The sequence below is a fragment of the Hibiscus syriacus genome, unplaced genomic scaffold (genome assembly GCF_006381635.1).
Source record: "Hibiscus syriacus cultivar Baekdansim isolate YM2019G1 unplaced genomic scaffold, ASM638163v2 tig00015426_pilon, whole genome shotgun sequence".
In the NCBI taxonomy this organism is placed as follows: Eukaryota; Viridiplantae; Streptophyta; class Magnoliopsida; order Malvales; family Malvaceae; genus Hibiscus; species Hibiscus syriacus.
The window spans coordinates 1,152,357-1,276,855 of NW_024062362.1; the positions used below are offsets into that span (position 1 = coordinate 1,152,357).

General features: G+C 34.6%; 4 protein-coding genes and 2 pseudogenes across 7 annotated transcripts; 1 reads left to right on the top strand and 5 right to left on the bottom strand.

Annotated features, from left to right (window-relative positions):
- Positions 1-5,284: 5,284 nt before the first annotated feature.
- On the bottom strand, positions 5,285-7,953 carry LOC120207825 (transcription factor BEE 3-like). The gene is made up of 6 exons (XM_039207247.1): positions 7,712-7,953; positions 7,453-7,578; positions 6,613-6,678; positions 6,356-6,424; positions 5,491-5,601; positions 5,285-5,341 (listed from the first exon to the last, which is right to left on the bottom strand). The coding sequence occupies exons 1-6, from the start codon at positions 7,937-7,939 to the stop codon at positions 5,285-5,287; spliced, it is 657 nt and encodes a 218-aa protein (XP_039063178.1). The 5' UTR covers positions 7,940-7,953.
- Positions 7,954-31,019: 23,066 nt separating this feature from the next.
- LOC120207826 lies at positions 31,020-34,409 on the top strand (annotated as a pseudogene).
- Positions 34,410-36,466: 2,057 nt separating this feature from the next.
- Positions 36,467-37,158, bottom strand: LOC120207827 (VQ motif-containing protein 20-like). The gene has a single exon (XM_039207248.1). It carries the CDS (start codon positions 37,156-37,158, stop codon positions 36,478-36,480), a length of 681 nt encoding a protein of 226 aa, XP_039063179.1. The 3' UTR covers positions 36,467-36,477.
- A 2,601-nt stretch (positions 37,159-39,759) lies between these two features.
- LOC120207871 (cleavage stimulating factor 64-like) lies at positions 39,760-43,146 on the bottom strand. Its single transcript, XM_039207284.1, has 7 exons — positions 42,996-43,146; positions 42,793-42,870; positions 42,316-42,354; positions 41,654-42,232; positions 41,465-41,563; positions 40,140-40,322; positions 39,760-40,040 (listed from the first exon to the last, which is right to left on the bottom strand). The coding sequence occupies exons 1-7, from the start codon at positions 43,086-43,088 to the stop codon at positions 39,915-39,917; spliced, it is 1,197 nt and encodes a 398-aa protein (XP_039063215.1). The 5' UTR covers positions 43,089-43,146; the 3' UTR covers positions 39,760-39,914.
- A 19,611-nt stretch (positions 43,147-62,757) lies between these two features.
- Positions 62,758-67,465, bottom strand: LOC120207828 (annotated as a pseudogene).
- On the bottom strand, positions 65,255-115,327 carry LOC120207872 (rhodanese-like domain-containing protein 8, chloroplastic). Of its 4 annotated transcripts, none has more exons than XM_039207285.1 (11): positions 114,876-115,319; positions 114,645-114,698; positions 113,868-114,014; positions 113,155-113,317; positions 95,638-95,729; positions 92,681-92,811; positions 91,961-92,236; positions 90,740-90,920; positions 85,160-85,170; positions 76,045-76,050; positions 65,255-65,265 (listed from the first exon to the last, which is right to left on the bottom strand). In XM_039207285.1, exons 1-8 carry the CDS (start codon positions 115,185-115,187, stop codon positions 90,770-90,772), a joined length of 1,326 nt encoding a protein of 441 aa, XP_039063216.1. In that variant the 5' UTR covers positions 115,188-115,319; the 3' UTR covers positions 65,255-65,265; positions 76,045-76,050; positions 85,160-85,170; positions 90,740-90,769. The 4 variants fall into 4 exon arrangements, with proteins under 4 accessions (XP_039063216.1, XP_039063217.1, XP_039063218.1 ...); XM_039207286.1 differs by having other exon boundaries at positions 92,681-92,784; positions 114,876-115,317; XM_039207287.1 differs by lacking the exon at positions 91,961-92,236 and having other exon boundaries at positions 114,876-115,327.
- Between the last annotated feature and the right edge of the window lie 9,172 nt (positions 115,328-124,499).

The following is a 124,499-nucleotide window of genomic DNA, read 5'->3' on the forward strand; positions in this document are numbered from 1 at the left end:
TTTTGAGAATGCTGTTGTAAATTTTGGGTCACCAATGTTAGCTTGTGCATTGCGAGAAATATGCCAAGAACATAATATGTGCTTAGCATTAGGGATAACAGATTTGATAGCCCTCTGCATTGTCCTATCCCCATCGGTGACAACTGAAATAGGCGATTTGTTCATCATGGCTTCTAAAAAATTTTGTAGCACCCACTCGAAAGATTGGGACGTCTCGTCAGCGATTATGGCAGTAGAAAACACAATTGTGTTATGGTGATGATTGGCACCGAAAATAGGCATAATTGGTCGACCATACAAATTATCTTTGTACTTTGTGTCGAACTCAATTACATCACCGAAGCATATGTAATCTGATCTCAATGTAGAATCCGACCAAATAAGATTATGCAACGCCCCTGATTCGTCTACTGGGTATGTCACAAAAAACCTGGGATCATCATGTTTCTTATAATCAAAGTAAGCAATAAGCGCATTCACATCCCCATCGACGATTTCCTTTGATTTGCCTCTTTGAAGTGCATTGTAGAGGTCTTTATGTGTAAATCCAACATATGATAGCCCCCTGCCTGCTGCGTTAAATAGTTCATTACTTGTGACGTGCCAACACCGACCTCTTTCAATGTTGTTGCCTCATCAATATCAGCCTTACTTACAGCTCTATTAGAACGCATAAATGGTGTCATAACAGGTGTGCACAATGCATGATTATGTTTCTGATAAGACTTACTTATAACCCACTGATCGTTTGTATTTGTTGTTGTAACTACGATTCTAGCCTTGCATCCTGTTCTTGTGATTGGCGTATGAGCACGTTGACGATCAACGGTATTGACTTTTGATACTCGAAACCCTTTTTTGGAACAACAAAATTCTTGTGTCTTCACATTCCCTTTCATGTCAAACCGTGTTGTTCCCCGACGTGCGCTAAACCCATGTTCCCGTACGAATTCCTTGTAAAAGTACCAAGCTTGATCACGTGAAGAGAAGAGCTTACCAACCAATATGTCAGATTCATCAACATTATGTACTTTATTGTATTTCTCGGTTGGCTTAACATTGTCTGCATCAGTATGATCCATGGCAAAAATTTTGTTGTGCAATTTCAGTGGTCCTAACAGGAGTTGATGGAGATGTATGTAAGTAAAGGTTCATTGAACAACATGTTTCAGTGGTGCTTTCAATAGGATGTGGTATTGGTAGTGGTGGTAGTTGAAGGGTGGGTACAACATTAAATTTGCATGACATATTCAGGTATGTACAATAACTACAGAATTCAATAACTTTAAAGTAATAGGTAAAATTACAATGTAGGTGGTAAAATTAGACTATTTTAATGACAATGATATAATGTAATAGGTAAATTTACAATGTAACCAGTACACATATACCGTTTAATTAAAAAACATGTTAACATAAAGTATCGACACTATTAGATTTTGTGTCGATAAATATAATGTAATAGGTAAATTTTCAATGTAACCGGTAGAAATATACCGGGTTCATGAGAGAATAGGTCAACATAAAGTATCGACACTTTGTTTAATTTGTGTCGATACATTTTTTCAAAATGAATGACAAACGAGATGTACGCATAAAGTGTCGATACATTTTTAAAAAGTATCGATCCTCGAAACATCGAAATCGATAATTATTATGTAACAGGTAAATTTACAATGTAACCGGTTAAAATATACCGGTTAATTAGTAAATAGGTCTACATTATGTATCGACACTCTTTAAATATGTGTCGATACTTTTTTCCAAAATAAAGCACAAACGAGTTGCACGCATAAAGTGTCGATACATTTAAAATTGTATCGATCATGAAAACATCGAAACCGATATTTATAATGTAATAGGTCAATTTATAATGTAACCGGTTTAAATTTACCGTTTTTATGAGAAAATAGGTCAATATAAGCGCTACCTATTACATTATATAAGCTCTACCTAATTTGTTATTGTACTTGATAATATTTCCGGTTAAATGCCTATGTTATTATATAAGCGCTACCTATTACATTATTTAAGCGCTACCTAATATGTTATTGTGCTTGATAATATTTCCGGTTAAATGATATAACATAACCGGTCTAAATTTTAACCGGTCACGCCGTTTTTTAGCCGTTTTTAGGCGCCGCACAACAGAAGTTCTCCCAAAAATGTTTTCCTCCTCTACTCCAATCATTCATTCAATGATTTGGCAACATCGATTACATTTTAGGGTAAACTACTCATTTAATACTTAAATTATCAGATTTGATCCGTTTTAGTATTGAAGCTTTTAATTTTTTCAAAACCATACCTAAACTTTAGTTTTTATTTCATTTTAGTACATGTTCAAAATTTAACGTTAAGTTTTGGAAAAAATTGAAAGTTTAGGGGCTAAAACGAACCAAAACTAATAGTTTAGGTACTAAAGGTGTTAAGTTTTTAACGGCGGGGTACTAAATAAAACAAAAACTAAACATTAGGTATTTTGAAAAATATTGAAAGTTTTGGTACTAAAACTGACCAAAACTGATAGTTTAGGTATTAAATGCATATTTTACCCTAGATTTTATGTATTCAACAAACTGGTTAGGGTTTTCATTGGCTTTGTAAGTACAAAAGTGATTTTTTATTAGTCAGAGATTAATATAAGTAGGGGTGAGCGTTCGATCGAGTCGAGTCGAATCACAAAATTTTGAGTTATTCGAGTTGATGAGTCCTATTTAACAACTCGGAAATGACTTGAAATTTTTTTAGTTGATGTGAGTCGAGTCTATTTTTTGAGTTTTTATTTAAAATTAATTGTAAAAAATTATAATATTATAATATTTTTTATTCCAATTTAAATGGCTTTCTATAACTATATATACAATACAAATATATTTCTTCATATATTTTTTCATATGTAATATACATTATATACCATCTATTCAAATTTGATTTGAGTTATTACAATTCAATTTGATTTGAGTCGAATCTAGTTGAAAAAATTGGTTTTCGAGTCGAGTCGAGTCGAGTTTTACTCACCTCTAAATACAATATACCATCTATTCAAAGAATCTCAATCATTTAACTATGAATACTCGTACATTCTCATATATATGGTGCTCGAATTCGTCACCTCAAGAGACAACAACAATCCTTAACCACCGAGGTATCTTGGTTTTAAGTACAAAAGTTTGTTGCCTAAAGTTTCTAAATTACGTATGGTCAAAAGTTTAAGGCAAGCAACATGTTGGGTTTCTTTTTCTTATGTAAATGTCTCCACGAAGCTTTTCAAATGACCTTGTGTGGGGCTATAAACTTAAAACTAGTCAAAACTTGCCTACACACATTTAAATGCAATAACAAGTTAAGTATATTGGTAAAACTACAGTGCCTAAAGTTTGATTAATTTGTCATGGGATGCATGAAAACTCATGTCTGGTCCATATGTCGGCCTTTGCTTATCATTTCTTAATCAATTAACATCTGAAGTTTGTCATTAAACTAGTGTCTTCAATGCAAGTGAAGTCTATTCAGAAAGGAACTGATATAACCAAAGTTCTTATTCATTTTAAGGTCAGTGCCTCAAAGTTTATCCGAAAAACATTCAAACTTAATTGTATCACGTGTCCCTAAACTATGGCTCTCATTTCAAATTAGTCCTTAAACTTGTAAATATTCTAATTTCATCCTTAAACTATGACTCTCATTCTAAATTGGTCTCTAAACATTTAGATCTTTCAATATTGTCCCAAACTCATCCAAATATGTAATCTATTTCAACCATAGTTTAACCTAATTTTTTTTTCAAACATATAATAATATAACTTGTCCAATGATTTTATTAACAAGACTTGTGATTAGTGTATACGAATAATTTAGGATAAAATTGAAATATTCAAAAAGTTTGGGGATCAATTTAGGATGAAGATCATGGCTTGGGGATGAAAATGAAATGTTCAAAAGTTTGAGGACTAATTTAGAATAATAGTCATAGTTTAAGGATGAAATTAAAATATTTAAAAGTTTAGGAACTAATCTGAGCTAAGGATCATAGATTGAGAACATATGATGCAATTAACTCAAACATTCACTTAATTAAGTTTTGCATGGTGTTGCTTGTTGATTGTGTACAAATGGACATTACGTCACATGGTCTCAAAATTTTGGGCTTCATACTTTGAAAAAAAACTATTAACCTAAAACAATTATTTTTCCTACTATACGCACGCATGAAGAAAACTAAATAAAGAAAACTTAATTTCATATGTTTGAATTTTTTTATTTTGTAAGAACCAATAGTAATATGATAATTTTTTATATTTTACAATTTTATCTTATTATAAAATATTTTAGGGGCCTCATTTTAAAAAATAGCACAGGGCCTCCACAATGACTATAGGTGGTTCACTCCTTCTGGTTTGGACAGAAAGTTACAACTAGTTGTGGAACGATTGTTGCTTGATGTCAAAGTCGCTTGCCTCATAAAGAGGTATAAGGGTGATAAATGAAGAGAAAAGCTTCATATACTTCTCTCGGTCTTGGTCGAGAGACTTTATAGTGACTCTTAATGTTGATGTCAGACATAGAGTCACTATAACTACTCGTAGGTTAACATACTAGATGGATATGATCGAATGACAGTAGGTTTATACCTGATATGTCTTACGGACCTATCAAACGTTGTAGCTTCCTAAAAGATGCCAGACATTTGAGGTTCTTTTTCTAGAGACGTGGAAATACTTTTTCCGTAGTTTTTTAAAATTTGTGAGGTATAAAGGAGATTTAAAAGATGTACAACATTGCTACACTAGAAAATTATCAGGATTTACTTAATTTGTGAGCTTAAATAGAAGTAAATTAAAGAATGTATACATGTATGCTAATTTCTTGTAAGACATAATGTTAAAAATAACCTCCGACGTTTATCAAAATGGTCATTTTGGTCTTTATTCTTTTTCGGAGCATTTTGGCCCCAAACGTTTTACTTTGAGGTAAAAAGCTCCCTCTATAATTGAAAATCATTAGTTAACATACGATTAACGCTTCAAAATACGAGCCCTTTTAACCTAAAATGAAACGTTGAGGGCTAAAATACTTCAGAAAAAAAATAAAAGACGAAATGATTATTCTGTCAAATGTTATGACCTTTTTTGTCTTAAAATGAAACGTTGGGGGACAAAGTATTCCAAAAATAGAATAGGGACAAAATGATCATTTTCATAAATATTGGGGGCTAAACTCGGCATCATGCCTTCTTGTAAATTACACAGCATAAGTTTTCACTTATACTAATCATAATGAACTAGTGGGGTACATTTTCTTGAAGAAGTGTCGACAAGTAGAGCATTTTCATCATGTCCTGTAAGGAAATTATGTTCATGGTCAGGGATGGACCTAAACGGGATGGTCGTTCTTGAAATTTAAAATTATTATATATCTCAGATTTTTTTATGCATTTCTTATTAAAAGTCTATTTTGTCCCTTAGAATTTTATAAGTTAAAATTTACCCTCTCTGTCCACCGCGACGTTGAGTGCAACCCAGCTCCACCGTATCTTTCCATGGCATCTGGGTTGAAGTCATATTCTGTGCTGGCTGCCGTTAGCTTCATTGAAAGAAACTGTGGCATACACCAAATCTAAACTAGTTCAGTAAATCTGTGTTACATCTTTTTCCAACATATAACCATGCATACTTACCAGGGTAATTACATGTTTAGTATTTTAACTATCACTTTTTTTTTGTTTTGGTCACCTAATTATTTGTTAAATAATATATAATGTTTAGTTTTAGTTTCATTTTAATCAGTCACAGTTAAAAAATTAACGGTGATCCTGATATGTCACATTATAATTGAAAAAAATAAAAAAAAAATATCATGTAAGCAATTTTATTAATTTTTTTAACATTGGATGACCAAAATAAAGCAAAAACATAATATTAGATTTTATTTAAAAAAGATAAACTACACGTTTAGTACCTAAACTATTAATTTTATTCCGATTTGGTACCCAAACTTTCTTTTCTTTAAAAAATTATACCTAACTTTTAGTTTGGGTTTCAATTTGATACCCTTCCATTAAAAAAAATTAACAAAACTGATGACATGACATTTTTTATTTCAACGATGACGTGACATCACCTTATGGTGACATGTCAATATCATTGTTAATTTTAACATATACCAAATGAAACTTAAACTAAAAGTTAGGTATTGTTTTGATTAAAAATAAAGTTTAGGTACCAAATGGAACAAAAATAATAGTTTAGATACTAAACATGTAGTTATCTTTAAAAAAATAATTGGTGACCAAAACGAGATAAAAGTGATAATTGGGTACTAAACATGTAATTTGCCCTACATACAAACGCACCTCAACCTGATTCTGCAAGGACTGCACATAATTGATGATCTCATCTAGCATTACTGCCATCCCCATTGTCTGCAGATTGAAAATTATCAAACAACTGTGAAGATAGTGGAGAAAAGTTTTGTGGGTTTTGCTTAGGTTTTGGCATAGATCGGGTCAAGTCGGATTTTCGATTAATCTAATCTGATTAAAAAATATATACCCTACACCCGAAATATTCACGCCTTTTGGCACTTAATTTCAGTACATTACGTGATTACCTTATAGCAGCCGGGAACAATATCTTGCAAACATCTTAGTCTGTCATTTATTTTCCTTCTTCTGACCTGAATTACGCATCATGGTATTGAATAAATTGGTAATGGCATAGCTAAATGAATGAAATATGAAGTTAAGTATATACTATACATATGATAAAAAAATATTCTTAACGTTCGATTAAATAATCACTTTGGTTTTTTATTTTTTCGAGCAGTTTGGTCCCAACGTAGGATAAAAAGACTTTTCTGTTGATGAAAACTATTAGTCAACAAATATTCAACGCTCGAAAATATGAATATTTTTGTCTAAAAATGAATCGTTGGATCTAAAATGCTGTAAAAAGGAATAAGAGCTAAAATAACCATGGGTAAATTATGTGTTTAGTACTTAAATTATTAGTTTTGGTTCGTTTTAATGCCTAAACTTTTAATTTTTTTTTCAAAACTATACCTAAAGTTTAGTTTTTATTTCATTTTAGTACCCCGTTCAAAATTTAACGTTAAGTTTTGAACTTTTTATTTTGAAAATTTAGGTACTAAAAAGGACCAAAACTTATAGTTTAGGTACTAAACACATTAAGGTTTTAATGGCGGGGGTACTAAAATGAAACAAAAATTAAACGTTAAGTATGATTTTAAAAAAATTTAAAGTTTAGATACTAAAAATAAATCAAAACTGATAGTTTAGATACTAAATATATAGTTTATCCAATAACTGTTTAGTCAAATATTATATTTTTTTTACCCTAAAATGAAACTTCGAGAACCAAAATACTCTAAATAAAAGAATAAACGTCGAAATGACAATTTAATCAAAACTTTAATAGTATTTGAATGTACCCTTTCTGCCAAACTGTGGCTATCGGTAGCTTCACCTCTTCTGGCCCTCACATGAACCACTTGCTTTGGCTTCTCCTCCTCCTTGGAAATGCCATTACTTTTTGCTCTTTTCCCTCTTACTGAACTCTGCATGACAATCATGTACAACCAAATTAAACAAGCTAAGAGATTGTAAATTTATGATATAAGTTTATAAATTTGCAATCCCGACATAAAATTCTACGTGTCTCTACCGATAATTCCGCTTTCAGAAACCAACCTGTGGAGATGATGACGAGTTCCCACAACTACTCTCCCCTGCATCCAATGCTTTTCTCTTCTTGCTGGTAGCTCCCTCTAAGCTCTGGCTGTTATGAAGTTCAGATGCTTGGAAAGGCAAGAAGCCATGGAAATTCAAGGCTGAGTTCTCCATGTTTAACTCACCAAATTGGATGGAAGGATCAACATCCAAGAAAGGAAACGAGTGCCTAAAACTCTGCAAGTCCATGGACAAAGATTGATTGTTTTGGAATTGGACAGTGTGGAAATGAGAAGAGACTAGTAGTGTTTACTATTTATAGTGGGATAACCTTTTTTTAAAATTCGACTTTAAGAATAAAATAAGGGCACAATGTTAAAATTAATCCCAACATTTATCAAAATGGTCATTTTGACTCTTTCTTTCTTTTTAAAATATTTTAACCGTAACGTTTCATTCTAGAGTAAAAAGACTGGGCAAGGGATAATAGAAGGTACCCTTCTGCTCCTGGTTATGTTAAGGTTAATGTCGATGACGCTTTTGATCTTCAACGTAGTTTAACTGCGATTGGTATCGTTGCTCGTGATTCAGCTGGCTCACCGCCTGGTGGAATGGCTTTACAGGTATTGAAATTTTTATTCTTACTCAGTGGCGGATCTAGAAATTTAAGAATGAGTGTCTAAAATTTTAATATTCGTTTCTTATAAAAAAAAATGGGTATGCAAAACTTTTATTATTTTTTATTTTTTTCCTTAACTAATTAAATTTTTACCATTTTTTTCTAAAATAACGAGGATGCACTTTCCTATAACAAACACATGATATTTTATTGTATATCTCATATCTTCTTCTTTATATCTTATTCAATACGAGTCAGAGAAACATTCGATCCTAATATGATCATGATCTTCATATAACACTCCATGTCTATAAACACTTTCCAAATAACGTAGACCTTGTTCTCTTGCCTTCCAATGATCATCATTTGGTGATGACATATAGCGACTCGATTAGGGATGGGCATGGGTTGGGTTTCGGCCAATCCGACCCAACCAAAAATTTTATATCATTCACTCGATCCGACTCGAAAAATATATACCCTCCACCCGACCTGAATTTGACCCGACTTTTTGAGATAAAATCCGAACCCGATCCGACCTGACCCAAAATAATAAAAAATATTGTTTTTATTCAATAAAAATAGTTATTTAATTGAAAAAAAATAATATATAGAGGGGTATTATTGTAATTATTCCTAAATATATAAGGTAAAATTATATTTTTTGGGAGTCGGGTAGGGTCAGATGTTTTCACCCTAAACCCAAATTTAACTCGACCCGAACATCACATTTAAAAAATCCGACTTATTCTCAATATTTAAAAAAAAACCGACTCGATCAAGTTGAATCGGATTCCGATCAGGTCGAGTCAGAACTCGTCGGGTTTGGGTCTCATGCCCATTCTTAAAAATCGTGGTTTCTCGCTAGTTTTGAGTGTGTCGGAGATCAAGGAAATGATATATCTGAGTTTGTGCTTGTCAAAACACCGAAGTTGTTTAGTTAATATGTGACGGTCTCTAAATAATCATCAGTTAACCTAGTGAATGAAGAGGCTCGAAATTTATATGGAAATAACTATATCAACGTTTAACCAAAATAATAAATCAAATTCTAACGAATATTCTTTTTATTAGTCTGGAGTGATTAGAATTGTATTAGTTAATTAACAACGTACGTAAATACACCTTATAAATTTAACTGTTTAAAAATAAATTTTTTAAAGAAAACGACATGCCCTTTAATCTCTAAAATCATTCAATAAATTCGATTTTAATGAAGAATTAATTTGACCAAAATATAAATCAAAATGGAATACATTGACCTATGTTTACATTCTTACTAGTAGGGGTACTTATTGAGTTGAGCAGCTCGTGAGTAATTCGAACTCGACTCGGTCAAAACTCGGTAAAAACTTGACTCGACTCGAATTCGAGCTCGATTCGAAACATTAATGAGCTGAGTCGAGCAAAATCTAACTCGACTCTATAAATTCGTAGCTATATTAAAAAATATTTCATTAAAAAAATTACTAATTTACTAATAGATAATATACAAGATGATTAATTACTAATCTATTAATTTTCTAATAAATAATTAAAAATATCAAATTATTAATTAATAATTATTATTTTACTACACCAAAAAATCAAACTCTAATTATTGTTTTAATATATTTATGAATTTTTATTTTGATGTTTAGACTTTCAATTTATTTCATACACTCTTTTGATAATTTTTTTATTAAATTTTTTAATTTATATTTGTATTAAGTTGTATATAGTATTAATAGATTTTACTTATAATTAAAAAATAAAATAAAAAATTCGGTGAACTTAACGAGCAACGAGACGAGCAAGAGTTTAATGAGCTTAATGAGCAACGAGACGAGCAAGAGTTTAATGAGCTTAACGAGTAACGAGTCGAGCAATAAAATTTCTTAATGAGCACGAGTCAAGCAAAACTTTAACGAGCTTAACAAGCAATGAGTGGAGCAATAAATTTTCTTAACGAAAACGACTCAAACAAAATTTTAACGAGCTTAACAAGCAACGAACCGAAATTAAGCAACAAAATATTTTAACAAGCACGAGTTGAGCACTACTCAACTCGCGATTGACTCGCTCGATAATCATCCCTACTTACGAGAGCAACTCATAGGTAACAACTAGGGGTGTGCAAAATTACCCGACCCGGTTGACCCGACCCGCCGACCCGGATCTAAAAAACCGGGTAATTCTCTAAAAAAGATTACCCGGCCGGGTCGGGTATTCGGCCCGACATTTCCCGGGTCGGGCCCGGGTCACAAAATCTAGTTTTTCCGGGTACCCGGTTACCCGAGTACCCGGTTAGTTTTTTTTATATATAATTATATAAAATATAATGAATTATTTATATTATGGATTATTATATTTTGTATTTTAAACTTTTAAATTTTATGTTCGGATATTAGAGTATGTAATTCCAAGTTTCGAACATTTATATTTGTGTATATATTTTTTAAATTAATAATTTGAAAATAAAAAATTAAAAATCGGGTATCGGGTACCCGATTACCGGGTACCCGCAAAATCCGGGTACCCGATTACCGGGTACCCTTAACATCCGGGTCGGGACACGGGCCGAGAAATCGTCGACCCGAAAGTTCCGGGTACCCGGAAATCGGGTACCCGAAAATCCGGGTACCCGGATTTGCACACCCCTAGTAACAACGCTTAACTTGGGTAAACAACGTGTTAGTACCTAAATTATAAGTTTTTGTTCGTTTTAATATTTAATTTTTTAATTTTTTAAAAATCATAAATAACATTTAGTTTTTGTTTCATTTTAGTACCCTGCCATTAAAAAATTAATGCGTTTAATACCTAAACTATTAGTTTTGGTCCGTTTTAATACCTAAACTTTCATTTAAAAAACTTAACGTTAAGGGTTTAATGGGTACTAAAATGAAACAAAAATTAAAAGTTTAAATACTAGGATAAATTATACGTTTAATACCTAAACTATCAGTTTTGGTCCATTTTAGTACTTCAACTTTCATTTTTTTCAAAATCATACTTAAAGTTTAATTTTTGTTTCATTTTAGTACCTACCATTGAAAACTTTAGTTTTTTGTTTTGTTTTAGTATCATGTATATCATGTTCAAAATTTAACGTTAAGTTCTGAAAAGATTAAAAGTTCAAGTATTAAAACGGACCAAAATTGATAGTTAGGTACTAAACACGTTTGGTTTTTAACGGTAATGTACTAAAATGAAATGAAAACTAAACGTTAGGTATGATTTTGAAAAAAAATTAAAAGTTTAAATACTAAAAAGGACCAACATTGACAGTTTAGATACTAAATGCATAGGTTATCCTAAATACTTTAGGTATGATTTTGAAAAAAAAATTAAAAGTTTAGGGTTTTAGGAGGACTTGAAAGTTCACATTTTTTTCTTCATCTCGTTTCTTTGGTTAGTTTAAGTAGTTGGGATTAGGTTGTTAATGGAGTTCAACACATTGGTTTTCAAAAAAATTATAATTTTTTTAATGAGTTTTGAATTGGATTTCTAATGAAATCTGGAGTTGTTAGCAAATGTTTACAATCATGTGAGTGGTTTTTTTGTTTTGTTTTGTTTTGGCTTGCCAGTTTAAGTTGGCGGAGAAATGTGTTACTAGGCTTGTTTGTAGGAATCATTTTGTTAATACCGATTGTCGTAACCGGTTTTTGTCCGGGCACGAAATATTATACTTAGCGGGAAAAGTGATGTGAGTAAATGGTTTTGAAAATAATTTGGGAGTCGCCATCGGCCTTTTGGGTCAGGTAGGTCGAATACCTAAAAATTATTTTTTTTTTAAAAGAGTTTTAAGAAAACATCAATTTAAAAAAAATGAACTGATCTACGTTTATAACCAAAAATTCGTTCTTTTTAAAAGGGATTCGTGGTCGGTTACGTTTAGGGAAGGATTAGCACCCCTACAACGCCCAAAATTGGTACTTTTTAATTATAAATTGTCTCTATTAAAAAATTTCAAAATATATTTAATTTATAATCTTATTATTTCAAAATTATATAAAAAAATATTTATTTAAAAATATCGGAAAAGGACTTCTAGGTGCCTTAAGACAGTTCTTTTCTTTGATATTAATAAATATTAAATAATATTTTTTATAATATTTAATTTTAAAATACCAGAATAGGACATCCAGTTGTATTAAGACTGCCCTTTTCTTCGATATTGAAAAATAAATATTAAAACAATTTATTAAAAATATATATAAATTATTATTATATATATTTATGACTATATAACAATAATAAAAGTATTTAAATATATAAACAGATAAAACAATAAAAATACAATTAGAACGATATATTTAAAAGCAGTAAAATAAATTTAAAATTAGTGACTAAATTATAGTAAAATTAAAATTAAAAACCTAATTCATAATTAATCAAAATTATAGGGATTAAACATACTATTTTCTTATTTTATTAATTTAATGACTAAAATAAAACTATATAAAATTCGGATATTAGAATAAAATAATTTAAAACATACTAATCAGATTAAAATATTAACTATTAAAATTATAGGACTAAATCTGTTATTTATCCTAAATATATTATTTTAATAAAAAGGACTAAAATAAATAAAACTAAAATTTAGAGATCAAATTAAAAGGTTTATAGAGTCGATTTAGTGACTAAATTATAAGAGTTACAAGTTGAAATGGCTTCGGACGGGGTTTACCCTTTATGAAATGACAGAAATACCCTCCCCAAAACGACGTCGTTTGGGAGAGGGTATTAATACCCGAAATCGGCTGGCCCTCTCATTTCTTCCTTTCTGTTCTCTCTCTAACAGAGAGAGACAAATTTCTCTCTGACTTCTCTCTAGCTGAGGGAAGCCGGTCGTCGGCCGGCAGTCGTCTACCGCCGCATTTTACACCACCGGCCACCGGATACGGTGGCCAGAAAATTTTTTTTTACACCTAAACGTAGATCGGACCATCCTATTGATGGTTCCGATGACCGTTTCCTTTAAAACAATATCTATCAGAGCAAATCTACAAAAATACCTTCGGTTTTCGAAGGTTTCCGATGATGTATGAGGGCTTCGGTAAGTATTTCTCCGTCTTTTCCTTGCTTTTTTTTGGGTTTTGTGTTTGCTGGTTGTTGGTTGCTATTTTTTGTATCTTTGCTCTCGGATTTTCTTTGTTTTTGCTGGTTATTGGTTGTTGTATCCCCGTTCTTCCTCTTTTTTTTTTCTTTGCAGGTTGGGTGATGGCTTTATAGCCATCACCGGTGTTCGTTTCGGACCGGTCCGAAGGGTAAAGTTCAGTGAGTCACCGGACCGTAGGTGGTGACTCACCCCATGGTTAGAACGTGGACGGCGTTCCTTGCTTCCTCTGGATGTTTCTGTTGAAGCGTGGCAGCAGTTGATGGACGGGTCAGAGAGGTGGCCGGCGTCGTGGCCCTAGGGTATCATAACCCTAGGGTTTCCTGCTGGAACCATCTGGACCGTTGGATCTTGCCAGATCCAACGGTAGCAGGCTGAGGCGGCTGGGGAAGAGGGAAACCCTAATATGGTTTAGGGTTTCTATTAGGCTTCTGGATTTGGGCCACCATTTGTAATTGGGCCTCCATTTTGGGCTTGTAATATTAAATAATATATATTAATAATAATAATAATAATTATTATTATAATTATAATAATAATAATTATAATAATAATAATAATATAAATAACATTAAAATGAAAAAAAATGAATATCTTCAACTGCCCCTCTTTGCTTATTCTTAATAAGAATAGAGCAAAGACGAAAAGATAATAAGTTTTTTTCATTTGACTTCACTTGATTAGTATGGAGATGTTGAATAAATTCTTCTCTTTCTTTCATATGAGTTCTCCTCATTATGAACTTTCCGCTGGGGATGATGTTGACCTATTTCTTTCTGTGATAGAGTCATTCAAAAGGTTGAATAAGCTCTTCTCATTATGAACTTCTTCTTCTCCTGATGAGTTTTTCTCATTATGAACTTTTCTGGAAAAACTGACCCATCAAGTGATGGATTTGAGCAAAAAGCTGAACAAATTCTTCTCATTATGAACTTCTTCTTTCTTCTTCAGATGAGTTCTTCTCATTATGAACTTCTTCTGGAAAAGCTAATCCATCAAGTGATGGATTTGAGCAAAAAGGTTGAACAAATTCTTCTCATTATGAACTTTTCTTCCTTCTTCAGATGAGTTCTTCTCGTTATGAACTCGAACTGGAAAAGATAATCCATCAAGTGATAGATTTGAGCAAAAGGTTGAAGAAATTCTTCTCATTATGAACTTCTTCATCCTTCTTCAGATGAGTTCTTCTCATTATGAACTCGAACTGGAAAAGATAATCCATCAAGTGATAGATTTGAGCAAAAGGTTGAACAAATTCTTCTCATTATGAACTTCTTCATCCTTCTTCAGATGAGTTCTTCTCATTATGAACTCGAACTGGAAAAGATAATCCATCAAGTGATAGATTTGAGCAAAAGGTTGAACAAATTCTTCTCATTATAAACTTCTTCATACTTCTTCAGATGAGTTCTTCTCATTATGAACTCGAACTGGAAAAGATGATCCATCAAGTGATAGATTTGAGGAAAAGGTTGAACAAATTCTTCTCATTATGAACTTCTTCATCCTTCTTCAGATGAGTTCTTCTCATTATGAACTCGAACTGGAAAAGATGATCCATCAAGTGATAGATTTGAGCAAAAGGTTGAACAAATTCTTCTCATTATGAACTTCTTCATCCTTCTTCAGATGAGTTCTTCTCATTATGAACTCGAACTGGAAAAGATAATCCATCAAGTGATAGATTTGAGCAAAAGGTTGAACAAATTCTTCTCATTATGAACTTCTTCATCCTTCTTCAGATGAGTTCTTCTCATTATGAACTCGAACTGGAAAAGATGATCCATCAAGTGATAGATTTGAGCAAAAGGTTGAACAAATTCTTCTCATTATGAACTTCTTCATCCTTCTTCAGATGAGTTCTTCTCATTATGAACTCGAACTGGAAAAGATGATCCATCAAGTGATGGATTTAAATCTTTGCTAAAATCTTTGAAATTCCTGTCAAAATTCAACATGGATGAGAATGAATGAAAATGCACCTATTTTTGCAAATGCCTAAATATGATGCATGATTGTTAAGTTATTTGATTTCAGATTGGTGAACTGAATATTTCTTCAGTTGTAGAAACCCAATAAATCTTTCTTTTTCAAATCAGAGAATCTATCATCTTTGACAAATGTAGATATAATGTCACAAAATCTCTTGAGAATAAAACTCAATAGTATAGGCTCTTGAAAAGCTTGCATTCATGCAACATGTTAATTCTGATAACAACTCATCTGATTATGAAGTGACCTTTTCAGATGATTTCACATTCTGATAACAACTCATCTGATTATGAAGTGATCTTTCAAGATGATTTCACAGATATCGATAGTTCTTTTAATACCGAGAAATCTTGAATTCTGATTCTGATGAGGAGAATAAACTGTTATACTTGACAAAAATGGAATTCTCAGAGGTTGAAGCTTCAATAGCCCTGGAGAAATGTGGTCCAGATTCATCAATTGCAGAATTGACAAATTTTATATGTACTGCTCAAATGGCTAAGGCTGCTGACGCATTTTTCCGGTAAAAGATGGGAAGCCATTATGCAATGATCCCAATTACAAGAAAAGGTGAAACTTGGGCTATGATTTTTGGGAAAGGAATAAGCAAAAGAAGCTTGAAAAGAAGCTTCTTAATGAAGACGATCATGCAATTCATCTTTTAATTCAAATGATTGTTTCTGGGTTTTATATCAAACCAAATCAGATAACTCAAAGAATACTTCCAGAAGATGCTATTGGGTCTCCTTATTTCTACTATGAGCAAATTCATCTTTCAAATTTAATGATTGGTTCTGTGGTTTCATATCAAACCAGATCAGATAACTCAAAGAACACTTCCAGAAGATGCTATTAGCACATTCCTCTTCCAAATTCAATAACTGGTTTTACCAAACCAGATCAGATAACTCAAAGAACACTTCCAGAAGATGCTATTGGCACATTCCTCTTCCAAATTCAATAACTGGTTTTACCAAACCAGATCAGATAACTCAAAGAACACTTCCAGAAGATGCTATGAGCACATTCATCTTTCAAATTCAATGATTGGTTTTACCAAACCAGATCAGATAACTCAAAGAACACTTCCAGAAGATGCTATGAGCACATTCATCTTTCAAATTCAATGATTGGTTTTACCAAACCAGATCAGATAACTCAAAGAACACTTCCAGAAGATGTTATGAGCACATTCATCTTTCAAATTCAATGATTGGTTTTACCAAACCAGATCAGATAACTCAAAGAACACTTCCAGAAGATGCTATGCTCACATTTATCTTGTTCCAGTTAATGTTTGGACTGGGATATCACAGTACTTATTAGATGTAAAGCTATAATTTGTAGATTCGAAGCATTTTCATGCTACTACACTGAAAAGGGCTATATTCATAATTCTACCAATTAAGAACATATTTTCTCTTTATTCTGCTTCTTCCATGTGCTGATGCTTTTCCATTGACAAAAAAATGATGGCCTTCATGAGATTCAAGAACAAAGTTGAACTGTTTATAAACATGTACAGGAAGTGCCAAATTGATAGAAAGGATCTGTAAGGCTCTTGAAGCTTATGACAATGAATCACATTCGAATGTTCAAAAGTATGTTCTTGATGAGTGCTGAAAATGGAATCTAGTATGGGTTGGAAGGAATAAAGTTGCTCCACTTGGATCTGATGAGGTGGAAATGCTTCTAGGTTTCTCTAAAAACCATACACAATAATCTGTATAGAGACATGTTCCATGGTGGTATCAATGTCCTGTCTCTTTTCTCTGGGATCAATGATGCAGAAGTTGCCTTTTACTGTCTTGGCATACTTTTGAAAGCAGATGTGCAAGAACTGAATGATGATCGATTGGAGCAATTGATGAGTAGATTTGTCGAATTCGACCTTGTTGTCGGTTGTATCTAGCATAACAACCTTATTGTTCATGGCTTTAAGATGGTGATGATTTGCTTACTTTGTATTCCATGTATTTAAAAGTATTAACATAAAGTGATATTCAGAAATCTTTAACTTATTTCAAAATTATGTTAATTCATAGAAGAATAAATTGAATTTTCGAAAATAAATTGAATCTCAAATAAATTGAACTTGAAATAAATAGAATTGTATTCAAAGTTATGGCAAGCATAAGAATGATAAAAATTCAAATGTCTCAACAAATTATTAGCATAAGTATTTCTAAATTAATCAAGTTGACACAATTTAGAGAAATGATGTAAGATTTTGTCTGGAAGATCTCAAACGTTGTCAAAATGCTTGTAGATGTGAAGTTTCTCCCAAACTGTCAAAATCTTAAGAGGGTTCAATTGCCAGATGCCTAATATCAACCTGCATTTGAGCCGCCTTTTCAAGCTTTCAACTCAAATCCTTCCTTTGGTTACAAGATGCCCTTTGCGGGTTTTCACCTTGACCCCCATTTTTTCTTTTTTTTTTCTTTTTTTTTATTTTTCTTTTTCTCTTTTTTTTCTTTTCTTTTTCTCTTCAAGCATAATATTTCTTGATAGAATCTGAGTTTATTGGATTTCTCAGAATTTTTCCATCCATTTCTGCCAAGATCAATGCTCCTCCGGAAAAGGCTTTTTTTTATAACGTATGGCCCTTCCCAATTAGGCATCCATTTCCCACGGAAATCTTTATGTATAGGCAAGATCTTTTTTAGTACTATATCACCCTCTTGGAATTCTCTTAGATGTACTTTCTTGTCATGAGACTTCATCATCCGTTTTTGATACATCTGTCCATGACAAATAGCTTTCAATCTTTTCTCCTCAACCAGGTTCAATTGATCAACTCTAGCTTGGATCCATTCAGATTCATCCAATTTTGTTTCTCTCAATATTCGAAGCGATGGAATCTCAACTTCAATTGGTAAGACTGCCTCCATCCCGTAGACTAAAGAAAACGGTGTTGCCCCAGTAGATGTTCGAACAGTAGTTCGGTATGCATATAAAGCAAAAGGTAACTTCTCGTGCCAATCTTTGTAAGTTTCAGTGGTCTTTGTAATGATTCTCTTGATGTTCTTATTTGCTGCTTCAACTGCCCCATTCATCTTTGGACGATATGCCACTGAGTTTGCATGTTTGATCTTAAACTGTGCACAAAGTTCGGTCATCATTTTATTGTTCAGGTTCAGAGCATTATCTGTAATGATCCTTTCTGGTAGGCCATACCGGCAAACTATCTCTTTCTTTATGAATTTGCAGACTGTGGATCTCTTAATATTGGTATATGAAGCAGCTTCAACCCATTTGGTAAAATAATCAATTGCCACAAGGATGAAGCAATGTCCATTCGATGCTTTTGGTGTGATTGCGCCAATGACATCTATTCCCCACATAGAAAATGGCCAGGGTGCTGTCATTACATGTAAAGGAGATGGGGGTACATGAATCTTGTCTGCATATATCTGGCATTTATGACATTTCCTTGCATAATCAATGCAATCAGTGTGCATGGTAGCCCAATAGTATCCATATCTCATTATTTTTCTGGCCATGGAAAGACCATTTGCATGTGTTCCACATATTCCACTGTGTACTTCTTCAATGATGCTTTTAGCTTTGCTGGTATTTAAACATCTCAATAGCATTTGATCATTGCTTCTTCTATACATAATCTCTCCATCAAGAAAATATCCAGCAGCCATTCTTCTCAAGGTTCTTTTATCAATTTCCGATGCATTTGGTGGATAACTTTGATTTTTGATATATTGCAGAATATCATGATACCATGGTTTACCATCTACCTCTTCTTCCACACTATAACAATGTGCAGGAATTTCATATACTTGCATTTTGATTGGCATCATATCAACTTTCTTAGTTGCTTGAAACATAGCAGCTAATGTAGCCAAAGCATCTGCCATTTGATTTTCTTCTCGAGGGAGATAATTGAAGGTGACTCTCTCAAATTCTTTCACTAATTCGAGGGTAAAATTTCGATATTCTAACAATTTGGGATCTTTTGTTTCCCATTCTCCTCTTAATTGATACACCACTAACGATGAATCTCCATATATTTTGAGACATTTGATTTTTCTTTCTATAGCTGCTTTCAATCCCATGACACAAGCTTCATATTCCGCCATGTTATTGGTGCAAAAGAACTCCAGTCTACTTGTAAAGGGATAATAAATATTTTCTGGAGAAATTAACACTGCCCCGATTCCTCGTCCCAAAGCATTAGATGCTCCGTCAAAATAAAGCTTCCAAGTTGCAAATTCATTATTTGTTCTGACTTTTTCATTCATGGATATGCACAACAAATCTTCATCGGGAAAATTGAAACTCAAAGGCTGATAATCATTTGATACACGACTGGCCAGAAAATCAGCTATGACACTTCCTTTTATCGCTTTTTGGTTGACATATACAATATCAAACTCAGATAATAACATTTGCCATCTAGCCATTCTGCCTGTCAAAGCTGGTGATTCTATTAAGAATTTTAAAGGATCAAGTTTTGATATCAACCAAGTAGTATGGTATAACATATATTGTCTGAGTCTTCGAGTAGTCCACACCAAAGCACAACATAATTTTTGTATTGGTGGATATCGAATTTCACAATCAGTAAATTTCTTACTAAGATAATAAATAGCTTTTTCTTTCCTTCCAGATTCATCATGCTGTCCTAGTACACATCCCATCGAATTTTCGAAGACCATCAAGTAGAGAATTAACGGTCTATCAGGCATTGGTGATACTAAAATGAGGGCATTGGATAAATATTTCTTAATAATATCCAAAGTTTCTTGACATTCTTCATTCCAGACTTCAGGATTGTTCTTTCGAAGTAATTTGAATACTGGATAACATTTGTCAGTTAATTGAGAAATGAACCGAGATATATAATTTAATCTTCCCAAAAAGCCTCGAACTTCTTTTTTTGTTTTGGGTGGTGGAAGATCTTGAATTGCTTTTACTTTATCTGGATCAATCTCGATTCCTTTTTTGCTGACCACAAATCCCAAAAGTTTTCCGGAAGTTACCCCAAAAGTGCATTTAGCGGGGTTGAGCTTTAACTGATACTTCCTCAATCTCTGGAAAAGCTTTCTCAGGTTTTGAATATGTTCTTCTTCAGTTTGAGATTTGGCAATCATGTCATCCACGTATACTTCAATCTCTTTGTGCATCATGTCATGAAACAAAGTTACCATGGCTCTTTGATACGTTGCCCCTGCATTTTTCAATCCAAATGGCATCACTTTGTAGCAGAATGTGCCCCACATGGTTACAAATGTTGTTTTTTCCATGTCTTCAGGATTCATTTTTATCTGATTATATCCTGAAAAGCCATCCATAAATGAAAACCATGCGTGTCCTGCAGTATTGTCTACCAATGTGTCTATGTGGGGTAATGGAAAGCTATCTTTCGGACTAGCTTTGTTGAGATCTCTGTAATCCACACACATTCGAACTTTTCCATTTTTCTTCGGTACGGGAACAATGTTGGCTACCCATTCTGGGTATTTAGCTGCCTGTAGGAAACCTGCATTGATCTGTTTCATCACTTCCTCTTTGATCTGCAACAACATTTCTGGCCTCATTCGTCTGAGCTTTTGTTGGACCGGTTTATATTCTGGATTAATTGGAAGCTTGTGTATCACTATATCTGTGCTTAAACCAGGCATATCTTGATAAGACCAGGCAAAGATATCTTTGAACTCTTGAAGGAGATTTATCAATTCTTGTTTTATCTGGATTGTCAGAGTAGTACCAATTTTCACCTCTTTCATTTCTTCATCTGTTCCCAAATTCACAGTCTCAATATCTTCTTTGTGGGGTAGAATTTGTTTGTCTTCTTTTTCTACCAATCTTAATAGTTCAGTAGGAACATCACATTCCAGTTCATCCTCACACCCATTGATTTCTTCCAGACATATGGGTTGCTCTAAATTAATCTCTTGATTAAATTTAGGAATAAACATGCTATTAACATGGTGACACCTACAAATTTAAGTCGGACATATTTCCGAAAGAATATAGTAAATTTATGAAATAAATGTAAAATGTAGGAAAATGTAAAGAATGATTGCCATCTGAAAATTTTAAAGAAAATTTCTTATATTTAACATAATTTCCTTTACAAGATAACAAAAAGTTTTCATATTTTTGAGCTAAACATAAAGATTAGTTCTGAATATTACTCTGCGTTAATATTAAAAACTATAGGAAGATCTTCAGTGGTCCAATTGTTGAGTATTTCTCCAGGAAAACATGGGCGAATCCTATCCAAGTATTTGCCAGTCTTGTTGTCATTCATGATCATGTTGATAAATAATCCATTCATAGCTTCTTCAACTATGTTTTGATCTTTCATCAACTTTTCTTCTTTAAAGGCTTCAACAAGCTGCTGTTCTACATTAATTGTTCCCCCTGATCTGAATGTGGTCTTCAACTGTGGGAAAAACATGTGTTCCCAAAGGATTTCTTTCCCTTTCAACCTTGCCTTTCTGTCTTCACATCTTCTTTTCATCTCTTTGTTCTTTTGCTGAAAATTGGGCTTAAATCCAAGCCCAAAACGATCTTTTTTCATCTGTATATTTACAGGAACCGAAATCCCTTGAAGATTCTTTCCTAAACCTTTTCCAGCTTTAGCTCCGATGCCTAAAGTTTGTCGTACCGTCATCTTGGTGCAATCAGATAATCTGGGATATGGAATTTTGCTTCCTTCTGCAATAAAGGTTGCATTGACAAATTCAAGAGCTCGGAAAGAGCATTCAAGTGCATCATCATTGGTTTCAATATATGGAACATCACTTGTTATAGACGCAATGATTTCTTCTTCAGCTCCTACGCATATTAGTTGTCCATCAACAACAAATTTCAATTTCTGATGTAATGAAGAAGGAACGGCTCCTGCTGAATGAATCTATGGCCTCCCTAATAAACAATTATATGTAGGGTGGATGTCCATCACCACAAAGTCAATATTGTACACGACTGGTCCAATTAACAACGGTATTTCCATTTTCCCGAGCACCTCTTTTTGAGTACCATCAAAGGCTCGCACTACATTCTGATAACTCTTCATGTGTGATTGATCCACATGCATTCTTTGAAGTGTGACTAGAGGCATCAAGTTGAGAGCGGATCCATTGTCAATCAATACTCCTGGCAACACATGACCATGACAATGTGTCGTGATGTTCAAAGCTTTTACTGACCCCATTTCGCCTTCCGGTATTTCATCATCCGTGAACGTTATGTAATTGTCAGCGGCTATATGTCCCACAATTCTGTCAAGTTTATTGAGGGATATATCCTCAGGGATAAATGTTTGATTGAGCATTTTCATCAAAGCATTTCTATGTGCTTCTGAATTCATCAATAGATCAAGAATAGAAATTCTCGCTTGTTGTTTGTGTAGTTGTTCAACCACACTATACTCACTATGTTTCAGGAATTTCAAAAATTCTTGGGCTTGTTTTTCTGTCACAGGCTCATTGAATGCTGGAGGGGATTCATCATCAAATACCTTCTGAGGTATTGCCATGGCTTTTCCTTTTACTTTCACTTGTTCTGAAGCATTGGATGTTTCAGGAGAGTAACATCTCCCACTTCTTGTAAAGAAACCGACTTCGCTTACTGCTTCAGACGTCGATGTTGTACCCAAACTCTGTATTTTCTCTTATGTTTTTTCTAGAGAAACAGATCCTCCTACCATTGAAACATTGGTAGTATAATTCCAAGGTACCCTGCGGGTATCTTTGTATGGAAATGGTAAAGGAGTGGTGATAACTACTTTCGGCTTTATTGGTGCAGGAATCACCGTAGATGATTTCACATTAATGATCACATGATCATTTATTCTTTGACTAGGTTTAGAATCCTCTGATGAGCAAACATCATCTTCTTTTTTCCCTGGTTCTTCTTCAAAGAATTCTATTTCTCTGTTGTTCATCAATTTTTGCACCAAATCCCTAAACTCAGGACATAGTTGAATTTTATGCCCCTTCTCTTGATGATATTCACAATAATTATTGCCTTCATTCTGCTTTGGCCTGAATTGTTGTGGAATTATACCGGCTAAAAAGAGTTGTTGAAATACCCAAACAAAAGGAGATTTAATTTCAGAAATGTCAGTTTTTTCTTTCTTTCTGTTCTCTTCCTGAATTGCATTCACGTTTTTATCTCCATGATTTGGCAATGGATGATTTGATGTAGATGGTGTATTGAATTCCAACTTTCCAGTGTTGATCAAATTTTGAACCACCCTTTTGAATGCCAAACAGTTTTCAATAGAATGACCCGTAATTCCTTCATGGTAAACACAGTGTGCCTTTGTATCATACCAAGGAGGGAATGGTGGTTGCATGGGCACCAAAGGATAGGGCCGTATGACATCTGTTTTTAACAGCGAATCATAGATCTCCGTATATGGTACTGGTAAAGGTGTAAAAGACAACCTTTCATTTTCCTTTCGAGATCCTCTGGACTCTGCTCGATTAGTGTTTGTTTCCTCTTTCTTAACCCTTGGCTGGGTTATTGTAACACTTTTCGATGAATCCTTGTTATAAGAATTTGCATTGTTGACTTCATTCTCTTTTTTCCGGTACATAGGTCTTTTGGAACTAGACCCCTCATTTGATTCAATTTTGCCACTTTTCAAGACATTTTCAATGAGTTCTCCAGAAATGACCAAATCTGCAAAATTTCTGGTTGCATTCCCCATTAGATGATTTAAATAAGGAGCTTTCAATGTATGGACAAATATTACTGTGGTCTCTTTTTCTGACAAAGGTGGTTGAACTTGGGCTGCTATGTCACGCCATCTCTGAGCATACTGTCTGAATGTTTCATTATTCTTTTTCTCTAAATTTTGGAGAGTCCATCTATCAGGGACCATGTCTGTTACGTGGCGGTACTGCTCTAAGAATGCTTTAGCCAGATCTTTCCAGGATCTAATGTTGGCTTTGGTCAATTGAGTATACCATTTTAAAGCTGGTCCTGTCAAACTATCCTGAAAGCAGTGAATTAACAATTTCTCATCTTTCACATATCCTGCCATTCTGCGACAAAACATAGTAATGTGGGATGAAGGGCATGTGGTACCGTCATATTTATCAAATTCGGGAGCTTTGAACTTGATGGGGAGGATTAGGTCTGGAACCAAACTCAACTCACTAGCGTCAAACCCATAAAATGATTCAGTTATTTCCACGGATTTCATTCGTTCTTCTAAGCTCTTGATCTGTCTGGTCAATTCTTCATTTACTTTTTCTTTCTCATTCAGCTCATTCAAATCTGGGATTAAATGCTCAGTATTAAAATCCCCTATTTTCACATCTGATATAAGCGGATTTTTGCTTGAAGATGCAGGATCCACTTGTCTATTTTCATGTGGTTTGGCTTCTTGAAATGCTGATGTACGAGCATTAATTTGTATAGGTGTAGTACCAGAGTGATAAATTGGTTCTGGTGGAAAACCTAGAGGATACATAGGTTCTTGGTCGAAAGATACAGGATTTTCATGCATTTTTCCAATGATAGCCTGCCTTTTAAACATGTCCTCTATTTTCTGCATCATGCTGTCTTGTGAATTTGCAATACTGGCTTCAATTTTTTCCAGCTTCATTCTCATTTCTTCTTGTTCTTTATGATGTTGTTCCTCAATACGTTGTATTTTATCCTCCATAATTCTCTTAGTAGCTTGTCTAGTACCGTAGTGATGTTGTATTTCTCTTTTGGCCAGAATAACTGCGATTGAAAAATCTTTTAATATTATTTTTTCCAAATTTTAATTAATGAATTTTATCTTAAAAATTATACATAAAGAAAATCATGAAATGAATAATGAATGTATGCAAAATGCATGTATGCAAAAAGGTATTGATCCCAAAAAGTTAACTATCATAGAACAACTTTCATCGGCATACAAAAGTTTCTTTATAATAGTTCATAACTACAGATAAGGCATAGCTTTCCTATTAAGCTCTATAATTTCTTTCATTAACCATGACACCTTCTTTCCGTACTTAGAAACTGGATCAACGTGATGCTCAATTATTTTGGCTTCAACAGCTAGTTCCCCAATATATCTAGCAACTTCGCTCATTTGTACCATTGCCTCGAACACCATATTACTTCTTTCTTCACTTCTTTCAACATAGAAATCAGTTGACTTTTGCCATTGTTCATTCGTTCCTTCAAGAGTTTGCTCTAACTCAGTGATTCTGACTTGACAATTATGCATAATTTTTTCAAGATCTCTAATGCGTCTTCGCAGTGAAGCACTTTCCTCATTACTTTCTTTGAGATCATTAGGTCATAGACAAACCTTTTCTTGAAATAATGATTCTTCAAGTTGCAAAATGTAAGCGTTAAACTCTGAGTTTTTGTTTCTAGACTGATCCAGATCTTCTTCAAGTTTTGTTCGTGCTTCTTGCGTTCTTTGATTAATCTTCTGGATTTGAACATTCTTGTTTCTGCATCTTTGCATCCAATTGCTAGCCACTTCTTGCTCTACCTCAATTTTGGTGTTGAAATTCTTTCTTTCCAACTCCCATTTTTCTTTTTCAACATTGAATTCTTCAATCGTTTGGCCCCTGACTTCAAGTTCAGCAATCAGCTGGTTCATTTCAGATTCAAATCCCTGGAACATGATATTTTTCTCACCTTCAAATTTATCAAAGATATCATTCTTCATTTCTTCTAAATCTTTGGCTCGATCCCTTTCTCTTTGCATTTCATTCATGATCTAGCGGTGTTCAGCCTTGTGTTTTATAATTCGCTCTCTTCTGTCGACCTCAAAATCTTCCATTTTTTGCTTTCCTTTCTCAAGGCTTTTGAGTAGACGTCTATTCTTTCCTTTCAGATCTTCAACTCGACTTTTCTCGATATTCAATTCTCTGGTCATCTGTACTGTTGATTGGCTTGGTCCTGATGCTTTCCGGGATTTATATAACTCTTGGTAATTTTTCTTCAATGCTCTAAATTCACCATCAATTTTTTCTTTGTTTTCTCTCAACATTGCACATTGTGATGAATGAAAGTCAATATCAACACCCAACATAGCTTTATCTCATCTCATTTGCTCTAATTTTCTTGACCAGCCTTCTTTTTCTGCTTCAAACTCAGCTCTCAAGATTTCAATCTCTGATGGAACCACCTTGATGCGATCTTCCATAGAGATATCCTCATTTTGATCTGGTAGAGGAATATTTTCATTTTTCCTGACATATCTCCATTCTTCATAATCAGGAGTTAACATTTCTTTTGCTGCTTTAGCTCGGATACAAAAAGTTGTTTTCCAAGCTGTAACGGCTTCCATGATATTTCTTTTATAATTTTTACTGTGGAATGCGAACTCAGATGAATGTAATCCAGCGGTGACAGGTACAAATTGACGACCTTCATACTGTCTTATGACCAGAAGTGGTGCATATCCAATTCCTCCCCATAATCCGAGCAGCATTATCCAATTGTAATCTCCACATTTGTAAAAGAATTCCCTTTGGATTTGCCACGGGGCTCGCCAAACAATGTCATTGCTTTGCAGATTTCGAAAGGCATTAATCCACATATCTTTCTTAATTTCTTTCGGCCATTCCTGCTCCAGAAATTCTTTTAATGGTGAGTAATCCGTATTAAAGCGTCGGTATGAAACCTTTTATGTCCTCCAGAAATGACTACGGATCCAAACATATAACAACTGGGTACACCCTGAGAATCGTCCACCTCCTAGCTTTCTACAAGCATTTAACGATCTGAAAGTCTCTGCTAGAATTGCAGAAGCAGGATTAATCTTTTTCGGTAGCTGTTCAAACAAATCTACCACTGCAGCTTCAACATATCCCAATACTTTTGGGAAGATGACCATACCATACATACCCAGAGCAAATAGATCGAATCGTACTTTAGTATCTGGATGACTCTGAATAAGTTCTTTAATGTTGGTCCAAGCAATGCCTTCGCTTTCGCCTTTTTGTTTTGTACGGGATGCCACCCATTCTTCTCGTACCCCGGCAATCTTTGCTAATTTAACTCGAAAGGGTTGAGTTTTAATAGACTTTGAATAGATTCGATTCTCCAAAGCACCTTCGATATGTAACAAAGTTGTGTATTCTTCAATAGTAGGGACCAAGTCCTCTTTATTGAGAGTGAAGCAATTATACCCCGGATTCCAGAATTGAATTAGGGCTTTGAGTAATTCATCATCAACTTCGATATAGAGCAAATATGGGATGTCTCCGTAAGTCTGATAAAACTGCAATTTTTTGTTTGAATCCCAACTTTCCCAAATGCTTCGCAAATCTTGCATATCATTTCTTTTTAGCGAAACTGGAGCATACATAATCATCCTGCAAACTGTCTCCTTCTTGTCTTTGTAAGTCCTCAGCCCACTGTCTTACTTCTGAGTTTAGAATTATTTGATTTGAACACTTTTTATCCATGGATGAAGGCTTTCCAATGAGACAATTAACACGAGGATCAATCCCTTTTTATCCTGTATGATGCTATGCAAACAGAAAAGATAAAGAACACACAAAAAGAAATGAATTAGTTTACATAATAAAGAAATTTAATAATAACATTTACCTAAATATTTTTATTTAAACATGTTTTTTTCATAATTTAAATAATTTAAACATATATGTAATTTAATCAGAAAAAATAAATTAACAGGAAAATTAGAATTCATTTCTCCTGTGTGTATACCTATTTTGGACAAAATTTCGGCATGACTTCGGATCGGAAGAGTTTCTAGGGTTATATGCAGGGTTTCAGATCTAAGAATAAAGGTACCCGAATTGTCCTTGTTAGTGCCCCCTTGGGTTTCTAACCCTCAATCCTAGTCCATCACAGACTAAAATGGATCGAGTTCAATTCGAGGGGATACATTTCTCTATACCTGACACGGAGAATAAATTCTCACGAAGACATAGAGCATATGAACCCCGAAAGTTACTTGCTAGGTCTGACACGGAGAATAAATTCTCACGAAGACGTCGCTTTCACTCCCACTTAAAAAGGACAAACTCAATTATAGAGCTTTATGTTATGCAATGCAAGTGTTGTGTGTGAGGAGAAATGTTCAAATCAGAAAAAAATAAATAATGAAATAAAATACTTGCAAATAAAAATGAAATATTAATAAGAAAATATATACATACTATGAAAATAATAAATATATAAAAAATTTGAAAAGGAAAAATCATAAATTAAATATATAAATTTTAATTTATAATTAATAGAGACAATTTATAATTGATTTTAAAAGTTTGACCGATTCCCCAGCGGAGTCGCCAAGCTGTCGTAACCGGTTTTTGTCCGGACACGAAATATTATACTTGGCGGGAAAAGTGATGTGAGTAAATGGTTTTGAAAATAATTTGGGAGTCGCCATCGGCCTTTTGGGTCAGGTAGGTCGAATACCTAAAAATTATTTTTTTTAAGAGTTTTAAGAAAACATCAATTTAAAAAAAATGAACTGATCTACGTTTATAACCAAAAATTCGTTCTTTTTAAAAGGGATTCGTGGTCGGTTACGTTTAGGGAAGGATTAGTACCCCTACAACGCCCAAAATTGGTACTTTTTAATTATAAATTGTCTCTATTAAAAAATTTCAAAATATATTTAATTTATAATCTTATTATTTCAAAATTATATAAAAAAATATTTATTTAAAAATATCGGAAAATGACTTCTAGGTGCCTTAAGACAGTTCTTTTCTTTGATATTAATAAATATTAAATAATATTTTTTATAATATTTAATTTTAAAATACCAGAATAGGACATCCAGTTGTATTAAGACTGCCCTTTTCTTCGATATTGAAAAATAAATATTAAAACAATTTATTAAAAATATATATAAATTATTATTTATTATATATATTTATGACTATATAACAATAATAAAAGTATTTAAATATATAAACAGATAAAACAATAAAAATACAATTAGAAGGATATATTTAAAAGCAGTAAAATAAATTTAAAATTAGTGACTAAATTATAGTAAAATTAAAATTAAAAACCTAATTCATAATTAATCAAAATTATAGGGATTAAACATACTATTTTCTTATTTTATTAATTTAATGACTAAAATAAAACTATATAAAATTCGGATATTAGAATAAAATAATTTAAAACATACTAATCAGATTAAAATATTAACTATTAAAATTATAGGACTAAATCTGTTATTTATCCTAAATATATTATTTTAATAAAAAGGACTAAAATAAATAAAACTAAAATTTAGAGATCAAATTAAAAGGTTTATAGAGTTGATTTAGTGACTAAATTATAAGAGTTACAAGTTGAAATGACTTCGGACGGGTTTACCCTTTATGAAATGACAGAAATACCCTCCTAAAAACGACGTCGTTTGGGAGAGGGTATTAATATCCGAAATCGGCTGGCCCTACGGGCCAGCCTCTCATTTCTTCCTTTCTGTTCTCTCTCTGACAGAGAGAGACAAATTTCTCTCTGACTTCTCTCTAGCTGAGGGAAGCCGGTCGTCGGCCGGCAGTCGTCTACCGCCGCATTTTACACCGCCGGCCACCGTATCCGGTGGCCGAAAATTTTTTTTTACACCTAAACGTAGATCGGACCATCCTATTGATGGTTCCGATGACCGTTTCCTTTAAAACAATATCTATCAGAGCAAATCTACAAAAATACCTTCGGTTTTCGAAGGTTTCCGATGATGTATGAGGGCTTCGGTAAGTATTTCTCCGTCTTTTCCTTGCTTATTTTTGGGTTTTGTGTTTGCTGGTTTTTGGTTGCTATTTTTTGTATCTTTGCTCTCGGATTTTCTTTGTTTTGCTGGTTATTGGTTGTTGTCTCCCCGTTCTTCCTCTTTTTTTTTTCTTTGCAGGTTGGATGATGGCTTTATAGCCATCACCGGTGTTCGTTTCGGACCGGTCCGAAGGGTAAAGTTCAGTGAGTCACCGGACCGTAGGTGGTGACTCACCCCATGGTTGAAACGTGGACGGCGTTCCTTGCTTCCTCTGGATGTTTCTGTTGAAGCGTGGCAGCAGTTGATGGACGGGTCAGAGAGGCGGCCGGCGTCGTGGCCCTAGGGTATCATAACCCTAGGGTTTCCTGCTGGAACCATCTGGACCGTTGGATCTTGCCCGATCCAACGGTAGCAGGCTGAGGCGGCTGGGGAAGAGGGAAACCCTAATCTGGTTTAGGGTTTCCATTGGGCTTCTGGATTTGGGCCACCATTTGTAATTGGGCCTCCATTTTGAGCTTGTAATATTAAATAATATATATTAATAATAATAATTATTATTATTATAATTATAATAATAATAATTATAATAATAATAATAATATAAATAACATTAAAATGAAAAAAAATGAATATCTTCACCGATCGGATACGTTTCAAAGATTGCTAAAAGTACAACTTTTATGGTTGAAGTCTTGATCAAGGATTTAAACTGCGGTTGCCTTGCGTTTATTGACGTTGCGGCAATAGCGGATGATATTACGGTTATTGCGAGTATCGCTGTTGTGAAATAACGGTTTCGGACAATACCTTCACCGTTATATGACGGCTGCTATTTAAAACTCTGGTCCTGATGTTTAAACTTTTTTTTATGGATTGCCTTGCAGTGGGCATGAATTGTGGGAGAAAGTTAGAAATGGCATTTGCGAGCAGAACACGAAATATGCTCGAGGCTTTGGTAAGAGAAGGGTCATTAAATTGGTTACTTAGCAGGTGAAGCTCCTTTGCAGAGGAATTTGAGGAGCTGGAGAGGTCTCCATCTGCTGGAAACAATTGGATACCCGAGCTCTCTCCGCTTGCGAATATCGTTGTGCGCAGATGCTCAAAGTAGGTTGCCTCTGCCACAACTTTTATCTTAATCGAATGTTATTTTGTTTGATTAGTTTTCGATGTGCTTCTAAGTTCTAATTCAACCTTCCTTTTGACTGCTATATGTAGTTTCCTGAACAAAAATGAGACGACGCAGAATCCTTGGAACCAATTCAATTGAGCTTCAGGAAAGCTTTAATGCTGAAGCATCTGATTCAATAAAGCAAAAGTCATGGTATGCGAGGAACTCCTTGGAATACTGCAGTTTCAGGACTCTTGCTCTTTCTGCTCAAGTGATGGGTCATCTGGCAGATAAAAAGTTTCGACGCCTTACGTTTGACATGATGGTTGCCTGGGAAGCCCCAGCAGCTTCCAGTCAATCTTTAATTAATGTAAGTTCCGTATTTTATGTATTTCTTCTTTTCGATCTGTGAACGCATGCTACATTATATTGTGTGAGAATGCCAAATGATCTTATATTTTTGCACATTCAAACTATTCTCATGAGCATGGAAAATGGTTTAGGGCCTTTAATCGTCCATTGAACTCTAGAATTGATGCTAAAGTTTATGGTCACCATTTTGTCTTGATTGAAGTTAGATGATGATCTGTCAGTCGGGATGGAAGCCTTCTCTAGGATAGCTCCTGTGGATCCCCCATCATTGCCAAAGTGATCATTTGTGAAAATCTTTTTGAGGTTCTTACCATCTCATAGGGTGGCCGGCTTCATTTCTCTGTCTATGACAAGTACCTAAATGGACTAGAGAGGTACGAGTCTTTGCATTGTCAATATCGTATACACTGTCATGCCCCTCTATTGGTTCTGTTTTGATCCCCAATGTGTTTCTAATGCAAAACTTTTCTAGTCAAAGATAAAAAAATCGTGCTTTATTTAGTTCATATCCTTGAAGGTTTAGATAACAACTAATCACCAAATAGGCTATATAGCCAAATAGAGGAATCCTAAGATAAATTCTCGAAACATGATGAATAATACGATATGGAACGTTCTTAGCAGAAGCTTAGTAAAATTTACCGCATATTCGAATGCTGATTACTCCTTGTATGGGGTTTTAGTTTTAATTTAGTCTGAAGAAGTTCATAGTAAACAAAAGGTCCAGTAATTTATGGAAGTATCTTCATGTAGCATATCTGCATATCTAAATGTAATATTCTAAAATTTGATCTCTATAGAGCAATTAAAATGATGAAGAGCCAATCAGAATCGTCTCTTTTGTCTGCTGTTCGGTCATCGAGAGGAGAAAAGATACTTGAGGTGGATGGAACAGTTACTACTCAACCGTTTCTTGAACATGTCGGAACATCAACATGGCCAGGTAAGTTGATGAATAGCAAACATTTTATTCAATAGACTAGCGTACGATATCTTTGTTGATTGGTGAAGTTCATTACTTCTACCATGCTTTTTCCTTTCCTTCTTTCGTTCCGTCTTTGTTTTTGTAAATAGCTTTGATTGTCGATTAACATATGGTGGAATATTTGGCTTGTTCTGAGATTGTTCTTGCATGTCTTCAGGTCGATTAATACTGACAGATCATGCATTGTACTTTGAAGCCCTTCGAGTTGTATCTCATGATAAACCCACAATATATGTTCTATCAGATGATCTGAAACAAACTGTTAAACCTGAGCTCACTGGACCATGGGGTACTCGACTTTTTGACAAGGCAGTCTTATACAAATCCATTTCCTTGTAAGGCACGGTTCATATTTATTTTATTTTCTTGTAACCGTCCTTGTGATGTTTTTTAGTGTTGAATCGATCATGATTTGTATTTAATGCTTCAGTTTTAACATAAAGCTCATCTGATTCCCTCGTAGATCAGAACCAGCTATTACCGAGTTTCCTGAACTTAAAGGGCACACTCGGCGTGATTACTGGCTAGCAATAATCCGGGAAATTTTATATGTTCATAGATTTATAATAAGTTCAACATTACTGGAATTGAAAAGGACGTACGATGCACTTTCTAAAGCTGTTCTTGGAATTTTGCGTGTGCAAGCTGTTCAGGAAACTAGTTCCTCGAGTTCTGTTCGCTTCGAGTCGCTTCTCATGTTTAACCTTTGTGACCAATTGCCCGGGGGAGATTTAATACTGGAGACTCTTGCAAATATGTCAGCTCAAGGGAATTTGACCGGAGTAACAATGTTGCGACTAGTGGTGGCATGTACTCAATCTCAGCCTTGACCACGGTTTCGAATTTAGGTTTTATGTTTGGTTCAAGTCCAAATAATCCGAGTGAGGCTGGATTGCTTGTGGGTGAACTAGCTGTGGGCGAGATTAGTTTGTTGAAGAGAGATGTTAATGAGTCTAGAGAAAGCTATAAGAAAGTGGTGCTGGCTCAAAAAACGGTTGATGGGGTTAAAGTAGATGGTATCGACACCAATGTAGCTGTTATGAAGGTATCACAGATGATCCTTTTCGTTATCGAATATTGGTCATCAAATTAATGTGGTTGGGAGACGAGTAATCGGCTAAACACCGTATGCATATTGGTTTAGACTCTAAACCGGAAACTCGAGTTGGGTACGTAGTTATGTCGATATCTCGGTAGGTTTCCATATCATAGGAACCGGTTGTTGTCCATTTCAGGGGATGGCTGGGTTATACCTTTGCATCGGCTCTACTCCTTATCGCGATATTTATGGCGATTACGAGATTTTGCAACCAAGGCCGGCCTTTGATCGAAATCAGGGTAAAAGCACATCCTCCTATGACCACAATGGAGCTGCTTTTGGCTGTTCAGAATGCAATATCTCAATCCGAACAGCTTATCCAGGACTGAAACATTGCTCTTCTCAAGTTCCGCGCCTTGCTGCTCTCGATTTTCCCACAGGTTTTACTCTTTTTGTTTGTTTCTATTCTTATGCATCCCTCGTCTTTAACCCGAGCTGCATGCGCTGACACCGTGACGATGACCAGGCGAGCGAGAAGCTTGCAGCCGTGCTGGTGTTTATAGCGTTGAGTCTGGCGTTGGTGCCTGGTAAATACGTGGTAATGGCGGTGTTCTTGGAGACGTTGACGAGGTATTCGCCTCCGAGGAAGGTGAGCACGGAAAGATGGATGAGGAGACCGAGAGAGTGGTGGTTCAGCATCCCAGCGGCCCCGGTGGTACTTGAAACCCAAAGCCAAAGAGAGAAGGAAGATAAGAAGAGGGACGGTTCTGCTATGTGGCGCTTTAGTATACTAAAATAAGGTGTTTTTAGTTTTATTATTATTTTAAATAATAAAATGGATAAAAAATGATTGAAAATATTATTATTTTTATCAGTTCTAATTATTTATATTGGTAAACGTGATAGAAAAAATTCGATTAAAAATAATATTTTTGGTAAAGCGATACTTAAAATATTAATTTTTAACCGAATTTTTTCTATCACGTTTATCAATATAAATAACTAAAACCGATAAAAATAATAATATTTTCGATCATTTTTTACCAATTTTATTATTTAAAATAATAACAAAACCTATAACTCTTTATAACGTTTCCCAATAAGAGAGGGTGATTAGTTTTGACTGTAAATTATAATATGATTTACAAGAATATGCTGTACATCTGGAAATTGGAACTACTCAAAACATGAAATCAAAATTGTTTTAATTGAATGGCATAATAACAAAAATTAATTTCAACGTTTGTACAAATAGTTACTTTATCATTTATCCTTCTTTTTGGAGTATATTAGTTCTTGACATTTTATTTTGGAGAAACACATTTTTCTTAAAATCGTTAGTTAACTAAAGATCAATGTTTCTTATTGATGTGATAGGATCACGTGTAATGTCACATCATCAAAAAGATATTTTTAATTTTTTTTAAATATATTTTTATAAGTGTATATGTAATTAGTTATGATTATAGTTTATTTATAAAATATTTTTTTGCTGAAGCGGCATCACACAAGGAGTTGTCATGTCCGTATGAAATATTGACAATTAATCACTTATAATTTTCATCTAATTAGGGAATATTTTGCTCTAAAATGAAATGTTGAGACTAAAATGCTAAAAAAAATAGGAATTAAAGTGATCATTTGTATAAATATTAAGGTAATTTTATTATTATGCCTAATTGAATTGAATTTAATTGTTTCAAAACACAATGTCACATTCTAAAGATTATGAATTAGATTTTAGAGGTTAGAGTCGTTGGGTTAAATTTTAGGGTAAAATAGATAAATGATTCGTCGACTATAAGATATTATTTTATTAAGTCATTTGACCATTAGAAGTTACGAAACGATTTTCTAACTATAGAGTGTTGCTTTGTTAAGTCCATCAACTATTAAAAGATACAAAATTGTCGCTTGACTATTCATTATGTTCCAAACTCATCCTTTTATGTTAAAATTTTTTCAGTATTTAGAGTCAAACGTTAATCTACTAATTATGATATGATAAAATATAATCTCAGAATCTCAAACGACTATTATATCTTAGTCATCATGTTAACGTGCAGCTTATGCAATCGTCGATTTTTTAACAAAAAAAAAGATGAGTTTAGAACATAATGAATAGTCGAGTGACAAATTTATAACTTTTAATAGTCGATGGACTTAACAAAATAACATTCTATAGTCGAATGATTATTTTGTAACTTTTAATAGTGGACTTATAAAAATAATACCCTATAATCAGTGAACCATTTGTGTACTTTACCCTAAATTTTAGGTGGCTCATGTATCAAATAATAATATATTATAGAATACTTCAAAATATTTATATGATATTGATTTTTAGAAAGAATATAAATAACTTATGTTGTTTTTGAACATTCATTATCGTGTGATTGAGAGTATTTAGAATAGATACTATCATTTGTTAATCACCATAGATTAATAAGAAAAAAGAATATAATAATATCATTTCAAATATTCATATTATTTATTTTAATAAATTATTTAAAATTTTAGTAATATTTAAAATCCATATAATATTTTTAAAATATTATAATAAATATATTATTTAAAACTTTAGGTACTATACACGCAATTTACCCCTTATTTATTTAGTATTATACCAAAAAAATATCCAAAAAATTATAATTTAATGACAAAAATCGAAATACATTAAACTTGGTACGTGTAAAATTTTTATTTATTCTCCTTGAAAATACAAAACTATAGTTCCATGGATAAAATCAGAACCTTATTTGCATCATCAAAATCAAATAATATTAAAAAACTATAAAAAAAAGTAATGGAATAAAATATTTTCCTCTTCAAAAATAATATATATTTTTTTAAAAATAAAAAAAAAATTAATAATCGCGAAACTCATTCATCCCTTCCAATCCTGAAGAAGAAGAAGAAATGGAGCTTCTCATGTTTGGTGTAAAAAACAAAGAATCGGTGTAATTATAAAACGGCTGATGATGATTGACGCAGAGAAAATCGGCGGAATTCGGCGTAAAAATCGGAATATTTGTTAAAAACGGAGCCGCCGCCGGTGGATCAAACAACGGCGGAACGAAACAAGAATTCACTTGTCCTTCGCTGTTTTCATCGGTTATAACCGACGACGAGTCGTTGTCATCGTTGTTATTGTTGTTGATGATCCTCTTGCTGTCTTCTTCCGCCGACGCCTCCGCCTTGGGCTGATGAGACGCCGCCACATTGTTTTGGGCGGCGCTCTGATGATTTTGATGGTGATGATGATCTTCTTCGTTTCGCGACAGCCCCGTGAGTTTCTGCACCAACGCCATGAAATCTTTAGGGTGCGTGTGGATGACTTTGGGAGAGTGCGTGTATATGATCACCGGGTGCCGCTGCTGCTGCGGCGGCGGCTTCACCGTGCCGGAAACGCCGAGAGACGAGGCCGCCGCCGCCGACGATTTTTTTATGAAATGCGACTCTCTGCTCACTTTCAACGCCCCATTGGTAACATTATTGGCGGCGGCGGCGGCGGCATCTTTCTTTCCATGGCGGTCGTGAGAGTTCATAATGGGTAACAGGTTTCTTTTTCCTTTTTTAAAAAAACAAAAATGATTTTACTAAATAAATAAAAAAGGGAAGTTTCTATTTATAGAAAATTTGTTGGGTATTATATAATATTATATAAACACGTGTTTTAGGATAAACCCACATTTTATTTGTTGTTAACAATTATCGAGAGTTGCGGTAAATCTCATTTTTGGTCTCTGACTTCATCTCCAATTCTAAATTAAACTTTAGGTCTTCACATTACTATAAATGTTGTTTGTTATTATTTTGAAGACGGATAATTATCCGCTCTGAAATTCAAATTTTCTTTTGTTAGAAGTTCGTGTCTCTTCATCTTTTAAATCGAATAATTATTCACTTTAAAATTCGAATTTTTTTTATTAGAAGGTTGTCCGTTCGTCTTCTAATCGATGTTGTGTGCCCATCAATGTTGGATTGATTTGGGTATGGGTGCTGATTTGGGTCGAGTTTTTTTAGAGCTTATATAGGCCAGATTGATAAAACTAGTCGATTCGGATTATAATGTTTGGTTGGAATATTTGAAATAAAAATCCTAAATTTCATACTCATCAAAATAAAAATAAAAAAATCTCCCCAATTTAATCCCTCATTTTCCTCTCAAAATCATTTCACCACCCACCTTTCAACCTATTTAAAATTGGTGTATGGTCTTCCGTTTTTTTAAATAAAATAATACTCTTTTCTGTCATGTTAAATTTGTTCATTGTTAATTTGTTACCATTTTTTTAATTTTGACTCATTATTATTTAAAATTTATTAATGATAAAAATAGGCTTAATCATGAAATGAGTGTCCAAACTATACCGTTTTCTTAAATGGGTATCCAAATTTTTTTTGATTCATCTAAATGCCTAACGTTACAAACGTTACCATTTTAGGTGTTTCGACCGTAACAACCTTTAAATTCTACCGCTAAAGGACAAGTGTCACGTACTAATAATTTTAAAAATTTTATTTAAAATTAAAAAATAAAAATATTATTATATTAAAAAACCCAAAAAACTTAAAAAAAAAACTTTTTTTTAAAAAACAAATCTAAACTTTGAAAACCTTAAATACACGCCAGTCCTCTCTTTGTCATCAATAAATCCCCACCTGATCTCACCTTCATCTGATAACCAATAACCCCATGAAAAGCCATTGAAATAAGAGCCAATCGATAGTCAATCGACGTGTGTACTCCAACAAACCCTGATGCTATAAATCATGACCACATACAATCCCGATGGCCAATTAATGGCAAAGATGACGATGTCTGACTAAGAAGATGACGATGTCTGACTAAGAAGATGACAAGGACGACGTTAGTGAGTTATGGTTAGGGCTTTAGGATTTTTACATATCTGGGTTTTTTTTTTGTAATTTAAGAGAAATTAGGATTATTTTTTAAATATAATAATATTTTTAATATTTAAAAAAAAAATTCTTGAAATTTCCATAGTGTGACACGTGTTACTTTACGAAATTTTTAACAGACTTTCTGGTTGGGGCACCTAAAGTAATAATGTTAGGCACCTAGATAAATAAAAAAAAAAGTTTAGTCAATAATTTGAAGAAAAAAAAAAAGTATAGTTTGAGACTTAATTTTTCTAATCAAGTCACAAAAATATGAAATATATATATATATATATATATATATTAAAAGCCTTAAAATCAAATAATTTTTAAATGTATATTTTATAAAATTTAATTATTAAAATATTTAAAATAATTATGATCAAAATTTAAAAATTTTGACTTAAAATCAATCATGGACACATTTAGTGAGATAGAAGAAATATATATTATTATGTATGTGGGCACGCATATATATATATATATATATATAAAGTAAAAGTAATTCATTACAAAAACATACAAGTAAATATATAATTGAAAAAGGTCAATAACAAATTAAGATTTGATTTGTTGGATGGATTAAATTGAATATTAAATTTTGGGATGTTACGTTATCATTGAAGATTTAATGACCTCACGAATATCAGTTCTAAAATTTGATAAATTCTTGATCACAAATCGAACCTCAACATTTTTGTCCATTATGCTTCTTATTGCATATTATTTTATTTTACCTTGGCTTTATTTTTTATTTTTTTATTTTTCATCTATGTTTTTTAGTTCGAAAAATCCATGATATCAAACATAAATCACCTCTTGAAGTATCTCAAACAACCATTATACCCGAACCAACATGTTAACATCCAACTCAAAAGACGGTCAATTTTTTAACATAAAAGGACGAGTTTAGAATATATAAACAGTCAGGTGACCATTTTGTAATTTTTAATAATCATAGGACTCAACAAAGCAACACCCTATAATCAAAGGATCATTTTGTAACTTTTAATTACTAGAGGACTTAAGAAAACAATGTCTTATAATTGAGGCAAAATTTTCACTTCTAATTGTTAGTTCTATTCTTTCAATCAATATATAGATCAAGATTCATGCATTTTTGACACTCAACCTAATAATGCTCACTAAACACTACCGCTCCCTGCAAAAGGAAACGATAAAAGGGCCAAAACTGAATCTGCAACTTACAACACTTCTCACTACATAAGGTTCAACTTTAAAAAGCTTTGTATAGGCGTTCAAACAAATTACCAAGCTCGCAAAGGAGCCTGAAGATGAGATTAATTCCTATAACCCTCCGTAGCAAATGCTGAATCAAGGGTAAGTTATTAACCTGTTCCGAAGTGCAGCTCATAACCTGTGCTGTTATTAAACCTTCTCATTGACGAAGAATTTGCTGGAGCTGAAGTACTTGATTCCTTTGCTCTGGAGGCAAGAGATTAATCTGTTCTGGAGTAAGGCTCATTACCTGCTGAAGTAGTGCCTTCTCCATCTCAGGAGTCAACTACAATGAGCCAACAGAAAAAACCAACCAGTTAATAGATCAGCTTCAGTTATTTAAATTTATTTTTGCTTGTATGAAACCCAAAGTTTGGATAATCACCGATGCAGAGCGAGGGCCCTGATTTCCAGGACCCATCTGATTGGGAACCAAAGATGAGGGTCCTTGAAGCTGGGGTAGTGTTGAATTATCTGGTTGGCTTGACATCCAAGGAGATCCTCTATCTGCCTGCATTGAACCTCGAACTTGGTTGCCAAAGTCAGATCCTAAATGTAAGCTTCCTGCCTGAAAGAATAACCATTGCACATAACAGAAAAGTTGTCAATTAAGCAATAGACATATCGGACAAGATACTACTCCATTAGACATGGAATTTCTTTCCACTAAATATAGAAAATCAAGCTTAAGGAATCTTAAAACTACATTTGGATATTGTATTTGGTCATTAGTTCTTTATCATTTACTCTTTGTTCCCTTAAAATTACAACAAAGAAAGTTGAATACTAAAAAATATACAATACTCTTATCAAAATATATATATATATATATATATCATATTTATTGACAATAAAGTAACTTTAAAATATAGCACAAAGCTAAAATCATGCATATATATATATATATTATAAGTGCATCTAAAGCCCTTCTTCACTTCTTTTTTGCTTTTGAAAGAAAAGGTAAGAATAAAAAATAACTTTAACTACTGCAAGACACCGAAGGGGCATCTTAATTTCATCTGTAGAATAATTTGACTCAAAGTCATTAAAACCATGGTATCTTATTAAATTCAAAATCAGTTACCAGCTCATAATCATTGTTCAGTGCATTCGATGGAGTACCATTCTTCTAGCTTAAGCCAGAACTCTAACTTATATAGCTAGCTGAATGAATAGGATGCAAACACTTGTATGTCCTTCCATTTCATTCATTCAAAAAAAAAAAGACATACAATGCCCAGGTTCTCTAAAATTATTTCTCCTCGTTGACTTGATTAAAATGCATCAAGATACCTCAGGCATCCACCTTTCCACACTGAATTACAAAACCTTGAACTAGTTGCTATTGCAATCACAATCGCATACAATTGTGTTTCCATCTTCACATACAAAATTATGATGGAAAAAGTACAAAAGATTTCCACAATTTTTAACGAGGCACAAAAAACACAGATATACATAAAGGAATCCACTATTTTTGCATCATTTAAACTTTAAAGCATAAACTAGTCAACCAATCACCTAGAAGAAGGGGGGTCAAATTGAAAGATTGCATTGTGCCTCATAAAAGGTAATTGGATGTATTTTAAATACATGGTAGACCATGGAACGTACAAGCTTGTCAGCTTAGTTAAGCGCAAATAAAAGACACGAGCTTACCTTTATTATCAGCCACAAATAATGGTTCATTAATTGATAAAAAGCACATACTTGATTTTGATACACTGATTGAGGTGGCAACTGATTTGAGTGTGGTGTCTGTCCTTGTGGAAAAGAGGATCCAAGGCCAGGTGGTGGTTTATTACCAGACTGGACAATAAAACAGTAAAAAGAATTATTGCGTTATATGTTACTAGGGAGAATCCAAGACCGACTTCCAAAATTTACCTTCCGACTTACATGGAACATCGGTTGTGAATGATGCTGGGGAGCACCAGGGTGCTGGAAACCGACATTAGGACCCATTTGGGGAGTATACTGATGATGTAAAGTTGGTACAGAAGAGGGTCTTGCCTGTTGCGGCATAGGTGGCTGCAGAGGCATATGAGAAATTCCAGTTGTCTGCAATGACTGCTGCAACTGGCCGGAGGCCATTGGCATATGTGTTTGTTGATGATGTTGGGGCTGTGAAGATGGATGAAGAGGAAGTGAAGGTACATTAGGCAGTTGGGATGATTGTGGAAGGGACATTGGAGGATTCAGATGTCCCTTCATCTGCTGGGGCGTCTGAAGGGAATGTGGTGGCATGGGTTGAGACTGAACGTTTGCTGCAGGTATGGCAGCAGCTGAGATTTGTGTGCCAGCTTGGTTTTGATGCTGTTTTCTTAAAGGAGGTTGGGTCTGAGATGGAGCAGTTTGGTCCTGCAACCCAAGTTGACCTTGCAATGATTTTGCCGGCTGGATGTTCGGCACTGGAGGCGGTTGTGCTGATTGCTGAGACTGAGATTGTTGTGATGCAGGTGGCTGAATGGTAGGAATCTGAACGCAAAAAAGGATTCATAACACAGGTACAGTTTCCAACCTAAAATTTCAAGATGATTTTGCAGAGATCAAAAGCATACCACTTGAGGGGGCCTAACCATTCCAAGCATAATCTGAGCCTGAAGTGAAAAAAATAGATAAAAGAAACTTGTTTAGGCAAGGAAGCTCCTAAAGATTTTCAACAGCACAACGTCTAAACGTATGCAATACACAGCAAAATTAGAGCGATTAACCATCAAGCCCTACATCATTGAAATATCCATGATTCTTATTCAGGGTTGCAACTAGAACTACAGGCATATAAACACAAAAAAATGGCAACAAACGTTCATAACGTTATCATACAAGGGATATCAAGAGAGTCTTAAAGGTAAAGGATCGTGCAATTATCTTAGTAATAGCAATAAAAAAATCATTCGAACCAACATATCACAGCAACATATAATTACTATGGAAATACAAAACAAAATCTACAAAAGAATCAGGAATAGATTGGAAAGGGAAACGATGAGAGTTTTATTGAATCTGAAAAAGGAAATATATTAGAGAAGGAAAACCTGGAAAAGGGCTTTAGTCAAGAGAGGGTTTTGAATAAGGATCTCTTTCGCTTGTTGCTCATTTTGTTCTATAAGTGTCTGCATAGACCAAATAAACAATCAACGGAAAATACTAGTTCAAATTACAAATTATATTTCACGACGAAGGAACCGGCGTTTAGAAGAAAGGTAAAAGAAAAGGGGAAAATCGAAAGAGAAAGTACCTTCATCTGAGACATGATATCGTAAAGTTGATTCTTCGACATTCCAGCTATGTTGGCTGGCAAGCCCTCACCGCCGGTTTGCTTCCCCGCCATTATCTCCGTCGACTTTCCGGCAAGAGTCAGAGAGAAAGAGAGAGAGATTGGAGTTTCAGGCTTTTACGTGGGGTTTTATAGCGTAATGGTTTTGAAAGGCCGGCCCACAATAGAATTTGGGATCCAACCCCATTACTCTACAAATTATCCAAAAGTATTGTTCATCAAATTTTGAGGTCAAGATCATTTTTTTGAAGTTATTATGCACTCCCTTCGTACCGTAATTTGTGTTTGATATTGAGTTGTTCTTCATTTTAACTAACCTTTTATGTCATTGATCAATAATATTGTAGTCTTTCGTCATTATGATGCTCTAAATTAACCATAAGTTTTTGTCAAGAAAATTTTCATGATTTTTTCTTTTCCCTTCAACAACTGCTCATGCAATCGGAAATTGATTATTTCTGTCTCTATCAACAGTCATAAGTAGTATTCTCTTCCTAACAGATTTGAGAAAACATCTACGTCAACAAAAATTAACAGAATCGTTGATCAAATAATCACATTAAGTTCTTTTTTAAATTGAAATGTCAAATTAAGAGAAAAAACAATATCAGAATCACATTAATTTCTTTAAAAAAAATATAAAGACTTTGTGTAATCTTTTACCTTATAATATTTTTGTCAAAATATAATTATATAATTTTTGTTTTCATTTATTTCAATAGAATATATAAAAAAAATTGTAATTTATCAGAGGAGGAGCTTCACCCAATATTTGAAGTATTGAACCAAGCCCCTACTAATCCCAAAGGCCAAAACTCAGGTTTGATCTCTTAGTGGTTAAAATTTAGTTAAAATTAAGAAAATATCCTCCAATTAGATGGTGACACATATTATTATCTAGTTGGAGATTAAATTTTATTGAATTAAATTAAAATTATAACTAAATTAAGAAAATATCTTCCAATTAGGTGATCACGTCAATTTAACGATTGGTGGTTTGGACCCTCATTTTAAATTACTGCCTGAACTTTTAAATATTCTAATTTCATCCTTAAATTATGACTATCGTTCTAAACTAGTCCTCAAACGTTTGACCATTTCAATTTCATCTCAAAACTATGACCCTAATTCTAAATTGATCACCAAACTTTTTAAACATTCCAATTTCATCCCAAAATATGCATAGATAGTAATCACATCCATTGTTAAATCGTTAGGCCAAAGTATATTATTATATGTTTAAGAAAAACAAAATTTAGGTTAAATTATGGTTGAAAATAATTACATGTTTGGACGAAATTAGAATATTCAAAATTTTGGGGGACTAATTTAGAATGAGTGACATAATTTAGGGATAAAATTGAAATTTTAAAAAGTTTGAGGCCTAGTTTAAAAACATAGTCATAATTTAAGGATAAAATTAAAATATTAAAAAAATTAAGTACCACTTTAAAATAAAATTTCATATTTTAAAGATATATAATACAATTAAATTTAGATAAAATTAAAAGATTAATCATAAAAATGAAAAAAAAAATACAATAATTAAGTGTTCATTATTAACCATACTCAACAATAAAGTATAAAACTGAAAGTTTTATTTCAGTTTTATAAGTGTAAATAGATCATGTGTGTGTATATAGCAAAAGGGTACCTAAAGCCCCTGTACTTTTCAAAAGAAAATCAACGTGGCCCTCCACTTCGTTTTGCACCCAATGTAGCCCTCCAAGTAAAAAAAACTCATTGTGATCCTTTGATCAACGTTTTTCGTCGATGACCAACGCCTCTGTTACTTTGTGCTGATGTGACATGTTAAGCATGTCAACATCCTATTTTTTCTCTCAATCTGTGTAATACCCTAGACAAGTACGACATACAGTCGACCGATATAGGATGCCACATGGAACCACCGGAGTGGCTGACCAACACCTTACTCTTTTCTTGTACTATAAAACGACCATTTTCATAAATAAAAACATCCATAAAATAAATATAATTTAAAGCTTTATATTGGGGAGTTCCCAAAAATAAATATTTACAATAAAAATATTACAAACTGACTCTTAATAAAATTTATGACTCAACTGATACAACATGGTTTATAAAATATGCATGCCCTTCAAAAACTACTGAGACGTGCTCTGAATTTGCAATTAGTCTAAACTTGATCTTTGTACTACTCGTCGAACTCTCGGTCTACTGACCTGCTCATGGAAAACAATCCAAAGGCTAAGTTAACTAGCTCAGCGCCACACTAACAACTAAAACATACTAAAAGTTTATCACTGAAATGCTCAAGCTATCAAGTTTGTTGTTATCTGGTCTACTGATATGTTCTGGTTTGGTTTGCTTTAGTGACGAGTATACTCACTCTCTAATCTATGGTAGACATCATGGTACAGATGAGGGTTCTACATCTCAGAGCTCACACACCCCTCTAGTCTACCGAGAATATGGCCCCCAAAATCTCTGTATCGGACACCACACTCTCGACTAGCCCACTCCTTGAGTATCGAACCTTGAGCCCAAACTAGTTATCTTAAAGTGCCTTGCCCTTAAGGATATACAGAATGAATATATACTTTCGACTCTGCTATCTTTTCTAAAGGAACTCGGGTGTCCTGGTCGTTTTCCCGAGCATTCAAACAAGGTCAGTCTTATTTCACCCTATTTTATTCTCGTTTCTATGTTTGAATTAAACATCATTAATGTTCTCACTTGAAGTCTTATGTGAGGAAATACTGAAGTGTTGGGGTATCTTGAGTCTAATTTCTTAAAAACTAGGGACATGCATGGGACCCGAATCTGACGGGTTCTGACCCGACCCGATCGAGTTGGGTTTTTAAAAAAAAATTGGGGTTGAGTCGGATTCAGGTTTAGGGTGAAATATACTTGACCCGAAAAAAATATATAATTTTACCTTATATATTTAGGAATAATTACAATAATACCCATATATATTATTTTTTAATTAAATCATTTATTGAATAAAAATAATATTTTATTATTATTTTGGGTCGGGTCATATCGGGTTCGGGTCGGGTGAAAGGTATATATTTTTTGGGTCGGGTGAAGGGTATATATATTTTGGGTCGGGTCGGGTCGGGTCGAGTTGGCCGAAACCTGACCCAAGCCCATCCCTATTAAAAACTGACCTTTTTGCCCAAAACAGACTGAAAGTATTGATACTAACCCAAGAGTATCGATACTCCTACAAAAGTTTTGATACTTTATATAAGTATTGATACTTTTAAACATTATGTTCTATCCATATCTCATTCAGATTCTTAAAACTAAGAATCTTACTAAATTTTCCATGTAATCCAAACTTACTTCTAACACTTATAACTTTCTATTCATACCTATGACAAGTTAAACTTAACTTCTAAATTCATTTATACATAATTATTCAAAATTTCACTTATCTACTTCTTATCTTTAATCCTTCATAACTTACAAATCTTTGAGTTTCTATGACCTTTTTCATCTCCACCATGTTTCCTAAGTCTTCATTAACCAAAACCATACTTGAATCTTAAAGATTAACCAGAAGAAATCAAACTCACCTTGGCTTGGGGTGCTTCACGGTGGAGAAGAAGAAGATGAAGAAGAATTGTCTGGAAACTTTGTTTCCCAAAACATGCTCCACATGGGTATTAAAATACCCATAATTATTATTTAATTATTTTCCTTGTTCAATGACTCATTTACCCCTTTCTTCTTCTTCATTTACTAAATCAACCTACACCAGATATTTCAATTAAGCCCTTGAACTTTTCAATTTATCTAAATTGGTCACTAAAATTTAAAATCTCACACTTTAGTCACTAACCCGATATTAAGGATGTTACATTAACTTGACAAACATAGGATATTATGTTAGTGTAAAATTATAGATATTTAGAGCTTCAAAGTTCGATCATCAATGAAAAATATAAAGAGAATACTTAAACTATAAGTGAATTTGAAATTTTCAAGAATCTGACTACACTCCCAATACTCCTTTGTATATATCCATTCCAGGGATAGACATAGGCGGGCGGTCGCCCCCTGAAGATCTAAAATTATCATTTATTTTCTATTGAAAACCTATTTTTTCCCCCTTAGAATTTTACAAATTCAAGTTCGTCTCCTAATATAAAATATTTCATCTATCTATGATCTGATCCTTATGACCTTGGTTTGTTTATTGTGTTTCTAAACCGTGTACGATCACAACACATTTACGGAGGACGACAAGATGGGAAACTTAGAATTTGAGGTGAGATCATACATAGAAGCCTTGAAATTGCATAATTCCAATTTGGAAGAAATACCGGACGAAACCGTGCTGTCGAGATTGTCGCCGACCACCACCAACTGCCTGGCAGAGGATAGCACGATATACTTGCATGACGGGAAGGTTGTACAAGACCTTGTACTTCGATTAAGAGATGTTGAGAGCGGTGAAGTCGAAATTCAACTAGATTGGATTCACTTTCCTGGCTCTAAAATTTTTCTAAGTTAATAAAACTTGCCTTGTATTTCATTAAATAGATGCCCTCTCACTTTCATGGTGTTGCATGCCACTTTGCTCTTTGAAAACTCTCCATTATGTATAAGAAAAATATTATATTATTATTAAATTGAATATGGAGAAATTAAGAGTTAAAAAATAATAAGATGAAGAATCGAATTTGAAAAAGATAGAGAAATATGGTTGAATTTTATTTGAAGTTGGATAAATTAATAAAAAAAAGATAGGAAAAAATGAAAATGAAAAATTAAGATTTCTATGGGATTAAAAAGAATTAAGGGTCTAAGTTAACTTTTTAAAAATAAAGAGACCCTAAATTAGAAATGTAAAAGTTAGGGCCTTGAGTAAGTGTTCAAGGTGCTCTCCAAAAGGTTGGCTCTGATTATAAAATAATGTCTGTTAATAATGTTTCTTAATCATTGATAATACACACACATTCTACTATGCAACTACTTCAACTTAGGACCTGACAGTAGAAATTCTTAAAACTTCCCATTTTTTCCTCAGCTCTTTTGGTCAGGCCTTTGTTATTTCTTCCCTTCATTTTGGGACTTCCTAATTCCATAGGCCTAGATTGTGTTAGTTGCAAGGGAGAGAGAGATTAGAATAGAATTTGATATTTATGGATTTTTAATAGCATAATATCAAAATTAACCCTTAAAGTTTACTAAAATGATCATTTTGTAGACTATTCTATTTTTGAAGTATTTTGGCCCCTAACGTTTCAATTTAAGGCAAAAAAGCCCCTAACATATGATAGAATAATTGCTTTGGCCCTTATTCTTTTTCTGAGGTATTGTAGCCCTTAACTTTTCATTTTAGGTTAAAAAAGGTTCCTATTTTGGAGTGTTAATCGTGTGTTAACTAATAGTTTTCATTTATAGAGAGAGCTTTTTCCCCAAAGTGAAACGCTAGAGACCAAAATTCTCCGAAAAAGAATGTGATCAAAATGACCATTTGGATAACATTGGGAGCTATTTTAATATTAAAACTTTTTTCAATACTTGAAAAAATGAAGCCTTGTAAAATATTATGTTATGGTGGTTTGGAATGGGCTAATATCATTTACATATATTACGTGAACTCTTCACTTGCCCACTTCTATTCTTTATTTTCTTGGCATAATGCCAAAAAACTCCCCCCAACGTTTGTTAAAATGGTTATTTTGGTCCCTATTTTTATGGAGCATTTTGACCCAACGTTTCAATTTGAGGCAAAAAACTCCCTCAATAAATGAAAACTATTAGTTAGCACACGATTAAAGCTCCAAATAGGAGTCTTTTTAAGCCTAAAATGAAACGTTGAGGGCTAAAATACCCTAGAAAAAAAGAATAAGGGACAAAGTGATTATTCTGTCAAATGTTAGAGGCCTTTTTGCTATAAAATGAAATCTTTGGGGCCAAAATGCTCCAAAAAATAGAATAGGAAGTAAAATGACTATTTTGATAAACGCTAGGGGCTAATTTTAACATTATACCTATTTTTTCATTATAACAATTAACATGTATCGATTTTTTCCTCTTTAATGTAAAATTTACACGAAACATACTGTCTTATTTAGACTTCGATATTTCTGTGGTTGTTTATATGATGCTTATATATATACCAGACCCAAAAATTATAAAAACCCTCCTGCTACCCAAAAAATATACATCTTCCACTCGATCTGAACCCGACTCAATTTTTTTGAGATAAAATTTGAACCCGCTCAATTTAATTAAAAAATAATATATAGATGGATATTTGTTGTGTGCTGTGAGTATTAAAAATTGGACGCAAATTATGTGTAAATATACACAATGGCACAAGTAATAAAGAGTGAGTGAGTATCATTCCCACGAGGATTAGAGGAAATTGCAAGTTAAGTTAAAGCACAAATACTAAATTATCTAAGTATAGTTAGTGATGATATTCACAAGTGAGAGTGTAGTGACAAAAATAAAATGGAGCGAATGTGAATGATATTGTGGAAATGTGATGGCAATAAGGTAGATGGAAATGTCGTGACAATTTAAGATGTATTTGAAATGTAAACAACTAAAAATGTCAATGCAAAATGAGTATTGAATTCGGAAATAAGTAAGCAGACTTAATAATCCTCACACGACAAGATACTATAGGAATGAATGGTTGGGTTACTAAGGAATCCTAAGCATTGCCTCTCAGAATGATTTAAGCTTCTATGGTCTATTTGCTCGACAGAGTTTACTAAGAGTGTCCCTACGCTCTCTCGAGTCAAGGGAACCTGACAGACGTGAATGCTACGACAATACCTATTGGCATGAACAGTAACATTAGACCTATCGAATATGCACTACTCATTTTAGTCGTTGAAATCCTATCTTTATCTCTAAAGTGGATTATACCCTAATTAAAAACTAAAACCCATTGCTCATGTAGATCCTCCCTTAGTTTCTCTCAAACACTAAGGATCGTTATCCTAGTTTCTCTCAAACACTAAGTGTTATACTTAAGAAATGGACACTATCATGCCTCCTACAATCCCAAGTAATTTAGCACAATGAGAAAAACAAATAGATAAACATAAAACCTTAAATCATTCATTAAAACAAAAACTCAACCATCAATGAGAACCCACACCAAATAAAGTTTAGTTCTTGGTGGGGTTCGAAATATTCAAGTGAATAATTCGTTCCATACAATGCAAGTAAATCGAAAGAAAATAAAGCAAAGGGGTGGAGGAAACTCCTAACGCGCACTGCTAGTTGCTCTTCGGGCCGCCACAAACGAAACCTTAGCGAGCTAGCTCCTCTCGGACGCCTAGCACGCAACTCCCTCGAGCTTGACTATGGAAGAGACTCTTGAAAAGAAAAAAAGGGAAAAATTTAGAAGCTTTCTAGCCACCTTTCTTAGCTCATTCTTTTCTCAAAGAATCCTCCCTCATTTTTTGTAGCCACCTTTTCTATTTATACTAGGGAATCTCCTATGTTTTAGTGAAAAAATCCTCATAGTACCCTAGGTTACATTCCTTTCACGTGAAGGTGGTTACAAGGGAGGATCTGGTCCCCTCCTAGGCATATGGTGATAGAAAACACGTGAGTGTGTACAACTGGCAGCTCCCATGAAAATATCTTATTCGTTTTTGTCCTTTTTTATGTAAAGGAGTTGTCCCAATTTGCCTTGACAATTCTCCTTGCTCACCATCCAAGAATGCAACAACAATTCTCCATGCTCACCCTCTATTTCATCGACTTGCACATTACCAGCAAAAGCATAACCAATCCCGTAAAATAGCACCATTTATAAATTAAAATGTCACGACAAATCAAAACCATCAAATGCAATTATATGCTCATATACACATCTAAATAAACCTACATTCACCTTGAGACATCCAATAGCTTATGTGAAAAGGCCCTAAATATAGTTTTTTATGAAGTTATCACATCCCCAAACTTAAGTTATTGTTTGTCCTCAAGCAATGGATAGTGGTTAGCAAAAGAAAATGTCATGGCAAAATTCAGTTTTAGGACAATCAGGTGTAATAGATTTTCAACCCTTAGAAATGTCTTGGCATCAACAAGTTAGACAAATAGAGATTTTAAGAATATTACCTTAAGACAAGGTCTTCTGCTTAGTCAAGTTAGAAAAATTCTAAAGAAATTCTAATATTATGCCATAACATGTTTTCAACTTTAAGCACAAGTTCATTTCTCCCATTTCCTTAACACTTAATTTTTTTTTAACAAAAATCATTGTTACGAGAGGAATCAACTTGTCACAACTACCATCCCACACTCTAGATGAATGGGATCATACCTTTAAACCCCGAGCTAGTCAGGCAGAGTCACCCCGTGACTACTTTCATTCACTGGTATGACTATGGATGCCATTTATTAAAATACAGTATCTAGGCAATGTCATGGCAAAGAGGAGTGTCATTCTACAGTTATGTCGAAGCATTTATTCACAATTTACCATAATTCACCAACATAAGGGAGTCTAATTTAACAATTAATTTCATTCACATCAATACACACTAAGGCATTCAAGCTTTCGTTCCATAAAAAATTCTAAAATTCCTAATAGAGAATATACAGTCGTGTAATAATTAAAAGTACAAACAACCAAGTCTTAAAACAAATCCTATTCAACTCCATTGCCATGTACATTAAGTTTATATTAGCCGTAAAGAAAAATATCATCATCGGACATCATCAACTTATTCTAGCAAACTATCATAAATCCTACTAATGCCATGGTAAAATAATTATGGTAACATTATCATGCAAATGACCTAATAAGAATACTACATCCCATAAACTTGAGGGATGTATTATCCTCAATACAGAAAATAAACTAAGTTAAATCTAAACTACATGCTATGAAATGAAGTGAAAGTTATATTGGCTTTCAAAGATGGTGGTGGTGTTGTGGTGGTTGTGTTGTATGTAGTGCGCTTCTTCAATGGAGGTAGGCTTGGTTTTGAGTCTGAAGCATGCTCAGCGGGTGTGATTTGAACTTGGATAAGTTCCTCAACAGGTGGGCTCTCTCTTCGCCCTACAGACCTCTTCAGGTGTCGTTTTGTCCGACGTGCAGAGGATTGTTGTGGCATTTTTTATGGCTCAAACATTTCATCATGAGGCTCTTCAGTGGTAGTGAGTGTTAGCGTTTCTCTAGTTCCTCTTGAATTGGTGGTTGAGGGTCTTGTTCTGGCTTCTCTTCCTCGGCCTCCAGGTTGGTATGGTATGCATCTTGCGGTTCAGGAATAAGGGCATCTGGAAATGCTGAAGCATTTTCATGTTCTGGCAAGATGGACTCCGGGAACACAGGTAGATCATGGACCAAATGGGGGAATGTCTCATTGAAATAAAACTGTAGGACTGTGTCTCTTTGCTTTGCATAAAAAAAGAAAATTTGAAGATCGCTCGATAAAGAGTTGAGTCAATCTCTAGTATGCTTTGAAGAGCCAGCAACATCAGCTATTTTTGTTGTGACATGTTCCTTTAGATCAACTTTTAAATTAGGCTCAGGCTTGTTTTCATTAAACCCTAACAAGACCACCAACTTATCTTTTATGATTCCCTTCAAGCCCGAGAGGATTTCATCACCATATTCATCCTCAATGACATTTTTCTTTCAGCAGAGGGCTATGATAAGATTTGTAAAAATAGGGGCACTGGTCGGTCTCTTCAAAAAAGCGTGGGCTTTCACAACAATAATATTCCTCACATCAATAGGGCATCCAATAATGATTGAATTGAGCAGTATCATACACGGTAATGATACGTTAGTGTTGTGGGTTGTGGGCTTCAGCTTGTGTTTCATGAAGTGGTTCCACAAATTTTCCTTTGGCTGGAGCCTCTCACGGATCATTGATCGACTGTTAGCTTGAGTACCATTCCACTTCAAGTTACCAAAACATAAATCTTCCATAATCCTATGATAAGTCTCAAAATCAACATCCTCCTCGAATATTTTATGATGATCAGCAACCTCTGGAATTTTAAAGTAACGGTTAATGATAGTATATGAAAAATGAACATTTTTACCTAAATCGATATTTGGTTGGGGTTGGGGTTGGAGATAATGGCATAAAATTCTCGGATAATGGAGGCATTGATGTTGCCAAGATGCCAAGCAAACTTTTCCCATTTATGCTGACGAACAAAAATATCTCCTCCCTCTCCTTTTGTCGTTTTGTAACCCGAAACCAATAAAATAGGATTTTTATCCTTTTTTCCTTCCATCCTTTTTAGCCGTCACTTTCATGGGTAGCATAAAGTGTTCACCTAGGAAATTCACGTGGAAAACAATTAAATAAATAAAACACTAAGATAAAAAGTAAAAGGGCACGTGTTATTTATAAACAGAAGTAAGAGCAAAATGTCGAGGCATTTTCAAACTCAAGTATCCTGCAAGTAAAGCGTTGACTTTTCTCGCACGATGGGTGCTCCAGTGTATGCCTTCAAACGTTGGCCATTAACCTTAAAAATTGTCCCATCATCTAGATTCTTGATATCCACAGCTCCATGGGGATAGGCTTGATGTACCTCGAATGGTCCGGACCATCTTAACTTAAGTTTTCCCAAGAAAAGCTTCAATATCGAGTTATAAAGGAGCACCTGTTGACCAATAAGAAAATGCCGTGGAAAATGGTTTGATTATGTCACTTCTTTGTCTTTTCCTTGCATAACTTGCCATTTTCATACGCATGCGCCCTGAACTCTTCCATCTCATTGAACTCTAATAATCTTCGTTCACCCGCTAATTGAACATCAAAATTGAGTTTCTTGATAGCCAAATAGGCTTTGTGCTCCAACTCAATCGGTATATGGCACATTTTTTCCATACACCAACTTAAATAGGGTCATCCCCAACAGAGTCTTGAATGCAGTTCGATAGGCCTGCAGTGCTTCATCAAGCTTCGGTGACCAATCTTTCCTTTTTGGGTTCACAACTTTTCCAACATCTGTTTGATATTGCTATTTGAGATTTTAGCTTGCCAATTAGTTTAGGGGTGATATGTCATCACAATTTTGTGCCACGCCCCATACCTCTACAATGCTTTGGCAATTAACTTGTGGTCAAAGTGGGTGCCCTCATCACTAATGATAGCTATAGGTGTGCCAAATCTCGTGAAGATGTACTTGTGAAGGAACTTAAGCAGCATCTTTAAATCATTCCTTGGCGTGGCGATTTCTTCATCCTACTTAGACACATAGTTCAGTACCAGTAAAATATATAAGTCTCTAAATGAAAATAAGAATGGTTCCATGAAGTCGATACCCCACACATTAAAAAGTTGTGTCTCTAAGATATTTTGCAATGGCATTTCATGACGTCTGGAGATATTTCCTGTAAGTTGACATATATCCCAAGTCTTGTAAAATGCATGGGCATCCTTAAAAAGGGTAGGCCAATAAAAGCCTGATTGAATGACCTTCTTAGTAGTCCTTGTACCTCCGAAGTGGCCTTCACATGGACCCGAGTGACAATGATGTAAAATTTCCCTTTGCTCCTCTTCGGGGATACACCTTAAGATTATCTGGTTGGCACATCGATTGAACAGGTAAGGTTCGTCCCAAAAATAAAATCCCGCATCGTTCCTAAATTTCCTTTTTCCCTGGATGTTCATGTCATAAGACAAAATACCAATAACAAAAAAAAAACAATGTCAGCGTACCACAAAATTACCGCGACATATAAGATTTTCTCATCAAGGAATTCTTCTTTAATGTCCAAATTGTCATGACATTTTGAAATGTTCTGTAATCTAGAAAGAGGATCAACAACTTGGTTCTTGGTACCTTTCCTATCTGCCACCTTTAAGTTGAATTCTTACGAGAGTAGTATCCACCTGATAAGTCTGGGCTTGGCATTCTTTTTATTCACTAAGTATTTGATAGTTGAGTGATCAGTGTGAACAATGACTTTGGTTCCTATTAAGTACGATATAAACTTGTCAAATGCAAATACCACAACAAGTAATTCTTTCTTAGTGGTAGTACAATTAAGTTGCACATCATTCAAAGTAAGACTTGCATAATATATAACATGGAATATTTTACCTCGTCGTTAGCCTAGTACTATTTCCATGCCGTAGTCACTTGCATCACACATTAGCTCAAATAACAACATCCAATCTGAGGGAACAATAATAGGCACTGAGATAAGGCTCTACTTCAGCTCTGTGAATGCACCATGGAAAAATTTATCAAACACAAACACAAGGGTTTGGAAATCTTGGAGAAGTCCTTAATGAACCTCCTACAGAAACCAACATTTCCAAGAAAACTCCTAATTCCCTTGATATTGGTCGGTGGAGATAACTTCTCGATCACCTCAATCTTAGATTTATCTACCTCAATGCCTTTGTGTGAAATCTTGTGGCCCGACACAATACTTTAGTCACCATGAAGTGGCATTTTTCCCAATTTAACACAAGGTTAGCCTCCTCACATCTCTTGAGAAACTTTGCCAGATTGCCAAGACATTTTTCAAAACTATCTTTAGAGATGAAGAAATCATCCATGAATATTACCAAGAAATCCTCAACCATGCCAGAGAAAATGGCTTGTGTACAGCGTTGAAAAGTTGTTGGTGCATTGCATAGACCAAATGGCATCCTACAGAAAGCATAAGTGCCATAAGGAAACGTGAATTTTGTATTTTCTTGGTCCTCTGGTGCTATGACAATTTGGTGTACCCCGAATATCCATTTAGAAAGAAATAGTATGTCTTACCCATCAATCGATCAAGTATTTGATCGATGAAAGGTAAAGGGAAATGATCTTTCTTGGTAGACTTGTTTAGTTGGTGGTAATCCACACAAATCCTCTATCCACTGATGGTGCGCATAGGTAAGAGCTCATTGTCTTCATTGCTCACCACGTTCGTGCCTTCTTTCTTGGGGACACATTGCATCGAGCTCACCCACGAACTATTGAATATTGGGTAAATTACTCCATCATCAAGCCACTTGATAATCTCTTTCATAAACATATTATTCATGACAGGATTGATCCTTCTTTGTGGCTCTATGGAAATGTCATGATATTCTTCCAGCAAAATTTTGTGCAAGCAAATGGTTGGCCTTATCCTCTTCAGGTCTGTCATAGTCCATCCTAACGCTTTCTTATGCTGTGACAAGACACTTAGCAAACTTCGTTATTGGTCAAGATTAAGACTAGAAGGAATAATCATAGGCAAAGTATTATTCGCACCCAAGTAAGAATATTTGAGATGCGCTAGCAAAGTTTTTAGCTCCAAATTGGGTGCATGTTGTAGAGAGGGCTTAGAAGGAATAAATTCTTCAAAATCAAGATGTTCAAAGAACATACCTATTCTAGCTTAGATTAAACTAGATTGATGTACCTCCAAGGGGAATTCCTTAGCATCCTCTTTGTTATCCTCTTTCATAAGCTCTTCATAATCAACAAGATATATGAAATTGTTATTTCAAAATTACTCAGCTTCTTCTTCTATCATTGAGTCCACTTCCAGAATTCTCATATATTCTTCAGAATCATCCACATATTTAACAGAATGAAAGACATTCACAGTCACACTTTGATCAACTACTCGTATAGTGCGTTCACTTTTCTCACAATCAATAAGAATGCAACCAGTGGCTAGGAAAGGCCTTCCCAAAATTATGAGTGCATTTGCATCAAACACGCAATCAAGTATAAGGAAGTTATATGAAAATACAAATTTGTCCACCCTCACTATGACATCCTTGATCTTCCCTTCAAGACGAACATGGGATCAATCGACTAGTTACAAAATAACAGAGGTAGGCCTCGCATTTCCCATTCAAAGTTTCAAAAATACTGACTTGGGGATTAGATTCACGCTTGATCCAAGTTAATAGAGTTCTTTTCCAACAAAGTTGTCTCCTATAAAGCGTCAAATAATAAAGTTGCATGAATCTTTTTACTTTAACGACACTTGCTCAAGACATAACAATATTCTTTTACCGTGGAAATTGTCTCAAACTACTCGACTTTTCTTTTCTTGGTAACAATTTCCTTGAGAAATTTGGCATATGTGGACATTTGATCAATGGCCTCTATGAGTGGGATTAATGATATAATGCTGGTCAAGAATGTCAACAAACTTCTTGAACTTAACATCATCATCAAGCTTCTTCAACCTTTGCAGGAAAGGGTGGTGGGGGTCTGACATCTTCTACTGATAGTGTGGGAACTACTTTTGTCGTGGAAATTTTGTTTGCCCCAACAACAGGTTCACTTGTTGAACCCTCATCATTATCCTTCTCCTTGAGGATCTCTTCTTGCACATTAATGGGAGTGAATTCATCTTTCTTCATTCCCCTAAACTTATCTTTTTGATTGATTTGGGTGTCACTCCGTAGTGTAAGTGTAGTACATTATTCCTTGCCATGAGGTTTAGTGACTTTAGTGTCACTTGGTAGAAGACTCGGTTGGTGTTCTTGTAATACCACAACAATTTGACCAACATGACCCTCCAAAGGTCGTAAAGATATGATGAAGACGCTACCCCCTTGTTAGAATTATGCCAAGGCATATTCGATTGAAAACCTTGGGGCTCGTTTACATTCTACTGCCGAGCAAGATGACTAGTATTAGTTGTACTTGATTTTCCCATGAAAAATTAGGATGTTGACGTCATCCTAGATTGTAAGTGTTGGATTAAGGGTTGTTGTTATTACTTCGATTGAAATTCCTACATAATTGATCGATTATTGATTTTATGGGCATTCACACTCATGGTGATTGTCACGATATAATAAACATGTTGAGTTGGCCACCTTCACTTCTTTCACCTTATTTGAACGTTCCATATTCTTCAATATATTTATGATAACAGAGAGTTGGGCGGACACAGAATCCTTAGCATCTAGTTTGGATGTCCCTTGTGCCTTCCTCCATGTTCCAAGCCTTGAAGAAGAAACTGGTAGTCATTATTGATAATTCTATCAAGATTATCAAAAGTCACTTCAGGTAATTTTTCTAGTAAAATTCCATTTGCTGAGGCATCTAACATCATCCTGGTGGGTGCATTAACTTTATTGTAAAACATTACAACTTGAGTCCAATCTTGAAATCCATGATTAGTACACTTCCAAAGCAATCCCTTATATCGATCCCAACATTCATACATAGATTCGTCATCAGCTTGACGAAAAGATGCTATGCATTTTTGAGTTGAGTATGCATGTTCGGTGGATTATACCACAACAAAAAGCTTTTACACAAATCAACCCATGAATTCATCGATCTAGATGGAACTCCACTTAACCAAGCCCTTGCTCGATCACGTAAAGAGATTCAACACATCTTCATACATTCCTTCTTGCCTAAATGAATCACAAACTTCCAAGAAAGCACGAATGTGTTGCCTTGCATCTTCATAAGGCATGCCACTAAATTATCCTATGGAATTTAGCATGTTGAACCTGACTGGTTTAAGCTCAAAGTTGGTTGTCTGGATCTCGAGAGCTACAATCACTGGATTGAGATCATCCAAGATAGGAATTAAGTGGTCTCGAATAGCTCTAGGTTATGTTATAATTCTAGTATTTCAATTGGCAGCGGTATTTGGATCTGTTGGATCTTGCATTCGATGAACTCCTTGGTTTTGATCGTTGTTCATGGCTCTATTGGCATGTTGAGCACGTCAAAGTTGTTCAATCTCAGGTACTAGAGGATAAAGAGGTTCCTCAACAGACCTTCTAGACATGCAATGACAAAATATGAAAAAGAAAAACAAATAAAATAACAAGAAAAACTATACTAAAAATAAAGAAGTAAAATGAAAATGATAACTTCCAATTGCCAATCCCGAAAACGACGTAAAAAACTTGTTGCATGCTGTGAGTACTAAAAAATGGACGCAAATTATGTGTAAGTATACACAATCACATAAGTAATAAAGAGTAAGTGAGTGTCGTTCCCACGAGGATTGGAGGAAATTGCAAGTTAAGTTAAAGCACAAATACTAAATTATCTAAGTATAGTTAGTGATATTCAGAAGTGAGAGTGTAGTGGAAAAATGGAGCGAATATGAATGGTATTGTGGAAATGTGATGGCAATAAGGCAGATGGAAATGTCGTGACAATTTAATATGTATTTGAAATATAAACAACTGAAAATGTCAATACAAAATGAGTTGAGAATTCGAAAATAAGTAAGCAGACTTAATAATCCTCACACATCATGCTACTATGAGAATGAATGGTGGGGTTACTAAGGAATCCTAAGCCTTGCCTCTTAGAATGATTTAAGTTTATATGGTCTATTTGCTCAACAGAGTTTACTAAAAGTGTCCCTATACTATCTAGAGTCAAGGGAACCTGACAAATGTGAATGCCACGGCAATACCTCTCGACGTGAACAATAACATCGAACCTATCAAATCTATCCTTATCTCTAAGGTGATTTATGCCCTAATTAGCAACTAAATCTCATTGCTCATGTAGATCCTCCCTTAGTTTCTCTCAAATACTAAGGATCATTAACCTAGTTTCTCTCAAACACTAAGTGTTATACTTAAGAAATGGACACTCTCATGCCTCTTACAATCCCAAGTAATTAAGCACAATGAGCAAAACAAATAGATAAACATAAAAACCTTAAATCATTTATTAAAATAAAACTCAATCGTCCATGAGAACCCACACTAAATAAATCTTAGTTTATGGTGGGGTTCAAAATATCCAAGTGAATACTTTGTTCCATACAACCCAAGTAAATCAAAAAAATAAAGCAAAGCGGTGGAGGAACTCCCAACGCGCCCTAGCAAGTGATCTCGCAGGTCATCACAAACGACACCTTAGTGAGCTAGCTCTTCTCGGACGCCTAGTACGTTACTCCCTCGAGCTTGACTATGGAAGAGAACCTTAAAAAGAAAATAAAAAGTGAAAGAAAGTTGGAAGCTTTCTAGACGCCTTGCTTAGCTCACTATTTCCTCAAATAATCCTCCGTCATTTTTGGTAGCCACATTTTCTATTTATACAAGGGGAATTTCCTAGGTTTTAGTGCAAAATCCCTATAGTACCCTAAGGTACATTCCTTTCATGTAAAGGTGGTTGCAAGGGAGGTTGTGGTCCCCTCCTAGGCGGTTGGTGGCAAAAAACACGTGAATGTGTACAATTGGCAGCTCTCATGAAAATATCTTCTTCGTTTTTATCTTTTTCTACATACATGAGTTGTCCCAATTTGCCTCGGCAATTCTCTTTGCTCACCATCCAAGAATGCTATGTCAATTCTCCATGCTCACCCTCTGCTTCATCAACCTGCACTCAACAACAAAAGTACAACTTTCCTCGTAAAATAGCACCATTTATAAATTAAAATGCCTCGACAAAGTCAAACCACCAAATGCAGTTATATGCATCTAAATGAACCTACATGCACCTTGAGGCAGCCAATAACTTAAGTGAAAATGCCCTAAATATAACATTTTTACGGAGTTATCAGTATTATTGTAATTTCCCTTAAATATATAAGATAAAATTACAACTATTTTTTGGGTAAGGTTGGGTCGAGTATTTTTCACCCTAAACCTGAACTTGACTCGACCCGAACATAACCTTAAAAAACCCGACCCAAACCCAATTTTTTTTAAAAAATCTGACCCGATTAGGTCGGGTTCGGATCTCATGCTCATCCCTATATACACGTGTGTGTTAATGTACGAACCAAACTATTTCGGTAGTTAGATGAATGGTTGTTCTTTTTAAATATCTCAGGTTCAAGCACCGGAAATTACAGGGTATTTAAGCATTCATTATCAAATGATTGAGACTCTTTAGAACATATACTATTATTTATAAAGCACCCCAAATTAATTAAATATATATATATATATATATGCGTGTCTATATATTTATGATGCTTCTTGAAATTAAATGTGTGGTAATTGTGGACTTAAGAGTTAAGCAAAAAGTTTCACTATAACTAAATTTTGGGTAATCTACACCAAAACACAATTGAATTTAATATCGTTTTTACTATCAAACTTTAAATTGATTCTATTGTAGCACTAAACTTTAATTTATACTTCTATTAATAACATTGGATTATTAAATCCATTAACAACCAATGATTTGACAGTTTGGTGTTAATGTGGAAGTTAAAAAATATTTTATTTTATTTTATCTCGTCATCGTCATCGTCTTCATCAAAGTTGGTGTTTTTTCCATCCATTTTTAGTCTCCATCAGAAACTGACATTCTCTTGTATCTTTTGTATTCACCCTAGACACTGATTAATTCGCCTCTTTGTCCTCTAATACTTTTTCGATTTAGCTTGACTCAAAACCTCTTTAAAATTCACGAAATTAAATTAAAAGACTCATCATTTTGTGACGATTTGAGGACTTTATTGGATTTAAGGGATTTGCAATGCATGTTTGAACATTTAAACAATGAGAAGCATTTCTTCAAGAATGCGGACAACATACCTCAAAATTAACCTTATTGAATGATTGTTAGAGGAGATTGAAGTATTAGAATGTCAGATCTTTAGATAGATTTTTGTTGATTTTAAGTAAGTTTAGCAGAAATCAATCTAACGAGAAGAAATAAGACTAGAATGTGAATATTTTGGTGCCGATATTGCCACGAATGAAGATTAATTATGGGTGGTGATTGGTTGTCAACGACATTTGTTGTAGCTGATGATTGTCTTTAGGGACCAAAATGGTTCGTAAACTAAAGTCCAATATCAAAATCAATACACAAACTAAAGTTAAAGGGGGATAAAAATAGAACACCATCACACCTTTAAAGATTTAGTGACACAATACTTATATATAACTCAAAACCAAAGTTCAATGCTATAATTGAAGTGTTTTAAAGTTTAATATTAAAATTGATACAAATCTTAAAATTTAATAGTATTCGAAGACAATTAAAAATAACAATAAAATTTAACTTCTAACAAGTAGTCTTAAGAAAACAAGAGAAAAAATTGAAAATAAGAGTTGATTCTACAAAATCAAATTCCTCAAATTTTTAAGTCACTTTCCAAACATTAGTCGGAGCAATATGGATAACAAGTGACGACAATTGTCCTCCTGAAATTTTATAAATTCGTCTCCTTCAAAATTTTTATAAATTTATTCCCCTACATAACATATTGTGTTCGTCCCTAGATACTTTCATCATGAAATTCACAAATTTAAGATATGAACTTAGGTTAGATGTTATGGTTGGGGAAGTTCTGCAATATGACAAGGTTAAAAAACCAAAAGAAATAGTCGTAACCGAAAATGTGATGAAGAAGATAATATTTTTATTCAACCAAAAAATATTAAAAAAAATTAACATTTTAAGTTGCGTCCAACCTATACTATTATAAAAAGGATATCACTTTTAGTTGCTTTTATTTCCACTGTCTTTTAACCTTAAATTAGGTTACCATTCCTTGGTGTCCAATCATCATCGCTTCATTAAGACCCACACTTGAGACAAACATTCTCCTACATGCCATTTACCACAATGCTCACTTGAAATTATACTTTTAGTAAAATTAAAGCCAAGTCAATGGTCTAATCAACATTAGAGTTCTCTAAGTTAAAATTTTCACATTCATACCACTTATTTTAGATATGACACGATCAAATTTTATTTAATTTAACCCAGTAAAAGAGTAAGAAGGTATAGACTAAATGTTCCACACAGAGAACGTACTGAAAAATTTGTTGAAATACCAAAGGTCAAATATGATGAAATTAAACATTCCAAAAAGATGAAACAAAAACGACAGGCATCATGTTCATGTAGATTACAACTGAAATGCATGCATGCAAAGCATTGGTCTTCCATCAATCATCATCTTCATCATCATCATCAGAACTTGCATAGGCTAAGCCTAGTAAGGATTTGGCAGGATTTTCCACTTTATCCTGCTTTCCTTCCATGTTTGATTCCGAAACACAATGCTGCTCATTCTTCCTATGGTTGAACTCCTGTTCCTGGGATCGTAAATTGGATCGATTCTGCTCATTCTTCTCATGGTTGAACTCCTGCTCATGGGACCGTAAATTGGATCGATTCGCCTCAGGCTCAGAGTTGGAGGGGCTTGAAAATTTGGCGCGCTTCGGTTTAACTTCCACGACTTTTTTCAGCAAATCTTGCTGCCTACATGATAAAGAAGACAACTGAAAGTGGTAACTAGAACAATATGATAGAACAGTTCCAAAATTGTAACCATACATATTTTACAAGTGCACATGTAGCAGGAAGTGATCTCGCGGGTTTATGGGAAGAGAGGAGAGGGAGAGAAAGACCTGATATCGCTCTTTGGCTTCGGCTCAACTCGAAGAGGCAAAGGAAAGGATGCAGGTGTGGAATCAGCTAAAACAGCAGCTTTGTGTCAAATTGTTAAGAAAAAGTGAGAACTGATATGAAACAAATGCCAAATAAGGGGAAGACTTCAGGGTGCTAACAATAGAGCTCAACGGTAGAACTATACAGCATTCAAGACCGACTCAGCGTGATATGGAAAAACTCATCGTGTAATCTAATGCAACTGAGAAAACAAAGTGAGAACAAATGCTAGAATTCTAGGACTTGCAACATAGAAATGAGAAATTCAGTAACGATAGCACTTCACTTGAGTAAAATAGGCAAAGACTAAGATGTGAGGAGCGTCATAACAAACAAAAAAACTTTTTTTCTTTTACAATCCTGAGCTCTTCGCAAATAGAAGTTGCAAGGATGAATCTACATATTTCAGCACATAATAGAAGTGATTCAAAGAATGTTTGCAAAAATGTAAAACATAAAAGCTCAAAATCTACATGCCATACAGAGCAAGAATCACAAAAAGTATTCAAACTATCATATCTCAGGTATTGCTTAGTTAGCTGAACACTTGGTTTTAAAATGCGGGATGCGCTCTGATGCGTTTAGTTCTCCGAAGCCGATGCGTAATGCGTGATGCGCTCGCATCACGAACCCGATGCGCCAATTTTCACAAAAAAATACTTTTGAACTAATTTTATACCTTGTAAATACTTATATATCAAAAATACTTCAATTAATACCAAAAGTAGTTTAATAGTACTTCATAAATGTTGAATAACAAAATAGACAAATACGCGTAGGAAAATCAAAACAACCAAAAGACAAATCAACAATAGCCCCCACTTCCCTTCCTCCCACTAAGTTCTCCAAACTTTCTCTAGTCACAAACTAAATGTCTCCAAGATCCCCATCATCAAACCCGAGCACGTCTCCATCTCCCTCATCATCATCAGTCACTCCAATGTCTTCCTCCATCTCATCTTCATCAACAAGAGCGAGTATTTTTCCTTTATCATTTCTTGATGGGCTGATCCCATCATCACCTCCTCTTCTTGATCCTCTAGTGAAATGACTTTACTCATTAGCCCCGGAAACTCTACCCACCGCATCCCATGTAAGATCATCATCAAGAAACACCAAATCTTCTTCATCTTAAAATAACTAAAAATTTAATTTGAACTATAGTGTGAATCCATATGGTTGAATTAATGCGAAGAACTAATTCAACCGAGTAGTGCATCGAAACGCATGCCCATTATCGAACAGAAAAAGATCCGTTACTAAGCCCGCCCAAGAGTCTGAGGCACGCATCACATCCTCATCAACTAACATCCATGCAAAGCTGCTCAACCAAACACGCGCACAATACTCCAGACTCAATTACAACATTACACCTTTCTAGATAATCCGGTACACGCGTATGATAAAGGTGTATTAAATATGCACTTCACCTCCCTCCTTATAACGCCACCCTCACAGCTCTCTTTTTCACCTCAACATCCCTCTTTCATCATCTTACACTCCGTTTTGCCCTTCTTTTGTTGATCTCTTTCATTGTACGATCAGGGCTTTTCATCCTGTCGAATGATCAAAAGAAACCCATGACTCAGAAGTTGTACGAGTCAGCTCCATCATCTCGGTAGGCGGCCAAGTTTTTAACGGCGACCACACTCAGTGCAACGTTGCTTTTCTTGTCAGGGTTAACCTTGACCGGGACTGTGGCGGCCAAGATTTTACTAAACGCCCAAAAAAACTTTTACTAAACGCATCGGCCCGCATCAACCGCATCGGATCGCATCAGACCGCATTATATACCCCCTATCGCATCAGGCTGCCAGATGCGTTTTGACCATCGCAACGGCCGCATCACGCATCAAGCGCGCCTGATGCGCGCTTTTTTAAACCAAGGCTGAACATTTAAGGATATCTTAAATGCTGCAAATGCCCGTTTCTCAGTACGGCGCAGGAGGCGTTCAGCATCCTCCTCTGCTTCCATCTGCTCCTTGAGATAGAGCAAATCATCACTGTCCAAAGCTGCAGACATAATACATAATAATATGTAGATTTACCTAAAGAAAAAGTCTAAAGATGTAGGGACAGATAAAGGAAAGCTACCGCCTCGCCCGTGTAGGTAGCCTCCTCGTTCTCCAGCAACCTATTGCATCTGATTGTATCAAAAGCCCAATGGGAGAAGCCAAGTTCCCTGCCAGGGCATGTTATCAGAAAACTACCACAACTTTCGTATTTATAGCAAGAAATTAGTGCCAGCCAGATTTCTTATTAAAATTATCGCAAACAGAGTCATTCCTTCTACTAGTAGTCCTAGCACTGTTAATATGATACATGTTACGAACTCTTCATTTCCTTTGAAGTAATAGCATCACATAGTCAACAGCCATGAGCATGCAGATTCAGGCCCTATAATATATGGGAGAACTAGGGAAAAATTTAAATACCCTTATTAGATGCATAGTCATATTCAATACTCACAAAAGTTCAGATCACATAAGATATAGTGTGGAATGGTACAACTCTATTAATCAAAATAATATATGAAACAACTTGTTAGAACACTCTAGTACCTTAAATTGATTTCCTAATTGAACCTTGAATTTTAAGTGATACAATTAGCATATCAGCAGAAGAAGTTTGAGATAATTGAAGTGATTGGATGGAATTGCCATTAAATAGAGCCACAAGTGGTAAGACCTAGCAAAGTTGTCCATTTTAAGGCGATGCTCGTTTCACATGCTTAACGGGAAAAAACATTTTTTCTCTAACAGTTTGAAGAATTTTATTATCTGGATGAAACTATTGAAAATATCCTGCTGATGCTATTTTCAAACCTCTCTATCCATAACCTGCACCCTAATATTAATAATCCTCTACAACAAAACACAGCAAACTACCATCAGATCAAGTACTCAAATTTATATATAAATCTGCTAAAGCTACCTGAACCATGCTTTTTTATCATCAATAAATTTGCATCATCGCCAAATCCAAGTTGGGATAAAATTTTTGAACAAATGAATCAGAACTTAATAAAAGATCACAAAATCAGTTGCTAACCACAAAAGAGGGGAAAACGTCCAAACAAATGAGAAATGGAGTAGCAATCATTGAAAATGAAAATAAATATAGTTGACAGTGGCCGATGCGTGCAAAGTTGGATTTCTACATATTGAGCTTCACAAGCACAAAACACTGCAACAACAGATGTAGTGTTTTACGGAAGATGAATGAAAGAGGGTAATGGAGGAGAGCAAAGAGGGAAGCAGAAAACATGGAAAAGGAAGGAAAATCATAGGCAGAGAAAAGGAGTATGAGAAAAAGGAGAAGGGTGTTGTCGGTAGCTAAAAACATAGGTATTGAGGGAAGGCTTCGGATGGCGTCTGTCAGGGTGCCTGCCATGGGTCTTTGATGACACCAAGAGATTGGGTAGTTTTCTCTCCTTTTAGAAGCATTTGCGGATTAAAAAGACGATGATTTCCCAATATATTAGGTTGTCCAATTAATTTTCTTCCATAACAACGAGAAACTGAGATCAACTATTTCTGGAAGCCATTTTCGGCAAAACAAATGGAGTCTCATAATCTTTTGATTATACATGCACTAGAGGGTGGAGTATAAGAGCAAAGCAATGAAACGGTGAATTGATAATGGTTTTTTCTCTCAGATGAATGCTGCAACATATTAAATAGAGAGAACTCCATAAGCGAATGCGTTCCCATTGACAACAAAAGGGCAGATTGATTGAAAAGCAGAGAACGGCGATATCCACAAAGAGCAAATTCCATTAAAACAAACGATATCCAAAAGAAACAGTAATAAGAGAACGAATCAAATTCAGGTCCAAATAACAACGTTCCCATAAATCAAATTAAGGATGGAAGAGAATGAAAGAAAAAACATGGGAGAGGCGACGCTCTAACCTTGGCAACCATACGCTGGAAAGCAATATATTCATCGTCAAGTTTGTCCTTTCCTTTCCCCCACTTTTTATCTGCAATTAATCATTTTATCAAGTAAAAAAGAAGATGAAGAAGAAGAAGTAAATAAATAAGTAAACCTCAATTCAAGTTTCGATTTCCATACTTGCCTTTTGGGTCGCTCAGATTGGTGTACTCACGAACTTCTCTCCCTGCCATATTTCAAAAACGCCAGCAAATCACCAAGAGAAAAATGAATATTTTTGTACCAAAACCTAACTGGGAAACGATTTGCTTTCGGGTGCTGAAGATTCGATTGGGCTCGGACCAATAGGGGACGAACACCATACTTAGGCCTTCTTCGTCATCTTGGCTTGGATCCTAAACGCAATCTTAACTCTCAAACCTTTTTTTAATAATGATACAGGTGTCTAACGTTTAGAGGTGAGCATTCGATCCATTCGAATTGAGTCAAATTAAAAAATTGAGTTATTTAAATTGAAAAGTCTTGTTTTATAACTCAAAGATGACTTGAAATTTTTTTAAATTGAGTCGAGTTTATAAAATTCGAGTCAAGTCGAATCAAATTTTTGAGTTTCTGTTTAAACTTAATTATAAATATTTATAATATTATGATATTATTTTATTCCAATTTAAGTAATTTTTTATAACCATACAATACATGTGTATTTCTTCATATTTTCTTCATATGTGATATACATTTAATTTTTGAAAGAATATGTGATATATATTTATGATACAGAGTCAATGACTCTACTCAAACTTGAAAATTAATCCATTGATCACTAAAAATTTCGAGTTATTCGAGTTACTATTTGAGTTGTATTTTACAACTCATATTGAACTTGAATTTTTTTCAAGTCGAGTCGAGTTTATGAAATTATAAGTTTTCTCGAGTCGAGTAAAATAGAAAAAATCATTTTTCGAGTCGAATCGAGTTTTGCTCACTGCTACTAACATTATAAACGTTATCACTTTAGTTGCCCGGACTATAACTGTCGTTAATTTTCTTCGTTAAGTGACACGTGTCACATTCTAATAAATTTGATTTTTTTTAAAAATAAAAAATATTATATTTATAAAAAAACCTAAATTTTAAATAAAATTTTTAAAATTACCTGAATATGACACATATCACTTAACAGCATATTTTAACGGTGTTTACTACTAGAGCATCTAAAGTGTTGACGTTTGGCACCTAGATTATTCAAAAAAGAATAAGTTTAAGTACCTATTTGAGAAAAATGGTACAGTTTGGATATTTATTTATAAATAAGCCAAAAAATAATTATAGATTCTTTAATTCTTATGTAGAGAGGACTGAAAATTAGGTGTAATTATCAATGAAATTAGTATTATTACGTAATTAGGCGATAGTCGTACATGAGTTAGTGAATGTCATTAATCAAAAGAGATTCCAACCACTAAACTATTTTTTTGATGTTTCATATTTATATATTGTATTATCAGTTTAATTAATTAGTGCATTAGTTATTATTATTTTCTTTGTTACCCTTCCAGTTCTAAGGTTTTGCTTTGACTAATTCGGTCGATCCGCGTCTCACACTTGATTGGTGGGTGAGTCTCCTAGCAGAGATTTTCTACATACACAATGACTCGAACTCGAGACATTACTTAAGGGTTATCAAGCTGTTTGTAATACCTCAAATTTTGGTTAGTGATCAAAACATAAATTTTGAAAGTAAAGTGTCCAAAGTATAATGTTTAGAAAAGTTCAGAGACCAAAGTGTAATTTTTAAAAGTTATGCATTTTGGCTCCGTAAATGAATATTTCACCCCTGTGAATTAAGTTTTTTTGGGAATCATATTTTTTATCCGGAATTTGTGTTAAAAGTTATAAAGTGTTAAAGTCTGGTAAAAATAATATAGAGCATTGGATTTGAGAATTAATTTTCATATTAATTATGGACCATTAAATGAAAATGATAAGACTGGAATTTTTGGGAAAAGGCATGGGTAAGGTTGTAAAGGGTAAATTAATTTGTTCATATTTGAATTTGGATGATGATAATTAATATGTGACAAGGTAATTTTGTAATTATCAAGTTTCACTAAGGGTAAAATTTTCATTTCCCATTAAATATAATTTTAATTCATTTAAGCTTAATAAAGGGAAAATGCACATGAAATTAACTAGAAATTTCATGACAATTATTCTTAAAAATTAGCCATGGACATGAGCTTCACAAGGTATGGAGGAAAAATTTATTTTTCATTTTCAAGCAAATTCCTTAGTGTTTGGATTAATGCGTGAAATAGAAAATTGATCTATTCGAAATGCTCTATCATTTGGTGCCAATTATACATTTAAACGTTCTTGAAATAACAAGTTCATTAATATGGTGGATGAAGGGGATGTTAGGATTTTATGAATTGATGATAGATTTTGATGTTGTTGATGTTGTAGAGTTGTTTACAAGCTTGTATGATGATTAAAACACTTGAAATCAAGCCCTGATTGATTTGACCTTAACATATGGTTTTGATAAAGTTGTGATTTGGATAAATTGTGTTAGGGATTTGATTGTAGAAGCTTTGAAATGTTGTTTAGAGATGGAATTCATGCTTGAATCAAGTTGGAAATCATGAAATCCCTAACCCTACATATTCAGCCCAATGAAGAAAAAATTATGAAAATTTTCCCTAAGCTTAGAAATGATATTTGGAAGGTTTTACAAGCTTTAGAATGTTGTTTGGACTAATTTCTAAACTTGCACAAGTTTAGGGACCTATTCATAATTTATGAAAAATTATGGGGTTGATGTGCAATTGTGCAATAGTTGTTGTACTATGTTGTAATTTAGAATTATAATGTTAAATTTGATGTTAGAATGTGAAATTGGACTATTTTGGAAAATTGGTAAAGTTTGAGGACCAAATCACAAATATGGAAAATTTGGGAATTTAAGTGAAAATTTTGTAATTGTATATGTACCTTGTGTTAATTAAATGTTGAACTTTAAGATGGTGTCATTTGAAGCTTGAATTGAAGTTAAATGTCAAAGGACCATTTTGAATAAATGGAGAAGTTGAGATGGATTCTAAAAGAATTCATAATTAGTGGTTAAAATGTAAAGTTGAAAATATTAATGTCAACTTGAAGTGTTAATGTCAACATTTATGTTGTGACATAGAATTAGTATTGAATGAGCATCGAAAGATTTTTAGGAATTTATTTTCTAATGGGTGCAAATGTTAGTAAGATTCTAACATGTGATTTGAATTGTATATGTTTTGTAAATGATGCTCATTTAGATTGTGTGCTTGAATTCAATATCAAACTATATTAAAGCTAAGGAGAAGATTAAGGATGAATGTGAATTTCTAAGGAAGGTTTGCAAGCTAAAGACACCAGGTGAGTGCATTTAATATGTGTTTATATTATTGAGCAAACATTAACTTGCGATGAGCAAATGACGAACTTAAAATGGTAAGAAGTAACTCCTCAAGGTTATGTGATTTTATGCTTTATGCATATATGCTTATTTGGTAAGCTAATAGAATTAAGGAATAAACTAAAAATGCTTACTAGTGAAATCTGCCTAGAAATTTTGTTTTGAATAGTAAGTTTAAAAAATCACAATAAATTATACAGAAATGACTACAAGATTATTTTTATACTTTTGGATTCATATATTAGTCTAGTTTCGTTTAAAATAAATGGATATTGATTTCGAGGAGTATAAAAATATATGAATTTTCAATCGATGATAGGTCAGAAAACAGTGCAGTAGATTTTGGTCGAAATAGCTACTGTAAGTCAGATTTGGAAAATCATCATAAATTGTACAAATTGAACTAGAAGAAGTGCATTGTATATTTAGATTCGTATTCGAGTCTAGTCTCAATTGGTACAAATGGAATAATTTTTAAGTGTGTAGAATAATACAAAATAATATTTCTTTGAGGGTAATGAAAACTGACAGAATATGAAATTGTGGTAAATCATGCATTTTATAATGCTCTTGTAACATCCCAAACTATGAGTTAGTGATTAAATTGTAAAATTTCATAATTTGGTGATTAAAGTGGAAAAGTTGAAAGGTTCAATGATTTATTTGAAGGTATTTCCTTAAAGTTTTAGTAATTATTAAGAGAATTAAAGGGCAAAATGGTTATTTGACAATAAAGATATTTTCCCCTATTATATGAATGAATCACGTGGGGGAATGGGGAAGAGTTATCTTCTTCTTTCTCTTCTTCATTTTCTTCTTCCCCCATGAAGGTTCCAAGGTAAAGGTGAGTTTTCTGGTTAATAAATTATTTGTTGATTTTATGAGTTAGTTTTGATCATTAGATGATAATTAAGCTTAAGGAAAGCTTAATTTGTTCTAAAATAACAAGATGAAAGGTTTAGGAGAGATTAAAGATTTTGAGTTCTTGAATGAAATCTTGAAATATAGTTGATAAGTTGAATTTGACTTGTCATCTATGAGAATAAGAAGTTAGAAGTATTAGAATTAAGTTTGGATAACATGGACAATTTGGTATGATTATTGATTTCTATATGGAAAATAGAATTTTGAGGTTTAAGATGAAATAAATGAATATAAATTAGTTTAAGTATGTATATTTGAGTTAAGTATATGTAAGAGGATGAAATAGGAAGTGTTTGAACAGATATGAGGTGATTTTCGTGCTCAAAAGGTAATTTCTGGGCAGAAGGTATCGGTACCCTATGAAGGGGTATCGATACTCCCTTTTAACGAAAAATTACAGAATGTCAGTATGGTATCGATACCCTATAGTGGGGTATCGATACCCCCTGAAGATGAAAATTTCAGAATGTCATCAGGGTAACTATACCATAGACAGGGTATCTATACCTCAGTTAGGGATGTATCGATATGTACTTTAAACAAGAAATGAAATTTGTTTTCCTTTAGTTTAAGAGTTGAAAGATTAAAATATACAATTGGATTATTGATATGCATAAATGTTATATTTATGTAGATATTGAGCCTAAACAAGTTTCGGAATAATCAAAGGAATAGGATTGAATCAAAGCAAGGCTAAGGTGAGTGCAATTTAATTTGTACTTAGGTTATTGAACAAACATCGGCTTGCGATGAGCCAGTGACGGAGTTACTATGGTAAAAGTAACTTCTAAAATGTTATGTGATTATGATTTATGCATTAGTACATAGAAATGGATGTATGTTATTATATGTTATATATATGTTATATGATATGACATGCAAGTTTACATAAACAAATGAGAAATGATAAAAGCCATATAAAATGATCTACATTAATACATGCACTTGTGATATGATATGAGATATATGGTTACACATACATGTGGTATGTGACAGAAGAGAAAGAACAAGTGATATGAAATGTATAAATGATAATGCCCATGTTATATGATATGAGAGCTAGTGGTATAGTTGGCATGCCAAGAGTCGAGGGTTCTACGTGGTCCTTCGGGACATATATGTATCCTTTGGAACATTTACAGGGTCTTTTGAGACAGATTTGATCCACTGGAATATATATATATGGTTCTTAAGGAGTGGTCCTTCGGGACAAATACAGTACATAGGTCCTTCGGGACAAATTTCATAGCCCTTAGTGGGACCCCATACGAGATGTGGTGACAGCATAGTGCACAACCTCAATGTACTCACATACCTTAAGTTCTCACTGGTGTACATGGGCTAATAAAGAGATTAAACAAATATACTGAAGGTGATATACATATGTGATTTATTATATGGTTACAGGATTCATGTATTGGTTATAGGAAATGATATATGTTTTAGTTATATGAACGTATATGATGTGTATAAATGATAAGTATATGATTATATGATAAAAGGCATTAATGATAATAATAGGATAATGACAAGGAAGAAGATATCATATATGTACATGTGTGGATTTGATATATGAATAAAAATATGATAGTATATGTGCATGTATGTAATTTAATATATGAAATGTTTTATGGTTTTATTATATGTTTTATATGCCTCACTAATTCATCGACTTAGCGTGTGATTGTTTCACACGTAGGTTTGGGAAGTGAAAAGACAAGTAAAGAGAAACAATACAGGTCAGTTCTCCTTACCGAAAATCAAATCAGAAATATAAATCGAATTACATGTATTTTGTTAGGAAGAATTTAGTTGACATGTAATAAATAAAAGATTTGTATTAGATACGCTCTGATCGAGTTTTGGAATGTTTTAAATGTATATATGTAAATGGTAAATGTATAACAATGAACGTCTTAAATTTTAAGAATTTATACGTATTTTACGAAAGTACTGTAGCAGGGTACCGTTTACGATACTGTTCATACCGTATTTTACTATTTATAAATACGTTTTTGACTTGAATTTTTATACTGAAACATATTTTAATAGAATATTGATGTATTTTCTTAAAATGAGTTCAAATGTTTTGATATTTTGTAAGAATAAAGGTATTGAAAAGTCAATGTGATATCTCAGACTCGTATCCGGGTCGGGTACGAGTTGGGGTGTTACAGCTCATGTTCTATTCTATCATAAATGTTCAAAATAAGTTAACTTCATTACATTAGAATGAAAGTTTTGTTATTTATTATATGATGAATATGATTTATATGTGTTAAAAAGGAAAGTAATTCATGATGTCCGTACTATGTTCAGTATATGTGTAAACGAAATGTTTAAGGTATGAACTGCCCATTATTTTATGATATGAAAAGTTGGATATATTGATAACTATGATAGTTGATTAGCATATAATAATTAATGAAAAACACCATTGTATGTGCATTGAGAATTAGTGGTACGATTGGCATGCTTTGAGGTTTAGTGACTCTGTAATTGACACTATATGTGCATTATGGTACCATTATGTACATTTATCGGGCACTATTTGTGCGTTCTAGGCTTCACGATGTATTGACATTGTGAGTTTCCATTTTATAAGTTCTGTTGCAATATAATGATGTTGTGTTCTATAGTACCTATATTTATATCTGGCACCAATGGTGCGTTCTGTTCTGACAGTTAAGACTGCATGTTGTGCACACACTAATTCTGACTCGTGTACCTTATATTCTCATTTGATATGCATTAGGCTATAAATTAAATATGCAAATTATATATATATATATATATGATTTATAGGAAAGTAAATGGTTCATCATATATTTTGATTTGGCATGATATGTTTTGCATATGATAAAGTGTTTACACATGTTATATGATTTAAAAGAAAGCTAATGTTTTATTAAGTATTTGATTTGATCTGATAAGTCTTATATATGTGAAATGAAGATTTTACAAGTTACAATAAAAAGCAAGAAGTTTGAAAGTAAATTTATACGTTCATATATTTTTATATTCATAGTACTTTAACTATATATTTAATATTTTATGTTTCAAAAAGTTTTACTTAAATTTATATATGCCTCACTAAGTGTAATTTTAGCATGCGATGATTTTCACGCGTAGGTAAAGAATAGTAAGTGAAGTAAGGTTTTGAGGTTGACAACAATCAATAAAGAATAATTACAGGTATCGATAATGACATCTTACTATTTTAAATTTTCTAGATGACATGTATTTGAATAAGAAGTATCTGAGATATGTTATTATGATTATAAATATGAATCTAAGTTTTATGTTTTAGATAAAAAAAAAAAAATTACTGGAATACAGAGACAATTTTGATTTAGGCAATTTTTTTAAGCAATTTCATTTAAGATATGTAATAGTGTTGAACTTCTAAATTTCTGTCTAAAATCAAGCTTGATTTGTATGATAATGTATTATATTTTGATTTTACACGATTAAGTTATTTTAATAAAAAGGTTAAATTGCATAAACGTTAAATAAACAAATTTTTACTGGATTACAAATGTAATCCATATGTAGATTGTCTGTAAATGTTTTGTGATATCTCTGACTCTTGTACAGGGTTGGATATGAGAAAGAGGTGTTACATTACTATTCAAACCAACCACTATTGGTAGTTATTATTTTTTTAGTTCGAACATTTGGAACACTTTCTTTTGAATTTATTCTGTTATAATTTAGGATAAACTATTTATTTAGTCCTCCACCAATTCTTATAGTTCTGTTTCGGTTACTCAATTAATTTTTTTCTCAAAATTATACTTAACATTATGTTTTAGTTCTGTTTTGATTACCTTTGTCTTATGTAGAAAAAAATATAATTATTTTCGGAATTATAGTTTTTTGGTTCCATTTTGATAAAAAAAAAATTAAAAGAATATTACTTTAATAATTTATCCATTAATTTCAATCAATATTGTTTAAAATCACTATTGTATCTTTAAAAATCTGTTTTTATTTTATTTTTTGAGAGTAAATGAACTCTACATGATGTTCTTTTTTATTTTAAAATTATGTATTTAAAAGAATTGCTCTACATATTTAATACCTTAAAATTAAAATGTATTTAATTTCAACATTTAATAAAATAAAAATATTTATATTATTATAATTTAATGATAAAAATACATTTAAAAATATTATATTATAATTAAAAAAAGATTTTAGCACGAATCAGCTTACCTTAGTGGTTAAAGGAATCGTTGTTGTTCCTAGAGGTCATGGATTTGAGCACCAGCGAGTGCTACAACGTGAGTGAGCGTTCAGTATCAAATGGTTGATAGTATATTTAGAACATATACTACTTGCAATCACCTTAGCTTAATAAAAAAATCTTTAAAAATATTGGAATAAGAATGACATAATTAATGGTAGAGTAAATTACACATTTAATACATAAACTATCAACTTTAATTCGTTTTAGTATCTAAACTGTCAATTTTTACAAAATCATACCTAAAGTTTAGTTTTTGTTTCATTTTAGTTCTTATGTTCAAAATTTAACGTTAAGTTTGAAAAAAAATTAAAAGTTTAGATAATAAAACGGACAAAAATTGATAATTTAAATACTAAATACGTAGTTTACTCTTACTATTATCATTGACCAGCCACCGACTCTTTGGACGGCTAAGTTGATTGCTTAATTTATTTGTTTGGTGAGAAATTGTCATTCTAAATTGACTTATATTAATATTGGGAAAAAAAGGCAAAGGAGAGAGCGGTTTATTGTTTTTTTTTTAATTTTAAAAACTAAAAGACATTCTGAAATTCATTATTAGGTTCCAATTAATAAAAAAATTGATTTAAGTACCGAAACAACAAACATTGTTGTTAATATTTTTTTAGGAATTATTATAGATTTTTAATTAGATCCTAAATAATGAATTAGGCCTAATGTAATCTAGCATTATATGTTCTCAAAGTATGATCCTCATTTTAAATTGTTTCCAAAACTTTTAAATGTTCTAATATCATCCCTATACTATGACTATCATTCTAAATTTATCCTTAATCTTTTAAATATTTCAATTTCATCCTCAAACTATGACCTTCATTCTAAATTGGCCCCAAAACTTTTTGAACATTCTAATTTAATCCCAAACTATATATGTATCTGCTAATCACATTCCTTGTTAATTAAATCGTTAGGCCAAGTTATATTATTATATGTTTGAAAAAACCAAAAGAGTTAATTGTATTATATGTCCTCAAACTATAATCCTATTTTAAATTAGCCCATAAACTTTTAAACATTCTAATTTAGACCTTAAACTATGACTCTCATTCTAAATTAGTCCTTAAACTTTTGAACATTCTAATTTTATCCCTAAATTATGACCATCTTTCTATATTGGTCCCCAAAATTTTTAATATTCTAATTTTATCCCCAAATTCACCCAAATTTGTAACTATTTTCAACCATAGTTTAATCTAAATTTTGTTTTTCAAACATATAATAGTATAACTTGTGCTAACAATTTTATTTACAAGAGATGTGATTAGTATATACATATAGTTTGGGGTGAAATTAGAATATTCAAAAAGTTTGGGGACTAATATAGAATGAAATTAATAGTTTAGGGATGAAATTGAAATGTTCAAAAGTTTGAAGACTAGTTTAGAATGAGAGTCATAGTTTAGGGATGAAATTGGAATATTTAAAAGTTTAGGGATTAATTTAAAATGAGGGTCATACCTTAAAATTTAATTTAGGTTAAACTATAATTGAACTAATTACATTGTGGATGAATTTAAGGATGAAATTGGAATATTAAAAAGTTTGGGGACTAATTTAGAAAGTGAATTATAGTTTAGAGATGAAATTGGAATATTCTAAAGCTTAAGGATTGATTTAGAATGAAAGTCATAGTTTGAGGATGAAATTGGAATATTAAAACAATTAGAGAACAATTTATAATAATTGGGGATATATAATACAATTAACTTTAAATTTTAATTATCTTTTAAATAATTTAAGAATCATATTTTATCATAAATAAATATTACTATAAATTTAATTTTTAAAATTATTTAACATTAATTTTATAAAAATTAATGAATAATTATTTAACTATATTTTATCTTTAATTTAATACTTATATAAATTAATTAATAATTTTGATGAAAGATAATTAAAGTATTGACCTAGTTTGATGATTAATTATTCAGATAATTTTTTGAAATGTTATAAGTATAAATCTTTAATCTCACAAAAATAATTTATTTTGTGTTGATAATTTAATATGAATTAAATATGTGTTTTAATAAAAGTTATGCAATTATTTTGTTTAGTCGAGTGATTAGGCGTTTGGTCTATTTCTGAGATATCATAATTCGAATCATGAAAATTTTAAAAATTTATTCTCATAAAATAATGGCATGTATCGTCATCTTATTGGCTGAATAAAAAATAAATAAAATACCATGATAGTTGAATAAAACATAACAAAATCCTATGTTTCGATTCTTTTAAGAGTTATACACGTACTATTTTCCTCCATTCAGGATTAGGAAAGTTTCTAATGTGGTACGCATAGCTCTTCCAGTGTATGATTCCCTTTTATCATACATTCGTTACCAAAAAAAAAACTAACATTAAGTATGATTTTGAAATAAAAAAAGAGAAAATAACCTCATTGACCAAAAATGCCTTATAATATACAATTTTAACCAACTTTTTTTGGATTTGCCAAAATGACCAACTAAATCGCAATGCGATCGATAATTCGCAACGCAATCTCCGGTATCGCAAATCAGTTTCCAGATTCGCAACGCGATTCTGACTATCGCATTGCGATTTTCCAAATTCATGTTGCGATTTTCCGACTATCGCAATGCGAATATGTAAATCGCAATGCGAGTATGACTATCGCAACGCGAATATATAAATCGCAATGCGATTATGACTATCGCAATGCGATTCTGACTATCGCAACGCGATTCTGACTGTCGCAATGCGATTTTCAAAGCACCATTATTATCGCAACGCGTATTTTTTTTCAAATTCCAAACACGAATATTAATATATCGGAATACTGAACCGTCCACAGTATATCCCATAATCGCAACTCATAACCTAAAACCCTAAATCACAACTCAGTCTCATCTCCATCTCTCACTCTCTAAGGCGACATCCGTCCCCATCTCCGGCGAAATCCGTCTATCTCCATCTCTCAGAGCCACCCTCACAATCATTCACGGTCAGAAATGGAAAATCAACCAAATCAACCACCGAGGGTTAGTTTTTTTAATTATTTTTATTTTGAAATTTTTGCATTATTATTAGGTTTTTCATATTGAAATTGATGATAAGTTTACTGGTAATTTCAATAATAGATTAACCATTTCATTTAGATTGCTTATTAAATTCATTCGATTGCTGCCAATACTGCTAAACTGTTTAGTCTTTAAACCCTGTGAATTTAGTATTTGTCTTTGTTTTGTCTTTTGGTTGAAGTAATGCAATCCATTCAAGTTTCAATTTTAGTATTTGAAACCGAGAATCGCAACGCGAAATGAAAATCACAACGACAGAATCGCAATGCGATTTTAGTTTCGCATTGCGATTTTCATTTCGCGTTGCGATAGTCATTTTCGTGTTGCGATTTTCATTTTCGCGTTGCGATTTTAAGTTTCAAAAACTATTCTTCTTATGTAAATTGAAACTTGAATGAATTGCATTACTTCAACAAAAAAACAAAGACAAATACTAAATTCACAGTGTTCCAAATTTAAGTTTGAAGAATAAACTACTACTCTTTATGTTTATTGTTCTTGGTATATCTTCACAGTGTAGTTTTTGGTATATCTAACTTGGTATGTTTATTGTTTTTGTAGAACTTTTATTCGGCTCAATTGACCTTAAGAAATAAATTAAGCCTGGCCAAAACAATTGCGTCGAAGCTTTCACCTGCATAAAGAAAAATATTTGAGGATACTTGCTTCGAGCCATGGCTGAAAGTACAACATCCGGGTGGAGATGCTATGTTGACCCATCTGTTTCTTCAAACCATGACTAGCGATCTACCAGAGACTATACAACGTCGTGATGAAGAGATATGGTTTGATTTTCCACCGGCGTATACGTGTTTTGGGCGGGAGGAGTTTTGCTTAATCATCGGTCTACGCTTCGGACACGATGATGTAGGTCGGTACACTAGACATATTACCCGCCTATCATAGTTATCCCGGGTTTTTCCTGAGCTGTCAATGGAGAAGCCGAATTTACACGTGGAAGACTTGACGAGATTATTGAATAAGAAAGATGGTTTTACTCGGATGGATGACGTCGATGTTGTCCGAGTATGCCTTCTAATACTTTTCCATGCCGGCTTTTTAGGCAGAGAGGCCAGACAACCTATTCCTAATGATATAATTAAATTGGTAGAGGACCTAAATGCATGGAACATGTTTCCGTGGGGTTCGTATCTATGGAAAGCTACATGGAATAAGTTGTGGTCTGCCTTTGATGATCGAAAAAGTTTGCGTGGCGATGGTTCCAAATACACTTTGTCAGGCTTTATTTGGGCCTTTAAGGTAAGAATTTTTATATAATGTTTCCAAAATTATAATTAATTATTATTTAACAATTACTAATGTTTGTTATTATATTGTTTGTAGATTTGGATATTTGATGCCTTTCCCGCCATGTAGACATATGCATTAAAAACTGCTAATGATATTCCTAGGGCTATTTCCTGGAAGAGGAAACGGACCTTGCAGTAATGGGAAGATTTACTACCGTATACGACAATAAATAATGTAAGTTAACACAAATACTACCATATGTTTATAAACAAGTTATTACTAGTACACGTTTAACTTTGTTTGAGCTTTTATATTGTTTCCATTACAGAGGCTGACACCCACGGAAGCTGAGTTTGCCACTGATTGGTGGCAAGCTAGTAAGCGTTTTTTTTATGGCACGGATGATGAGCAGCCTCCACTTCGAGAGCCATCACCTGTTCGACCCGACTATACACCTCCACAACGAGAGCCATCACCTATTCTGTCACATCATCGAGCCTCTTCTCCACCATCACCTCATGATAGGCGACCGGCAAAGATGCCACGACGTTTATCTCCCTGTTCTCCACCTCCGCCTTCACGGGATGAGTTAGGGGAGTTACGTGATGAGGTCAATGCCTTGCGTGAGGAGGTCGATACTTTACGCGATGACAATGGTGCATGGCGTGTTGAGGTGTCTACTTTACGTGGTGAGGTAGCCGCTCTACGTGAGATGGTAGCATCGTTGCAGAATGAGGTTCATACTCTACGCAACAAGGTAAATTTAATATTTTTCATATTTAACTTGATGATAAATTTACTCGTAATTTCACTTAGATTAACCATTTCACTTAGATTAACCATTTCACTTAGATTGCTTAGTAAATTCATTCGGTTGCTGCCAATACTGCTAAACTGTTTATTCTTTAACCCTGTGAAGTTAGTATTTGTTTTTGGTTGTCTTTTGGTTGAAGTAATGCAATCCATTCAAGTTTTAATTTGCAGAAGAAGAACAGTTTACTTTCGCAACGCGAAAATGACTATCGCAACGAAAGAATCACAATGCGAAATGAAAATCGCATTGCGATTCTCTCGTTGCGATAGTCAAATTCGCATTGCGATAGTCATTTTCGCGTTGCGATAGTCATTCGTGTTGCGATTTTAAGTTTTAGATTCTATTCTTCTTCTGCAAATTGAAACTTGAATGAATTGAATTACTTCAACCAAAAGACAAAGACAAATACTAACTTCACAGTGTTGAAAATTTAAGTTTCAAGAATAAACTACTACTCTTTATGTTGTCATTGAACCTGCACTAAACCTATATGTTGTCCTTTTAAATGTTTATATAAGTGATTACTTCTGGAATGTTATCTGATGCATTTTGTGAACAATGATAGAATAATGACTTGGGTGAATACCGTGCAAGTTTGAAATATATTTGTTTAATATCATTTCTGTTTATTTACAGATTTATGTATTAATTTATTTTTAGCGGCCCGCTAAGGTGGATGCTCTACGTCAGGTTTTTCTTACAAGACGGAGTTCACGCATCAGACGGCGTGCACGTGCCATTAAGTCTCCGTTCACCCCAATAGTGCGAAGAATCCGTAAGAAAAAGACCGACTCACCTGTCATCGTTCAAGAGTCCCCTCCCACCGTTCAAGAGGCCATTGTCATCGTTGAAGAGGTCCCTCCCAACATTCTAGAGCCCGATTCACACGGTATAATATATCGAGTTATTGAGAAACCGCCACACGTGCCGGAAATGATGGATGACTGTTGGCTTTCGTATAAGTTATCGACCAGTACCATTCCGGCAGATGAAGTGGAGAGGAAACAACTACCGGAAACAATTCTGGATAATACCCTTTGGGCTAAGACCACAGTTGATTTTTATCTACATGAGCGGAGCCAAGGGTGTTACGCTGACATATACAAACTCAACGATGATATGCATTTGTTGATTGAACGGTCTTGGTGGGGTGTGTTATTAGGGGTTGAAGGCAATGGCTATTTCGATGGGGGGGTAAGTCTTATATTTCTTCTTATATTTCATTTTGATTAATTTTTTTTAAATTTATGTAATTCACTAATATATGTCTTTTTTGTAAAACAACATATTGATGCATGGGTGTCACGTCTTCTAATAGTAATGGCTTTGAAGAAAAATAAAAATAAAAATAAAAAAATACGCGATATACAATTATGCCGACGTCTTTTCACGTAGTTCACTTGAAGAATCAACGACAGGAATCATATGTGTTGGCTAATGGACAAGCTAAACTTTATCCTGCATGGTGGGAGGTCGATAAGGTTAGTATTTATTTTTTTAAATATTTTAAAGGTGTTCATAAATAAGTGCGCAATTTGAATTATTACTTATGATTACAGGTGTTTATCCCTGTTTTGAAACGTACTCATTGGCTTCTCGTCGAGCTTCAGCTCCCATCCCTGAAGACAATAGTATATGACAGCATGATAAATTACATATCATTGTCTGATTTGAGAGATATTATTAAGGGATGGAGCTCTCATTTGGCTAAATTCTTGGATGCGATTAATTATTGGACTTATTCTGGAAACAAGAAGCCAAAGAAGTTTAATGTTACAGTTATCAGAGACGAGACCGCGCCACAACAAACGCCGGAAGCCAGAGGGGATTGTGGTCCTCTCGTATGCATGTGCTTGGAGCGTTTGACGACAGGAAGTACACAGTTTCTACCTCCCACTGATAGAGATAGAGGTGCAGTAGGCTTGTGGTTTCGGGATTTTATGGCTAGAGCGATATATTCGAGACGCTGCCTACCTGCATCCGCGTTATGAAAGTGTCCATAAACAATTTGTAAGTCAAATGCAAGTGTTGTTAAGTACCTAGAATTCAATAATAATTTGTTGTTTGTTGGTTTTAGATGTGTAGAAAGTGTTATTTGAGCAAATGTTTGGTTTCTGCAGGTTAATCCTGAAGTGAGCTGCGTGAAATTGATGTGCATAAACAACTGTCTGGGGTACACTTTTTTATTGTAATTGATTCTTAAAAGTCTGACTTGTTTAATTGATGAGAAAAATAATATAATAAGAGTTGATTTGTTTAATTGATGTGTAAATAATTCTTATTTGTTTAATTGATGTGTAAATAATTCTTATTTGTGCTTGTTTAATTGATTGAAATGTAAAAGTTGATTTGTTTATTTCAATCTGCATCATATTCGCGTTGCGATAGTCTAATACACTTTGTGATTTTCTCGTTGCGATAGTCAAATTCCCGTTGCGATAATCAAATTCGCATTGCGATAGTCATTTCGCGTTGCGATTATCTCGTTGCGATAGTCAAATTCGTGTTGCGATCGTTAAATTCGCGTTGCGATAGTCATATTCACGTTGCGATAGTCATTTTCGCGTTGCGATAGTCATTTTCGTGTTGCGATAGTCATTTTCGCATTGCGATTATCTCGTTGCGATAGTCAAATTCGCGTTGCGATAGTCATTTTCGCATTGCGATTATCCCGTTGCAATATTCAAATTCACATTGCGATAGTCATATTCGCGTTGCGATAGTCAAATGAATGTGTAATAAGTGATAACAACTGAACAAATCATAGCAATGTTCAAACTCAAGTTACTAATATACATGGGCCTAACTGAAAATGTTAAAAGTTTACACATAAAATACACATAATACAACGTTTGCATTTAAAAATTACCTAAGTTAATAGTCCCAAAAGGTGAAGCCGGTTGTGATTGGGATTTTGATTTTGATTGCGATTTTGATTGCCTTTTGCTTGACACCATATGAGCTTTGAATTTTGATGATGATCCATAGAGGAAAAGATGATTGTGATGGCACTGGTGATCCACATGTCAAACTTGAATGACCACTTTCCTTGCACTGACTACATGTCGATCTCTTCTTCTCTTCACCCTTGGACGGTATACGATTGTGACTTTTTGGTCGGCCAGGTAGCCTTCTGTCCATGGCTGGTGGCAAAACTATTTGTAAGTCATCTGGTATGTCCCACTCAGAAGGATGTGGAATAGGGTAGATAATCTTGGCATAAGTATGTCGATATACTTCTGTAGTGTAGCAATCCATAGAATATGCGCTTGAATCATCTTGGTTTAGATGAAGAGCAACTTTTATAACATGGCCACATGGATAACCAGATGTTTGCCATTTCATACAACTACACGTCTTTGCATTTAGATCAACAAGCCCATTTAAGTTATTATCCAGTACTTCAAACAAAGTGTTTGAACATGGTTCAACTCTATATGACGTTGACTTCAGAACACGTTTCATTATCTTTTTTTCAGTCCATGGTGTAACACGATGTTCCAATGTTTCTGTAAATTTAAATAAATAATACTTAGTAAAATATATGATAAGTTACGAATTTAAAGAAATAATACCTGCATGGTTTCTTTTCTTGTAGTACCACTGTTGAATAGAGCCTCGAAAAAACTCCATTAACATAGTAATGGGTAATTTCCGGGAATGACGACTTAGAGCATTGATTGATTCTGCACTATTAGACGTCATGAAACCATATCTTGCTCCAAGTTGATGTACTCTTGACCAACTTTCAAACCCGACATCTTCTAGTGTTTGAGCACACTGAGGCAAAACACGTCTTAAACAATTTATATGCTTATTAAAATCCACTTCCCGATAAGCTTTTACAGCCTTCCAGTATGTCCATTTGTGATTTTTTATACCAGCAGACATTGATTTTAGATTTCTATATAAATGAACACCACAAAGTCCATGAAAAGCATCTGGGAAACACCTTCTAACAACGTTGTCAATTGAGTTTTCCCTATCGGATATGATTGTCAGATTGCTAATAGGACCTATGCAATCCCTAAGATGCCCCATAAACCATGTCCATGAATCAGAGGTTTCAGATTTGCCAACCCCGTAAGTTATTGGCAGTATCCCATTGTTAGCATCCATGGCTACTGCTAATAAGTTTACTCCAAGGTATCAACCTTTTAAATGTGCTCTGTCAACTATAATAACTGGGCGCATGCAAGTAATAAACGAACGAATCTACAAAATCATATACACAAGAAATATAATCATTTAAATGTGAAATGCATGTAACTAACAAAAATGAGTCAACAAAATTATATTGATTTACTAACCGCAACACCAATGGCGATAAACAACAACTCAAAGCATCCATCTCTATCTGTTTTGATATGAGTTATCGACCCAGGATTTTTCAGCTTTAAATTGTGACAATAAGCCGGCAGTTGGGCAAACGATGCTTCTGGTGACCCCCTCAACAATTCCAAGGCATAACATTTGGCTCTCCAAGCTTGAGAATATGAGATACTAATCTTGAACCGAGCATTCATGTCAGTCATAATTTCATGTCCCTGATATACCCTGCCATTCAAAAACATTAACTCAGCCAAAAAACCACCCAACACCTTTTTGTTTGCCTGTCTATGGTGAGGAAAAACTTGGGTTCTTGAACATGTATGTTTATCAATAAAAGTCCTAACTTGAAACATTTCGCAATCTTTTATCCTCTTTGCAATCATACGCCACGTACAGTTTTTGTCAATCATACACCTTATTTCGAAACGATCTTTGCTTGATTTGTTAACTTTTAGTTGATAGCCATCTTCCACACATTTCGTATACAAAGCTATCTTCAAGTCTTCATTTGTATCAAAACAATCATCTTTCTTGATACGAATAATTTTTGTGTAACAATCAACTGTTATTTTTACCAACTCTTCTTCCGGTATTTGAAGTAATTCTGGCATATTCCAGTTATACTCCCGTGGCATTTTCTTCGGGGACTTTTCTTCAGGGATTTATTCTTCTTCTTTTTCTTCTTCAGGGTTATATGAATTACATAATGGATGTTCAACATGTTCATTCACAGTCGTAACTTCCTCCTCATTATCATCAACAACATCTTCCTCGGCAGCGGCTGTTTCATCATCAAAATTCGGGTATTGATCAATATCAAAATCATTACACGCATGGTCTGTTTCTTCTTCTGAAACATCATCAAAATCCGAGTATTGACCAAGATCAAAGTCCGGGTATTGACCAAGATCAAATTTCGAATACCGACTAGTACTCACAATTTTTTCTGTTGGCTCATCATCGTCTAACTGGTTAATACGAAAATCGGAATTAGGTGCTGAAAGTTGATTGGGATTTGGATTAGGGAAAGGTTGTGGGTTTTGAGATTGTGGTTGGTATTGGAAATGTGGTGAAACAAAATTTGCTTTTTGATGAAATTGTGGTGGAACCATTAAATTTTGAGCATCATAAACTGGGGTTGAAAAACTTAGTTGATTACTACCCGCTACTGACCCAACTTCACTACTTCTAGGTTCAACAACATACAATGTAACATCATCTTGCGAAACACTAATGTAAGCAATGAATCGTTCAACATCTTCATTGTCGGTTAACAAATAAACTTTACCTTTTCTCTGATAAGATAGCCTAAATCCACTTAAGGGCTCTAAATTCAATTTATTTGCAACACGTAACATTAGAGTTTGGAAAATCGCAATGCGATAGTCAGAATCGCGTTGCGAATCTGGAAACTGATTTGCGATACTGGAGATCGCGTTGCGAATTATCGATCGCATTGCGATTTAGTTGGTCATTTTGGCAAATCCAAAAAAAGTTGGTTAAAATCGTATATTATAAGGCATTTTTGGTCACTGAGGTTATTTTCTCTAAAAAAACCCAATAGTTCGTGACCAAAATAGAACCCAAGTGATTGATGAGTGATTAAATAGTTAGTTTACTAAATTATAGGGTAAAGTATAAATTTAGTAGCTAAACTATATTTTGTTCAATTTTGATACACAAACTTTATTTTTTTTCAAAACTATACCTAACATTTAGTTTAGGTTTCAGTTTGGTATTTATCGTTAAAATATTAACAAAACTACATCAGCATCATCTTTAAGTTTTTAACGGTGGATACCAAAATAAAACATGAACTGAACGTTAGGCATGCTTTTGAAAAGAAATAAAATTTGAGTGCAAAAACGGAGCAACGATATTAGTTTATGTACTAAAGTGTAGTTTTTAATTAATTTTCATTTTGAATGCGAAATGAATCTTAAAAACACTAAAAGAAGAAATCTTGTATTATATCACACAGCCTGTGATTCACAGTCACAGGGAACACACAAAAAGAAGAGAGAATCTTTTGCGTCGAGTGGAATGGCGAAGAAGAAGCAAGGGCTGGGTTGGATCGAATGGCTGAGAGGATGGATGTACGTGAGCTACGAGATGCTTTTCCAGAGGATAATGGCGAGTCACCTTCAGAACCCATTAGAGCTGCCGCCCTTGACCGACTTCACCTGTGTCGTAACCGGCTCCACCAGCGGCATCGGGAAGGAAATCGCCCGGCAATTGGCCGAAGCGGGGGCGCACGTCGTGATGGCCGTGAGGAATCCAAAGGCGGCCCTGAAATTTGTTTCTGCTATCAGCTGCTCCTTTAAATATTGAATCTTCGGAAACACTATACATTTTCACAAATCACCATTAGATCCGTTCTAGAGGTTCTTTCGAGTAGAACAACTAGTTAACCTTTTGATGAATGTTTCCATGTGCACAAGCCTTCTGGTTTAGAAGGCTGAAGAAAATTTTGGATTCCCAATTTATTGAAGATTTTTCATGAATATCATTAGATGATTTTCAATAAAGCTTCGCTGTTTGATGTAAAAGAAAATAGCTTTCTGATAATATATTACTACAACACAGAAACTTTAATGGAAACAGAGATAAGGGGAATCGGGAATATTACATTTTCCATCATTCGATATCAATGCAGGTTCTAGGAGTGCTCTCTTCTCGGCAACAGATCCCCAGATTCCAGAGTACTGTGAGTTGTTGAAAGCCGATGAGTGGCTTATTTGTGCATTCATCTCCCAAGATTGTCGACCTACAAATCCTTCTGAAGAAGCACACAGTGTCGAGGCTTCATTAGAAGTGTGGGAGGAGACATTGGAGATGATCGGCCTTCCTTCAGATGCTGTGGAGAAACTCCTTGAAGGTAAGGAAGTCAAATGTCGATACGGCACTCAAAATGACTAGTTCTCACGGAAAAAGTACGTTTCCTAGGGATCTTGAGCTCCGTTCTGAACGTCCAAGTTATAAATGAGATTACTACATGATGGCCATTCGATTTGTGATGAAAGGTTAGAGCTTACATCATTTTATTTGGTGCCATATTTCGGGTACTGTTTTGATTTTCATGCATGTCCTCGTGAAAGTATGCTCCTGTAACGTGTTTGATACATTGTGGACTGTTTCGGAATCATTTAGGATTCAGTTGGACCTTGGATGTAACATTTTACTCGAAGTAAGGAGTCATTGCACACCTATTATTTTGAAAAAAATGTTAAATTTAGTTTAATTTGTTAATAGGAATAGAAAAAAAATAAGAAAATTTGCATACCCAAATTTTTTAGAATAGGGTATTAAAATTTTGGATCTCTATTTTTTAATTTCTAGATCGTGAAGAACTCCCTAGCTGTTTATGAAGCTGATTTTGCTCTTGCTATAGTTTAGTTTACATGCCAGACCTGTCATTATGTATGCAAAATAAAATCACTTTATTAAATAGAAGAAAACATCACATTACCATGCCCTCATTAAAAAACCCCCTAATCCTGAATGAAAAAAAAAGAGTGCGCCATAGCAATGGAACAGAGCAGCAACCAACAACTACAAAAAGAAAGTAACCTAAAAGAATATATAAAAGAGAGACATGTGGTTATGTAGGCATGTTTTGTCTCTCTTTTATATATTCTTTTACCTATTTTATGTTGATTTATTTATTTGAAGATCGAATATGAATCTAATCAATCTCCAATTTAAATATGGGTAAAGTGCACCAATGGTTGCTTGACTATAGGATGTTACTTTGTTGAGTTCCTCGATTATTAAAATTTACAAAATAATAATCTGACTATTCATATGTTCCAAACATATACTTTTCTGTTAAAAAATCCGATCCCATAATTGTTTGATTTGTATAGTCGTTTGAAATTCTAGGATGACTATAGGACGTTACTTTGTTGAGTCCGTCGATTATTAAAATTTACAAAATAATAATATGACTATTCATATGATCCAAACATATAATTTTCTGTTAAAAAATCCGATCCCATAACTGTTTGATTTGTGTAGTCGTTTGAAATTTTATGATCAAATTTTATCATTTTTCAATCAACAGATTAACGTAACTTTAATAGTTGAGGGACCCAACAAAATAATACCCTAGTCGACGATCATTTTGTAATTTTCGAAGTATTCAACAAAGTAATGCCTTACTGTCACTATTTGTGTATTTTACCCTTTAAAAATTAAAAAGAAAAAAAGAAAAATCAATCCATCATATTACAAATGAATTTTGATCATTGATTAGATCCAAACTACCACAAGTGGGAAGGTCGAGTTATTATTTGAGTTTACCTCTATAATCGTATAATTTAAAAGTATTCTCCTCTAATTAATTATTCAAATTGATTCAAAAAAGTAAAATTAGTCGATCTATTTAACTTAACCCTTTCAAACCAAGTTGGATTTTGCTTTGTAAAATGGGAAAATTATTGAAATTGTTTGCTTGAGTTGTTGTTGGAAACTAATGTTTATACTTGCATGTTTTGGCTCTCAAAACTCAATTGAATATGCACTGAAGTTGTTCAGGGTCGTTTATGGACTATAAGTGGTCCAAGGATTCTGAGTTAATTGTTCAAAGCGATTGTGCTGTTGTGGTTAATTGGATTCTGAATCCTTCCTCTATTCCGGTCGAATGGTCGTCACGGATTCTGAGTTAATTGTTCAAAGCGATTGTGCTGTTGTGGTTAATTGGATTCTGAATCCTTCCTCTATTCCGGTCGAATGGTCGTCACTCCTTCACCCCGTTGCAGCAATAGTATTTCGCGAGAAGTTTGCCGTCAATCTGGTTCCTAGAAGGTGCAATACTTATGCTGACCAGCTGGCCGAGATGGCTGTTGGCAGAGTGAATTCACAGGTGGCGGTTAATGAAGTTTAATGTTGAAGCTAGGGAGATATCTATTGCTTAAAGCCGGGAGGCCGAGCCAGCTGTGCGAGCATTCCTGGTCTTCTTGAGGGTGTGTTATATGGTTGGGCAGTATTTTCTTTTTTTTGTTCCTAGAGGTCATGGATTCGAGCATCAAAAGCTGCAACAAAGTGATTGAACGTTCATTATCAAATGATTAAGAGTATTTAAAATATATACTATTTTATAATCACCTTAGCTTAATAAAAAAAATTATAGTGCTCTTGTTTGATGTGGGCTATCCAGGTTCTGATTGAGTTTTGGTGTTGCTGGTTGTAATTTGGGTGTGTTCCCTATCCTGTTTCGCTAGAGCAGTCCTAATCCGTGTCATTGTCTAGGGTGCACTATTTTTCTTCTATTTAGGTCTAAAGAGGTTTTTTATCGAGGCCCCTAGCAGTGAATTTTCATCATTATTAACAAAAATCTTGCTTTTCATAAAAAAATGTTGCCTAAACTGAACCATACACACTGCTAGAATTAGTTACTACATAAACTAAAAGAAAAGCTGCATACTCAAATGGATTATCCCAATCATGAACTCTTCATTGAGCTCTGGCTTCGATTTCTTGATCTCGATAAACATGCCACTTTTTGTATCTCTGAAACCCCGGTAAAACAGGTCTGCGCCGAGGTGCAATCGTGCAACTGTGACAACAACATCCTCTCAAATCCATCACACAATTTGCACAACATCTGCATAGTAGAGATAAATACAATTAGCCACCGGTTATATTAAGCTGAAACGAACGTTTGAAAAGTAAGTACGTCGTGCAAAGCAACATTTTCCCACCAGAATATGATATTTTCTGGGGAAAATGTTCCCAGAATTTGATACTTAAATGTAGAACCGAAGCATTAAGACCAATGAGAAAACTAGAAAGCTAGAAATCAACATATAACAAAAGGAAAATGAAGCAGACAATAAAATGACTCGCATCACATGAAACCACTATGGTCTGAACATTATACTTCCCACACTACTGAGATCTGAAAGTTCACTACCAAATTTCAGTCTAGACCCTCCAAAAGCAAAATTTCTTGAATAGGCTGCCATGAGTCCTCTATACATGATCTTTCAAGAATACCCAATTTTCCAGAGATCAAGGCTTTGCTTGGTAAAGTGGAAAGAAAGTTGGAAGGATGGAAAATTAAAGAGATAGAAAAGTGGAAAAAATGGATTTTATTTTTCCTTTTCAATGGTGTGCCTGGTAGGAAGTATATGGGAAAATTGATTCCATTCATTTCTTGGTCGAGTTAAAAATGAAAGGAAAGGAAAGAAAATTAAGCTTTGGGGAAAGAAAAAAACATTTTGGAACAACTCGCATCTTTCTCACATTTTATCTCAACTTTTCCCTCCAAATCAGAGTGATTTATTTTTACACATGATGATGGAAAATGATCATCCCTTTCATTTTCTTTACCCTCACATTTTATTTTATTTTCTTTCCACTTTTCCACTCATCCTTCCATTTTTTTCCACTCAACCAAGCAAAGCCTAAGTGTTAAAATCACACGCTAGAACTCTAGAACCAAATAATTGATGTGATAGATTAGAGTCCATAGTTGAATTATTTTTAATGACTATTTTTCCAACAGACCTATATATTTCCATTAAAGAGAGACAACACCACAATAACCTGGTTAGATTATTTGTGACACATGGATATCTAGCATGAACTAAACCTTTACAAGCTATGCATGCGAAGAATGCCATAAAGGGGAGAATAACTTACAAGAAAAGAAGGTTGCAGTCAAGGTTGGCACAATTCCGATGCCTTAACTCAGAAGCTTTGGAATCACAAACATAGCATTTAGCAAATTTCTCACTATTGAATGCTTGCCGGGTCAAACCGGATTCAATCATTGTTTCACGGTTATAGGCAGATGGCGGGAGAGAAAGACGAGAATCAAATGTGAATAAGTTCCCAATCCATTTTACAGGACCTTCAGTTTTGAGGTAATGAGATACTCCTCCCTTCAAGGTGTACAAATTTTGGAAACCCTGTTGTCTAACACAAAAATGAACCATCTTGTTAGAATCGACAATTTTCTCTAGTAGAATGATCTGCAAAGTAATTCAATCACAGTTAAGGCGTGTTTCACAATGTTTTTCCGTTCTACTGAATTACAATTTTCATCACTACTAAAGCAGCACATTCTCAAGAGTTCCAAGCATCATGATGTTGATCAGTTGTATCTCACTATCTTGAATAGTTTGCTTGAGGCATACCCACTGAGTCGGTCAGCGTTAAGATACTAGCTTCACCTATGCCATTCCTTCACTAATTTTTATTTTTAAGAATTTATCATTTTCAATGCTGAAATATTAGATGGGTAATTTGATGTGCACGTTTAGTTTTTAGATGTATTTTTTAATTCTGGTATAAAGCCTTCTAAATTTCAAACTTAAAATGTTACATGAAAGAAATGGAAGGAACAGAACAGCAGGTTACCTTAAGATTGTAGAATATACATCACAACGAATACCTCCTGTGCAATACATCAAAATATCAGTTTTTTCTTTATCAACTTGTGATAGCTGATCAGAAGCAACACCCTGCAATACCAGAGAAGAGATACTAGCCTGCATTCAGAACCATAGACATAAAAGCCCATAAAAGGAAGAAGTAAAAGGAAAAGAAAAGAATGATCCATATGCCACTATGGTAGAACGCAGATCTTCGACCTGTTTTGTTCCAGCAAGTAAGTTTCCAGCCACAACAATCAAAATCCAATTCACAATCATATGAACATATAAAAAACTAACCAACTCTCAAAATGCTATTTGCACCATAAAAGAATTGTTGTGGACACTTGGGAGAAGATGTTAGGTGGAGAAATCGTTAGGTAGGAATCTTAGAATACAGGAGTTGTTTTAGGACCTGTGAAATAGAAGTTGCCTTCAGTATTACTTTATTTAACTTGATATACTTTCTTTATATTGTAATCTCCATTTAAGGGGATGATGAATAAAACAAAGGCAAGTTGAATTTTACCAAAAACCCTAAAAAGGGATCCGAATCTTTTTCTAACAAGTCCTAAAGGTTTCAAGCTCCCTTTGATGAACTTGAGTTATTTCCCTGTCCATCGTCCATGAGTCGATTTCAATTCATTCGTAACAATTTGACATCAAAGCCAACGATCCTCCGACATGGCAGAACAGTGGTCAATCATGTTTAGAGCAGAGATACACAACTCTTTGACTGATATGGTTTGTTTTGTCAAAATGTAGCATAATCAATTAAAGGAAAGAGAATGAAACAAGTCCAAAAGTTTATTTTTTAAAAAAGTGACAAAACTAAAAGCCATGTCTTGAAATTGAGAAATAGCTGGTGACTGTGGGGCATTACTTAAGCCAGAAACGGAAGAGAGCTGGCAAAGGACAAAGAGAAGGCACTGAGTCAAGAAGACTGTAAATCGGTTAAGGAAGAAGAGATGTAGCTGAAAACCAAGAGTTGATTTTGGGAGAATGAAGGGGGACAATGAAGGAAGGCTTGGGTGAGGTTGTGAGGTTAAGAAGAGTTGTAACTGAAGGAAACTAGGAAAAAGATTTATGTTTGGGTTTTTAAGTATATCTTTGTATTTAACTGAAAAATACTAACTTGATATTAGAAAATATATATATCATAAATAGAATGCTTGATTAGGCGCTAGCTACTTGCATTTGTTATTAGGATATTCAAGCTCCGTTAATTCGATAGTTTCTAATAGGCTAAACTATAAAGGGAAAACTGCCAGGATTCCTAGAAATAAACCAACAGTAATAGTCCCTGATTTACTTTTTTTTAAGCTTAAAGTCAGACCCACCTTTAATGCACCGCCCCTAAATTTACACCAGTTTCATGAATAATGGAACCAATGAAACACCGATGCTTGGCTGCAAAAAGGATATCATGCGGTTTATATTAACCAATCATACTTCTGCCTCTTCCCCTTGAAAACCACTTTAACATGGGACAATGGAGCAAGATAAAAATAAATTGAAGAGATGAATAATTGGTTGAAACCGTTCTAAAAATACCTGCACGACTGGTTTAATAATGCTAAAACAGATTTTCTTTCAGCATATATTGATGATTTATAAATAAGAAATGAAACCCTTTGATATCCTGTAAAGTATATTTCAAAAAGCTACAAATTAATCCCAGATAAGTGGGATAATCAACAGCAAAACTACTACAAGCATACCATCATAATAGGAGTTAGCATAAGGCCCCCATAACGGAGTTATAATAATTTACATATGACCTTGCTAACAGATTATAGAAGTTCACATATGACCATGCTAACGGGTTATAATAGTTAGTAATGACCTTGAGAATGATGTTGTCCAACTGATTGTTGTCACAGATTATAGTAGAAACCATAAGTAAAGATTTTTTATTTTTTGAAAGAAAACCATAGGTAAAGATAAAGATGATGAAACCTTAGGAATTATAAATGTTAAGCCTATGATATTTTGATCCCACTTTTGAAGAACAATTCATATTTGAAAATGATAAATGGGTTTCTTAAATAATCCGATTTAAAGGGATAATTATTCGTAATGATATCTTAACCGGTTTCATAGCATCATCAAACCAATGTTGTCGAATAATCTACATCATATACAATATGACATACTGAAAATGATGCTTGATTTGTTATGGTGTGTGAACTGTTTACTGGATATTTAAAGATACAAATTGGTGAGAAGCTATGAGATATGGCTTGCGAGATTGTTTTATTATAGAGCCCTTACAGCTATTTAAAGGCTCTGAATTGGTGGGAAGTTACGAGATCCAGTTTGGAATATTGGATATTGTTTTGGTATTGAGCCATTACTAGCTACTCAAAGATCTTTTAAAATGTAACAAGACTTGAACATTGTATTTGGTTTGTCTGTTTCTTTTGGAGACTTTAAATTGGGATGTATTAGCTAACTAATGTGAATGTGATATAAAAGATTATTCAAGTCTCCTCTTCTTGTATATACTTGAGTTGTCTCCATAAACCAATTCATTTGAAATTTTCAAATTTATGCAATGCATCGATACTATAGAAGGCATTACAGACATTCTGGCAAACCCTACTAACTCCACAACATGAGAACTCTCTGCAACAAGCTTGCCACTTTATACTGAGGAGAATTCTTCCACATGAAATCATCACCTAGATCCTGGTATGAACTGTTCACCAATTTTGAACCTTCCAAAATTGCCCAATTAAAAACCTCCTTAATCTATCCTTTTATATACAGTGGGACTTCGAATTTCTATTACTGTTACATTCATGAATTTTGGATGCAATGCAAACAACTATTGGTCCAAAACCGCTAAACAAATATGTTGTCTAGCATGGATCTAAACGTGCACCACCCATGCTCAAATGTTCAAACCAAAATTTGACATCCACAAAGTAATATCATTACCTGAGTTGGAGATGTTCCAAATGAAGTGCTGCGAAAGCAGTCCACATCTGGTCGATGAGCACCATGAAAATGGCCAATATCCCATTCATAACCTAAATTCAAGGAATCCCAACATCTTCAAACTTTAATAGGAGAATAATGTGAAAGCAATCTACAAGTTTCTATAGTGAAGAGTACTTTCTAATAGTTATCCAAAAATACTGGACTTGTTTTTCTTTTTTCTTATTGCACTTTAGACACAGCACAATTCAACTTGAGAGATATTTAACTTTCTATTTTCAATTGCTAATTCAAAGAAGAGAATTTGAAATCAGACGTATGATTACTGATCTATGGATCCCAAATAGGCTATGAACATTCTATATTAGTAATCGCACATCTAACATCATCACATCCACCACAACCAATAAATTTAACAAGGTGATCAAAGTTGGTTTCAGGAATGACTCTAATGCAACCACTTACATAAGCTACATCCTGTAAACAAAAGAGTCAAAATCATTCAAATCTCGTAATCTATTTCGCATTTTAGCAATAAGAAATAATCTTGGAAAAAGCTGACTATAGAACAATAACCAACAAATATCCTCCAAACTAGTACACTCCAAACACTGACATCAACAATAGAACAATAACCAACAAATATCCTCCAAAATAGTACACTCCTAACATTGACATCAACAACATGAAATCATAAAATAAGATTCTGGTTTGGCACATTTTTTCTGATAAGAATTGGAGATCTTGTTAAAAACCCCCTTCTTAATTTTCATTCTACCATGAGGGTAGAAAGACAAACAGCGGAAGGAGGAAAAGAAACCGTGGGCTAGGATTAAATTATTTTTGTAAGCCTAGTATAAATAAGCTGTAAAAATATTACAGCCACAACTTATCATTATTATTTTCTTTGAATTAAAAGAAAACGAGAGGTTTCCTTAACCCTAAGTTTTTATTGAGTTCCATCTTCTTTCCTCGTTTGTTCAGCCTTATTTCTTTTGATTACTGTCTTTTTCCTTCTTACCCAAATCACATTATCCCCTAGATCCGTTATACTACCTAATTCAACCTAGATCCCAATTACCTGGAAATATTTGAAAATCCATGCATGTCCCTTCTATCAACAATTCACCATTTTCTTTTCCTTTTTAGTCAAGTGACACTAGCAAGCTTTACTACGCAAACCATGAATTAAACAAATGTGATAATAGTTACACTTAGAACTACTGTAGCAAGACAAATTTATACTATGCTGGTTTAAGATACCTTAGTAGGCCTATGTTCAAGGGCTCTTCTATCTTATCAAGTAATTACCTCTTTTATGAATGGTTGGAACAAGAACTTTTTTTTTTATAATAATAGGAGGCCTCGTTAAAAATCCCCTTCATAACCATCGAACTACTAGAGTAGCTCAACGGACATTGGAAGGAGGAAAAGAGTGTCTCAATTATTTTATTGCTAGAAACCAAATACACCAGGAGTTCCATAATACCAATTACAACCAGAACATCTCAAACACTAAAGACAAAACCATTATAACAGCATGACACAAACTATTTAACCTATCCCTATCTTAGCAAGTTCATCCGCTTCCCAATTAGCTGCTCTCATTCCATGCCTAACAGTAACACCTTTCTCCACTACAAAGGAGAATGTCTTTCACCAATGAGTTGAACAGTGGGGTGCAGGAAGTAGGGCTCTTAATCCACTCTAAAGCCATCAAACAGTCGGATTCTAAAATGAGCTTACAACACGCTGAACTCCCCGACTCCATGAAGAGCAGCAACCCTCTTTTCATTGCCAAAAGTTCTGCTAAAACTGGAGGACTTGGACCAACACTATCGGACAAAGAACCCAACACCACACCTTTCTCATCTCTGAGCAGCCCACCAATTCCTCCTTTCTACCACAACCTCTCTATAGCACCGTCCACGTTCAATTTAACAAAACCAGGGGGAGGAGACCAACACACAGACTTTAATGGGAGTCGTTTTATAGCTCTGAAAACAGTCTCCTAAGGTAACATCCCCCACTAGGCTATCAAAAGGGATTAACACCTTAGGAAATTTTGAAGAGAACCATGCTTCCACCCTATACCTTGCAAGAAACGAAAGCAGAGCAGAATCAAGCTTTCCCTTTATTGAACACTATTTCGTTTCTCAACTTCCAGATCGTCCACAATATAGCCTCATGGATAAAATCCTAAATGGTTGATCGAGGCAGGAGATCAAACCAAACAGAAATCAAAGTAGCAGGGCTCTCCGGAACAACAAACGAAACATTCCATAACCTCAGAAAACTCGCCCATAATTCCCATGACACTTTGCATTGGACAAACAAGTGGCAAACAGATTCCGGAGCCAAACCAAAAAATGGAAAAAAAATAATCTTCAATCCCTAAAACCCCACGTTTAATTAGCTCCACCTTCTTATGAACTACCTGCCAGACAAACGATTCCACCCAGGGAGGAGCCACACCAATCCACACATGCCTTAACCAATGATAACTATCATCAAACCTGTCAAAAAAGAGACGTAGGCATGACTTGACCGAGAAACAACCATCCCCCTCTCCTATCCATAACAGATTGTCTTCAAGCAGAGGAGAAGAATTGAAATTATATAGCAATGAGATAAGATCATTCCATTGCTGCATCTCCCAATCAGCTAAATTCCTTCTCATACGAATGTCCCAAAACCAACCTGAGGAGTTCGATTTCCGAAAATCAGCAATATTTCCCTCTTTATTATTCGAAAGGGAAAACAATCTTGGAAAGCGCACTTTCAGTGGAACTCTATCGAGCCAAGCATCGTGCCAAAACTGAACAGTTTCCCCATTTCCCACCTTCAATTGAAAATTACTTCGAAGACAAGCACCAAAATCATCATCCGAGCAACAATTTCCAGCCACTCCCTTCCACATCCACGAAGCTTTGCGAGAGGCCATATTCTCCATCCCAATTGCATTCGAATCAATCTTATTGTTGCAACAAATTACCCTCTTCCACCATGAATCCCTAGCATTCGCAAATTTCCATGCCCATTTTCCAAGTAGCGCTCTATTCATAAGCTTCAAGTTGGGAACACCAAGCCCTCCCAACGCCTTAGGCTTGCAAACCGTAGATCAATTAACCCAATGGATTCTGGTCTTGTCAACCGAATCCCCCCATAAGAATTTCGCCATAATTGAATTAAGTCTCTTTAGAACACAGCTTCGCATCCTAAAAATTGACAAGAAGAAAACCAACAAAGAGCAAAGTATTGATTTTATCAACATGACTCTTCCAGCAATCGACAATGAAGATGCTTTCCACCTAGCCAATTTCTTATAAAACTTCTTAATAATCGGATCCCATAATGATGCCGAATTCTTCTTTGCCCCAAGAGGCAAACCCAAATAATCAGTTGGAAAGTGACCCACTGAAAACTATTGCAGCAACCCACTCAAAAAGAACATCTTCATTAACGTTAATTCCAAACAGCCTACTCTTTGTTAAATTTAGTTGCAAGCCAGACATCATTTCGAAAATTAAGAAGACTCTATTGACATTCTTCAATTCCCCAATAGAAGCGTTGCAGAAAATCAGTAAATCGTCAGCGAATTGAAGGTGAGAAAGCATGAAAGAGGTATTCTAACTTTCAAGCGCAAAACCTCTGAAAATGCCGTCCCTCACTGCCTTTGACAACATCAAACTCAACAGTTCGCCCACCAAATTAAAAAGAAGAGAAGAAAGGGAACATCCTTGCCGAAGACCCCTAGCAATCCGAAACTCTTCCGAAGGAGAACCATTCACTAAAACTGAAATTAACGCCGAGGACAAGCACATATTAACCCAGGATTTCCATCTCTGCCCAAAACCCATGAAATCCATAATTTTCAGCAATAAATCTCAGTCAATTAAATCATAAGCTCTTTTAAAATCAACCTTAAAGGCCAGCCCTTTAAGACCTTTTCTTCTCCAGTATTCAATTCCCTCATTTGCAATAAAAGCGTAGTCTATAATATGCTTCCCCGGAATGAAGGCGAATTGAGATGGACCAATTATCGAGTCCATACAAAACCTTACTCTTCTCGATAAGACTTTCGACAAAATCTTGTAAAGCCCCCCAACTTAGGTAATGGGCCTAAAATCCTCGATGCTTTCCAAACAGGACTTTTTTTGGAATAAGAGTTATGAAAGAATGGTTAACCCACTTCTCCCACATTTTATCCAAAAAAAAACTCACTGAAGAATCTCATAATTCCCTCCTTTAAATGCGGCCAAAACTTTTTAAAAAAACCCATGCTCAGCCCTTCTGGCTTCGGAGCCTTATTACTGTCTGAAGAGGACATAGCATCCCAAACTTCTTCCTCCGAGAACGGCCTCTCCAGAAAGGAATTATGTTCCTCTAAAATCATAGGAAAATTCAAATCCATTTCCTCCACCTCAATCGTAGGTTTCCTGTTATAAGCCTCTTTGAAGAAATTGATAACACTTGATTTAACTACTTCAGGATCCGTCGTTAGCTGTCCATTCACCCTCAACGCTTTAATAGCATTAACTTTGCTTCTATTAGCTGCGCACATGTGGAAATATCTCGTATTTCTATCTCCCTCCGAAAATCATTTTACGCGAGACTTTTGCAACCAAATCAGCTCCTCCTCTTTATACAACTCCCATATCTTCTTTTTGGCCTTCATCAAAAATTCAAAAGAGACAAAAGCAGATCCCTGTTGCATCTCAAGCTCCATGTCGTGGATAGACTTCTCTAGCTTCGAAATGACACCTTGCATCTTCGAAAAACTCTTCTTCAACCACTTCTAAATAGTTGCTTTTGATCTTCTAATCATATTGTAAATACCTTTCCTCCTACAATCTTTACTCACATTTTTAAACTTCTCCACCATCATCTCTTTGAACCCCTCCTCTTCCAACAAATAATTAAACAGCCTAAAAGGTTTCAACCCCCAATCAACCCCTTCATTTTCCAGAACTATTGCATTATGATCCGATAAGGATTTCGGACGCAAACTCTGATTTATTGTCGGAAAATTTTCTAGGAAGTTCGAATCTACCAAAAATCGGTGTAGCCTTACACAAGTCGATATTTCCCTATTATTACACTAAGTGAAATTACCACAGACAAAGGAAGATCGTTCATTCGCCCAAAGCACAAATTCACTGAAGATTCTCATGGAGAACCTATTCTGAGACTTCCCCACTTTCTCTTCTTGGTATAAATACACGTTAAAATCGCCACCCAAACAAATTGGACAATCCAATTGCAAAACAAAAGATAATAGATCCTCGAAGAAAGACTCCTTCTCCGAATCAACTGATGGACCGTAAATGTTAATAAACCAACACTTAACTGTAAAACCCCTTAGATTACCTTTAATTGCAATAAATCTCCCCTGCACATGTTCGGACTCCACTTCCAATTTGTTTTCATCCCATAGAGTTAACAATCCGTCTGCTAACCACACTGCAGGGGACGCCATGCAACCCTTCATCACCTTTCCACCTATTCTCCCAAGTAAAGAAAAATTGACAGTCTCCACCTTTCTTTCATGGATAAACATCAACAATGGCTTCTTCCTTTTAATCAGATTCCTCACTACCCTTGACTTTTCTCTTCTACCCAGCCCCCTCACATTCCATAATACAATAACTAAGCTTGACATTGAATATAAAATAAAGACCTACAGAAACAGAGTTCACCTCCCACCCTTCTTCCTCATTTCCTCCATCAAGGATTTCACCTTCTTCATAAACGCTTTTTTGCCCCCTCTGAAAGTTACATTCATCAAATTGCTGACTTCCCAACTGGCTCGGACTTCCTCGTCGCCCTCCGAACACTGACCGGGGGACTTCGAATGATCCTGCATATTCTCTCGTGAGATCTCTTTGCCCCTGCTTCTACTATACACTTTATCAAAACGATAACGCCTACTTCCAGATTTTCCAGATGAAACATTTCTTTCTAGCAAGTAGCCACGAACTGTTGTACGACCGGCTTTCGGAGAATTGGAACGAGAAGGAGTGTGAGCCGATTCTTCACCCATCCTGACTTTTCTATTTTGGGAACCACCAGTCGCCCTTTTATCACTTTTTTTGATAGGAATGGAAGGCCTCGTTAAAAACCCCCTTCTTGATTAAAGGAACTTAGTGGTAAGCTCCTTAATCAGCGGAAGGAGGAAAAGAGTGCCTTAAAAACTTTATTGATAATATAATCTTACATAAGATTTAAACACTACACCACAATACATCCCATAAAACAACAACAATTTTCTAATAGACCTTCTCGCTGGACCAGAAAATCCAGTGACAGGTCCTTACAGTCAACCTATCCCTTTCTTAGCTAAGCTATCAGCCTCCCCATTGCTCGCTCTTGGAATCCACCTCACTGAATAAGCCTTGCCATTTGAAAGAGTCAAAATCTGATTAACCAAAGACAAGTAGAAAACAGGAGCCAAAGCCGGTGATTTAATCCATTCCACTACCGACTTGCAATCACTCTCAACAATCAATCTCCCAACAGAAACCCAAACTGAAGCCAGAAAAATTTCAATACCCCTTTTAATAGCCTTTAATTCAGCTAGCGGAGGAGTAACTTGGTCTACTTTCTCTGAAAAAGTCAAAAGCGTGCAACACTCCGAATCTCTCAATATACCTCCTATACCTCCACCCGAGCCTCCAAGCCTAACAGCTCCATCAACGTTCATCTTAAGAAAATCAACAGGGGGGGAATCCAACGCAGATTATGACCAACTTTGACTAAAGTTAGAGAAAACCCATCTGCTAGAGATGGATTACCAATCAGCAAATCCTCCTGAATATTAACCGTAGGAAACTTGGCTAAAAACCATTTTGATAGCCTGAATCTAACTGTAAAGAACAGAGACATGCTGTCCAGGTTAGAACCTTCGAACACTATAGCATTCCTGGCTTTCCAGATTGACCAGAAGATAACACCTGGAATAAACTTCCATATCGTCGAGTTTCCCCTCAACTCACCCCAGGAACTAAGCAAAGCAGGAGGGTCTTGAGGAAGAACAAACGAAATATCCCAGAAGCTAGCTATTTTATTCCACAAATTCCAAGCAACAATACAGGAAATAAATAAGTGTTGAACTGTTTCCTCCTGAATCTTGCAGAAAGGACACTGTATATCTTCCCCTAAAGAAACTCCTCTCTTAACCAACTCAGCCTTAACTGCCAATTTCTGATGTGCAAGTTTCCATAGAAAAGTTTCCACTCTCGGTGGAGCCAAACCCTTCCAAACTCCTTGTAGCCACACATCATTACTCCCTACCTCCGAGCCAATGTTTTTCCTGCATGATTTAACCGAAAACAGTCCATCTCCACTAGCAGACCAAGAAAGAGAGTCCTCCACCAGCTCTGACAGTTTGACATCCTTTATTTTTGTCATCAAAGCTAACCACTGGTCCAATTCCCAATCACTCAGATTCCTTCTACTTTGGACATTCCACTCCCAACCACTCGGTCCATAGCTGCCAAACTCAACAATCTCCCCCCCTTTATTAATGGAAAGCACATAGATTCTAGGAAAAATTATTTTTAGAGGGACCTCATCAGCCCAAACATCATTCCAAAAAGAAATTGATTTCCCATTACCTACTTGCAGCTTCGAATTCAATCTAAGAAAGTTCCCTACCGAATCATTCTTAGAAAAATTATTAGCAATGCCTCTCAAGATCCATGAAGATTTCGGAGAAGTAACCTTTCCAATAGACATAGTGTTCCAACTGATCTTTTGCTTACTACACAACACAGATTTCCAGAGAGAGTTTTTGTCATTGGCAAATTTCCACACCCACTTGCCTAGTAAAGCCCGGTTAGTAAGATTCAAATCAAGGACACCTAGTCCACCACAGTTCAAAGGCCTGCAAACCGTGTTCCAATTTACCCAGTGAATCCTCCGCTTATCCCCCTTCTCACCCCAAAGAAAGTTAGCCATTAAGGAATTAAGCTTCTTTCCGATATTGCACGGCATTTTGAAAAGAGATAGAAAGAAAATCGGCAAAGAGGTTAGCACCAACTTCAACAGAACTGTCCTCCCAGCCAAAGACAGACAGGACGCTTTCCACCCCGCAAGTTTGGAACTAAAATTCTTAAAGACCGGATCCCATAGAGCCTCTGTGTTTTTCCTAGCTCCCAAGGGAAGTCCCAAGTATTCTGTAGGTAGAAAACCAACTGAACAGCCCACTTGTTCTGCCCAATCCGATAACACTCCCTCTTCCAAATTGATACCGAACAGCTTACTCTTTGCTAAATTGAGGTGTAAACCTGTCATAATGCTAAAGATCCTCAGCACCCTTTTTACATTCTTGATCTGATTAATAGAGGCTTGACAAAAAATTATTAAATCATCGGCGAATTGTAGATGGGACAGCCTGGTAGAATTTCCAGAATTCCCCATAATAATACCCTGGAATAAACCCCTCTCGATTGCTTTAGAAAGCATCAAGTGTAGCATCTCGCCTATAATATTGAACAAAAGTGGAGAAAGACTGCAGCCTTGTCTAAGACCTTTTTCCATTGCAAACTCCTCAGAAGGTGACCCGTTAACAAGAATCGAAATAGAAGCTGTAGACAGACATTGAGTAATCCACGATGACCATCTGTTTCCAAATCCCATTTCTTTCATTGCTCTAAACAAAATAGGCAATTCCACAGTGTCGTATGCTCTTCGGAAGTCAACTTTAAAAACTACCCCTTGTAGTCCTTGTTTTCTCCAGAAATCAATACCTTCGTTCGCAATGAAGGCGCAATCCAATAACTGTCTCCCCGTAATAAAAGCAAATTGGGATTGACTTATTATGTCGCCAACACAGCCACTCAACCTTTTAGATAATACTTTTGAGAGAATCTTGTATAAACTACCTACAAGGCTGATTGGTCTAAAATCCTCCACACTTTCCGGATTAGTCTTCTTCGGAATGAGTGTAATAAACGCGTGATTAACTCCGTGTTCCCATTTTCTACCTATGTAAAAATCCTGGAAAAACTTCAATACATGTTCCTTTAAACCCGGCCAACATTTCTTGAAGAAGCCCATGGTAAAGCCATCCAGTCCTGGTGCTTTAGAACTATCCGAAGAAGCTATCGCTTGCCATATTTCTTGTTCCGTGAACTGCTCCTCAAGTTTTAAAGATTGGAACCCTGATAGCATAGCAAACTCCAGGGATAAATCCTCTACACCCAGCGTTGACATAGAACTATAGGATTCCTTAAAAAAGGCCGCAATATGCAACTTAATAGATTGCGGATCTGCAACTTCAGAACCATTGATCTTCAAACTAGTAATTTCATTTCTCCGACTCCTGTTTAGAGCAGTTAAATGAAAAAATCTAGTGTTTCTATCCCCATCTTTAATCCATTTCGCCCTTGATTTCTGGAACCAGATGCTTTCTTCGATCCTATACAACCTCCATAGATCCGATCTGAACTGTAGCAGATGCCCCCAGTCCTGTTGGCAGAGGTCCCCGGCTTGAGCTTTAAATTCAAGATTATTTATCTTCAATTCCAGATCTGCTATGGACTCAGAAATTCCATTGAACTTTCTGCCCGACCAACTTCTGATCGATTTTTTAGTTTCTTGAAGAATGCTGAAAATGCCCCTACTCCTTCTACTCCCCCTCGAAACATCCAAGGATGATTTAACTATATCCTCAAACCCTTTTTCCTCTAGAAGATAGTTAAAAAATCTGAATGGTTTGGGGCCCCAATCAACAGTTTTTTCCTCCAAACAAACGGGATTATGATCAGATAAAGACCTCGGTAACAGGCTTTGCAGAACATTAGGAAAACTTATCAGAAAATCCCCAGAAATTAGGAACCTATCCAATCTGACCCAAGTAGAGGCTTCTCTATTATTACACCAAGTGAACCTTCCCCCAACCATAGGTAGATCGATTAAATTAGTATGATTCAGGAAATTTCTTAGAATAGCTATAGAAAACCAATTCTGGGACATTCCTATCTTCTCTGTCGGATCAAAATACACATTAAAATCACCCCCAATGCAAACTGATACTGTTTGAGCAGTGACAAAATTCAGCAATTCCCTGAAAAAATCCACCTTTTCAGCATCAATACTTGGACCATATACATTAATAATCACACATTTATCACATGAATTCTTAAAACTTCCAAAGACAGCTATGAATCTGCTACTTAAATGTCTATTTGTAACTTCAAAATCCTTATCATTCCACAACACCATTAATCCTCCTGCAGACCCCACAGCTGGAATGACAATCCAACTATTAAGAATACTTCCACCTATCCTTCTCCTAATAGCCTGAGAACATTTTTCCAGCTTTGTTTCTTGAATGAGAAGAATGCCTGGTTTATAATTCCTGACCATAGTAGCTACGGCTCTAGATTTTTCCTTTTTTCGGATACCCCTTATGTTCCAAGAAATAATCTTCATCTTTACCATGTATATATCTATGGAAACAAAACCTCAAAGCAAAGCAGCCGAGAGATCCCTACTCCCCCGGAACCACCCCTTCCCCACGATCAGCCAAACCTTTCTCCATATTAATTATTTTATCCAAAAAGGCCTTCTTCCCCTCTTTGAATGAGATCCCAAGCAATTTACTGACTTCCCATGTAGCCAGCGCTTCTTCTAAAAATAAGAAAAAATTTGGAGAATACACAGTAGGGATACTAGCCACGTCCAGTGCTTCCCTAATCAGTATCCTTTTCTTTCTTCTAATACCAATCCTTGCTTCTGATCCAGGCTTATTCCCTTTAACACCCTCACCATCTCCCCGGGGAAGCTGTGACCGAACTACATTGACCTATTGTAATAGGTAAAATACTCGAGGTAGGAATATTTCTAGACCTATTATGATCAGACACCTCCAGTGGAAACATTGACCCATTTTCTCTGCATGGATTAAACCACACCTTTCTTTCTCTGGATCTTCTATACACTCTGGAGACAGGCCCTCTCTTCCGCCCTCCCAAATGCAGACTCCTAGACAGGTGATTGAAAGGACTCCAGCTACTAAGGCCAATAGTATGAGGCTCCTTATAACATCCACTCCCTTGATTCCTGCCCATGTGAATCGACTTTTCTTCCCTAACCTCCTCTATACCTTCCTCACTACTAGCTTCTTTGTTCAGGAATGTTCCTCCATCAATCAAAACCTCATTGGACTTGTTAGGATCTTCTCTATGTACTGGCTGTATCCTAACGACGACCCCACCAGGAATTGGATTTGGGAATAGATAAGAAGGATCATTAGCCGTTTTTTGCACATTTGATTTATCCGAACCAGTTTGCTGTGGCTCCACCAAAGTTTCCAACCGGGATTCATTCCCCTTACCAAACCCCAAATTGGTTAGATTAACCCCAGGCCCAATAAAAGAAAATGGGTTGTCCTCACTCGAGTCCACAGATTGGGCTGCCACACTTTCAACTATAAAATCATCTCTTAAACCAAGACCTTGATAATCCCCTTTTAAATTCAAAATCCCATCTGGTAATTCTTACATCATAGCACCACTAGTTTGACCTTGTAGTTCCTGCGACAATAAATGCTCTTCCCCTTTGCCGCCTACCATAGATGTACAGTTTTCCCCTACCAACCATCTGACATCTGTATCCCTAGAATCCTTAGCTATCAAGTCCAGATTACCAACTCCGACTGAATGGTTATCATCTTCCTCCTCTGGTTGAGCGTCGTTACTGTACACACCATCTCCGGCCACCATAGATTTTTTTACTGCAAAGCTTTCATGTTTGATACTAACCGATCCCAAATTAATTTTAACCTTGAAAGAACGCCCATACGAACCCATATTAACAAATTCTTGTATGTCGAACGGACTGGCCACCTTCAGTAGAGCTCTTGCCACCGCCATATCCTCCCTTTTGATTGTCGACTCATGAATACAGACCAGCTTCCCCCACTTTGAAAGTAACATTTCCAAGAAAGATTCGTTCCAACATAATAAAGGAATTCCAACCAATTCAACTGAGCAAAAAGCCAACGGAACACCTTCTTCGCTCATAAGCGGATCAAGCCAATCAAACCAAAACAACAGTTCCTCCCCTCTGCTCGTCCTTGCCTTTTCTAATTCTTCCACTGAGTCGAAAGTTTTTTTTTGATAGAAGATGAGGCCTCGTAAAAAACCCCCTTTATTTTACCCTCCATGTTATGAAAGTAACATGAAGGGCCTTGAAAGGAGGAAAAGAGCGCCTATAATTATATTAACCAATAGAATAGTACATAGCCAGCCCTTACAACAACCAACACTTCCCAAAACGCATAAGACTTAAAAACCACTATCAGCTGGACAACGTAGTCACTAATACCATAAGACTGAAAACCAAAAACTGCAGAACAAAATGAAACATACACACCAACTCCCCAAATACAAGAAAGCAAATCAACCTATACCATCCTTAGCTAATCTGTCCGCTTCCCAATTAGCAGCCCTCGATATAAGCCTTAACGAAATGTCCAACCCTTCCATAGTAGAGACTATCTCCTTCACCAATGGTTGGAATAAAGGGGTGCTTAGTTCCGGATTTTTGATCCACTTCAGCGCGTTGGATGAATCAGATTCTAAAATAATCCTCTGGTTACAAACCCCACCAGAATCAATAAGCAAGCTCAACCCCCTCTTAATCGCCAGAAGTTCTGCCATAATCGGGGGACCTCCCCCAACATTTTCAGCGAACCAATGACTCAACTTACCACTGCTGTCCCTAATCAGGCCTCCTATACCTCCTTTGCTCCACCCCTTCACCATTGCTCCATCAACATTAATCTTTATGAACCCAACTGGAGGAGGAACCCAGCACGAAGGTTTGGATCTTACTTTGTGGCTGACCATTGAATCAGCAAGTGTTAAATCACCCACCAGAGAATCAAAAGGAATCTGCGAATCAAAACTAGCAGCAAACCAAGAAACTATTCTAAACCGAACAATAAAGAACAACAACACCACATCCAACTTCCCTTTCTTAAAAATAACTTCATTCCTAATTTCCAAACCGTCCACAAGACTGCCCTTGGAATGAATTTCCAAATAATAGAATTCGGAAGAAGCTCGTCCCACTGAGTGATGCACTCTAAAGGTTTACTAGGAATCACCCAATCAACATCCCACAAATTCAAAAATCTGACCCACAGTCCCCAAGCAACCTCACAATGCAGAAAGAGATGGGGAACCGATTCACCAAATCTGCCACACAACGGACATAAGGGATCTTCAATTCCAGCCACTCCACGCTTTAACAATTCCTCCTTAACCGCCACTCTCAGATGAACTACTTGCCATAAAAAGGTTTCAACACGGGGAGGTGCTATCCCTACCCAAACATTTCTGTCCCAAAAATCCTGATTCCCCTCAATACCATCCGAGTCAAAGAAACTCTTGATACATGAATTAGTAGAGAAACAGCCCTCTCCATTCCCTAACCAAATCCAACAGTCTTCCTCATCATGCGACAAATAGGAGTTGTTCAACAAAGAAATCAGATGCAACCATTGGTCGACCTCCCAATCCACCAGATTCCTCCTGAATTGAATATCCCACACCCATCCTGCAGCATTACTCTCCCTAAATTCCACTACTTTCCCCTCTTTATTCATCGAAAGAGTGTACAATCTGGGGAACAAATCTTTGAGGGGGACTTCACCCAACCAAGCATCATTCCAAAAAGCCACAGAATGGCCATTTCCAGTTTTCCACCTCAAATTACTCCTAATACAGACACCAAATCCATCAATAGAAAAGAAGTTATTTATCACTCCTCTCCATATCCAAGAGGCACGAGCAGTCAAAGAACTCTCAACCTTTTTGGAGTTCGGGTCCAAATTATTAACACAACAGACTACTCTCTTCCACCAAGAATCCTTTTCAGAGGCAAACTTCCAAACCCATTTTCCCAACAATGCTCTATTCAGAATAGCTAAGTTCGGGATCCCTAGACCCCCCAATCTTCTCGGCTTACTGACCAAACCCCAATTCACCCAATGTATGTTTCTTTTATCATTCGACCCCCCCCATAAAAATGCTGCCATTATAGAGTTTAATTTTTGCAACACCGCTATTGGAATTCGAAATAAAGATAGGAAATAAGTGGGAAGATAGCACAAAACAGATATGCATCTCCTGACTATGATTCCATCGCTAGCCAGCCCTTTCTCCACTAATTCCAAATCAAACTGGGATTTAATAATTCCAGTCAATGATCTTTTAACCCAATCATACTCATCTAATGGGATATGCATCTCCCATACATTCCTCAGTCCTTCTTTCTCTCCTGGACGACCCTCCTTAAACTCTTTGTTCCCCTGAACTTCCCTTTGCTCATCATAAGAGACCAGCGCATCCTTATATGTTCTCTCATCCCTCAATTTACTGATCGACACTGACCTTGGTCTTCTTCTCGAAGTCGTTCCTATTTTCAATTTACCTTCTACTCTTCTGACATCTCTATTATCCTCTTGCCTGGACCTCTGCTTCTGGTACTTAGCTACACCAACTGAGACTTTCTTACCATCTATCCAAATACCATTCACATTTGCTATCGCTTTCATCAACCCATCTTCCTTCTCAAACTGAACGAAAGCGAACGTGTAGTTTCTATAGTTCTGCTTGGTGGAGCTACTCGGAATGTAGACCCTAATAATGCTACCATGTTGTTGAAAGATTTCCTTTAGTGTTCGCCAAGTTACCCTCTTACTCAAAAAGTTGACAAACGCCGTCCATTCCTCACCGGAGGACTGGCCGCCTATGGCACTCTCTCTCTCTCTCCCTTTCTCTCTGACACTCTCTTATCACTTTCATTAAGTATTGGAGAACCCGAAGAGCTAGATCTCATACAAACTCCAAGTTGAAAAGAACCCCCTTTCCTGCCACTTGGGTCAGCCCACAAAGAACCAAATTTGCCCTATCGACAATGGACTCAGATGAACACCCATTAATATCCACACGAAACCCATTACCCACTCTATTTTCTGCCAACATAGCCTGTTGCTTAGTGAGTTTTGCACAGTTATTTTGCCCCACATTAATCTCTCCCGAAGATTTAATTAGCCTCATGTCAACAACATCATTAACTGCAGATACTGACACTTCCTTACCACCTGTGGCATCTTCTTGAACCCATGTATCCCCTTTTTCTTGAGGCAACAATCCCAACTCCTAGGCTTCTCGATCACTCAAAGCCCCACTATCATCAGACTAGTTCTCCGATGAACCATCTTCTCAAGCATCCGAGGACTCGTCATCATTCTCACCACTCAAAAGCTTAGGAAGCCCATCCTCTGTCAGTCTACTTTAACCTTAATCTCATATAACCTTCCATTTGTGTTGATTGAGATCGAATTGGGGAAATCAAAAGAACTTGCCGCCTTTATAATCATCTTAGCAACTTTGCAATCCAACTTCAACATTGTTTCCTTCTTAATCTCCACTAGCTCCCCCACCTTGAACCCAGACTAGAGAAAAATACTTCGTTCCAACAATTCAGGGGCACACCAAATAAAGGCACCTCACAGAAAGCTAAAGGGACACCTCCATACATGGAAACTGACATAAGTCAATCGAACCAGAAATTAATCTCACTAGCTTTCTCTTCCAGAGATGTCCTTCTCTCCTCTTCTGTCGAAAAAGTGACTAAACAAGCATTCCTGGCATACCCCCCACCTCCTTTGCATTAAAACCTTCACTGTTCAAAGCTTCCTAACTAATTCCACTTCGTACGACTGCTTATGGATACCAGTCAACGACCTCTTAATCTAGCACCTATCCTCCACAGGGATGAAAACATACAAAGGATTCTTCATTGCCACTCCACCATTCTTCACTCCATTACGAGCACCCACCACTTTATCACGGTAAGAGCTCTCGTCATGAACCTTATTAAACATCACCTTTCTATCTTCATGGCTCTTTGTCTGATTCTCAACCCGCTTCTTTGCCCCTTCAACTTCTGATCCTGACGGATTCTTCCTACTCGCCGACCTTTGATACTTTGCCACCCTGACTGAAACTCTTCTCCCATCAATCACCGCATTATCAACCTTTGCTACAGCTTTCAAAAGATCCTCCTGGTTCTCAAAGTGAACAAAAGCAAAAGTTGAATCTTTGTAATTCGTTCTCTTGTTGACAATGGGAATGAAAACCTTAATGACCTTGTCGTGATGATTAAAACGATCCTACAAAGCTTTCCTGGTGACTCTCTTGCTCAAATTATCAACAAAAGCAGACCAAGGAGCTCCAGTGAGGAGAAAACCTTGTCCTGACTTTTCAGGACAAAGCAGAGGAGAGGCCAAATATTCAGAATGAGCTATTCAATCTTCTACCCTCCTTCTTTCAGAACAAACAAAGGTATTTTACAATGCCTATGAACAAGAACTACTTAAAGGTGCAGAAATTCAAAGAGAAACTCAATGTTTCTTATTTTCATAAAAAAATCACTTGAATATATAAGACAAAAGTCTAGGAGCTCAATTTATTAAAGTTTGAGATATTTTACGAACTCTAGTTGAGTTTTCTTTCAGCCTTCAAGAAATAGAACCTGCTCTTTCTATTTCCTGGTATTATAAACCAAAATACCAGCTTTCAACTTTGTGATTGATCTCTATTGCTGTGTCCTTAAATTCTCTCATCAAGCAACCATAAGTCTGTTTGTTTTCCTTTGGTATATCTCTAATCTAACTCCATTCTCCAGGTGAAGCACCTCGAAATGGAACCAATTTTCTAGGACATCACAACAATGGCATCAAATTTTCATTTCCCTGTGGGAATAATTGTCTCTTGAAGAACTGGACAAACACCCCATTTCAACACAACTATAAACTATAGTGAAAATGTTAGAATGATGTATCAAGTTTTTTATGTACCATCATTTTATTCTTTGCAAAACCCAATCTCCCCTGCCTCGTCAAAAACTCTTTCTAGTAAAGCCTTCATTTTGGACTTAATATGCCATACATTTGTGCATCAATAAAATTATGGTAATTTTAGAAAAACTCTTAAACCTATCCTTACAATATTAAGACATGATCATGTTTCTAAGAGTTAAGGATACACATTATATCAGGCACGAAGTTGGATCATCATATCTCAAACAAAGCTCAACTTAAAGCTAGCAAATAAAAATGGAAAAGTCAAATGCACAACAGAATATTGCCAACAACTCAATCCAATTCTTTTTTTCCATATTACTTTTTGCTGTTATTACATGAATGACAAGCTTCCTTCATTTTCTATTTAACAAACAATAAGACAAAATGGTGGATAGTTTTAATTGTCATTCTATCTATAACTCATCTGATCAATCAAATAAGGCCCATATTCATCTTCAAGAATTGGGATTTCAATGGTCAGTTAGATGCTCCCAGAAATAGGGCTATATTTGTATTTAGTGTTATCATAGTATATTATTGCTCCTCCAGTTACTAAAGTCAAAGTACATAATATATGGAAAAGAAATCTAAATTCCAACTAAGAGAGTCCAGATCAAATGTTAACCAACTACCGTTTCTCACGTCCAGCAAAATATAGTTTGAACTAGAATTCGTATTTGATGTTGTGTCATTGTTATTCGCTGCTTCCAGTCTTTTTCTCCATTCTGATGGTGCTATAGCTGTAGCTCGCATTGATGGGTCAAGCAAAGGGAGGTGAGAAATTCCTCCCTCCAACTGAACAAACGGAACTTTAGTTAGGATGGTCCATCATTGATGTGACATTTAAAGAAAATAAAAGAAAATTCAATGGGGATAAAAATATTATGGATCAGTGTCTAAGAGGAATAGGGTTCTTTTCAACCAAAGGATAATTACACAATAGAGGGCACCAATCAAGAATTTTTAGCATGCCTGATTTCATCACAAGTCCAGAAAATCAAACTTCATTTTCCTCATTTTTTTAGCTAAGGCTTTATCATGGCTTCCATTGAACTTATGTAGAGATTATTATAGTTTACTTTTGACTATTGAATTGGATGCAAAGTTGGTATCTCTTCTAAACCTCCTTTATCATATTTTTGGTGTATGGAGTGTTGTCCTCCCCTAAAATGTAAGCGTAGTACAAGGATAATTAACTAAAGGCAAATGTGTGAACTTCATTAGAGAAAAAATAATACAATACAATCATAAAGAAGACCAAAGAACACAAATATAAGGAATGAATCAAATTTGGATATGATAAAACGAATACGCAAAGACAAACAGAGACAAACATATCGCTTACTTGTACAAGTGAAGGCTTATATCGCAGCTTCAACTTGGGAAAGGCATGCCCGTCGCTTGGAGATGTCTGAACCAGTATATCAGAAAACTTTTGATCTTCTTTTAACCATTCAACATATGCAAAAGCATGTTTTGAGGGCCCACTATACTGCAAAGAAGGGGAACACAGAAGGAATTATTAGTATAAGGGCAAAACAGGAAAAACCACTCCATGGAATACACTGCAAACCAAGTCATGCAACTTTCAAGCACTGACATCAATATCAATTATTTACTTGATTTCAAGAAATAGTCTGCCTCGTTTTTCCAAAACAACATACCACTAATGAACTCAAGTATTTTAAAAGAAAAGGAGGAATGAGAGGAAAAAACAAAAGAGAAGGAAAAAGACCTATCTATCTTCTACAATCAACCAGTATGCTGTAAGAACTAAGCACAAAGAGAGATTTAATGAGATTGGGAAAAAAATATGCCAGTAAATATATTGAAAATCATATGAGAAGGACTATGCATTTTACATTACTAAATTTCTGTAGTCAATATTTGAAAATAACTGTACAAAATAAAAAAAATGAAGCAACCACCAGCATTTGCAACCGAATCTTTCATTTTCTTTAGCAAAAAAGAAAAGGAAAAAAAAGCTTTGTTTAGTTGGCCATGAAAAATCACATACGCAAAGAAAAAAATGTCTATTCATCACCTAATCATGGAGTGGTAGCATATAACAATTTATTCAATTGCTAACTAATAAAAACGCAATGAGGCAGCTGAAGAATACCTGTGCATTAATCCCTTGTTCATTTATATAGATTCGCCCATGTATGTCCAAACCCTGGAAAAAAAACATTAAGCGACATCAGTTGTTGAAGGAGTGTTGTATGTTCTTTGTAATTGCTAAGAAAGATTTTGAATAAATATTACCTTGTAATCATCATTCTATTATAAATAAAAAAATTAAAATTAAAAAGGAAATACAAAATGCTTGATAAAGCAGAAGATAGAGCGAAACCTTTAAGAAGGTAAGATGCTTAGAAACTTCGTGTTGAGGTTCTTTGATAAAGACAAAGCGATAAAAATTGACCACCACGAAATCGTCAGTCTCGGGCTCGGCCTGCCGGATTTCATCGACGTTATGGGATTCGGATGTAGAAGCACAGAAACGGATGGAAATAGCACACGGATCTTTTCTAGATTTGATTGGGAGACAGTAATGGAAACAAAAGTAATGAGGATGCGCTGCTGCTTTGGACAATGACTTGGAGTAATGGCCCAAAATCAAACTGTGTGGAATCGACAAACAATGCGCACTCCATCCTCCCATCTTCCTACTTTCGACCTTCTCTTTCACTCTTTATCCCCTTTTTTCCCCTTATTTTTATATTCCGCCGGGAAATTCGGTTTTGGTTCCCGGAGAAAAGTATACAGAGATGAGATGACGCAGGAGAGGCGGAGAAGCCACCGTCTTCTGAAACCAGGCTAAAAGATTAGAGGGTACTCTGGTAATTATAATATAAATTTTATTTTAAGGGTAAAGTATACAAATGGGTCCCCGACAATAGCATATTACTTTATTAAGTCAATCGACTATTAAAAGTTATAAAATAATCCTCATATTATATAATGTTGTTTTGTTGAGTCCCTTAATTATTAAAAGTTACAAAATGGTCACTCGACTATTCATTATGTACCAAACTTGTCATTTTCCATTAAAAAATCGATGGTTATCTAAGCTGAACGTTAATATGATGACTTAAATATGATAGTTGTTTGAGATTTTATGATTATATTTTATGATATTACAAACAACATGTTAACGTTCAACTCAAAATGCTGTCAATTTTTTTAATGAAAAATGACTAGTTTAGAACATAATGAATAGTCAGGTGGTCATCTTATAACTTTTAATAGTTGAGGGATTCAACAAAATAATACTCTATAGTCGACTGATCATTTTATAATTTTTAGGGTTAATTACACAGATGATCACTTATGTTTGTGTTTTGTCTACTTTTAATCACTGATTTCAAAATAAATAAGATATGGTCACCTTCGTTCTTTATTTAAATAAGATATGGTCACTTTCATTTTTATTTAATTAAGATGTGGTCACCTTTCGTTTACAGTTAACAAATTAAGTGATGTGGTAGTTAAATATTTTGGTATAATCACACATTTGGTCCATGTTATTTACATATTCTCTCAATTTAATCCTTTTAATAAATTAAAATAAATTTAATCCTCCAATCGAATGTTGTCACGTGATATTGATGCCACGACCAATGCTTGGTTTAAAATAGATAACATAATGTATATATATTTTGTATCTTAGTGTATAAATACTTAAATTCATAATATTTTATATATATTAACTTTAAAAAATATTTTTATATTAACTTATTAAATATATTTTATTATTCACTTAATTTAAAAATATTTTATTTTAATTTTAATTTAAATATATATGTTTTATTCTTATCAAAATTTTTAAATATATATATATATAATTTATTTTCATTTATTAAAAAGATTAAATTGAGAGAATATGTAAATAATAGGGAACAAATGTGTGATTATACTAAAATATTTAACTGTCACATCACCTAATCTGTTAATTGTTAACGGCATGTGACCACATCTTAATTAAATAAAAATGAAAGTGACCATATCTTATTTAAATAAAAACGAAGGTGACCATATTTTATGTATTTTAAAATCAGTGACCAAAAGTGGACAAAACACAAACATAAGTGATCATTTGTGTAGTTAACCCTAATTTTTAATAATCGATAAACTTAATAAAGTAATACCTTATAATCGGAAGACCGTTTGTGTACTTTGCCATTATTTTAATTATTTAAAATAGGTTTAATTCAAAGATAAGTACTTAAATTGTACCTTATTCATTTTAGGTCCTAAAGTTTTTTATCCAGGTAGGCATAATGATAAAAATAGCCTCCAACATTTGATGAAGTAGTGATTTTACTCTTAATATTTTATTTTAGGGTAAAAAAATTTATGATTGGATGAAAACTATTAATTTACTAATTGTGGATGTTTACTATTGACTAAACATATTTATGTGGATTAAAATACTTGCATGACATGTTTACATGTGATGTCATATAAAAAATATTTTTAAAATTAATAAATAGCAAGTAATCAGATCATCTTAGTTTAAAATGAATATATTAAGAATAAATCATAAAATGACTAGTGAAAATCAATCCCAAGTTTGATAGAATGATGGCTTAACACCTAACCATTGAAACAATTCACACTCTTGATATTTTGATCGATAAATATATTTAGACAAAAATATTATTATAATTAAGTGTAAATTACATGTTTAATATCTAAATTGTTATTCTTAAGTTTTGATAATCGGATTTTATTTTTTAAATCATATATGACTTTTAGTTTACGTTTCATTATGATATCTATTGTTAAAAATTTAATGATAATATTAATATATCGTCATAAAATATTCACATTATTAAAAACACATTTTAAATAAAAATCATATCAATAACTCTATAAATAATTTTTTTATTAATCTGAGGTAAGTAAAAGGTCGTATATGTTAAAAACAATTATCAACCATTTAATAGTAAACGCTTATACCCTGACATTCATAATATTTGAACCTAAGACTTCAAAGAACAATAACAATTTATTTACAACTGACTCGATTTGGACGTATATATAAACACTGTGTGAAAATGGATGGCATTTGATGTGGGAAGTTCTACAGTGCGACACATTAATATAAGGCTAAAATAAGGTGTTATTTTGTTATTATTTAAATAACAAAACCGGTAAAAATTACCTAAAACATCAATTTTTTAACATTACCGGTAAAAGTGTCAAACAATAACAAAACCACTAAAAAAATAACAAAATTGGTAGCGCTTTACCAAATCCAGTAAAATGCCCAATAATAACAAAACTTATAGAAATAATAATGTTTCTGGTAATTTGTTACTGGTTTTGTTATTTAAATAATAACAAAATTGGTAGCGCCTTTTTTTAGTCGTATATTAAAACTGTCGTACGTGAGCATTTCTAGTTTGGTAGGGCTTTATTGTCTCCTTCATTTTATCCACGTTGGAACTGGTGACTAACTAACATACTCCTTTTTATCTAAAATTACATCTATGCCATTTTGTTATTTTTAATAAAAAATTAGGGTAAAGTACACAAATGGTCTTGTAACACCCCTAACCCGTACCCGACCCGTATACGAGTCTGAGGTGTCATGTTGACTTTTCAAATCATTGATTATTAATAAGTAAGGAAAATTTAAACTTTCATTCGTATTATGAAGGTGGAACCCTTGAATTAAAGTAAATAATAAAAACTTACAGTCATTCTTAAATAAACCATTAATAATTTACATAAATACAAAAGTATAAGTTTACAAAATATATCAGAGCATTTCAATTTAAACTTGTAGTACATACCAACAGTTTACAAATTTACATGAAACCTACATTTAAATTGTTATGATATGATCTTTGCGGGAGTATGTTGTCCTCGCCTATCCTCGATCTTTTGTTTTCTTCAAACCTACGTGTGAAACAATCACACGCTAAGTCGTTGACTTAGTGAGGCAAGTACGAGTCAAATAGAACATTATATAATAGTTCTTATTCATTTAATAGAAACACGATTCATAAGGGATTTAAATAACTTTTCATAACAAGATTATATACTTTTATACCTTGTTTGGATTATATAACCTTAATTTCAAAGGCCCAATGTATATTACTGAGAACTCTAGGTATTTGAGTACATTGAGGTTGTGCACTAATGCTGTCACCACAACTCACATCATTGCACCGAAGTGCCACATATTTGTCCTAAAAGACCACATAGTTTTGTTTCGAATGACCACATAGGTTTGTCCTGAAGGACCACATAGAACCCTCAACTCTTGGCATGCCAACTATACCTCTAATCCTCATATATATACCTTGGGCTTTTAATCACATAATTATTTTTCATTTTGTTATTCATAGTGTGTCATGTTCACATAGGCACTTTCCCATCAAGATTTTTGTATGCACATATTCAAATATCACATTTGAATAATCATATCCACATAACCATCATAACCTAGCTTAAGTAATATAACTTGAATAAAACATTGAAAAATTATAGCAATAAATAAATTGAAAGGTTTTCGATCGAAAACTCTGAGGTTGGCTTATCGCAAGCCGCCCTTGAATCTAATATAAAATAAATGAGTTGCACTCACCTTTGCCTCACTGAAGTCCTAAACGAATCCTTATCACTTTTGATCGATAACTTATAACATTGAATCGTCCAAAATTTGTCGTCTTTCAATGTGATACAATCGCCAATAGCAAAGACCCGGAGAAGTACCCAAGTGGCCCCATCACACGAGCAAGGGCTAAGGAATCACGATCTGGCATTCTCATATATGACTCGAAACATATAATCGAGATCATATCACAATGTCTACACAATAATACAATCGAAATGAATATTGAAATTCATATTAATTATTAACCAATCATAATAACTTAAGATGAAATAAACACCTAATTTATCATTTCAGACGCACTAGTATCGATACTCCTCCTATAGTACCGATACTTCCCTTTTATGGTATCGATACCCACTTCGGTACTGATACCATTTTGGAATTCTGGAATTTCAAACTTGATAATGGTATCGATACCTTACTCTTGGTATCGATACCCCTATTTCAGTATCGATACCTCATCTAATCAATACCGATACTGATCCTCGAACTCAAACTAGTTTTACCTTGAAGTATTGATATTGTTATTCCAGTACCGATACCCTTGATCAGAAATTACCATTTCCATTCGAAATATAACCTAAACTCACCCAAATTTCCTACTTTTATCTCCTTTTATGCCTTTAAACTTAACTTCACTTATCCAAACCAACTTATCTCACTTTAAAACTCCTCAAAATTCAAAAATCTCACTAGTACTCTTGAATTTAAAAATCATACCATATTTTCAAATATGTTCTTAAACATTCCTAATACTCCTAACTCCTTAGTTAGACCCTTGACAAGTCAAATTTACCAATAGAAATCCAAAAACTAAACCATATCAACAATTCCTTTAAAATCCCACTTTACAAAATCATCACTAACTCAATCATCTTTTAGTTTTAATCTCCCCAATACCTCCCTTAAGCTTATAAATCACCCAAAGAACAAGAACCAACTTAAGAATTCAAAGAACAAACAATTTGAAATCAACTCACCTTGAAATGGCGGGAAGAGAAAGAAGAAGAAGTTCCAGAATTTTCCTTTCATCTTTCAAACTCCACGTTTTTATAACTCTTAAAAGGGAATTAAAATTTATATTCTTCAAAAAGACCTTAATGCCCCTCTAATATTTCATCTTTGATAACAAATTCTGATCAAAATTTTCAAAATTAGTCCTTGAACGAATCAATTATTCCACTTAAACCATTAAATTTTAATTCCTTACATTTTGGTCACTGACCCGATGTTTGGGATGTTACAAATCTCCACTCCTTAAGAAAATTCATCCTCGAATTTTCATTGCACAAAGAAGTGGGGATATTGCCACCTCATATTTTCTTCACGCTTCCATGTAGCCTCTTCTACTTTATGAGTTCTCCAGAGAACTTTAACTAACGGAATCGTCTTCTTCCTTAGCTGCTTGATTTCACATGCTAAAATCTAAACCGGTTCTTCTAAAATCTGAATCATACGCTTCGATTGGCCATCAGTTTGAGGATGAAAAGCAGTGCTAAAATTCAATCGGGTACCCATAGCCCCGTGTAATAACTTCTAAAATCTCAAAGTAAATCTTGGATCTCTATTAGAAACTATTGAAATTATTCCTTGAGGTACAATTCAGTATACTTTTCCATTGAATAATCTGTTTGTACAGGAATGAAATGAGCAGTCTTTGTGAGGCGATCCACAATCACCCAAATTGAATCATTTTTACTTGGTGACAATGGTAATCCTATTATAAAATCAATCGTAAGTCTTTCCCATTTCCACTGAGGAATGGAGATTGATTACAATAATATGGAAGAGACTTGATGTTCAGCTTTCACTTGTTGACAAGTGAGACACTTTGCAACAAACTCTAATATTTCTCATTTCATACCTGGCCACCAAAAATGCCCTCTTAGATCTTGATACATATTGTTCCCTCCTGGTGTATGGTCAGATGACTACAATGAGCTTCTACCAATATTTCCTTCTTCAACTCCTCATTATTCGGAATACAAACGTTATCTCCATAATATAAACATCCATCCGACTTTACTTCAAAATCCTTAATTTTAACTTTATTTACTTGTTCAATCATTGCCAAACACTTATCATATTCATTTTGAATTTCCCTAATTCGATCCAAGAGTAAAGGCTTTAACTTTAACTCAGCTACTAGAGCACCATTTTCCTTCAATACAAGTCGGGCATCTAACACACGTAGAGCTGCAAAAGTCTTTCGGCTAAGAGCATCCGCTACCACGTTAGCTTTCCCGGAATAATAATCTATGATCGCATCGTAGTCTTTAAGTAGCTCAATCCACCTTCTTTTCCTTAGGTTAAGATCTTTTTGAGTTAGTAGATACTTCAAACTTTTATGGTATGTATAGATATAACAACGCTCACCATATAAATAGTGGCGCCAAATCTTCAGTGCAAATACCACAGTTGTTAACTCAAGATCATGCGTCGGATAGTTCTTCTCATGTGGTTTAAGTTGTCTCAAAGCATAGGCGATTACTTGTACGTCTTGCATTAATACACATCTCAAACCATTATGGGAAGCATCACTAAAAATCGTAAAATCCTTATTCGATTCTGATTGCACTAACACCAGAGTTTCAATCAAAACTTTCTTCAATGCTTCAAAACTCTTTTGACTATCAGAAGTCTAAATAAGGGATACGTCTTTCCTCAACAGTTTGGTTAAAGGCAAAGATATATTCGAAAAGTTCTTGACGAATATTCGATAATAACCTGCGAGACCTAGGAAAATCTGAACTTCTGACACATTCTTTGGAATTTCCCAATCTAAGACAACTTTTACCTTATGAAGATCCACCCAAAACCCCTCTTCAAAAACCACATATCCAATAAGCATTACTTATGATAACCAAAACTCACACTTCGACAGTTTAGTATAAAGCTTCTTATTTTACAGTGTTTGAAGAATCACCCTCAGATGAGCGTCATGCTCCTCATTTGTCTTTGAATATACCAAAATATTGTCAATGAAGACGACTACAAACTGATCAAGATAGGGCTGAAACATTCTATTCATGAGGTCCATAAACGCAACAAGTGCATTCGTTAATCCAAACAGCATAACTACAAATTCATAATGACCATACCGTGTCCTAAAAGTTGTCTTTACAATGTCTTTCTCTTGAATTTTCATTTGGTGATAAACAAAACGTAAATTGATCTTGGAAAACACCGAAGCTCCCTTTAGTTGATAAAACAAATCATTGATTCTTAAGAGAGGATACTTATTCTTAATGGTCACCTTATTAAGTTGTTGATAATCAATGCAGAGACGCATAGATCCATCTTTCTTCTTCACAAATAGAACCGGCACACCCTAAGGTGACACACTAGGTCTGAGAAATCCCTTATCCAAAAGCTCTTGTAATTGATTTTTTAACTCACTTAGTTCCTTCGTGGCTATTCGGTAAGGAGCCATCACGATTGGTGTTGATCCTGGCAAAAGCTCAATTTGAAACTCGATCTAGCTATCAGGAGGCAATCCTGGTAATTCCTCAGGAAAAACTTCTAGGAACTCTCGGACAGTCGAAATGTCTTCTAATCTTCTTTCCTTAGTTCGAATATCAATTACATTAGAGATGAAAGCTTGATATCCTTGAATTATTAATTTCTTAGTTGATATTATCTATATCGCATTAGCTAAGGGTTTGAGTCTTCCACTACTCACCCTAACTTCCGATCCGTCAGAACTTATCAAAACAACTTACTTTAATCGACAATCCACATTGGTGTGGTAATGATATAACCAATCCACCACATATATCCTAACTAGAATGGTGACGTTGTTAATTCAGGGTAGGATTTGTGGTCATTTTAGTCAAAGCTAGGTAAATGCTTTTAACTTTAGCGTTCCTTCTGTCTTTTCTTATACCATTTACATAATTGAGCAATCTCCACATTCACACACACAAAAGAGCTATCTAAGAATAAGTAAATCAAAGTAAATCAATTTTTTCGTTTGGGCAGGCTCTGCGATCATCATTGGGCAGTCCCAAATAAAATGCCCTGTCTCTCCATATTTAAAGCATCCTCCAGAGACTCTTAGGCATACTCCACTATGACTTTTCCCACAATGCTGACATGAATTTGACTTTTCCACTCCTGATTCGAGTGATTGAGTTTGTCTGGATCTTCCAGGATTGGATCATCTACCTGAAGATGCAGCTGACATCGCTCTAGTCTGAGGTCGAAAACTTGAACCTCTACTTTTCTTCAATTGTGCACTTGACAAGGCACCGGATCTCTTATTCCATTGAGTCTTTTGTTCCCCAAATCTCTCATTTTGAGCTCACTCCAGGGCTTTGGCTCGATTCACTACCTCTTGGAATGAAGAGAGGTTTAGTGCTAACAAAAATTCTATCAAACGATGGCATAAACCTTTCACAAACCAATCGTATGAGTCTTTTTCTGTAGGGACCAACTCCATTGCAAATCTACTCAACTTACTGAATTCGCACTCGAACTCATACACAATGTGTTTCTCTTGCTTTAAAGTCATAAATTATTGCTTCATCTGACGAATGAACTGATCCCCTATATACTTATTCTTAAACTCCTCTAGAAAGAATGACCATATCACCTAGTCCCTTAAATCTCGTATCGTCACATTAGACCACCATATTCTCGCTTGCCCACATAGTAGTGAAACTACCCCATCTAGTTTCTCCATTTCAGAACAATGGAGATTTTCTAGCATTATCGTAAGGTCATTAAGCCACAGATCAGCAGCAACTGGACATTCCTCATCTTCTCTTTTAAATTTGGGTGTTCCCAGACTTCTAAGCTCCTTAGCCACATTCATATTAGGAGCTGAGGTGGCAGACGGTTGAAAATACATCAAAATTACTTCCAATGTCTGGAAAAAGGTTTCTTGATCTTGTACAGGCACTTCCTGATGTGCATGTCCCTCACATTGCCTACTCGAGGCAGGCGAGTTACTACTACCTTCATTTCTATCTCCCGCTTCACTTCGAGAGCCCTCAAAGTCCGACATCTAATAAGATCAAATCACTATTTAATTAATAAGGAAAACATACTAATTACCTTATCAGATCAGAAAAACTAAAATCTTAGTTGGCATATACACTTTTTAAAACCAAAAACGACTTCAGTTCGAACCAAAAATCAATGAAACCATAGTTCTGATATCATTAAATGTAACACCCTTAACCCGTACCCGACCCGAATACGAGTTTGAGGTGTCACATTGACTATTAATAAGTAAGGAAAAATTTAAACTTTTATTCGTATTATGAAGGTGGAACCCTTGAATTAAAGTAAATAATAAAAACTTGCATTCATACTTAAATAAACCATTAATAATTTACATTA

What these genes read in the sequence shown, in the direction of transcription:
- LOC120207825 (XM_039207247.1), bottom strand. Translation starts at nt 7,939, where the DNA reads ATGGACTTGCAGAGTTTTAGGCACTCGTTTCCTTTCTTGGATGTTGAT. An exon ending in GCCACAGTTTGGCAGAAAGG is followed by an intron (nt 6,679 to 7,452) that starts GTACATTCAAAT and finishes TGCGTAATTCAG; the next exon opens with GTCAGAAGAAGGAAAATAAA. An exon ending in CGTCGCGGTGGACAGAGAGG is followed by an intron (nt 5,342 to 5,490) that starts GTAAATTTTAAC and finishes ATTTCCTTACAG; the next exon opens with GACATGATGAAAATGCTCTA.
- LOC120207872 (XM_039207285.1), bottom strand. Translation starts at nt 115,187, where the DNA reads ATGGGAGGATGGAGTGCGCATTGTTTGTCGATTCCACACAGTTTGATT. An exon ending in AACAAGGGATTAATGCACAG is followed by an intron (nt 114,015 to 114,644) that starts GTATTCTTCAGC and finishes CCTTCTTTGCAG; the next exon opens with TATAGTGGGCCCTCAAAACA. An exon ending in TTTGCTGGACGTGAGAAACG is followed by an intron (nt 95,730 to 113,154) that starts GTAGTTGGTTAA and finishes CCTTGAATTTAG; the next exon opens with GTTATGAATGGGATATTGGC.
- LOC120207871 (XM_039207284.1), bottom strand. Translation starts at nt 43,088, where the DNA reads ATGGCGGGGAAGCAAACCGGCGGTGAGGGCTTGCCAGCCAACATAGCT. An exon ending in TGACTAAAGCCCTTTTCCAG is followed by an intron (nt 42,355 to 42,792) that starts GTTTTCCTTCTC and finishes TTTTCACTTCAG; the next exon opens with GCTCAGATTATGCTTGGAAT. An exon ending in TGGTTAGGCCCCCTCAAGTG is followed by an intron (nt 42,233 to 42,315) that starts GTATGCTTTTGA and finishes TTTTGCGTTCAG; the next exon opens with ATTCCTACCATTCAGCCACC.
- LOC120207827 (XM_039207248.1), bottom strand. Translation starts at nt 37,158, where the DNA reads ATGAACTCTCACGACCGCCATGGAAAGAAAGATGCCGCCGCCGCCGCC.